This window comes from Thalia democratica, chromosome 7, assembly GCF_965202585.1.
Source record: "Thalia democratica chromosome 7, ktThaDemo2.hap1.1, whole genome shotgun sequence".
NCBI lineage: Eukaryota > Metazoa > Chordata > Thaliacea > Salpida > Salpidae > Thalia > Thalia democratica.
The window spans coordinates 35641356-35785534 of record NC_139171.1 but is presented as its reverse complement, the minus strand read 5'-3'; the positions used below and the strand labels follow the sequence as shown (position 1 = coordinate 35785534).

General features: G+C 26.4%; 11 protein-coding genes across 12 annotated transcripts; 3 read left to right on the top strand and 8 right to left on the bottom strand.

Moving 5' to 3' along the window:
• The first annotated feature begins 5448 nt into the window (after positions 1-5448).
• On the top strand, positions 5449-11932 carry LOC145840480 (uncharacterized). 2 transcript variants are annotated; one of them, XM_082947754.1, is made up of 9 exons: positions 5449-5638; positions 5894-6059; positions 6418-6504; positions 7216-7421; positions 8280-8837; positions 9325-9489; positions 9707-9772; positions 10284-10499; positions 11381-11932. In XM_082947754.1, exons 1-9 carry the CDS (start codon positions 5474-5476, stop codon positions 11471-11473), a joined length of 1722 nt encoding a protein of 573 aa, XP_082803880.1. In that variant the 5' UTR covers positions 5449-5473; the 3' UTR covers positions 11474-11932. The 2 variants fall into 2 exon arrangements, with proteins under 2 accessions (XP_082803880.1, XP_082803879.1); XM_082947753.1 differs by having other exon boundaries at positions 7213-7421.
• A 16010-nt stretch (positions 11933-27942) lies between these two features.
• LOC145840244 (alpha-1,6-mannosylglycoprotein 6-beta-N-acetylglucosaminyltransferase A-like) lies at positions 27943-34052 on the bottom strand. Its single transcript, XM_082947435.1, has 12 exons — positions 33938-34052; positions 33361-33517; positions 32512-32702; positions 31679-31814; positions 31338-31558; positions 30878-31007; positions 30533-30647; positions 30277-30394; positions 29808-30078; positions 29486-29616; positions 29007-29126; positions 27943-28898 (listed from the first exon to the last, which is right to left on the bottom strand). Exons 1-12 carry the CDS (start codon positions 34034-34036, stop codon positions 28584-28586), a joined length of 2004 nt encoding a protein of 667 aa, XP_082803561.1. The 5' UTR covers positions 34037-34052; the 3' UTR covers positions 27943-28583.
• A 9442-nt stretch (positions 34053-43494) lies between these two features.
• LOC145841320 (cathepsin G-like) lies at positions 43495-44394 on the top strand. The gene has a single exon (XM_082948681.1). The coding sequence runs from the start codon at positions 43495-43497 to the stop codon at positions 44392-44394; it is 900 nt and encodes a 299-aa protein (XP_082804807.1).
• Positions 44395-45542: 1148 nt separating this feature from the next.
• Positions 45543-48149, bottom strand: LOC145841319 (uncharacterized). The gene is made up of 3 exons (XM_082948679.1): positions 47912-48149; positions 46519-46896; positions 45543-45886 (listed from the first exon to the last, which is right to left on the bottom strand). The coding sequence occupies exons 1-3, from the start codon at positions 48147-48149 to the stop codon at positions 45543-45545; spliced, it is 960 nt and encodes a 319-aa protein (XP_082804805.1).
• Positions 48150-50282: 2133 nt separating this feature from the next.
• LOC145841318 (Golgi-associated plant pathogenesis-related protein 1-like) lies at positions 50283-51918 on the bottom strand. Its single transcript, XM_082948678.1, has 4 exons — positions 51813-51918; positions 51230-51398; positions 50696-50868; positions 50283-50443 (listed from the first exon to the last, which is right to left on the bottom strand). Exons 1-4 carry the CDS (start codon positions 51916-51918, stop codon positions 50283-50285), a joined length of 609 nt encoding a protein of 202 aa, XP_082804804.1.
• Positions 51919-52966: 1048 nt separating this feature from the next.
• LOC145840789 (thioredoxin domain-containing protein 12-like) lies at positions 52967-56144 on the top strand. Its single transcript, XM_082948122.1, has 5 exons — positions 52967-53123; positions 53518-53659; positions 54752-54867; positions 55046-55129; positions 55609-56144. The coding sequence occupies exons 1-5, from the start codon at positions 52988-52990 to the stop codon at positions 55677-55679; spliced, it is 549 nt and encodes a 182-aa protein (XP_082804248.1). The 5' UTR covers positions 52967-52987; the 3' UTR covers positions 55680-56144.
• A 3878-nt stretch (positions 56145-60022) lies between these two features.
• LOC145841317 (trypsin-like) lies at positions 60023-61105 on the bottom strand. Its single transcript, XM_082948677.1, has 2 exons — positions 60854-61105; positions 60023-60805 (listed from the first exon to the last, which is right to left on the bottom strand). The coding sequence occupies exons 1-2, from the start codon at positions 61103-61105 to the stop codon at positions 60023-60025; spliced, it is 1035 nt and encodes a 344-aa protein (XP_082804803.1).
• Positions 61106-64154: 3049 nt separating this feature from the next.
• LOC145841315 (solute carrier organic anion transporter family member 4A1-like) lies at positions 64155-73314 on the bottom strand. The gene is made up of 12 exons (XM_082948676.1): positions 73187-73314; positions 72639-72770; positions 72021-72296; positions 70930-71045; positions 69367-69457; positions 69008-69217; positions 68400-68572; positions 66651-66812; positions 65833-65984; positions 65191-65403; positions 64775-64945; positions 64155-64376 (listed from the first exon to the last, which is right to left on the bottom strand). Exons 1-12 carry the CDS (start codon positions 73312-73314, stop codon positions 64155-64157), a joined length of 2046 nt encoding a protein of 681 aa, XP_082804802.1.
• A 4892-nt stretch (positions 73315-78206) lies between these two features.
• Positions 78207-91085, bottom strand: LOC145841314 (uncharacterized). The gene is made up of 11 exons (XM_082948675.1): positions 91072-91085; positions 90604-90828; positions 89792-89947; positions 89557-89616; positions 88944-89036; positions 88538-88660; positions 85018-85134; positions 84860-84951; positions 84478-84638; positions 83980-84240; positions 78207-78301 (listed from the first exon to the last, which is right to left on the bottom strand). Exons 2-11 carry the CDS (start codon positions 90673-90675, stop codon positions 78207-78209), a joined length of 1230 nt encoding a protein of 409 aa, XP_082804801.1. The 5' UTR covers positions 90676-90828; positions 91072-91085.
• A 13519-nt stretch (positions 91086-104604) lies between these two features.
• On the bottom strand, positions 104605-105853 carry LOC145840378 (uncharacterized). The gene has a single exon (XM_082947623.1). It carries the CDS (start codon positions 105818-105820, stop codon positions 104888-104890), a length of 933 nt encoding a protein of 310 aa, XP_082803749.1. The 5' UTR covers positions 105821-105853; the 3' UTR covers positions 104605-104887.
• Positions 105854-107362: 1509 nt separating this feature from the next.
• Positions 107363-108176, bottom strand: LOC145840379 (winged helix repair factor 1-like). Its single transcript, XM_082947625.1, has one exon. It carries the CDS (start codon positions 108166-108168, stop codon positions 107377-107379), a length of 792 nt encoding a protein of 263 aa, XP_082803751.1. The 5' UTR covers positions 108169-108176; the 3' UTR covers positions 107363-107376.
• Positions 108177-144179: the final 36003 nt, after the last annotated feature.

Sequence of the window (144179 nt, the reverse complement as noted above, 5' to 3'; positions counted from 1 at the left end):
CCAGGCGAAAGTTATCTGAATGTGGCTTAGATCTCAGCAAAAAGAAACTTCACAGATTACATAAATCGGCTTCCTTACAAGACGAGAAAAAATATAACACGTTACAGTGCGAAGTTCACAACAGTCCATAAAAAAAGACGTAGTAGGGTGTAAGATTTGAAGGATTGCAAGTAAAGCGTTTTTTTTGAAAAGGTTTTCACAGCTGTAGTTGGTTTGGCAATCAGAAGCACAGAATTCACGGAAAATTTTAAAGAGTCGGTGATTATTTCGTGAGAACAGTTTACCAACAATTAAAGCCGTTTTGACTTATGGCTGCGTTCTAAAAACCTTTGTAGTCATCTTTCTTTTTTATAACAGGGATTAAAATGAACACAGACATATAAATTTTATTAAAACAATAATTCACTGTCTTAACAATGGTAAGTCTTTGGCCTTCTAACAAGATTGGTTACCATTTTGAATAAAACTCAAAACTGGTTAAAGCTTAACTTTTCAAGTTTATTGAGTTAAGACATTGTTTTCAAGTTTATTTTTTCCTATTTTTTCTTTCTTCGTCTGATTTAAACCTAATAAACTTTTTGGTTTGGTATATGTTAAAAAGATGTCTACTCTTTTATTCATTAAAATTCGATGCTTTAAAGATAGTTTTCTGAGAGAATTTGTTAAAATTTTAAAGAAAACGCTGTGTACCTCGGCCGATAGTTTAACAGAAAGAAAGAAACTAATAATAACATAAAATGACGTCTCGTAGAAAACAAATGTCGTAAGTTTTAATTTTTTTTTGTTATGTGTTTCAAATTTTTGACTTTTTTATTATTTGCAATTAGTTCCTCTTTGAATTAGATCAAAAATTTATGATTTGCCTTGTGTACTCCTACAAAGTATAACACTGTAAATATCTTTTTTAATTAAAGCAAAACTACGTCTTTTTTAAAACATCTGCTTCACTTTTATTGTAAATATATTTTAACTACTTTAATGCTGTATAAATTTACTTATTATATAACTCGTTTTTTAAATGTTGATTACCTTCTAGTTCAACTGTTATAAATAAAGTTTTATAATTTTCAAACTAGTTTTGTAATTCTTACAAAACTTCAATTACTTTTATAGTTTCCGTACTTTATTCTCCGAATACACTATTTTTTATATATACTCGTAAGCATAATTTTCAACTTACATAATTTAAATGTAAATTACTTAAACATTTAGAGCTCTCCAAAAATTTAAGCAACTTTTTAAGTTCGAGTCAAGGGTTTACATTTAAAATGCATTGTTTTATCTATTAAATAAAATTGATATTAAGTAAATGAATTTAATAGTTGAAAAATCGAACCAGTCTGCTCTATATCTTTGTTTCTTTAGAAAAAATATTAGTATATTTAAAGTTATAGAAACAACTGCTAATGCAACATAAAGATTTGAACCTTTTAATAAAATGTTTTTGTAATAAAGTAGTTTTATAACTAAACGTTATGATAAGCTTTTTGTAAACATATAATCTAGTAAAAAGTGGTGTTTTATTAAATCCTTGATTAACTTCTCTTAAATAAAAGTCAAATAGTTGCATATATCGATAGTAAATTATAAATAATCAAGTTTATCTCTTTTTTAAGTCTAGTTTTGTTGTAGATATTTAAAAACTAAAGAAACATTTATAGAAACTATGAATATCAAATATTAATAAAACGGTGTTCCAATGAAAAAACATTTACGTAGAACGAAAAGTAGACTTCTTTTAACTAATCAAGTGTTTAAAACTTTTTTTTGAATGCTTTGAAAAATAAATTATAAAGCTTTTATTTGTATATTTTATTTGTAAATGGTATCTCATCTATAAATACTATTTAAAAAAATATCTAACATGCATTTATACATTAATACTAACTATCATTGATTAATTTTATAACATTAATAGTAATAAGTTGGACTTTAATTGAATATCAGAAGGGCTTGATTGAATTATGACGTAACTAAAAAAAAAAAAAAAAGCCTCAACATTTTGAACAACTATTTGTTACCCCAACACTAAAAACTAGGAGTCGACCTATGTGTTAAAACTTTAAACTTTTCTACACAAAAGTTATACTAATTTGACACTAATCTAAAAAATGGTTGTGTTTTAAATATCTTAATGGTTTATGTTTTAGAACAGTCGGCAAACTGCGGCCCACACGCAGCCCGTAAAGGGTAAAAGCGCGGCCCGCGAAAGAAAATTTTTGAAACTTACACTAGATGTTATGAGGTTTGAAAGGGTATAGCAAATAAAAAAGTCTTAGATAGAGTATACGGGAAATTCAAGACTTACACTAGACATTTAGAAAAGAAAAAAATACATAAAAATGAAAACTACAACTGCGGCCCACAAGTATTTTCATTTTCGAAAGGGCCCGCGACCACTAAATGCCTACCGAACCAAGTTTTAGATTTTAGAATGACAAAAACTTTCTACTAGCACGAGATTTTATTAAAAAAAGAAAGAAAGTTAGTACTAAAAGAATTCTTAATAATTGTTAGGTTCTAAAAATAAGTAAAAAAAAAAAAGCAACTATAACATTTTAATTATTATTTTTTATCTTTAGTTAGAGTTACTTAGAGTGACCGTCATAAAACGAAACTGTTCTTAGTTTTAATTAAATTTTTTGTTGACCAATAACGATCGAAAATGCAAACAAGTTGTTATAAAATTGTAAACGAAAATCAAATACACAGTTATTGTATTGTTTATGAAAGAACCTTTCGATTATTGAATCGTACACCTCATGCTTTTACAATCTTTCATTAGTTAATAAAAATTCTCTTTTTTATTTAAACTTTTAAACCTTAAGAAATAAGCCAATCAATAAAATGAAATAAGAATTAACGAAAATACTAATTACAAAGTTTCGTATAAATAGAAAGTAAATGTAATTGTACAAAAAACAGGTTTTGGGTTTTAAATAAAACTATAAAACTTAAGAAATTTTTTTATCTATTTGTCTGTCTTTAATATAATGAACTTAAAGTTAAAAATAGCACTAAACTAAATTTTCTTTGTTTTAACACAATATATACTTTTGCTTTAATGAGAAAACTTGTGCATACGTACAAAAATACAAAGTGAAACTGACACGATAAAAAACATTAACATTTTCGCAAAGACAATTTTTTGAACAGAAGAACACGCTATTTTGGTATGTGTTTTGGAAGATAAAAGTTTTAATTTATATAAATCATTATAAATTGGTTAAAAACTTTATGCCTGGAAAATATAAATATTGAACCAATCGTGCAGAAATATGAAGTGTTTTAAACCGATTTATTTCAAGGTATTTATTAACTTTATTTCATAAAAAACAAAAGCTAAATTCCTCAAACATCAATTACTGAAATTTTTTAAAGATAATTTCCAAAAAAAAAAGATGAATGTAAACAGTTTTGATAGAACATAAATAACATAAAAAAGTGCGTTTATACTTCGTGGTTGATACTATTTTTAGTTTTGCCGTTGTTCTGAACAAAAAAAAAGCTTTAATCATTTTGTTTTTAAATTCTCTATACTACTCGAATAGCTATAATATTTGGGAGTAAATAAACTTTATTTTTCCAGTCTTACTTTTTTATTTAATTTAATCCTTAAAACGTTTTCCAGTTAAAACCATGCAAAATCAATATTTATTTGGACATTACAAAACAAATGTTACTGACAACAACATCTGTTACAGAATTTACTACAAAACTTTGTTCACAATGCTGTTAAACTATTGATACATACTTTTTTAGAGTTTGTCCTATTTAAATTAATCTTTAAAGCTCATATTGATAGACTTAAGGTATAAAATTGAAAATAAAAACATGTAATGCCAGTTTAAGCCAAAATAAAAGTTATTTTTTTGCTTTTATATGACTGCAATCCAAAGTATACTTGTAATTGGTATTAAACAACAAAAAAGTTTTTTCTGAAATAGAAAAAAAGTTTGTGAACCACAATTAAGTTTTAAAATTAATACACTCAATTTATGGACTCTAAGTACAGAATAATGAAATTAAAAAATGTATTTTAAAGTAATAGTAAAAAGAAAGTGTACTTAAATACTAGACTTTGATACTAGTATTGACTCATCTATTTAACTAATAGTATAAAGTACGAATATTTTTGTCTCTTAAACAGATGCAAAAACAAATACTTTTGTATATTTATTATAATGTAGGTTTTTTAAATGAAAACGTAAGTTTATTTTGGTTAGTTCTATAGAGATTTTCGCCATTAATTGTTCGATATTTGTTTTGTTATTTTATATAAAAAACTAAAACTATCATATACAATATATCTTATTACAGCTAAAAAGCTACTGTAACCCCAGTAGAAAAACCAAAATCTGTTTGAATACATAAGCTAAGGTGACGTAAGCATCTATGCGATTTTTAAACTTTTTCTTTTCGCAAAATAAATTTCTCCTATCTCTATCATTTAGGTAAAATAGTTCAAGTGTAAAATGCACTCAGTTCCTGTAGTTATTACACATATTTTGCAAGCTAAAGCTTAGTTAGTTTTTTAAAGTTTTTTAATTGTTTTATTGGAGATTTAGTGGCAAACAAAGACCGTTTGTTTTGTTAAAACAGTTTAGACAAAAAAAGTTTTGTTTTGTTTTATTATTAAGAAAAAAGAAGTAAAACCAAGTTTAAAGAGTAGCAATTTGTAAGTTACATTAAAATTCCTAAAAGTCTTTTGATTTAGAAAACAAATACATTTTAACTTTAACTTTCTTTCAAACAGCAGTAGAAGTTTTTTTCAGTTTTATTAATCTATAAAGTTAATGATTAACAGTTTGATAGTTTAGATTTTTATTTGAAATTTTTGTTAAGTTTAAACTATTTTAAGAATTGTTATTAAAAAAGAGTTCTAAATCATAATTTAAGAATAATGTCAAAATTGCTTAGTGTTTCAGTTTAAATTTCTAAAATGTAAGATAAAAAAAATGTTAAAATTGTTATCAAAATACAGATGTAGGGCTTTTAATGTTTAAGTACCAACCCAAGTTGTTACATATGTAATTTAAAATGTTTAAAATTTTTTGAGTATATAGTCTCAAAAAACAAAAAAGTAAAGTAAACTTGTTCTTAAATATTAATTAAAAAAAAAAATTATCAACAAATTTTTATAAAGTTATTATTAAAATAATAAATAGTACCTAAAGTATCAACTCTTGAAATTACTTATGTAGATTCCTCCTCAAGAGAACAAATTTAAACAAAAGTTTCAAACCAAAAAGTCATGAATGTTTTGTCCTGTGAAATAGTAGTGATACACGCGTAAATATACTAATATAATTGAACTACATATGACTTGTGTTTAAAACACCATCATATGATTTTTTGCGACGTTTTTTACTCTCATTCAAAATATGATATTAAAAAACAATTAATTTTTTTGTGAAAGACCACAAAAAGAAATGTTCTTTCAGAAATTTAAAAACGCAACTCAACTGCAACAATGAACGAGCCGCAAAAACTGGCGGAGTTTTTGAGGACAAGATGCGATAAGGGCATGTACGGACTCCGGTACCTGGATCCCCCTGAGCATAAAATCATCTACATTCCCTGGCCTCTCGCCCCAAAGCCCCATGAACCTTTGCCCCACGAATTTAATTTGTTTCTGGTGAGAAGTTTACAACTAGTTAAGTTTAAGAGTTAAAGTAATAACTTTTTGGTTAGTTTGTTTAAATAAAAACATGTTGCAAAGGTATATTTTCTAATACTTTTAAATAGTTTACTTACTTTTTTATAAATTCAATCATCATTAATATTTAATCAATGTTAAACAACTAGCAAGAGACTAGGTTATTTCAAAACTAGAGATCAGAGTTTTAAGAAATTAATCAACAAATTTTAAATGGAAACTGTTTTCTCACAGGAGTGGACGAAGCTTTCCTTCAAGAGAAGAGGAAGTCAGATGGGCGAGGTGTCGGAACCACTGACCAATCAGAAGCACCGGTTCAGGAACGCCCTCTTGCGAGCGAAAGGGCTGAGGGAGAGGAAAGATTTGAGGGGAGAGGGAGGAAAAATATTCGAATTCACCGGTAATTTGATAAAAAGTTTTTGCTTAGAAATGTGACAAATACTGCAAAAATATTAAAGATATTTTAGAAGTAGAGTTTGAATTACTTAAAAAACAAACTTTTAAAACCAGGTTTAATGTTGTTTTATAGACACCTTTTTTCAAACATGTAAACAGTTTTATAAGCTAGAGCGTGCTAAATTATCTTTATAATGCTGAGTATTGCAGCCTTATGGCCTGAAGCATTTTTACTATAAAAGGGTTTTTCCCAAATGATATAGCACATTCTATTGTGCAATTAAAATGTTTGTTTAAAACCTGAAACATTATTTGCCGCTTTTTCAACAGATATTTGCTTTACAGCAATTGTTTTTAAACAGGAAATCGTAAAAGAAATATACAAAGTTTTAAAGACAACAAAGTTACAAGAGAAAACGTTCTTGAAAGCGATGGTAACTTAAACAGAGGTGAATATATTTAAAAAACACAAACAAAGTTAAATTGCATTCTTACATGGTAGTTCTTTTGCAAAAATCGTATTTAAAAATCATAAGTTTAATCTTATATTTATTTTTTTAATTAGAAACTTTTTATTAAGCAGTTCTAAAACGTTTAATGTATATGTAATAAAAACTTTTTGTATGTATTTTAATTTGTGTACATCATAGTACTTTTTATTATTACACAACAGCTATTATAACAAAGGCCTTTTTCTTCTGACTTTTGAATAAACATTATAGAAGTTAAAACTCTAAATCCACTTAATTACCTTTAATTTAATTTTATTTTTTAAACGCTTTTCTTTTAAATGATGCAAATTATTCTTTTATGAGTGAAAGCAACAACAAAAAAATTGTCGTGTTGAATCGATAATTTAACCAGTTCTTAATGTTGTTAAACTTAAACTTATAACTATGCACAGATTGATGTCTTTGTCTCAGTTTTTTTTTTAAGTAAAGTTATTTCAAAGTATTTTCGATTTAAAAATACAATACTAATTTGCTTATTTATATTTTGTAAAAGAACGAAATTAAATAATTTTATTGCTATGATTATTTTTTTTCATATTTATCAGCTAAATAAGCTAACTTTAGTAAGCAACTAGTTAATTGTTCTATTATGATCTACTTTAAATGAAGTTTTAAGCGGAAGTAATAATTTGATGCAAAAAACAGCAGAAATACAGTTGCAACACAGCAAAGTTTCCTCATCTGGTTTTGCGCGCAACTTTGCAGAAAAAAATCAGCAAAACAACGTTTCGCCCGACGTGCTGCAATATTATCACTCACAAGAGAACGATCAGGGCTGCAATGCTAATTCCCACAACCTGCAGCCCCAACTTCAAGACCTTGATGATGAGGCTTTTATCGATGAACTTTTAGCTGTAAGTTAAAATTGGTACTTTGTTTGTTCTTAAACTAGCAATAGTTTGTTTTTGAAAGTTAATAAAATCAGTTTACTCATTCTGTTTCTATTTTAAAGTCGTAAAAAAGTTCAAATTATATTTTAGTATTTCAAATCTTACTAAAAACAACTAAAAAACTTTATATTTTTTAGTAACTGATGATTTTATTGTTAACCTTTTATTTAAACATTTAACAAACTAAGAAACATATTGCATTAAGTGCAGATTATAGAGAAACATCCAAGTATTTTATCAGCGTGAAAACGTTTTATAAACATGATCTATGTAAAAATAACTTTTAGTATTTCAGACGCCTTTTTCTTTACTACTTAATAACTTAAATTACATTTTAACTTTAGTTTTATAGCTTACTATATTACTGCCATTGAAGCTTTCAATTATAATTTTTTGAATTGTCACTAGCTTATTTTCAACTGCTAATTTACAAATTTAAAACAGGATAGATATTTAAAATCTAAATTTACACTATAATTGCAACACAAAGTTTATTTTAGTAAAGTTAAAAATTAAATTTGTTCTCTGACCTCAACGTAATCATGTATTTCATTTAGGTAGATTTTAAGCAAAAAAACATTGATATTCCTTGTTGCTTATCTGTAAAGGAGAAACTATGCATAAAAAACGTTAAAACTTGGTATCTAAAGTTTAAAAAAATAAACTATCTCTTAATTTGAGCTAAAATTGTCTTCTACAGAATAATTTAAACAAAACAATAAGATAATTAATAATAATGATTGACTCGTTAGTTTTGTACACATATATTTATAAGTCGTTTTTTTTATACAAAAAATAAACTTTGTACACTTTGTTTTTAAGGAAATAACTCCTTGCACGAGCAAGTCGTCTTCTCCCAACGCTCAACAAACCAACCAATCACCTGTTTTCTACTCAACAATCGACGAATCACAGGCCTTCAAAACAACAAGCAACCAATCACCGACCTCCTATTCGACAATCGACGAACCACAGAACTTCAAAACAACAAGCATCCAATCACCAACCTCTTATTCGACAATCGACGAATCACAGGTGTTCAGAACAACAACCAACCAATCACCGGACACCGTCGAACTAACAACCCCACCATTGGACGTCCAACAAAACCTAAACAAAACCAAAAACTTCACCGAAAAGTGCCTTTTGGCCCTCAGGTTTAAATACCGCAACCAGGAACCCGCGGTCGCGGGAAACTCCCAAAACGGAAACTGCGGAGGCGTCAGCGTGAGCAACAGCGCCGGTTGCAGGCTGTACTTTGGCAAGAACGTGCACGACTTCAGCACTCTGCTAGACCCCAACCACTTAAACGAGATACTCAATAAGTGCACGAAGGACCAGCAGGAGCTGTTCGGACCCCAAGTGTTTCAGCAAATCAGAGTTTGTGTTTTCTGTTCATTTTGTGTACTTTAAAAAATTGTTATTTTTTAATCCCATTGGACGTTTTTTATAGTATTTACATGCTTAGTAATAAAACAAACGTAGATATCAAGTAATAACTAAACATTGAAACTAATATCTGCAACTCACGTTAAATTTATAGTTTTATTATTATGTTTGCAGTCCCTTTAGTTTAGTTAAAACAAAAATAACAATCAATGAACAGAAAATGTAATAAAGCTTTTAAAATGAAAGTGAAAAAGTTTTGTAAAAAATACAGATTTTTAATCATAAAATTTTTATTGAAACTTTTAACCTACTAAATAATACTTATAATACTAAAAAAATGTTATTAATTACCCTTTTCAAGTGTTTTAATTAAATGTTAATACTATAAACTAGAAAATATCTATACAGAAAAACTACTTATATAATAAGAACTGTTTTCAAATACTTTCTTAAAACAAATAAATTGAATCAACTTCAGATACCCGATCCAGCATCTGCGATGAGAAGCCAGCTGCAGCTGGACAAGACCATGGCAATACTGAACAGCATGGACCGAGGGATAGTGCTTTGGTTGGACTGGTCACAATCTTCTCTTTTTAGGGAAATACCCGATGTATACGCAGTGCGACTTTGCCAGACTAGAGTTTGTTTAAAATCGCGTCAAGTAGAAATTTTGTTTTGTAGTAATAGTTTTTTTCTATTTTGTAAACTTTGTTTCGAAATAATTTTTCTACAGACTATGGTTTAAAACCATTGAAGTAGATATGTTTTTGTTACAAACTAAATAAATTATAAAGATTAATAAAGATTGGAAGCAATGATTTAGAGTTTGAAAACTGAACTTTGACTCACCTTTACAGGTTTTCCCGTTCATGAGCGACTTTTCACCTGTCAATTGCTTACCAGAAAGCTTAAAAAGACTCGAGGTTTTTATTGCTAATATAATTGTAGTGTAGTTACAGTTTTACTTAAATCTTAAAAGTTAAAAAAAAACTTTAATTTTTTAAGTTATTTTCACTTTTAAATGTGTAATTAGGTTGAAAACTAAAACGTATTGCCTAATTATATTTTAGGCAAGCATATTTAATTTACTTTCGGCTGAAAAGTAATCCAAAAATAAAAGTTCTAAATTTAATTTAGTTGAGAAATTGTAAGCAGTTTTTTAAGTAAATTTTTCCAGTAAATTTTCACTGAAAAGAAAACAAAGTACAGCAGTTAAAAAAAAAACTTTGAAGATTGTTTTTGTGATAAGTTTTAAACTCTAACTGTTCTAATTTTTTCAAATCTTGAAAGGCAGACGTGTTGTTGTTTTATTTACTTATTGAATAATAATCATAAATTCCGGTTGAAAAAAACGAAGCTCAACTTCGCAAACCACCTATTGAGATTAACTTCAAATAGTTATAGTAGTTTTTGATAAACACTTTGCATTTCCAGCCGGCTCAAGTTTTCAGCGCGGAAAATTTCTGCCGCCAGCTGGAAAGTCACGTGACCGATCAAGCCAACCAACCGTGTCCGTCCGCCGCGTTCGCGTTGGCTTTCGGCCAGAAGGTGGCTTCCAGGACGGACAACCTGTCCACCGTCCTCGCCTCGTGCCAGGTCACCGTGGAACGGGCCCGGACGGCGTTGGACTCGGTCCTCGACGGCAACGCGGTTCGTTTATAACTTGGCTCGTTTGTATTTTTATTTCCTTTAAGTGTTTTTTTATTTACTAGCTGATGCAAACATGTTGTAATTAATTCTTTAACTTCTATAACTCACTGTATCAAGCGAATTGATACGTATGTTTAAATGTTGTAAAAAGTTTAAAGGTTTTATGATACCATACTGAGATATAGAGTGTAAAGACGTTTCAACTTAAACAAAAAATGTTTTAACAACAGTATGCTTTATCAATGTTATTTTTTCTTAAACAGAATATTGGTAATTCAAGATTTATTTTGTTTAACTAAGCGGTTATGAAACTATTTAGTTTTCTAAGCAATTTTTAGATAAAAATTTAAACAAAGCAAAAACATTCGACAATGATGTACTGTAATGGCTTTCAAAATATTTAATAATACAAATATAAAGCACAACTATATTATACAGTAGAGGCTTTAGAATTTTTTATACAAACTACAAATATAAGATACAATAAAAATTGAGTAAAAATATCTTTGAGTACGTAAAGAAAAAAAGTATTAACATAAAATACAAATTTGAATTTACATTTACGACTAGGTAACGCTTTTGTTATGGTTTTTTTTTGGCTAAATCTATTTTTTAAGTGCGTTTTTTTTACACTTCTAAAAATTTTACTTAATTCGATTTAAAAAACTTTCATAACCGTTTTATTATCCCATTATCTTTACTTACGACTTAAGAGGGTTTATAAATGATTATTTTTTGGACGTTTCACTGTTTTGTGTAAAACTTAATAAACTTAAAAATGTTTTTTACACTCTATAAGTAGTTGTTTTAAACGTAACTTTGAACATTTTGTCCACAATTTATCTTTTTACACCCCACAGACAAGTTTCATTTAAATTTAGGTGTGCATATCAGATGTAACATCGGGCGACAATGAGGCAAGGTGGTTGGAAAAAGTTTTCGTGACGTCTTGCCACCTCAACAGTTTTGATTGAAATTCTTGCAGCTTTATTCATCAACATTCTTGTACAAGTTATAGTAGACTGACTTCGTAAAAATATTTAATTAACTTTTTTTTGTCGTGTTTGAACAAAGATTTTTTTTTCAGAGTTTATTGAAAATGATTAATATTTTTGAAAAATACCCATAAGCTTACTTAAACTTTATCAGAGTTAATAAACTATTTTATAGTGTTTCATAAAAAAAAACTTTGTAAACAAGTGTTTTAAGCGACTAGTTAGAAAAAAAAGCTGCCTAAAAGTAGTTCATACTTGTAAAAATCTTAGCAAATTATTTAAATAACAATTTTCAGTACTTTTGATATTGTACACATACTAATATACGAGTGTAAAAACTTTTTCTAACATTTTTTACAGTGTTACAAATAAAAAGCTGTTTTATTTTTGTATTTTTTGAAAATTTCTTGAATAAATAAAATTTTAAATAAACTAATTTGCTGAACTTTTTTATCATTTTTTTATATTTTTTTATAAACTTTTTTTTTTTAATTTGTACTGTTATATTCGGCGTATTAAAACTAAATCCACTAAAAAATATAAAATTTTTGACTGAATTTTTTTTTTCAAGTAAAATTTTTTTTTTTTTTTTTAAACTTTGTAAAAGTGTAGGATATATAAACTGGTTGAGCTAAAGACAGAATAAAGATACAATTTCTAAAGCGTTATATATCACATTATATAACAGGATTAGCAATTTTAATAGCAAATATTTAAAAATATGTAAACTAAAATCAGAGTATCTGGTTAATAAATAGTGTATCACAAAAACTTCTTACATGTATTGATATTGATGTTTTAAAGTTATGCAAGATTGTAAGAATTTCATTTTTTAGATAAACTTTCATTAAACTAATCAATTTTATATGACATTAAAATTTATTAATAGTTCTAAACTAATAACATTTGCTTTTAAGATTTGTGTTTCGTTATTTTGATACTTACTATTCAATTCAATATATTAGTAAGAAACTAGCATAAAATTTGTTTACGTATGTAAACTGTCTGATTAAAGACATTTCTAGTGATAAAACAAATATTTTTGTAATATTTTTTCTTTTTTAGCACATTATCATATAATTAGTTTAGAGTCAACCTTTTTGAAGTTAAACGGTACATAGTCAAAAAACCTAAACATTTATTTGTCTACAAAAAATGTTAAGACTTAAAGTTTTATTGATAGGTTTAGCTTTAATAAATTAAAGTAACAAAAAGCTTTGCTATATAAAATCCTTGCTTACAAAAACCTACATCTTAGTATACTTTAAATTGATAGATCAATACTTTTAACGAAATACCTTAAAAGAGCAATTTAAATAAGTTTATCGTTATATTAGCTTTTTATACATAACTTAAGTGGAAGTTATTCAATGTCAAACTAGTAGTTTTCTAGTAGTAATATGAAAAAAAAATATTCAGGTGTTAATCTTTTAACCTTTTCTATAAGTTATTTAACATTTAATGTATTAGTAGTATTTATTAATTATACTAGTAACGCATCTCAAAAATCATTTTAAGTAAAAAAATTGAACTAGACAAAAACTTTAATAAACATTATGATTTTTGTTATATAAGTTATAATTTCATTTTGCTTCCAATTCGTTTGTTATAATAAACTGTTATTATTTATTTCAAAATAGCAATGAGCTGTTTTGTAGGTATGATTCTCATTAAGATTATTTCAATTAGATAACAAAATGCAGTAGAATTCAATTCTTAAACGTTTTTATTAAGTATTAACTATTTTGTTACACATTGAATATACTGTATTTTTTTATTTATCTGTTGTGAAAATATAGTAGAATTTAGATATACTTTATTAGTTAATAGTAAGTGCTTATGTTAAATGATAAGTATATGTTATAAACAGTAGCAAAAAAAAAAGTACAAAAGTATTTTATGAAAATACTTATTTTTTTTAATACTTTTTCTAAATTGAAAATTATAAAATACTTTCAATATTGGGTGTGTTATGATTATATGTTAGATTTTCATGTAACAAGAATGTAATATATTTCTTTAAATTTAAAGAAATAATACAAACTTTAAAGTTTTGAATTTCTAACGCAAGCAAAGTAAAAAAGCAATACTTTTGGAAACATAAAACAGTTTAACAAAGTTAACGTGGATTATATACAGTAAACAAAACTTTATTTATATTTTAAAGAAAAAAAGTATTACATAACTTTATAAATAAAAACTTTAAAGATAAACTTTAATTTTCATATACTTAAAGTCTAAATATTTTGATACCTTAAACTTTTAAGAGAGTTTATAATAGTGGTAAAATCAAAGGGTATTTTAATCTCATCATTTTCTAATATCAAAATCTATTTAGTACTATTCATTTTAAATAAAATGTATGGTAAAAGTTTACATGGTAATACATTAAAAGATACGTTTCGGTATTAAAATATAAGTTAAACTCAATTTTAAACTACATGGAAACCATTATTGACTAAGGTATTTAAAGTTTTAAGCTTCAAACTATTATTTTACCAAAAAATTTAGATTGAAACAATGAAAATATACTTAGAGATTTATTAACTTAGATTAATCGAAACAAAAACAAGTTAGTTAAAAGAGGAGAAAAGTTGAATCAACATATTTAACGTTATATGTTAAAATGATCATTAAACTAAGTTGTTTTTTACAATGTCACAAAATAAGAAAATCTGTGGTAGCCTTCTAGAACTAATTTATCTAAAACTTTTAAACGTTTACTGTCTATAACAATTAACAAGATTACTTACCATTTATTGTGTAAAGCAATCAAGTATTTTAACTTTTTCAAAATTAGTAAATAATAGCATTTTTTTTTAATAATAAAAGTTTAATATTTTTTCGTGCAGTTACATTTTCCATGCTTAAAAGGATATGAAAAAATATCAAATAACCCAAAAAAAAACTTCATTTTATCAATGTTTCTAAAACTTTAAATTTTTTTAAATATTGAAATAGTTTAAGATTTAAGTAATATGTTTATAAAACATAAAACAGTTTAAAATGCTCAAAAGTTTTATTAATAAGTTTACTTATTAAACTTTAATTGCTATTTGACTTACAATGATTAACAGTTGTATTCTTATAAATTATTCAAACACTTTAATGTAATAAAAAATAATCATCATATATTTATTTAAACAAGTTAGTATTATTAAATAATGTTTAAATATTTAAAATTACTAATTTTTGATTTAAATTTCTAATAAAAGACCCGATTTACTGGAATATAACAACTTCAAAATATTGTTCTACTCGTTTGAAATAATTCAAATAAATAATAAATATAATTGTTTTTAAAAAAAAATTTATTATTCAACTGAAAATCTCGTTTTAGTTATTTCAAACGAGTGAAACTTTGTTTTGACAACTTTTTAAAATTTGAAAGGATTATTCTCTTTATTATTATTAAGTTGAGAGATTTCGTTGTAATCTCTAAAATGAAAAGTACACAAAAATTAACAAAAACTACTTAAAATGTATAAAATTTATCTAAAACCAACGATTATTCTCTATTTTCAGTTGATAACAGAGTTTTACAGTGTCCTAAAAATATATGTACGTACTTCAAATTGTATACTACCTTTAAGTTACATACAGAAACTAGGCCTTAAACACGAACACTTTTTGTTAGTTTATCTGTTCTACAGAAACTTTTTAATTACTTTTTATTTGAATAATTTTTGTAACTATTTATTTGCACATATGTTTTAAATAATTACTCCCTAACAATTACCTCTTAACGACTTCAATATTGATTTTAACTTCAACAACTACATAAAAAGCGCTAGCTTTAAACGTCTCTAGAATTAAATGAAAGCTTGATACAGCGCTTCAAAAAAATTAGTTAGCTATGTTTACTTTTCAAGCTGATTACCAAGTCTACAAGTTATTACGTTTGTATAAATTCTTGTTTTGCATTAAACTTTTAACTTTTTCTTGATCATTAATTGTTAAGCTGGAAACAGTCTTAGACACAGTAAGTCTTATTTTAAGCTATAAATGCAATATATACAAAAAATTTTTTTTTTTTTAATAAGAAATTAGTTGAAAAGGTTGAAAAGTAATTCAGTTACGAAAGTAAATAAAAACTTGACTTAACAAAAAAAAAATGTTTGAAGTTTATTTTAAACAAATAACTGCTCCCTTACTTTAAGTTTTCAAAGAATTGTACTTTTCATTGTTCGGATTAAAATTACAAGTTAGTATGTGAGTTAGGGATACAGTTTCAGAACTTTTTTGTTCAGCGTAACTAAACTAATTACTTCTATTTTCAAAAACACGTAATTTTTTAACAATTTTTTTAACCCTTGGATGCGAGATAAATACTTTAAAATAACGCAGCTTTAAGTGTTAGAACATTTGTTGATTAATTTGTATATTGAATTTAGAGTAGATGTTTTATATCTTTTTACTTATTTTTGGAGTTTTTTTGTGAACTTTTTAACTAGTTCAGTTAAGTTAGTAATACTAATAGGAAACATATGCTGTTAGTTATTTAGATGTAAATAATATGTAGTTAATTTATATTTTAACTTACTAAAAACTACTTTATTTCATCATGTAAAGAAATTAAATACTCTACTTTCTTTAGTGGTTTTTGTTTGTCTAAAAACGAATCATTCCGTGTTATAAATAACTGTAAAGTAGAAAACAGTAAAATTATACACTTAGAAAAATAGAATTCTTAACTATTATTCATTACAAACCTATTTTTAAACACTAGAGAATAGTGTTTGTTTAGGTATAATAATAAACAATAATTCATCATTATCAGTTTAAAACATTTTCAAACGTACGTTTATTTGAATACTTTAATAACAGGGTTTTTAAAATAAGTGACTAGGTGCTCGTATTAAATACCTTAGTTAATCGATATAAATTGTACTTTTTTAGTTTATAACTTTTCTTTACAACTTTCTTACAACAATTAACATAAGTGTTTATTTTTTTTTTTTTTGACTTTTAGTATCAATAAGAAATATCTACAAGTAAAGTCTAAATAGAACTACATTTAAAAAAAGCGTTTAAAACTTACTAACAGTAAAAAAACATGTAAACTTAAAATAACTTACAGATTTTTTTTATTGTTTATTAACAAAGCTTTTTGGCATAAATTACAACTGATTTTTTTTTTTGAAAAATGTTTTTTTATTTTACAGCGAAATTAAAATATAGTTGTATGAAATGCATATCAAAAATAAACTACTTGTTTTAATAAATAATGTGCACTTAGTATGTACCTATGCAATAATAAATAAAACAAAAAAAACAAAATACTAGAAAAAATATAACAAAAATATTAACACTTTAAGATATAAAAAACATATTTGTAAATATATGACATATTAGCACAAAATAAATAAACGAGTAAAACCAATTAAAAAATGAATTCAATATAAAAGTAACTATTTATATACACTACATTAATATTTACTACATTACGATATGTTTTACAAAAAATTATTACTAGTTCAAAGTCATTTGTAAGTTATTAAAATGTTCTACTCTTACAATTTAATAATAAAAATTAGATTTGCTAAAACAAAATTACTCTAAAATTTAATTTAAAATCATTTAACACTTTAACTAAAATTTTTATCTAAATTATTATAGCTTATTTCCTATGAGTTCATAAATATCATTGACAAACTAGGGTTGAAAGCTTCAATAAAAACTATTGGCACTTATAAGGTATTTTAGCCAAAAACAACTTTTTATCATTTGTGTTACGTTTCTGTTCGTAAAAATAAAAATATTTCAATTGAAGTCGATAGCCTTTTACACAGATTGGAAAAACAAAGTTATATATTTTAGCTTTTCTGCCTATATTATCTAACTTTTCAATTTGTAATGGAATTATTTCTTTTCTTTCATTCATTTTGTTAAACTCACAGAAAAGATTAAACAAATGCTTTTCACGTTGATCCGTTTTGTGAGATTCAAGTTTAATTGTACAGTTGAATTTTTCCCAGAATTCAGAAAACCTGCGAAATATTTATACTTTAATCTTAGTGTTAGCAGTAATTATAAATATTAATATTAACTTAGTAAAATAATAAAAGTTTCTTTAATGAATATTTTGATTTTAAGTTAACTTAAATAAACTTATAGTTTTACGATAACTATGTTAGTTGTAATTAGTCTTTAAATCGTATAATTCTCAATATACGTCATATAACTCAAGAACTTTTTTTCCTAGATATAAAAAACTAATACTTTAAATAAAGTTTATTGACCAAAAACAAAAATGCTCAAAAAAGTGTTGGTCTAAGGACCTGGGTTGCAAAAAGACCTCTAGGCCATTGATTGTTATACGTTTTAATTAGAGTTTCCTATTTTTGAAACAGAGAGCAACTACAATATTTATTTTCTTAAAAGTTTATTCTGCAAACAATGTTTTTAAGAAAGATATCTTTATTTTACTCGCTGTAGATCTCTTTACAAAGCATGTAACTTACTTTAGGTATTTAACTCCCGGTGGAACTCGATTAGTTTTCGACCTTATTTGGCTTTCAACTTCTTCCTTCAATTGGTCAACTGATTTTTGATATAAACTTCTTTTAGTTTCATTCATACACGCAACAGTAATTTGGGTGTGGTAAACTATCGTTTCGTTATTTTTGTCAACAAAAAATCTGTCTTCAGTGCGAGTTTTGCGCATAGAACTACATTTGACCGCATAAAATGTAGGGTTATAACGTATTATAATGTCTTCTGTATAGACGTTTTTGCACTTAATGTGGTACACTGTTCTGTTGTGTTTTTGCAATTCCTTTTGAATGCAATTAGCTTTATTTTTAAAGTCTGAAAACCTGTGAAAAGTTCAGATTTATTGTTAAATTTTGAATTAAGTGTAAACAAAAAAATCGAGAGTACTAACTTTAGTCGTATGAATACTTTTCTTTCCGTGTTTTTGTAGATGTTTTGTTTTGGAACAATGTCGTTGAATGTCGAACTTTTTGCTAAATGTATTGCAATTAGCATCAAAAGTGTTTGTTTCTGTAAAAAGTTATTTCTATAATAATACTGCTAAATGATAAACACAAAGTCTACAAGTTTCTAATATATTGTTTATTGAACGACAAAAAAGCGCACAAAATATCAAAGCCTGGTGTACGTAAAAATCTTTCGGTTATTGAGTCGTAATCCACTTGGTAAACATATATAAAAAGTATTAATTTTTGTTTGATTGATAGCAAAAAAAGTTGAACTGTAGAAAAACATTGAAATCATTAAAACATTGAATGCACTTATTTATTTGTTAAAAACTAATTTTAGGACCTTTTTAAAACTATATGAAATGAAAGACTATTGAAGTTAATTGTTTTAAAGCTAAAAGAAGTTTCTCGGTATTAAAACTATTTTTTTAACTTTATAATTTAAACTTAATATATATATTTGTTTTTTATAAAAAGGCTTGACAATGTTTTAACTAGTGTTTTTGATTCAATTTACAGTTTCCGTCTTTAAAGACAGGATGTAAGTAAGAATTAAATGACAAAATATGCAGTGTTAAATGGAAACAAACAGTCAACACAAAATTAATCATTTAACATGTATATAATTTATCATTTATGTTCTGGACAAAATGTTAAAAGTACCCAAATGGTGTGCGAATCGATAACCGAAAGGTTTTTCGTACACCAGGTCATTAGAAAAAACTTTGTAAGCACTTTTTTTAGTCTTTGAATAAACTATATTGATCTTTATTGTCAGAGGTAACTTTGCATCATTTTTTAAAATATTAAATCTAATATAATACAAACACTAAAACAGCCTAATTCTAAATAAATTAGTACGTTTTGAAAACGAAAATAAACAAAAACAAGACATTATTAACTAGTTAAAATACAAATAATAATAATAGTAGGACAAATTAGACTAAAAATAGTTATATTGGTTTTAAGTGCAAATGGATGCAAATCGTTTTGATGTTTAGATACAGTTACTGTTAGATTCAGCAATTTTCATTCCTTTCAAACTACAAATTGAGCATATTTTAGGTTATTTGGTATGTTTTAATTGAATTTTAATAACATTTGAGTAAATAATATTTTCTACGTCTATCTTACTAGTGATACCAGTTGTTTAAAAATAATAATATAAGGGATAAATTATACTAATATTTTAAATCAAAGTAGGTATTGGTGTCAAATTAAAAGGTATAACATAAATGTATCTACTTTATAAAACTCACAGTTTTTTATCACTTTAGTGAAACATACTTTTTAAGATTGAAGACGCTTCTTTTAAGCAATTATTAAAATTTAAAAAATAAGTTTTCAAATAATATTTTTTAATTAGTTTAAAACAGAAACTAGTAAGTTAAAAACAGAAAATATAACAGACAATCTTATAAAACTTGGATAATATAAATCCTGAAACTTACTGCTTTTGACTTAAACATTTGGTTCAGGTTTCAGCTGGAGTACAACACAATGCAATAGTTTCTAGATTATGTTGATTATATACTACTCATTGTATTTTTCTTTTCTCCTTAGAAAAAATTTAAGTTTTTTGTACTTTTATTTGTTATCTTCACGTCATACGGGAGCGGAACAAACACCGGTTACCTCAAAAATGTTTAAACTTACACGTTACATTTTAACTTTTTCTCAATTTCAATATTGCTGCATGTTTTAATATAATAACAACACCACTATACGGTGTATTGTTATCTCTTCGCAACACCTACAACGTCTTTATAGCAACATTTACCTATTCTTCATAGCAAAACCTACAACGTCTTTATAGCTTCATTTACCTATAACCTTTGTAGCAAAAGCTAAAACATCTTTATAGCAACATTAACATATTCCTCATAGCATTACCTACAACGTCTTTATAACAACACTTACATAGTCTTCATAATGTCTTTGCCTTTGATTTCAACTAACGACATCTAGAACATATACCAAGTCATTTGGAGAACTACTCTCATGACTCGTTCTGAAACGTGACTTAAGTTTATAAATTAAAAAAACTTCTTTAGTTAGATTTATCGATATTGTTAAAGATGTAAAAACCATAAGCAAATGAATTTTATCACTTTTATAAAAACTCAAACAATTATTTTAACTCAAAAAAAAAAAGTTATAAAAGGGAAAAGTACATTATAGTATATACAGCATTGGTCACGGTGTGCATAGAAAATTATCTCGCTATGCAACGGAATGGTGAACGATTCTTTTTTAAATAAAGTTTGTTCTTCGTTTTTATTAAAAAAAAACAAAGAAAACAAAAATTTGCAGTTGTTAACACGTTATTTATAAATTGAGACGCTCAACAATTATGAATGATGTTAGTTTATAATAAAAATATTTTTCATTTTAGTCTAGTGTGCACAGAATTTTTTCCCAATATACTAGTGTATACATCTTTTGAAAAGGTCTTAGACCACTGATATTTGTTGTCATAAGTCTTATCATTATAATTGATTAAAAAAGTTTTTTTTTTAATTTAAAAGTTCTGAAATACTAAAAATAAAAAAGCAAATGTTTTCATCTAAATTAGAACATATGTTTTATGAACATTAAGTTTGTAGTAAAAAAATTCTGAAAAGCCTTATAATTGGATTTTTTGCAAATGTTTTTTTGGTAAATCGTTAAAAACAATAAGGTTAAAAAAACTGATAATAAAATTTACTATTTTCTACGTATTGTATAATTTTAAATTATTAGCATTCACATTAATCGGAAAGTTTTTTTTTCTTTGGTAAGAATTATGCTTAAAATTTTTTTGCAAAGATAAAAACAGCGATAAGATAATTCAAGCGGATATTTGTAATGTATTTGTAAGAAATATTTGTAAGATATTTATAGCGGATATGAAACATTATTAACACAATTAAAAGGATTATAGTTTTTAAAAATATATAGAAAAAATATGTTAAAATACTAACAGTCAAACACGTAGCATGAGAGAATTAAATATTTACTAATGGGGTTAGCACATATTTTACATATTCAATAGTGGAGTGTGGAGTGTTTTCATAAGTAGCTTTTAAACAAACATTTAGAACAATGAACTTAATGTAAACTATATTGTTATAGCATTTTTTAATTGGGGTTTACAGTAACAATATTATAACATTTGATTTTCTCGTAGTATGTCATTTATTATTTATGATTTTTTGTAAATATTTAAAATTACTATAAAACCAATAAGTTTTAAATAAAAGCTCTGTTAAAGTTTTTGAAGTATAATTTTTTTTTTGTTTAAAGCAATTAGTTATTGTTATTATTAGTTATTGTTTAAATTAAACTAACTAAAAATATTACCACATTTTATTTATAATATATTTAAAAAATATGTTTAGTAGCTGTCAACTAGCTTTGGCCTTCAAACCAGCTGTTGATGAAATTTATTAGTATAATTTATTCTTAAAATTTTTTTTTCTTTGGTAATTAGTTTATTAAATTTTTAAAAAGGTTTGTTTCAGATAAAAATAAATATTCTATTGTAAAGATTATTTTTTGTGCAATGTTCCATAGTGTGCATCTTTTGCTCGATAAAAAAATACAGTTTCAGCGCAGGGAATCACAGAAAAAAATAACACAAAAAAATTGCATCGCACTTTTGACACTTTTCCAAAAACATTCCCTATCTTTGTGTAAACCGTATTGGATTTCAAAAATTTGACCTCAACATTTTTAGTTGGAAAATATTTCACATGTAGCAATTATCACAAAACACGTTATAAGCTTTTAAAGACAATTTGAAAAAAGTTTCACCGATGTACTTCTTGATTTTATCAAAATAACTTAAATTTAACGAAAAATTATGAAATGTTATAGAAAATCAAAAAATGCCTTTATTAAACTTTCTTCAACTCTTTTTAAAACGTGTATAATGTCTGTTTATGGTAATTACTACATTTAGAAAATTTTCTAATTAGAAACTGAGAGTGAAATTTTTAGAGTCCCATAAAATTTACACAGGGGTTGTTTACAGAAAAGTGACAAAAGTGCAATACAATTTTTTTGTGTTGTTGGTAAATGCTAGGAAGCTAGTTATTTTTCTGTTTTATTTTTTATGATTCCCCACGCTGAAAGAAGTTTTCAAACTCGAGGGTCGGGGCAACAGGTGCACCCTACGGTGCATGACTTAGAAACTAATTAACTGTGAAAACTATATACACATTATTTTACTGTCAGAGAAAATTTGTAGTAAGATAAATTACTAAGCAGTCTTCTGCTGTGATTTCATGTTTATTTTGTATTTGAATTTAAGACATCTTTTTAGAAGCTTAAGCATTTATTATGGCAGTAAACAAATAAACTTTATAATAACAGAAGTTTTTTGAAAACAAATTGATGAATATTTGGTTAAGCTAAAATTTTTATATAAACAAGTTAAAACTTTTCATCAATTTTTATCAAATTTAACCATTGATTTAAATAATAAACTTTTTTATGTAAAGTTAATCAATCGCATTTTTCTTATTACACATTTTTCAAAAATCCTAATAAATTTAATTAATTTTGTTATTTTTTAAGCTTAAAGTTAGAAATTTTTAACAATTAAAATGTCTCTGTTAATGCAGTTATTAAGGTTAAATTAATTTTATTTAAAAAGTGAAAATATCAATTTAGATAAGTCAATTTTTTAACTTTTCACAGTAGTACTAAAAATAAAGTATCTTTTAAAAGTAAAGTAAATTAATTTTTTTAGTTAGATTTGATTTTTATAAAAATAATATAATGTGACTATATTAATGTCGTGTTTGAGTAGTTGTCATTTTAGACATTGTCAGTTTATAGTGAATTGTAATAATCATAAATCAAAAAAAACTTTAACGTGAAAATATAAGATTATGAGATTCTGTTTTAATATAAACCAACTTTTAATTTTCATTCAATCAAAATAAATAAAAGTTTGCTTCACATAATGTTTTTGCTTACAAGTATATGTGTATTGTAAAATTTTAGCAGTTAATATTGTAGTAAAATAGTAGTTCTCATTTTTAGTATTTTTTCGAAAACAGTTCATTTACTTTATTTTTTAATTATACTTGGAGTTTTAAGTTGAAATCTTTATGCATATCATAAAAAAAAAGTTCTACTACATTTAAGCTCTTAGAAGTTATAAATTTATTTTGACATCTCAATGAAAATACAAAATTGAAAACAGCTGATTGATAGTTTGACAAGAGTAGAATATGAAAGAGGCCATTAGTTGTGACATAATACAATGATTTATAATGTTTCTATAGTGTAAACTCAAAACTCATTGTTTAAAAGTTTGGTGAATAATTACAAGAAAATATATTAACACGTGTAAAGTTTCTGTTTAAACAACGTTATTTGTAATTTTTTCCCTTTTAAGGAAAAGTAAAGCTTCCGTTTAAACAATATGTTTAGTAAACTTTCTTTTTCTCCTTACTATTTAGGGCTCGCACAGCCTCAAGGAAACCCGTCTAAACACGCCCCTATATAAACAGTAAGTTTTAACTTCTTGAAATGTTTCGTTTAAAGCTTTTTAACATAACTTTTTTAGATAAATACATCTTACAAAATTTTTTTTATTTAATAAAATTGATGCTTTATGGATAATAAAAGCATACAAATTCTTCCATTGAAGCTATTGAAATTTTAAGCTCAATTACCTATAATTTCAAACATAACAAAAAATATCACTTGGTTAGTTTTTGTTTTACGCATCTTTTAATGCTTTTTGCTCAAGAACATTTAACGAAAACTTATTTTAGTATTTTAGTAATATAAATAACAAATATTGATCTTCACCACACGGTCAACAACAACAGCATCCGAGACAACCTACGTGTGGTGAAGTTCTTACTTATTGTTGATGGCGCGAGCATCTCAACTTTGTTGATGATGGCAGAAGTAGCTACTAAGTTATATAAAGAAAACTTACAACTGAGTGTTAAACAGTTAAGTAAAAGCAAACTATAAAAACTATAAAACTCATGTTCTTTTATCTGCATAAGGTTTTAAGATTTTAGTTGCGTGAAACTACAAATTTTAAATTAAATTTTAAACAATTTGTGGTAAAAAAAGAGGTGCCTTTTATGATAAATATTGTTTATTGAACGACAAAAAGAAGTACTCAAAAATTTGGTCCTAGGACCTGGTGAACAAAAAGCCCCGTTCGGTTATCGAGTCGCACACTATGGATACCATTTAACGTCTTGTACATGACGTTATGAAACTTGTTTATATGACAATGAAGTGATTAAACATTTATGTGTTTGTTATTTTTATCATATTACAGGTAAACTGTTAACAAGTTTTCAGCAAAACGTGTGCTTACTTAGTTATACTAAACACAAACTTTTTAAAAGTGGTTGAAAAAATCTTTTACACAAAGCTTTTTTAATAATGTTCACTAGAATCAAAGAACTTTAAGAGTTATCTCATATATAAACAAACTATACTGTAAAATGTCTTGAAAGCACATAAGTAAGTTTCGAGAGTTTACACCGGGGATTAAAAAACTGCGGCCCAAGATCTACTTTATGAAAATATACATTAAAAAAAAGAAAAATAGTAATTGTGGTAAAAACCTACCATTACACTTTATTTAACAATTAGTAATTACCAATGCTTTATTATTGATTGTTTGAAAAAAATTGGTTCTACTGACTAGTCGTTAGTTTAACTTGTTGCGACCGTGAAAGCCTCATTTTTATACAATTTAGCTATTGAGCAACATTTTAGAAAAACTGTGACCCCTGGCCTAAACCATTTGAAAACTTAATGCTTTAAACATTTTAAGCTTACAACAGTTTTTGCATTAAAAAAACACATTTAAATAAAATTTATTGTACTTTTGTTATAAACAAAACTTACATTGAGCTGTAACATGTTCTATTTAAACAAACAAAATTTCTATAGTAACATAAGTTTTCCATACTAAATAAGTAAACAGATTGAGTAAAATAGGGTTTTTCATCAACTTTAACAGTTTTTAAACGTATAAAATGCTTAGCTTGTATAACAAACAACTTAAACTTCATTAATGTTAAAAAAAGCAAAAAAATGTCATAATAATTTTCTTAGAGTTTTTTTATTGACAGGTTCTCATGTAATTAATTCTCCATTTAAGGTTTCGAAAATTAACGTGTCTCAAACAACAATTAAATTTCTGTTTTTGAAATAAAGCATACTAAATGCTTTTGTGATGTCTATATACTATGAAAAAATAAAATATTAAGAGAGACAATTTTTACCTATTTAATTTTTGATATTTAATATTGGTTAAAAAATAGTCTCTCAGTTTTGTAATTGCAATTGTATTTCGTTATGATCTATTTTGAACTATTTTAATTGTTTAATTGAAATTTTTCGTACGAGAAACGTAATATTTTTAAAAATTATCTGCAATTTTTCAAAATAAGATAATGCAATTAGAAAAAATAACGAAGGTCCAACGTATAAATAATAAAATGATTTTCAATACATGTTCAATACACAGCTCTAAGAAACTTTTACCTAGACTAATTTTAAAGTTTTCTTTTTAGTAAGCAAAAAATGTAATGTATAAACTGTAATGTGTACATAATGAGAAATTCTAAATGATATAAAATAAGCACTTTAAGTACAAAAAAAACTACATTTAAAGTTATTATCTAATTTAAGTCATTTAATAAATTCCTTAAAGTTAAAAAATATATTAGTTGTCATAGTTTATTTTATACTTCTTTACTAATTGAATTAAACAGTATAAAAAAATCTCAAAAAATATGCTCTACACTGTACATTAGTTTTAATTAAAACTTTTATTTTATTATAAGGTGTTCTCTAGGTTAGTGATTATTGAAATCTTAACTTTTAAAAATACCATTTTTAAATCATACTAAAACCCATTTTTAGGTCGATGATTTCGATATTATATTGTTCATATGTGAATACTTTTAAAGCGTTTCTCATTTTTGTTTCCAAAGCTAAAAAATAACCAACACAACAAAAATAAAGTGAAGTACAATTTACAAAATATTTAAACACCAGCTACCCGGATACTGAGGGGGCGGAGGGCACTCGGTTGCCAGGTTACCATCGTCACCACTAGAAAGCGCATGCGGGATGGAGATATTTGGCAGCAGGGCGGATTTTCGTCTTGAAAACTCGGGTACGGGTTGCTGGAGTCAACGGTCTGTTGGGCTGGACCGACAAAATTTCTCGGCGAGGTCTGTGACTTGCAATGCGGCGAAAACATTCGCAAGCCAGAATGAAGACGAAATTAGCAAAGAAGATCAAAAAGCTATCGAAGTTGAACTTTGGGCTTCTAGGTTTAGTTTCCTTGCCTCTTTTTAAACAGTAATAGTCTCCCGGGCAGCGGTAGATGTTGTTGTCGCAAATGTTGCATTTCTCTGCTGAGTTTTCTTCCGACCAACAGCAAAAGTTGAAGAGGCAGCAGTCACTAGTACCGACATCTGTTCAGTTTTTTGTATTACTTTTGACGTTTCTAATTGTAATCCGCTTGCTACGAGCATCGTTGCTCAAAAACAAACAGAAGGTTGACGTTACCGATGTAAAAATTTTTTAAATTTGTTTATTTTTTAAAATGAAAGTTTTGTTATTAACTTTGCTGTAAACTAGGAGTATATTAGTTAATAAGATACTAAATATGTTTAAGGATTTAAATATATTTTCATTATAGTTATAAAGTTTTTTTATCTAAACTACTTTTGAAACTTCTTATTAAATGTTTAGCCAAAATAATATCTTTTTTTAGAGTTTATGATTTTACTTTTAAACGTATGAAGCAGACATGTTAAAAAGCTCTGCTTTGTTTACTCAAGCGTGAAAATATTAACTTAAAACAAACCAAAAATAAAACACTTCATTGCTGAATTACCATAGTAACTGTTAGCATTTTAACATCATACTATGAAGCATAGTTTCTAAGTAAAATTTTGTTGGAGTTAAACGTTCCTAAAGCTTTTCAACAAGGTATTTATTTTAAATCTTAATTAAAACTTAGGTTCTACCGTACTACTTTAAACAGACTTAGTACAAACCTTTAAAAAGAATACATAATAGTATCAATTTGGTATTTAACTTTTACAAAATTTTCAATTAGTCTTAATATTAGTAAAACATTATTTTTTTAAAGCTAAATACTCATAAAATCCTTTTTAATTTTAGCTGCTAATAAAAAAGTAGTGGGCTTAACATTTGAAACCATTAAGTAATATTACATGAAGTGTTTGTATATTTGCACTTTGATGATATTAGAAACAATAAATATTTTCTTTTTACAATGCAATTAGAAAAGAAATTTTAATATTTAGAAAAGATTATTTTCATAGAGCTTTAATATAAAACAAACCACTACACTTAAATGGTTTGTATAAAACATGACAAAATTTCTCTAAACATTTGATGTTTTAATAAATCCAATAAAGTTTGTTTTTAGGTTTTTCGAAAGTTCAAAACGCCTAAAATTATTAGTAAGCATTTCAAAAACCTGTTTTTTGTTTTTCTGTACTAGAAATAATGATTATAGTTTTTCAAAATCAGTTTTAGAACAAATTTCAAGCTCTTAAAGCAACTTCGTTATAATAAAAATAAAATATAGCTAATTTAAAACTATTTAAGTTCCTCATTACTTAATAAATGGTTAATCGGTTTAAATCTAATGGCTTCAAATACTACTAGTAAAAACAAACGAATTTTATTTCGTACATAGTCTGCAAGCTTTAGTAAGCTAAACAGTAATGAAACAACTATACATTATGTTTATACTTAAACCTTTTAATAAATTTTAAGTTTAATTTTAGGTTTTTTTTAATGTTTACATTGAAACTAAGGGTACTATTCTTATTATTTTGATTATAAACTATTTTTTATGTTAGTTGATCTTGAAATATCAAAAAATCAAATGTATAGAAGTTGAAAATAACATAACATTTTACTTCATAGGGATATAAAAACTTTACAGTGAATTTTGTGCAAACATAACTAAATAAATTTGTTATATTGATGAGAGATTAAAAATAATGCCTTACTAAAAAAAACAGATGTAAAATGATTAATTTGACTTTTGAGTTTATAAAATGAAAAACTCAAACAAATGTTGAAAAATCATTAAAAGCAATCTATGATTTGTTGCACACTTAAAACTTTCCCCTGCAAGGACAGAGCCTTATAAAGTCTTGGGGCGGTTTTGAAACACAAGAAAAAAGAAAGTTGTCAGATTGAAGCAAACAGTTGTTTGTTAGAAGGTCGTGGCCTGGAAAATAAGTTGGCGTTGCCTTGGCATCTTCGAACCGCATTTTTACTGGGTTTATTGTGTCGTAGTTTGTGCAAAGGCTTTTGGTTTCAACGAAGGAATCGACATTGTTGATGATGGGAAAATGATTGTGTTCGCAAACTAAGTTGTTTCTCGCGCACGCTTCAGCACATGACTCTGATAGTTTTGAGTTTGTAATCTGTTTAAAATTGGCAAATAATTTATTTGTATGTATACAAAAATAAATAGCATTAACTAAAATAGTTTACCAACATAAAATTAGACACATAATTAAACATAAACTAACTTTTAATAATTTTACATCTGGCCATATCTTTTTTTCTTCAAACCAAAACAGCGGAGTGTCCACTAAGTGCTTTATTTTTTGGTCGCAAAAGTCCTGGTTAGCAGTGTAGTTTGCTACTCTCTGTCAAACATTTTATCTAAAATTAGTTTTATAGGTTAGAAAGAAACTTTTAAGTTATGAGGGGCTTGTAAAATTTTTGATTGAAAGCTTTAAAAGAAAGCTTGTTGCTATTAAAAATTATCCAAGACTTATAAATGTTTCAATTAACAAAAAAAATTATAAATGTATTATCAGTTTAATTTAAAATACTAATATTTCTAGTACTTTTGTTTTTTAAAAACTATAAATATATATTTTGCCTATAAAGTTATAATGATTTTTAAAACGTTTATCAATCATTTCAACGTAAACTAAAAGCAAAGACTTTGTACAGCACAGTTTACCTATTACGCTTTAAAACTTTTAGTAAGCTCAATTACTTCGATAAACCCTCGGAAAGAAAATTGTTTTGGATAGTAAGGGTCAACAGGGGGACTCGTTCTAATTTTGCTGAGAACACTTTGAACTTCGGCAGTGTTCCTGATGTCCAATGTGTAAACGTGTGGTTCTCCTTTGAAAATATTTCGATTTTTAAATATATTAATCTATACTTAACAGTTTTAAGTTGCTAATCACGTGTTTACTGAATAGAAAACTGTTCATGTGTTCTTCTTAAATGTAAATCTTCTTAAAAACGGTCTAAAGTTTCATTGCACTTGGTTGTTATAAGATATAAAGTTTAAAAATCTTAGCTTTTCTCACCGACAAAATTTTCAGCAAATGGGTTCTGCGAAGTCAGCTTCCGGTCCGTTGGTTTCAACCCTGGTAACATTTTGGGCGGGTCGAACCTCGGGTTGAGGAAAACTGTCCCGTGGACAATACCCTCGACTGCCGCGGGTCCCTCCAATGGGGATTGCAACCCCACCAACACGGTTGACGTCATTAACAACCGTATGTAGTCCCTCTGACGCAAGTTTCCGTGGTTCGTGACGTAGCTTGGTATGACGTCATCAGCTAACTTTCGATCTTTCGGCTAAAAATTAATACTATAAGAGAATTTTCTAATTTTATCAGATATTAAAAACAAAATTGTAAGTATTTTGTTTTAATTCGTGTAAATACTATATATTTTTAAAACCATCCAGGGCCAGCACTCATGATATTATGTTTATTAAAATAATTTCAGTCAATTTTTTTTTTCTTTTTTTATAGGCAAGAAACAAAGTTGTACTTTTATATGAAGTGTCGCATGTATGTCATCAAAACTTTCATGTAAAATGTTCAAATAGCTTCGTTTTTTTCTTCCTCGTAACTCGTCGATCTGTTTACCGTATATCAGTACTCTGTTTCTGAAATTTATTTGTACTAATAAGCGTTAAAAAGTCGAATAGAAATACTTTACCACTTAAACTAAGGTTTAATAATAAAAAATGTTTGTAGTTAAGTCCTACAAGACGTTTAATTACTATTAGTATGTTAAAACTAACGGCATCTTCTGAACTGACTCATTTATCTCGTGTTTTTTAATAACGAAACCGAGAAAAGTGTTGTCGGGTGAGTGAGGAAAATGAGTGTAGTATTGACCGAGGTGAAGTCCCTTACCTGTACTTTAAAAATAGTTTTTTAGTTTGTTTCTGTGACTTCAAAACAACAAGTAGCTGATCTTTAATGGAGTTGAATACTTAAACATAATTCTCCTTTTCGTAAAACTAAACAACTATTTTTCTAATGCTAACAGTATTTCATTTTAGCGATAATATTTAGTAAACTAAAAAAAAATACTAGAAACATAATTATTTAACTAAAATTTACTTAAATTGTAACTGTTTTACCTCCCCAGTCGCCCACTTTATTTTTGTTCGGGTTGAAATATGGATGATTAAATACAGCTTCCGTCCCATACACATCTAAAACCCTGACAATACATCTGTAACTGCTCAGGATCCCAGGTATAGTAGACATCTAAAAAATTTTAATTAATACTTCAAACATAGCAAAAATCAATTTTTTATTTTGTATAAAAAATGCAAAATCTTTTTCAAGTATTTGATATCTGATTTGAACAAACAAACGTTTGAAGCAACTTAAGTTAAGTTCTAGTGTTTTCTTTAGTTTAACTTAAATGGTTTGATAGCTTTTTTTTTTCGTAATAATCGAACTTATCAAAACTTAAGCTATTATTTAGTTAGAGAAAATTTTAAAAACTCAAGCTGTAAGTTTTAAATACTTACCAGGTTTTACGCTAATTCTAGTTGTTTTTGATTTCATTAAAAGTTGATAAATATGCCTTACTTGAGAAAGTCCGTTGTAATCAGTAAATACCAGATCGAACTTTTTCTGAGGAATGCAACCCTCAAATTGATTATCTTTGCCAACTAGTTGCTGCAATCTGTTGAAAGACCACGAAAGTACGACATTGTGACCCAGCAAATGCAAGCTCGCAATTAAATCTGACCACTGAACCAGTTCGCCCAATGGTCCACCGTTCAAGGCTGCCTCCCCAAAGTTGAGACCTGACATGTATGTAACATTTAGAATTATTTTTTAATAAGCTGTTGAAGCACTTTATAAATAAATAAAGTCACAAATAGTTAATGAGTTCAATTTAGTTCTGGAGGTGCTTAATATCTAACCTATTTCTTTTGATAAAAGACCCATATGAACCAAAACTTTAAGCGAAAACTTGTCAGGTCGGGAATGAAAATGGTTAAATTCAGCAAGCCATTTGTCCTCCAAAGATTCAATTCTGCTCTTTATGAAGTAACAACTCTGTAAAAAAAAATAGATTTTTATGTTTATGCTTTGTATCGAATTCAAACTAACTAGTTGTATAAAAAAGGTATTTCTTATGTACAACTTTAAATAAAAGAACACTATGAAAACGTTTATGATATCTGTAAGAAAAGTTAAAGTGACAACTTTAACAGTTTTTGCTATAGTTATAAGGTACTTATTAATAATTAAAAAAAAAAGTAATGTTTCAACTTTTTTTTCTAATTTTTTAAGTGTCGTTTTTAGACTATCTTCTATAATGACTAGTTTAATTGTTACTCGTTACTTATTTCTCAATGTAGTTTAACTTTATTCTACTCACAATTCGCTGCAATAGTCTAGTAACATAGTTCAAAATTATAGAAAGTCTAAAAGTTAATAAGATTTTAGTGAGATAGAAATGACATGGTAGAAGATAATTAAAACCACATTGTAAATATAAATATATCGAAGTGTCGTAAGTTCACAAAGTTGAAGCACTTTTTATTATAAAATACTTATTCAGTTTCTGGTTACAAAATACTTTTAGTTAATAATAATAATATATTAAAAATTTAATTATTTAAAAACGGGCTATTACTGGACTTTATTACAAATTAGGTATTTCCTGAATCAAAGGAGGCCATAAACCAAGATCAAAGTTATTTAGTGAAATTTTTGTGTGAAAAAATCTTATTTCATGAAGTATATTTACTTTTCCACATGTATCCAGTTTTTTATAAAGTTCAGCAAAACCGTTTCTTCGATTCAGAAGAAAATTATCAGCATCACCATTAAGTAAGAGTTGGTGCTTTGTAGGAAAATTGAAAAACAGTTCGGCATCTGACGGCTCATTGCAAACATTTTCCACGTAAACTAGATACTTTATTACGTCACAATCCGGAGCTGTTTGTAGTTTAATTTTAATTAAGAGAATGCTAATAATGTTGTAAAATAAATGTTTACTAATAAAAGCAATTTAAGTTTTTTTTTTTTCAATAGTTAAAACTAACAAACTCAGTTATGTTCTGGAGCAAAAACGTATAATATCAAAAGCTAACAACTAAGTATTATTTAAATGAAATATTACTTTTAAATTTGTGTACTTTAAGATTTTACAAATTTTCAAACAATCTGTTTATTGGTACAATACGTTTATTGGTTTTTTCTGCCATACTTACATATTATAATGTTAAATAAAGTTCTTTAAAAACTCAATATAATAATGTTAAGTTTTATCAAACAAAAAGCAGCATTGTTTACAGTTTCAATTTTATTTTTGCAGTTATTCTTAACTAATCAGAAGATTAATCGTATAAAAATTTACAATATTTTTATGCTCGTAAATAACTTATAACTACTTTGGTTTACACTATCGTATTGCATTGTTTGTAATTGCATTCAAAACAGTCAAATTTGTTTGCATCAAAATAAAAAAAACCTTTTTGATGATATCAAATAATTTTAAAAAGATAACAACATATGGTAAACAGTTTTATTATTCGAAACAAACCACAGATGTACATAAAATTTATCTACTATTTTTTTAACATTTAAAACTAACAAGCCAGTCCAATGCCGTGATGCTTAAAACACTGAAATTCATTTAAATTTTTGTTGTTTTTAATCCAATCAAATCGTCGCATGCATGAGTTTCCATCTATGATGTAGTCATTAGAGTTGCATCTTATAATTTTTCTTAAAACTTTTTTCTTGACGACCTTTTTTTTGCTTATTAATTTAATTTTAATGCACAGCTAAATAATTTATTTTTATAGTAGCGTTTATAAATTTAATAAGTTCCTTTAGATAAAATTTTATAAAAAATGCAACACTAGTAATCTCAAACGATTTTCTTAACTGTAATGGTATAATTTGTTTCTCTACAACTTATGCTTATAAAATTATACGTTTAGTACTTTTGTTTACGATTTATTAATTTTAAAATGAAAATTAAACCCGTGTATACTAAACACTGTTTCCTTACAGACAATTGTGAATCTAATTTTCGTTTTACTAACGCAAATGTAGAATGACTCATAAAAATTTAAGTTTAAAATTTTTTATATTTTATCGAGTTGTAGATTATTAATAAAAGCCACGTAATAAATATTTCATGTAAAGTTGAATGCAGCACTTACTTTATAGTCTGAGTTGTCTAAGTATTTAACCAATTGCGACAAGTAATAGCAAACAAATAACGAAAACAAAGCGTTTTTAACTTTTCTTCTCCATTTCATACTGACACATTCTGGCTCGAACTGCAAATGATAATAAAGCTTTGAGCAAAGCACGAGTTTTTTTCAGAACGCCTGAAGCAAACGATATTTAAAACAAGTAAATACATTATCACCTGAAAAACAAGATCTAGCCAATACAATGTTTTGTGCTTTTCAATTTATGTTCATTTTTACGTCATAACAAATTAGTGTAAAACATTTCTATAATAAAAGTTCGTGAAATTTAAATTATTTATATTTTTTAAAAACTCTATTTAATACAATAAAAACTGTAGCTTGAAAAAATATGTATAGTAGTTATACTTATAATAATCTCTTAATAGTTGTACATTTTAAAACACATAAAACTAACATAGTAAAGTTTTATGACTTGTAAATTATTCAATTATACATAAAGTTTCTAAACTAATCAAAAATTTGAAGTTAGTTTATTTGAAAATATCTTTAAACGTTATTTTAAAATACATCTTTAATTAAATCAACAACTCGTTGGATTTTTTTTTGATTTGAACTTAGATAAAAATAGCTATACACGTATGATTTTTTATAAGTTTTTAGTTTAGTTTTCAAAAAAAGCTCTCACTTTAAAAATAAATAAAAAACGTAATAAAATTTCGTCGTGTGCTACTTTTACATTATTTTGATACTTTGCAAAATAGGTTAATAAAATTTCTTAATGTGCTTAAAACAAAATCATAGATTTACTCACAGCAACAAGCATAGTTTCAAAGTATTTTGCTAGCTAGTGGTTAGTAGTGTACCATGTGTTCATGACGTTTAGGTAAAACCCATCATGTACTTTTTTTATTTTATGAAACATACTCATGTGGTAATCGGAATGGCCTTCAATGCACAAGCAAACATCTACGTTAAGTCTGTACATTTTATTTTTGATACAAACATTATCCGTTTTACACTGGGTAGTAAGCACGTTGTAGTACAGTTGAACTATAATATTTTTCAAACAACTGTGGTGTTAATATTATAAAGATAAAGCTATAGTTGTTCTTATTTTATTAATAAATTTAAGTTACTATATTAAAAAGAGGATAGTTGAGTGCCGCTCATTTTAAAATTCAGTGCGTGAATTAACAGTTCCCGTACTATTACAACATACAAATGAGTAGAAAAACTGAAGCTGAAAAAACTTAGTTTCCTAAAAAATACTACAACTTTTGATTATCAAGATACACGTTCATAAATACAAAAGAGCTACTTGTTAAATATTACAAACTACATGATAGTATTAACTAATCATATTAAAGCTAAAACTATCCTGAAAATTATATAAACAATAACTACTTCAGTTATGACAATTGAAAGTACGAGTTTTCTTTTTTAAGTAACAGAGTCAAAATTGTCTTTGGTTGACTTAGCTTTATTGCAATTAAATATTCAATACACATGCTTTATATATTTTTTTTCTACTACTAAATTAGTTATGACTTATACAGTTTTCTTTTTAACTACAATAACTTCAACCTATGCATTTTTTACTTAAAATTATAATATTTGTCTAGTTGAGTTACTAAAAGCAACATTTTCATTTAAAATAAATTTATTTTCAACAAAGTATAACAACAAACAAAATATATGTGCAGATTGAATATTATAAAACAATAGTTTTTAATATTAAAGCAAAATAAAACCAAGTCCATGTATACCTTTACGATGCTTTAGAAAGAGCTGAAATCTCTATTTTCAGAATCATAGACAACAAATTCAAACTTCTCCTCGTAAACTCGGACTACAAAAACTTTTTTGCCAACACAACAAGCGCCTTGTAAATAATGCCGATCAAGAAACTGCCGCCCAAAGTTGATCAGACTGAATTTTCTGGTAACACCGTCGAAAACTTCCAAGTCAAACCGATACTTTCCACCAACTGCAAACAGCTTGTCACCCGCGCTAACGGAAGAATGACCATACCTCGTCTGTTGCATGTTCGCGAGAAAACTCCATTTGTTTTCATAATGATCGTACCTCTCGACTTCTCTGTACTCAGTGTTGCCTCCGGACACTGTAATTCTGCCTTCGAACACCGCACAAGCCGGATTGCTCCTGTCAATGATCATGTCTTCTATGTAGCTCCATTCGTTTTGAGCAAAGTTGTACCTGAAGCAAGTTTCTGTGTAGCCGCAACGAATTCCGCCGAACACGAACAACTCTTTCATGAAAGTACAAACACAATAACTGACGCGGCTGTCTGGTATCCTTTTCAGGAATTGAGAATAGCTGTCTGGGGTCAGACTTTTAGATGTCAAGTATTCAGCAAATCGAGCATCGCAGACTACATAGTTGCTTGTACCTAGCGAGAAGTTTCCGTAAGATCCTTTCGTTGGATCAGGAAGTTTGGTCTTTTTCAGTTTAAACATGTGCAGTTCTTTCAGTCCGTTTTTGGTAACCTCACTATATCCCACACCGTTTTCGTAAGTGCTTTTAGACATAAAACATTCAATTTCATCGTGATGGTAATGCCGGTTTTGGTACAAAACTGAAGACTGGTTACAAGACATTTTAGTTTTCTGAAGTATTGTAAAAAGTAAATAAACACATTTAAGTACTTTAGAAATATTTTATGAAATAGTCAAAAATTTTTTAATCAAAAAGTTATTAATGTATTTCTGACTTATGTATTTGCTCGAAACAAATGTTTTTTTTTTATGTTTTACTTATGTATTTTGTTGTTTTTTGTTGTTGCTTTAAGTTGTTTTTTTTTTTAATTGGTTCATTAAAAAATATTTTCAACTAAAAACTTTGCTTGCGTTTATACCAAGTTTTTTTTACATCGTTTTTTTAAGTAATTCATTTCAAATTATAAATAGTATTACTATAAACATCTGATGTAAAATTTTTGTTACTGAAAGTATGTCTTTATAAATTATTAACAATGTTTTTATTTGACTTGTACTTAATTGTATCTTAAGAAAATTTTATTACTAATATTTGTTAAAAACCATTAACTTTAAAATTTGAAAGTATAATTTTATATTTATCAATCTACAAAAAGGTTTTATACAATTTAATCAGAAAAATACTCTAGTTAGTTTAATCATTCGCACTAAATCTCAAAATGTTTTTTTATTTTAACCCTTTAACGATTATTTCAAAAAAATGAAATCAAACGAACGAAAGCATTATCTTTATATATATGATTAATGCAATTAAAACAAAATTATTAAAAAAGAAATTGTAACTATAAGATAAACTTCACCTAAAAAAGAAGTAGATTTTATCTTTTTTTACTTAAAAAATGTAAAACTATTCTAAAAAATATAAGGTACGTTCTTTAGTGAAGTACGCTGTTTTGCTTTGGTTCAAGACATCTAAGTAGTAAGTTATTTTTATGTTACGTGAAGTTAATGTTTTGTTTTTAAACACTCAGAATCGAACTTTAGTTTAAATGGTCTGTATAAAAAGTTAAACTACTTTTTATGTAAGCTTACTTTTCAGCTGGTAGAAACTGCATAGTATGAGTGAAACAAACACTAAAATTCAAACTCTTTCAAACTTAGAATAAACTTGTTTTAAGCTTTAAAGTATTTTACACTCTGTAAAGTTACCTACATTTTATGGTAGCGTAAGGCCATCTGTATAAAAAAAATTACGTACAAAATCAGTTTTTTTAACTAATTTTATGAATACTTACTCTAAACAAAAATTAATAAAGGCGACTATTAAGAAGGAAATTAGCACGATTCAAAGCTAGCTAAACATCTAAAAGAAGCTTTGAGTTTTAAAGTTTAAAATTGCTCAATATTTTTAACATTTTCTTTAGTAAGATGAAAAAATGTTTTATAAATAAATATTCAACGTTATTTCAAACTCACGCAGCAAGTTTTGTGTACTTTTTAAAATATTTTTTTCAAATAGAAAAAAGATAAATTTTAATGTTGATTAGAAAACTATTAGGTTAAGTTTTGGCTATTTATAATCAAAAAGTTAAAAAATGTTTGGTTTACTTTATAATTTAAAACTAGTCAGTAAACAATAAGCTTTTTTGGTAAGTTGTTTTTTTAAGTGAAAAACAAATAAAAAAGTTTTTCTTGTCAAAGACTAAACTTTTACAGGTTTTACAAATTTCATAGAAGGATTTTACTTTTTACCATTATTGATTTAATAATAAATCAGTACTTTTAATGTAAATACACATATTTATTCTTAATTTAAAAACGCTATAAAAATAAATACTGAACTATTTAATTGGTGTTAAAAATAAATTCCAGCAACTCATGTTTTGAAAAAAAATTGTGGAGTAATAGACTCAGTAGAAAATTTAATGATAGATCTTTTTCAATTCAATTTATATCATTAACAGCTATGATTTTAATATTATCAGGTCAAATAAAAACATATTGTTTAGCTATTTAGTGCTGTAAAATTAAAAACAAATAGTTTAATACAAAATATAAAGCAGTTAAAACACTAATTTTTAAAATGCAGCAATTTACGGAAAATATTTAAACGATTTTTTTAACTAATCAATATGTCGTGAAAAGCTAATTAGTAAAACTTTGACAAATAAAAAAATAAAACTATATTTTTTTATGTGAAAAATTGACCAGCAAATTATTGTTAAATACTCACTTGATGTAAGTTTACAATTTTACATAAAAGAAAGTACTGATAACACATAATGTTTCAAATCTATTAAAATACTTTCAAATACTGATGTATTTTTGAATTTTTGAGTTGCTTAAAAAATATTATGTTATAAATATTGTTTTATTAAATCTTTTTTAATGAAACATATTAAAAACTTGGTTAACCATACTTTTTGTCAAACCAGAGATAAATGAAAAACGTATTTTAACAACTAAAGTAAAAGCTTGATAGAATGTTTAAACTGGTTTACTATCATTTCTAACTCGCAATCATTTCTAACCAGATCATTTCTAACCCGATCATATCTAACACAATCATATCTAGCTCGATCATTTCTAACCTGATCGTTTCTAACCCGATCTAACCCAACAATTATTATCCCAAACTGTATTAATATGATTGTTTATTATTGTTTTAAAATAAGGGTTTGTTTTAAAAACAAATTAATCTCAACAAAGTTGTTTTTTTAATGAAACTTAGTTTGTTTTGTTTAAAATAAAACTTAATGTTGAGATAGCTTTTGCTAAATATTAATTTTTGATGTTTATTGCTATTGGAAGTTTGTTATCCTACGCTAGACCCGGGTATCAGAATCTTGGCCACTTAAACTGAATGACACTTAACAAAGAGACGAAAATTGATATACCTTAAAATAAAAAACTACAGTTTTATCTAATATTTATAGATTAACATCAAAAGAAATCAACACTTTAGTATAATACTAATTGACTTATTTATAATTTGAAGGAGAAGGTTTTTTACAAAATTGGTTTTAACTCCATAATAAGCAAGTTTAAACCAATTCTTTTATCGATCAGTAAGTTCCAATAAAACCAAACATAGCTGCACAATCTTTCAATTTAGAATTAACTTCCGATTTCTTTTCAACAAAAAACATTCTCTTAAAAATTCAGCAACACGCATTGAGACGATTTAGTAAATTATTTCAATGACTTTAGTGCAGCAATCAGCAAAATAGTCTAAATCACGCACTTCTTCAATAAAATAGGGTTCATGGTTACTTTTATAAAATTCATTTAGAACATACTAGAATGTCATAATTTAAACAAACTACAAAAAGTTATGTTAAAATTCATTCTTGTTGAAACATCAGCCGGATATACACATTCTGACTTTTAGAGTTAGGTTCTGTACATTTGCGCAACCGTTTGGTATTTCATTGATATTTTACCAATTATTTTTGTCGCTTTTCCAAAGCATAATCGATACAATTAAAATAACCATTATTGAACTAAGGTACAGACAATTGTAAAACAAAAATCAAAAATTTAAGTGCATTGACCAACCACTTTAAAGTCTAAAGTCCAAAGCACATTTAGAATACAGGTCAAATAAATATCTATGTATCTAAAATATTGAAAAACGGTTTGTTATGTACAGAAGAAAGGCGCTGCTTATAAAGTCAAACTATAGAATCTAGTATAAAGTATCTTATCTTAATCAAGAAAACCTAAATCAAAGTTGTTCATTTTTTTTGCAAAAATTAGTTTTGTTTGATAGCTAATTCCACATTTAAACTGAAAGATAATTATGACAGCATAAACTTTTCAATTTATTTTTGTGGTAACTAATTATCTTAATAAGGTTCAAAAATGGATTATAAATAAATTGTAGTTAATTAGTTTTAAAAATCATTAGGAAAAGTATAATTCTTTTGAATTCTAAAGATTAAATGTTAAGTTTTGATAGTTTTCAATGTAAGAAATATAATGAGTATTGCAGCCAAAAAGGACTACTCTGTACTTTTTCTTTGAAGAAATTCTATATGGTTAATATTTATTTTCAAGTATGGAGACCAGACTGGCAAGTTGCATTCAAATTTAGGGCGAATATATATGAAATACAATTTTTTAAGAATATTATTATCAGTATATATGAAACTCGAAATAATACAGTTAACAAAATTTAGTAATCGTAATAAGTATGGTGGTTTCATTTAAAATTATCATTATAAAATCTTAAGTTTTTAAAACAAAAGTTTATACTGTTTAATAAATCAAAAGTCGAGTAGACGTTTTTTTAATACATAGAACCTGTCATTTACTAGAACTTGAACCTAATTTTCTTTCTTTTAGCCATTTGTAAATTATATTTAGAGACTAAATAAGATATATTATATAATAAACTTAACTATAAAAGTTAAGTGTCGAAAACTTGTTATTTTTCTTCTTTTCTTATTTCAAAATATGATGTATATAGAGCAAAATAAATTTACATTTATCATTAAAATTTAAAAGTTTTGAAAATTTAAAATTACAAACATAGTTTCTCGCGAGTCGCGATTGATCGTAGAAACTTCTTTAAAAAACTTCTTGATAACTTGATAGTTATTGTTTCACAGGTTTCCAAAAACACAAAAACTTAAGATTATTTAGCGATCATTAAATATGAAATATAAGTTTAAGTTATTTGATTAATTTGTATAACTTAAAAACTTATGATAAAATAAAAAACTTGTTTGTATTTTGAAACTCTAATATAGATTTAAATTTCTAATGAAGAAAAAACTCATGACATTTATAGAAATTTAGAGGTGCAAAAAAACACTGAGAATAAAGTCAATAGACTTCAAGCTGGCTTTACTGTAATGAATAAAAAGTAAATATGTTGCGTGTAAAACCTGTATAAAACCGTTATATTTTCTATTAATTGGCTAACTTATCACAAGATAAAATTTCTTATTAAGAACAACAACTTTATAACAATAAAAAGAATAGTTTAAGAAACACTATCAAACAATTCAATTTAAAAAAGTACTATAAGTTGCGTTGAAGTAAACGTAATTACTTGATTTCTAAGTATTAAATTTATATTTTACCCTTTTAAATTTTTTAACAAAATTGCAGTAAAAAAAAGGATTAAAAATTACAACAACGTTTATCAATTTTTATTCCTAGTGGTTAAACGAAAGACTGAAAGTTTTGGGAATTTCAATTGATTATTTGATGACTTGTCACAGTTTAGAAAACCTAAACTAAATTATCAGTAAACTATTAATCTTATCAAGTTTTTATATTTTATTATCATTATTAGTGAACTTTATTGTCAAACGAAGGACCTAGGCATCAAAACCTAAGCCACTTAAACTGAAAGACACTAACATAAAAAGAAAAAACAGATTACAGTGTTAAAACAAACATAAAACCCATACAAGGCACAAACTGAAAAAACTCAAACTTTCACAACCAAAATATTCAACGATTTCAAAGCCACCAATCTACAATTATACATAATAATACAACAAATCTTAAACTAGCATATATTGTTAAAATACTTCAGAACCTGGCTCGAAACTCTAGGAACCATCTTGAAGACCACTCTTCATTAAACAAGAAATTTCAAAACGGCATTTATTTTCAACTTTAGTCAGAAATCTTCATCTTGCAGAACATTGATCTCAACAACTATTCGCCATTAATTATGTTTTCAAAGTTTCACCACCGCAAAATCAGTCAAAAATCACTTCAAACATGTGGCAGCAACAATTCACAAATCTAGCTTACAAATCAACTAAGCATCCAATATTTTTAGAATCTAAAGCCCCAAGCACATCAGCAATAGACCGGCCAAAAAATCAAAATTAAAACGTACTTAAGATCTATAAGGGGAAGGTGTTGCTTACAAATCAAACTACCAATAAACTACATACCACATACCAAATCAATGGTTAAAGAGATGAACAAAACTAATTACTTATAAATTTCACTGGTAAATATTTTATTTAAATCAAATTTTTTTAACTTTAATCGAAAATGTTCGAGATTTTTGCAAGGTACTAGTTCATTTAGAAGTTCGTTCCACATTTTTACCGAACAAAAGAAAAAATAACTTTGCCAATCAACATTGTTGAAATGATATTTGCATGTATATTTTCTATTATTACCTCTGAGTGAGTAATAGATAAAGGTTTTATAAAATATTACGGTTCACTATTAGTAAGTGACTAGTAAATTATTATTTAGTTCAATATGAATATGCTGATTATTTAGCGACAGTAAACTTTGTGTAGTATACACAACTATAAAAGAAAGTGAAAGTTTTAATTAAAATAAATTACTCTATTTATAAAAATATTTAAAAAAAAAAGTTACACTGTAGAAAAGAAAATTTATTAAGTTCAATCTCAAAGTATATTGATATAAAAAAAAATCAATTATTTTATTTAATCTACCATATTTAGTTTTTTTGCATACACTACCTTTCAAAATTCAATTACTTATATTTGTCTTAAACCCACCCTTACTTTATAAGTAACATTTTTTAAGTATTTAACTGACTATATAGAACTAAATATAGCATTCAAAAAACCAGTATACGGATCAAAAGTTTGCCGGATTTGAATTTGTGAATCCGGTAGAGCACTAACCGGTATAAATTTTATCAAAAATAACACACAATCATCGATTGATAAAAACAGTTGATACTGATAACACGTTGCTTTTATGCAATAAATTAGTTTGTACTAATTACAGTTGTACTAATGTACTAGCGTAATTTTTGTAACAAAATAATCGCAAATGTGTTTATATTAGGAGTTCAATTATGTCTAAATCAAACTGGTTTGTATTGAAAACATGTTTTGAAAAAATCTGTAAAATTTATAGTTTAAGGTTAAAAAAATAAGTATTTTGCTAGGTTCTCATTGTCGGTAGAGTTTGTGCTTTTAGACAATGTTTCAAGTACGAACTCAAACGGCATACTACTGTATCTGTTTTCTAATAAATCTCCTACACTAATGATTCATAAAACACGTCATAATGCGTATGATAAATTTAAACAAAAACACTAAAGTTTACAATTACTTATATTTGTATGTCAAGTTTGTAGCTGAAATGAGAATTTTAGTTTTATTTCTTTTCCACTTTCTTCACGACGCTTGCAGAGGACAGTTGAGGGGAGGGTATCCGGCCCGACAGAAACAGTTTCCCTTCTCAGTTCAAATTCACCTGGTCAACTGCGTGGGCGGCAACTGCGCTTGCGGCGGGACCATCATCGCCCCGCGGTTTGTCATCACCGCCGCCCACTGCGTCAGAACCCAAGGGAGCAACAGAAGGGTGTACATCGTGGCGGGCGACGTTTCGAAGATGCGCGACCCGAACCCGAAGGAGAACTACCCCAGGGTGGAAATCGAAACGGAGAAGATAAAAGTTATCCACTACTCGGGCTACGACGACGACCAGTACAAAGATCTGGCGCTGCTTTTCATCCAAACGCCGTTCCGCATGAACGATCACGTGCAGCAGATCGGTTTGTCGTCGGAGGAAGAAGAAGGGGACAAGCTCAAGGTGGGTGACGCGTGCACCGTGATGGGGTACGGGAGGACCAGGATCGATGAGGAAAACAAGCAGAGGGACCCGTCGCCGCACCTCAAGTACGCCGAGATGAAAGTCGATTATTTGCGCAAGAAAGCAATATTCTTCCAGTTGGAGAGAGAAGGAGAAAGCGCGTACACGATGCTGGGCGACTCGGGGAGTCCCCTGGTTTGCACGGATTCGCACGGAAAAAAAAAGTTGTACGGAGTTTACAGGGGAGCGGACAACGACTACCACTACGCGAGGTACACGAGGATCAAAAAGTTCAAAAAGTGGATTGTGAGCAAGATGGAAAGCGCGGAGAAGAAGTATCCGGCAGCGAGAATTTATTCAAATTATCCGGTTGTAATTTATTCAACGTGTCTGGCGGGATTTGTTGTAGTTGTAATGCGCTTTTTTGTGGTTCACTTCTTGCACTAAAGTCTTTTGGGAATATAAACGGATAAGGTTAAGCTTGTCTTTTTTTTTTTTTTTTTTTAAATTTTACAGCAAAATAAAACTTACACAGCTAATAATAAAAGCTGAACTTTAGTAACTTTAAGCTTAATTTAAACTTAAAGTAATTATAAAAAGGTATAATAATCTGTTTAAATTTCTATTAATAAAGGCTTGATAAAAATGTAATTGTATATCTATTTCACAAAATACATTTTTAACTTAGCTGTTTTCAGTTTACTCTCTCGGGATTATCTATAAACTTAATTATTTTTGTTTATACTAAAATTTGACAAAAAAAATTGTATAATAAAATAATAAAAACTAGTCTAAACACTAGACACTAAACTTTATCTCTAGTTATGGTTAAACCCGAACAAATTGCTTTTTGTTCTTATATTACAAGTTTAAACTATAAGTAAAATTGAAATAATCTATAATGATGGGTAAATTGAGATAAGTTTACATTTTATAAGTTTAAGCTGTTTTTAGGTCTTAGTTATGAATGGTGTATAACAAACAAAAAAATCCAGAGGAGTACAGTTTATTCAAAACGTTACAAATTACACATTGTGTTTAAACCCCCTAAATAACTATAAAAAAATCTAAGATACTTGATTCGAGCAAATTATTTTTTGTTGATAGAATGTCATGAGTAAAAGAGTCTACATGCTAAAACTTTTTTTTTGTTAACTCGTAACACTAAAATAGGGAAAAACATGAGCTTATTTGATAAGCATCGTTTTAGAGTTTTTATACTGATCTTTGTAATACAAAGCTTATTAGGCAAGTTAGCTGAAGTTAGGCACATTTGATTGCGATGAGGTGTTTATACATTAAAATCTAATTTGAACTTTTTCAATCTTATTTGATATAACGCTATATATAAACTAAAAAGTCAAAGAAATAGACTGTTGTGATTATTATAAACTTTAAAGCAGTAACTTTTTTTTTAAGTTTTACTTTTTATTAAGTAAACAAAACATGTATTTTTAATTTCGATATAAGCATATCTTGATTTAAAAAAAAAAATCAAATTATTTAATTAAATTTAAATTTAATTATTCTATTTGAGCGTACCACCTTTTCTTTTGTTATTCATAGAATTTTATTTAAAATATTTCTTCTATTAATCAGTCACAGTCTTCGTAAATACAGTTTGGTGGCTGATCATCGCATACAGAATCGTAGTCATTCGGTTGTAAATACGGATTTTGATTGGAGTTTATTGGATTCAAGTACGCCGGCTCTTGTTGCTCATAACTTTTTGGCGTCAAATAAGGAAGTTCGTGTTGCTCGTAACTTTTGGGTTCTAGATACGGCGACTCCTGCTGTACAGTTTGTGCTTGTTGGAAGTACAAAGCATTTTTGATTGCGTTTGTCGTTATCTGAGCTTGCTCAGTGCTTTGATAGACCCCGATGCTGGCTTTCTTGTTTATTTTGTTTGAGACTGTGTTAATATCATCGTAGTTTTTATCTAAAACAAAAAATTTACACATAAAAACATGATTATTAATGTTCAAAAATTAATGATTGTACAGATCCGTACGAAACAAGTTTGTTGAATTATATAAAAACAGGGAACGGGTCAAAATTGCACGTAGACAAAATTGCACGAAAATACTTTTGCACAAGTTACAATTTCGCACGAGAGTAAAAAAAACGAAAAAAAAAATTAATAGGTAAATGAATAAAAAAACAAAAAAAGAAAAAAATTTACTGATCGAGGGTTAAGGGTAGTAATGAAAGTAAAAATTAAATTAAATAGATAACTAATAAAATTATTATTAAAAAGAAAAAAACTAAAAAAAAAAGATTTATAAAAAAAAGAAAACAAAAGCTACCGACCGAGAGTAAGGGTTAAGGGTAACAGTGATAGTAAAAAAAAAAACTAAAAAAAAAACTCAACCCGTTCAAAAACGTCTCCGTACAATTTTATCTTCGTGCAATTTTGTACGCTCGTGAAAATTTGACAACTACCCATAAGAACAATAAAGAATATACAAACTGTTATTATCAAATCAATCTAAAAGTTAATCTTTGTTTTATCTTTATAGCTTTTTTCGTAACAAGCAAGTAGTTTTTATCCTTTATACAAGCACAAATTACCAGCAAGCGTTTTCGATACTTCTTTGTTTTCCTTTTTTCTCACTTTCCCAGCTGACCGCTTAGTTTTCCCAGACTTAATAAAACAAGCACCGGCGACCAGCAATATCACCAGGAAAATTGCCACCGCTATGGCGGGCGAGTTTTGCACCACGCCCGAGTACTTGCCGTTGTTGCCGGACGCCGTCGTCTGCTCCAAAGTGGTCGTTTCAGCTTTTTTCACGCAGAAGAAGCTTCTATGGTGGCAGCTCCCGTCGTACACGACAGTTTTGTTCAAGTGGGGTTTCATTTTGGGGTACCTGCAGCTTCCGTGGGTGTTGGAGTTGTTTTTGAAAAACTTTCCGTGAAGCTTGTAATCGAATTTTGTACCATCATACCAGCCTATAAAATTAACGAGTGTTTTAACCGAGATAGCAACCAAAACTTGTTCCTTTTAAACTATTTTTTCTTGTGATACTCAGCAAATTTGTTTTCTATTAACAGTATAAAATAAAATTTAAAAGTACAAATTTTGTTTATAAAACTGATGTAAAGTTTAATAGTAATGAATAAGTATAAGCTTTAGTTTTTTTTAATTTTTAAATTAACAATGACTTAACATTCTTATTGTTGTACATAAGTTAAACAAACGTAAAAAAAACAGTTAAGACTTATTTTTAAATGTATTTCATAAATAAACTTAGATTAGTTGATTATAGTTTCAAATTAAAGTTATATATATATATAGATTTTTAAGGTTTTATAATCAACAACTTAAAGTTTTTGCAATCACTGTTAAATGTTACTATTACTACAGAAAACATAAAATTCCAATGTTTTTGAAATTTATAATAAATTAAAAATAATCAACTTGGTACAAATGAACTAAATTTTTAAGCCAGATTTTATGTTGTTTACTAAATTTTTAAAGTATAACCGGTCACTTAACAGTTTTATAAAAAAGAGATCTATTTGAAATAATAAGGTAGGGCATTTCTATTTTATACATCCAAACTGCATTACCGAAAAATGAACTGTTTGAATAATTTTAAACATTTGAACTTATTATTAGATATCAGCTATTGTTATAATCATTAGCAGTGAATTGAATAAGAACATACTTAAATAGTTCATTTTAAAGATTACTTCATCTAAATTTTCTGTTTTAATTATTTCACTCCATCAAATTTACAAAATTACACAAATATCCTTTGTCTGATAAAACAAAAAAGTTAAAGAACTTGCTGTATTTATATATATTCAATGTTTTTGTATAATTAATTGATTTGAATTTGTAAATTATACTCTCCTTTTTAAAAATTGTAGTTTTGAAAGTTTTAACCAACTGCTTTATCAAAACAAATAAGTAGTTTATAAAAAAACTACTTAGAATAAAATTTTATTTTTAAATAGAAACCTTCTGTATTTTCATGTTCGTTAAAGTAGAGTCCCACGGCCCATCCTTTTTGTTTTACATTGATAAAACATTTTCTTATGTAATCGCTGACGGTCTTGATAACTTCTACATCGTGCAACGAAGCGAGAGTCTGATGGTTTTTCTCGCAAAAATCTACCGCATGGTGGTATGAAAGCTCCGTTTGAATCGGATAAATTTTGCCTATTGAAGTGTCGATTCCTGGTACACATAAAGACATTGTGGAGTTGGTTTTACAGTAATTTCCGGAGTAAACAACCTGTATAAGTTAAACAAAAAAATACATTTCCAAGATTTACAACCTAAACATTTAAATTTGCTTTTCATTACGCTTAAAGTTTTCTAAAACCATTAAACAGCTTGTTATATTTGCGTCTAGGTGTAATTATTTTTAATAGTAGTCATATAACCAAATATTTTAGCGTCTTTTTTGTCGTTCAATAAACTAATAATTATATTAATTTGTTGAATCAAAAAAATTAAAAATTAAAAGTCAAAAAAATAATATTTTATTTTTTAATGCAGAAAAAATGTTGGTTGCAGAAACTTTTTATTATATCTAGTTTTCTTTTTCTGAAACATTTATATGTAAAATAAACTTAAATTTTTCTTAACTTTAATTTAAGATATTCACTCCATCTTCTAAATTGTATCATTTTTAAATAGAATTTGTTAACTTTTTAACTTAACTTGTAACAATTCAAGTTAAACAAAGCTAAAGGCTAAGAAATTTAAAGATAAATTATTACGGATACCAATTTTTGTTTGCATTTTATGAATTCTTAACTTTTTTAGTTATAAATATCAGAAAGGTTAGATACGTAAACCTAAAAACAAACTATAGATCTGGAGTCTGCACTAAAATATAAAAAAATTCTAAATATAGCGGTTGCATTTGCTATGCGTTCTCGTACCTTACATAGTCGAGCTTCAAAAATATAATTAAAATCAGTAAAATTGTAAACAGCTATTTTTGGAGAACATTCAAACGACTTTGATTTTTAAAAACTCTTATGAAATTTCAACCTATTGAAGTATATGCGTAGTAGAAAGACTAACATTAAATAAGTTTGAAAGCTATCTAGCTTTTATTACTAATTGTTTTAAATTATAACACTCCAACTTCTTACAACCAAAAACAGTTTATTAAACAGTTTTTTAGTTAGTTTTAAGTTTTTATGAAAGTCGAGAACTACGAAAACAAAATTCTAGTAGCTATAAAAAATACCAAAACTAAAAAATTATCAAAATAAAAGAATAAAAAATTACGTACGTTTTTAGAATACTCACTTAATACTCTAAAAACAAACACAAACTCTACTGTTTAAATTATGTCTAAATTAAATGATAAACTAGTGTCAGTTAAAAACATAAATAAGACGTAATGATTTTTTTTTCTTGTAAAAATAACTTTATCTATGATTATTATAAAAGCTAATAAATAGTTTAAACTCTTTTTAATTATTTTCGTAATAAACAAGCTTTCAAAACAGTCATGAAAAGCGATTTACGATGCTGAATGTATGAATCATTAATTTATCTTGTGAGAAATTGTTTTTCGTCATAAAAACTTTTGTAGAGATTCATAAAGTTTAAAAAGTTAAAAATCAAAATCATGCTTTTATTTTAAAAATATACCATACAGTTTTTTTATGCTTATGCCATTTTATTTAGTTTTTGTTTTTAAGTTTTAGAAACTTATATTGTGTTTAATGTATCTAAACTATAAAAAAATTATTTTTAATATTTTTTGAAATAAATGTTATCAATTTTGTTTATTAATTTTCGCAATAAGCTACATTAGAAAAGTATATTTAGTTTTTTCGTTTTCAAAAATGTATTTTAGGAATTACCTTAGGAAGAGAAAATTTATAAAACTATATCTAAAAAATTAAAATGATGAAAAGCAAATAAACTTTTCAAGTCTAATAAAAGAACCGAATGACAATAAAAAAAGTTAAAATTTAATTAAGTTGTGCTTGTTAATAAACAGTTTTTAAAGCTTTTAAAAGCTGTTAAATTTTTATAAATCAAAACAAAACATAAAATAATTTATTTTTGTCAAATAACAAGTTGCGTGATGAACTTAACTGCATATATTTGGTTCTTTTACATTTTTTTAATCAAAATGACTCATAAATTACTATTCTCATTTTAAAATATAGTTTTATGCCGATTACTTAAGAATACAACTTTGTATTGTAATAAATGTAGGCTAAAAATTATTTATAATTACCTTGAGTTCGGATTAGAAATTGTCTATGTTAGTATAATTTTAGTTTAATTGTTTAATCTTTTACAAATGTACATTGAAAAAGTGAACGGTTTATTTTGCAAGTGTTGTCAACAAGGTTTATTTTTTTGGTTTTGTCACATTTTGCTCGAAGTACCCGGGGTTCGTGATGTTTCCCTGCGGAAGATACCTCGCCACCACGAAAGAACCTCCTTTTTTGTCACGTGATACAGCAGCTCCCATTTCATTGGTTGATTTCCATACGAGTTGCGTAAAATGACCTTTTAAAGTCATTGTTATGAACAAACCAAAACAAAAATTTAAGTAGGTGCTTATAATTTTTTTTTAAATACTGGAACACCTATAAACATAAAATTTTGTGTAAACTAGAAGATTTTTAAATCAAAAAAAAAAATCGAACTACATTGTTGATTTAAAAAATTAAAAGAAACTTATCAGAAAACATATTACGTTTTTACACTTAATCATTGTATACTTAATGTTAAACGTTTGAAAAACCACATTTTTCTCACCTATACCACTTTTGAATCCGGGCTTGTTGAAGTCGTAGTCCTTAATTTCGTCATACCAATTCTTAACCGGCTGCTTCGGATCGGTGTACGCTGATGACCAGGCAAGATTTTCCCCAACTCCCTTCTCTGTGGTGTGCTCCATCTTTCCTTTGCTGGCAAGCGTGTCAGCCCATCTTGAAAGTATATTTAAAATGTTACAAACTATTTGTAGCAGTTTTAATATTTGGTTAGTCAGCGTTAGAATAAAGACTCGCCGTATTCCATAAAATTTATTAATAAGTTTTTTTTAGCTCTTAATTTAAAAGCTTAAACAAGTATTGACGTGAAAAATAAAACCTTTTAAATAGGGCTATTTGATGAAAACACTCGTTTACACTATTTAGGCTTTTCTAGGCCTAATGAGAAAAACTCATACTTTTTTATTGCAGTGATTTTTTGAAATTTGTTTCTGTTTAAGTTATGCTTTTAGTAGTTGTTTCAATGTCAACAGTTCTAACTCAGGTTCAAAAATATTAAAAAAAAAAAAAAAAGAACTTTTTCGCATCAGCAGTCAACTTTTCACTGTACTTCAGCTCGGGGACGCCATGCAGTCTCCTGTAACTGTTGTGAGCTTCGACGCACTGCTTGGAAAACTCTTTCAAAGGCAGTTCGGGACCTTCGGCAGGCTTCACGGCTTTCACGTTCGGCGGCAGCTCGTCGACTTCTGAAAGTTTTAGCTTAATCAATGTTTTCTTTTTCAACCGGCTGTTGGTTTATGTGTTTTTAATTTGCATGAGGTAGCAAAAAGGTTTAATGACAACAAACAATAAAAAAAATTGTTTTGTTTCTAAAAACATTTTCAAAGCGTTGGTCCAAAAAGCTTTCATTTTAATTTAGTCATAAAAATACGTCAAAGTGTTTTTTTTTAATACTTAAAACACAGAAATAAAAAAGTTTGTGTTTACTTAAAACACAAACACATGTTGTTCATCAATACCTTCTTTAAAAATACAACTAAACCAAACTGCTCAATAAGAAAAAACATTTATCTCGCAAGCATAAGTTTTTTTCCAAAAGTTTTTTTCAGTATGTTTAAAAGAATTCTTTACTAAAAAGTCTGAAGATTTTTCAACAAAACCTTTTTCTACAACTTCTTGAGTTACTACTTTTTTCCCGTTTTTATCTATTTTTGTTCTCGTTATAATTGTTTTAACAATTGCTTTATTTGAAGATTGCTGGCTCATAGTTGAATGTTTTTTCACAATACAAGTAAACGGAACACAAAATAAGAAGTAATTTTTGAAAAAAGAATTCATATCCCAAAGAAATTTTTCTATGTGACGTAGTTTTATTTTTGAATTTTCTTCTTTTCTACCATTATCAAAAGTTCACATTATAAAAACAGAATGCTTTGTTTTAGTATCATAGTTGAAACTAGTTCATTAATATGAAAAATTCAGGTATTACTTTTCGAGAGTATTTGCGTCATTTTGCTTGCAAGTACCTACTTTACATTCAAAACATCAAATTAGTTATTTCACAGTTATTTGTCCAAAGTTAAGAATTTTAAATTTGCGTGTACAATTTTAAAGGACATTATCTTTACACATCTTGATTTTTTGTTAAAAGCTTAAAAAATACTTTGTTTATAACAATAAACACTAGGTATTCACAAAGTGCAAACTCCGATGTTTCCATAGAGTTTACTTTACAGTGCATAAAAAAATTGGTAAACATACTAGAATATTTTCAAATGTATCATTGGTTTTTAAAAACTTTTTTTTTATTTTTGATGCTTCCTAAATAGTTTTTGCATTCTGTTTATCGATAAAACTTTCAAACAATATTAACGCCAGTTTATTTTCAATACGTACATTTGTTTTTCACTTAATGATATGATGTGCAAAGTTTTAAACAGTTTTTTGAAAGAAGTAGAGAGCAATTCATAAACTTATTTAAAGTAAATTTTATTAGTTTGTATGGTCTATTATAAACTTAACTTCTCGGACTCACACTATGATATTACAGTTCTAAGAAGCTTTGAAACAAAGCACAAGTTTCTAATTATTTTTTAAAGCCTAAAGCTTGTAGTATGCAATAAAAATCTAAATTAACAGTAAAAAATAAGTTTAAAATTCAAAAACTTATCGATTTCAATTAAATTGTTAGTTAGAATTGTTGTTTTGGATTATATCCAATTTGGATGCTTTGAAATGAGGTGGCTTTGTGAAGAACAAAGGAAAGTTATGAAGTGAAGGAGCACTTGAATGCACTGATGACTTTCGCTTACGTGGTGCCGTTTCATTTTGTATCATGTTCAAGTACAGCATACTACTCGTTTTCATTATTTTCCAAATTACCTCCTGCCAGGACGATAACGTCCCTCCGAAAGAAGAGAAGGAGGCAGTCGATGAAGAAATTCCGGAGGGAGAAATATCTTTGGACGGAGGTTTGTTTAAAAAAACAAATAAAACCTAGAAAGATTAACTCATTTTTTTAGTTTTTTAGAAAGTTTTACTATACTATGAATTTGTTAAAAATTTTCTTGCTTACCTAATTAAGATAGCCTAAATGATAATGTTGAAAAGTTGATACTCAACATAGTATATGTTATGAAATTAAAAACTTTCTAAGATGTAAATGAGTAGAAGTTGTATTTAATAGATATATTAGAAATAACTTGTTTTTATATCTTTGTAAATATTTTTAAGACTCATGATATTAGTGAACGTAGTTAAAAGTTGAAACGTCTCAAAACTTATAAATATTTTTTTTTATAAAATAACTTGTTTACAGTGCAGAACATTTTTTTGTTTTACTTTTTCAAACTATTTAGTTTTCAGGATTTAGCACAAACATAACATGGAAGACACTGGAGGAAGGATTGGATGTTTGTAATAAAACAAAGAAGCCGATGATGCTGTTAATTCACAAGACACTTTGCCCTGCTTGCAACACTCTGAAGGAAATATTTTGCAACAGCTCGTTAGTTTGCTTGCTTTGTTTAGATTTTATTTTACTTTTTTTGATAAACAGGTTTGTACTACTTAATGCTAAAGCTGTCAAAACAAATTAAAAGTATCTGAACACCTCAAAATGCACTTTGTTATATATAAGCATTTTTTTTTCATAAAAACATAGCATTATACTATTAAAGATATGTGTGTTTATTACAGACTTTTCAAATAAATCAGCTTAACTCAAATTGATATATTTTAACTTTAAGTTTTAAAAATTTCAAATCTTTAAAGTTTTACTTAAAATTTAAGTGTTTTTGTTTTATTTTTAACAAAAAAAAAAGCTAATTAACATACAAAATAAGAATGTTTATATAGTTTATAGTTTATTGAACAAAAAAAACGCTCAAATATTTGGTCCTAAGACCTGGTGCACGAAAAGCGTTTCTGTTATCGAGTCGCACACAACTTTGATACCTTTTAAGGTTTTGTCAAGGACAAGGTGTTATAACCTTTGTTTTGAATTTTTTTTTCGACATTTTACTATATCTCGACCTGGACAAGACGTTAAAAGGTATCCGTGGTGTACGACTCGATAACCGAAAGGTTTTTTCGTACCCCAGGTCTTAGGACCAAAATTTGAGCGTTTTTTTGTCGTTTAATAAAAAATAGTTATAACATTTTTTGAAGTTTTAAAAAAAAATAAAGTTTTTTGATTCAAAAAGAAGTTTAAAGTAATCTAATTAAGGAAAATACTGGTTAATCTACTTTTTATTTTTCATTTATAAAAATATGAATTTATACAGACAACTTAATAACAATTAACAACCTTTTATTAAAAAAGTGTAACTTAGTTCGTGAGTGAAATAAAAAAATTTAAAAAACTAATACTTTAGATTACTGAGTGTTTACAAAAGTTTAGTTTTTTTTTTTCTGTTTTTTGAATACAATAAATAGAACTCTTACATAACCATCTTTTTTAAAAATAACTATGCTGTTTGTAGAATTCAAGTTAAGCAACACACTAGTAAGAATATTCAAATTACTTGTTACATACACACCTTGTCATTTGATAAAATTAAATGTTCTAAATTTTACTTTGAACCTTTAAAAATTTCAGCCTGATTCAGGAATTGTCAGATTTCTTCGTCTGCGTCAACCTGATGGACCAGGAAGTTCCGGAGAGCGAGGCGTTGGCTCCCGACGGTCACTACTTTCCTCGCATCCTGTTCATAAGTGTGTACAAGTTTTAAAATGTAGTTTCTTTCCTGAGTTAAACAAAAAATATAATTAAAACGTAATTAATTTCAATCTTCTAAACAAAATAATGGTTAATTCGGTGCAAAATTTAAGTGAAGCTAACAACAAAAACATAAATTTGATACAAATAAAACAGTTTTTATATAAATTTTAGCTCATGACAGTCAAGTTGTGCATGATATAACAAACCCAGAAGCTGGAAAAGATTTTCTTTACTATTACTTCACCGCAAAGTCAGGTAGGATAACTTTGTGCTTACTTTTAAGTCTTACTACATTGATTCAATTATTTTTACTAACCTAGTTTAATCCTTTCATTCAATATAAGTTTTAACACACTCAAATATTTACTAACTATTCAAATAGTGTAAGGTTTATGAAACATTTAATTAAATTAAGCTTATTTTTATACTAAATACCGTTCTTTATCGAGATATAAAGTATAAAAAATATTTAATTTATTTGTTAAGAAAAAACTTTGGTACAGTTTTTATCAATAAACAACAAAACTAATTTCAGTTAGATTTGATATATTTTTTTAAATTAAAATAAATAGAACGAAATAACTTAATAAATAGAAAACTAAAATATTTACAATAGTCTTTAAGCAGTATTTTTACAAACAATATTTAAAACATAAATTTTAGTTTAAATTGGGAAATTCACTTTCTAACAATCAAATCTTTGTAGCTTAATTTTAAAAACAATTTAATTTCAGTTGAAGTTTCAATGGCAAAAGCAATAAGATTTTTCTACAATATTTCGTCAGACAAAGGAAAAGAATTGTAAATGGGCAAAACAACGTACTTGTTTTTAGTTTTGACGTTTTTACTTTTGTAGCGAGTGTTTAAAACAATATATATTTTTGGTTTACTCAATAAAAAAGTCAGCAAACAAAATATGTATATGCTTATAAGCTGTGGTCAATTTTTAAAACTGTTACTGAAGTTAAAACTCATTAAGGTTTCAAGAAAGAAAAAACTTCATAAAATTCTATATGTCTATCCTGTTTTTATACATTCTACTTTAATATTGAAGTAAAAAACAATCTTTATATAAAATTATTTAAAACATTTCATCTGTAATTTATATTTTTTGTGAATAATCGTTTAAATGAGTTTGATTTATGCTTAACTGTAAACACTCGTTAGTTTTTCATTGTGAGATGCTGAATTCAAACTTCTTTACAAACTTGAATCTTTTGTTTTGGTTGGGCAATATTCGCAAGAAGCTAATATATATTAAAATATATAATCATAACATGAATTTATCTAAATTTTTTTATTTTTGTCTATAAAAAGTCTTATGGCTACTAGAAAAATTTAAAAGTTGTTTATTATAGTTTCATGCAAAACTTTTATATTTTATGGGAAATTATTTAATTCCAGAATAATACTGATAATTAGTAATTTGAACACTTACCTAGACACTATGTTTGTTTTTGTATTATATAAAATAATGTAAGATAAACTAAAAATAAATAAAATAAACTAATAATATAAATTTTAACAAACAACAAACATTTTGTCAATGTTTCCAATATATTTATTTAGTTTTTCCTAAAAATATAAATAAGAGTATTGTCACACTTTTTAATTACTTGTGTTACCTAACATTATAAACGACAACTTTCAGTATTATTTAGACGCATTGTATATATTGGGCAGAAAGTTATAGTTGTTGTAAAATTATACTTGAATTAGTCAAAGAAAATAAGGTCAACACCGTCTTTTTTTAGTAATATTTTACTAAGTAAATGAGATAAAGTAATGTTTTTAGTCACTAAAAGTCTGTGTAAAAGTATTTACTTTAAAGTTATCATTACAACTTTTACTTTGTGCAGTTAAGGAGAAGTACGATTTACAATGTAATTTAGGAAAAGATGTTAAGTATCGCAAAAAACAAAAGTAATGTTAGTTTTTAACAACATTTTCACAATTCTTTAAACTTCATCAAAAAAACGCAGCTCAAAGTTTTAATTTTTGAGTTTAGATTTATCTTAAAGCAAGCTTAGCATTAAAAAAGAATACTATATAAGACATAATTGTATTGAAAAAAAAATTCATAGTTATAGTAAAAAAAATACATATTTATAAGTATACTTAATCTCATTGTTTTTTTTATCAACATTTTATTTCAATCTTTACCTAGATAAGCAACGTTAAGTATGTATTTCAAATTGACTTTGAATACAAAGCTTAAGTTTTTTTTAATAAATATTGATGTTTAGCGTATAACTAAAGCAACTAGCAACACTTAGTTTTTTAAGCTATACTAGTTAGTTTTTTTAACAACACGATAAACAACTTAACGAAAGAAAATAGAAGACACGTCGAAAGCATGTTTTAGTAAAACCTAAACTGTAAGCTGAAAGCATTACAGACAAACATTAAAATGTAACAGTGTATTGTAATATCTTCGTTAACTTCAAAGTAAACTAAAAAGAAGTGAAAAAATTAAAATATTAATTTCATAGATATTATAAACCCTATAGTTCTTACTAATTTTTTATACTTATGAGCAGTAACAAAATAAAGAAATTGAAAGAACGATTTTTTTAAGAGTTTAAGTAATAGAGTTAAGTTTTTACACTTAAATGGGTTGAAAAAAAATCGATTCATTTTAATTAACTTGATAAATTTAGAATTCATTTGAAATTACCTGATTTTTAAGCTTTACAACTTTTTGACTTTTCAAATTGTAAAACTTTAAGCAATTAAATTGTTGTTTTTGCAAGTTTAATGGTGCTTGACTAAAAGAAAAACTGTAGAATTTAGAAATAAACAATGCTCATTACTGTCTGCTTTAATGTAACTACAAGTGTAGTTTTTTTTAGCTTTTTATGTAATTGTTTTTTAAAGTTTATTAAAGTTCATTTATATGTGTTTTTTAATCTTTTACGTTAAAATTTTTAGTTAAAATGTTTTATTCTAATGATAATGTTTACATTCAGAATTCAATTATTTTTTTTTTAATTTTTTAAGTAAAAAGAAAGTCAAACAATGTTTTCAAATAGTTTACAAGAAGACTCTGAGTACCAAAAACGTTTTAATGGCATAAAAGGATCAACTTTAGCAAAGAAACAAACTTTATTTTTAGACAATAGATCAGAAATTATCTGCGACCAGCCTTCAAAAATTATGTTTAAAACATTGCCAACATTACCAAGAAAAACTTCTTTAAAATACTACAAAGATGCAAGAGATTTAAACTTGAGGTCAGATGGTTACACTGCTAAATGGTGCTGTTTTTTGTCTCTTATTGGTGTTTTTGTTTTGTGTAATCTTTAGAAGACAAAAAAAAAAGTAACTGAAACTTATTCCCGTGTAAAATTTTAAGACGTTTTGTTTTATTCATTTTTTCAAAAACTTTACTAAAAATTCTAAATTAAGCATGTTGTATTTTGGTTTAAGTTTACTAGTCTTTCATTTACTAAAGTTTACGTTATTGACAGCTAAAAAGCTTGAGGTTGTGTAACTTTATATTTGAATAATATAAAAAACATTATTACTATGCTTAGTTTTCGGTCTAAACTCGAAATCGTAGTTTAAAAGATAATTATTAAATTAATTACATTATAAAGAAGAATAAAAAGTTTCAAGAGTGAACGATATTGAATGTACAAATGTGTTTACAAGTCAAATTGACAATTTTTAGTCAATGGTATAGTTTAATACCATATTTATTATGCCAAAAATCAGCTTATACAGCAAATTTTATATACTTATAAAAAAAATTTAATTAAAAGTATTGAAATATAAAAAGTGTAGATAGTAAAGTAATGTAATAGTTTTAGTATAGGGTGTTAGTTGTTTTCAGTAGACTGGTCTTAAGAGTTTTAATTGCTTATTTTACTTGATTAAAACAAATATAGTTTGTACATTCTTCAACTTAGTAGATTTATAGAGAAACTTTTCTAATAAACTTTAGTTTTTTAACTCCAATTTCTAAAAAGTTATATGCTTGTTAGATTTCTACTACAAAGATTATTTTGTTTAATTTTAAATACTTATGGTTTCACAATTGTTTTTCTTATATACTATTTGTTTCTTGGTTTTTATAAATAAAGAAAATGCTAGTGGCTACAAGTTTTATTAAATTAAATTTTAAACAAAACTATTGCAACAGTTAGTCAGAAAATATTACTAGATTTAAAAGTTGTTATTTGACAAGGTCAGCTCACGCTCACCGAAACCTGGTAGTTAGACGAAGCTGTACATAAACGTTTGTTATATTAGATTAAAAATAGTAAATTTTAAAAATTCAGGGATTATAAAAGCTTGAAAATCGTTACATTCCTGTTTGGTATCAAAAATATTAATTTGATAAACTTATTCGCATAATTAAAACTCAAATTTTAAATGTTTCTGCTAAAAGTTAGGTAAACTAATTTGTCTTACAAGCCATGGTTTCTGCTTAAGTATAAAATTTATACAATAAAAACTAAATTTCAATTTTAAAAAATATTTTACAATAAATTATTGTTAAGTAATATGTTTTATGTGAACAATTGTTAACAATAAAAATAAGAAAAAATTAAATAGACTGCAAAAATATTTAAAAATATCTATTAAGAAAATGTATAAAAGAAAGTTTCAATAATTAAGTTTTTATGAAACAGAATATTGTTAAGAAACTTTTTCAAGCGCATAAAAAAATAATTTGTGTTTTTGACAGACTTTTAACAGGTTTTTTTGATAATTATATCTTTAACAATTCGAAGAAATTAGGAAGTAAACTTTAAAAACTTAAATATATTAAGTGATAAATTAGCTGTCTTGGATAAATACGTGATAATTTTTTTTTAGATTATAAGTTAGGAATAAAAACTTTATTAAAACAATCTGAAACAACAATTTGAATAAACTAGAAGTAGGTACTTTAATTACTTTTTTTTATTACCAACAAATTGAATAGAGTGTATTTTAGCAAATATTATTATTAATTAATAATACCAAAAAAAAACTACTTTACTGACTTTATAAAAAAATCTTCGTTGACTTTTCTTTCATTAACCAAAGTCTTTTATAAATAAAATCTAATAAGTATACATATTTGAAGTCTTAAAACATATCTTAACTTAAATTTGACATAGAGTGCAAAATCTATTATTAAACTACTAACAATAGACTTTATTCAGTTTTTTGTTCTTCTTCTGCTGGCGTTTCACTTTTCACATCATTTTCTACTTTGGCTGAATCACTTTTCAAAGCTTCTTCAGCTTTAACCTCGTCCAAAAGACCTTCCTCCAGCTCCTTCTCGCTTTCAACCGGCCTCTTTCTCACATTCAGCCAGCAGTGCGCTGAAATCGCGGCGAACATGGCTACCACGGCTGCCACGAATACTCCCGTCGCCTGCAAAGTTGTCAGCTCGTTGTCACACCCGCTCTTCATCGTCTCCTGCATCCAGCTCCGGTAAAACGACACTTTGGTGAAGACGACCGGTTTCAGCCCACACCCAAACTCCGTCTCGGCGACGCCCCAGCTGACCAGGCCCTCGACGTGGGTCGCTTTCGCGGAGTTCTGGCACGACAACGGCCCTCCCGAATCGCCGAAGCACGAACCTGCTTCGCTGTCGACGTCCCCGGCGCATATCTGCCCGCCGTGCATGTTTTCTCCTTTTTCAAAAAACAACTTTTCGCATTGTTCGTTTGCTAACCTGTTTACATTTACCCACTGCAAAACAGTGGCTTGAGCCAACGATTCGGTCTTTCCCCAACCTGAAACTGTGCATCTCGAACCAGCTTCTGATTCCTGATTTTCCTCTTCGATTATGTTACTTGCCTGCACAAAATCGTTGAAAGTGAGGTTTCTCGAAAGTTTTATCAACGCGATGTCATTCTCGTAGGGTGGTTTGCCTGTATAATCTTTATGTTGGTGCCACGTTTTAGCTCTTACTGACTGCCTGCTTGAATTCTTATTTTCAGTAGGTTTCAAGTTAATGTCCCCTGCTATCACTTCAACTTTGAAAGAGCGGCCGTTTTTTCGGTGCCCGTCTAGACAATGGGCAGCGGTTAAAATCCACTGTTCGTTTACAATCGTACCGCTGCAATAAGAATTTTTACTGTTAGCAAAAGTTCTTTTCAACAACACCTGGTGTGGAAACTGTTTTGATATGGCATCACTACCTTTTACTACTCTTTCTTCTTGTCCTTTTACATTGCTTAACAAAAAGCTTGCTGAAAAAATTAACCAGCAAGGGTAAAATACTCTCATACTTAGTTGTTTTAGTTATTTTGAATACTCTATCTTTATTTTATAATTTATTTTATAAGCTTTTAATTCAAACGTCACAATGCATCACTCATACAAACCCGTGAAGATGGGATAGTTTTTTATATATTTCTTCAGTAACTGTATACTTTTACTTGAAATACCTGTCGTTCTGTTTGCTTTCAAAGTTTTTAAGACATTTTTGCTTTTTGTTTAATTTTTTTTTGTAATATCTTAAAGTTTATTCTAGCTACATACACTACTTATAGAATAAATGGTTTGAAGCTAGTCTGCCTTTTTTATGTTAGAAATTGGGCAGCTTTGAAGAATTTATTTAAAAAAAAAATTAATAAAACGAAAAATCTCTGAATCTATTGTTTTTGTTTTTTAAAGAATTGAGACAGCTTTCACTATGGTTTTTTTAACCAATTTTATTGTATGTAAGCTACTTATATTTTAGGTTTTTACTATATAACTAAATTTTTCCAAAAAGAAACAGTGTAAATTTAAAAGCCATAAAATTGTTTTTAATTTACTTTATCATGCCAATAAAAACTAACATCCATAGTATAACATTTTTGGTCGTAATATGTTTAAACTCTATAAGCAAAAAAAAAGTAACTATAAAATATCTTAAGGTTTCAAAAAAGGTATGTATTAAAGTTCAACTTGAGACTTTACATCAGCTAAAGTTTGAAGAATACTTTTGGTAGTTGTATTTATTAAGTTTGAGAGATAAAACACTTTTTTAATTTTTATAACTTTAGTTAATTTCTTACAAAAAATGTATAACTTATAAAGTATTAAGCATATAAAAGTAAGCTACGAATAAATATCGTTATAAATGAAACACACTACTTTGGTTATTTTATATTTACATGTTTTACTTTCTTGGTTCTTTCTACCTACACTTTGTTTAATTACTCTTGGGTTGAATTATTGTTGTTTAGTTTATCCAATATTTTAAATCGATTTCGGTTTTAGTTGTCAATACCTATATAATATCATAATTCTTTTAATAAAATATAAATTTAAACTTAAAAAGTAATTTCAAAGTATGTTTTTTATTGAATTATTTTATAAAAAGTTATAAATATAGTGTTATGATTTAAATTTAAACGCTACGTTAGTAAAATGATTGAACTAAAAATTATAAAGTATTGAGTTAGTACAGCAACTTTTAATTTAAGTTTGATACTGTTTCATAGAAAACAATTAAAGTACAAAAAACAAGTGATAAATCATAAATAGAACTTAAACTTACCGATTTATTTTAAATTTTTAATAAAATATTTTTTATTAACTATACTTGCAGAATATTTAATACGTTTACAAAATTTACATTATGAAATTGAAACTTAAAAGTAAGATGGGAGCTTATGAACAAACAACAAACTTGAACTACAATTTATTTTTTTTAACTAAAGTTTACAAGCTAAACTTTTAGAAAAAAAAAATTCTAACTGTATCACTTTCTTTTGTTTTTCTTAAACGGTGATAAAACTTGAAGTTTGATATTTTTGCTTAATATATTTAGCTATAATCGTTACAAAAAAGAATTTAACTAAGTTCTATGTTTTACATTTTACTACAAAGTTTTTTTTTCTAAACTACGATGGTCAGTTGTTATATTGTACATTAATCATTAACCTTTCTATAAAAAATAATATAAATTGCAAAATAAAAATAACTAAGAGCTGGATTAAAAATAATAAATTTATTTTATTTTAAGATATTTCTTACTTTTTAAATGTAAAGTTACTTTTTAGCTGTTTTACTATATCATAAGAGTGAGTAAGTAGTTAGTGAGTAACTGTTATTTTTAAGTTAGTTGATTTTGGTTCTAAACTATGGTAAGTAATTTCAAAACATAGTATTAAATATTTTTTTTTTTCATTTAAGGCTTTTTATACGAAATAATTACAAAAAGACAAGTATTAGAAATTTAGTTTAATAAGATGATGTTGTTAAAATGTTGAAACGACAATTTAACTTTTTATACTTTTAGTAAACAAGTTCCACTGTGTTTATATATAAAAAACAGAGCTTTTTTTATTTGTAGAACTGAAAATTTGATTAATTGCTTTAAACTGGGCTAAAATCAATTGAAAAAAATATTATCAACCTACATACTAATTCACATAAGTAAGAAATATTCTGTTTTGAAAACAGTAAAATTAACTACAGTGATAAAGTTCAAACACAATTATAAAACAATTGAAGTATGCTTAAGTTGAGGTCAAGAGGTTAATTGCCAAACAAGATTTTGTATACCAAACCAACATTTTTTTAAAAATAAAAACGTACTAATTTAACTAGATCAACCATTTCAAACTATTTTCAGAAGCTGAAAACTGAAAAGGTATAATTTGAAAAAATACAGTAAAATACTATAAAAATCTTTGAATTTGAAAAAAAATAGAACTTTGTTATTTAGTAAAATTAAAAATACTAGTGCTGATTCATAAGCATCAGAATAAAAAAGTATCTATCCAAAACTACAAAACTTCTAAAATTTAAGTATAAGTTTAAAACTTAAGCCAATGAATTTTAAGCATTTCAATTTTAAAGCAAACAGTCTATAAACTTTTTTATTTAGTATATTTTTTTTAAACTCTAGTTGGTCAAATTTTATCAAATATATAATACAAGTAAACGGCCGTAAAATATCCAGCTAAAATACACAAAAAACTTCAAGTGTGAACAATTTGAAACACCTTTTAATACTTTTTAAGTTTTGAAAAGAAGTAGTACAACAATATACTCTATAAACAAAATGTTAAAAAAATTTAAAGGCCAATATGTGTTTTTTGTTTTACACCATTTATGTACGGCTTATTTTTCTTTAACAATGGCACTTTTTATTCTAGATACAATCATACACTTTAAATTATTTCAAAATGCTTCTTAGTAGTTTATGACCAATACTCAATTAATTAATTTAAATGCTTTGCTTAAAAAGTTTAAAGATAACATTATGTTTCTCTTGCATTCTTTAATATTATTACGCAGATAAAAAGTGAAAATCTAAAGAAAAATTTGTACTACAAACTTAAAATGATGAAAAGCTTTTTGGACTTTCCAAATAGCTTTCGTTTATTTTTCCTTCATTTGTGTCTTTTGATGTTTTGCATGCGAAAGATGATAAATTTTTAACGTCTTCTTCTGAATTAGTTGACTCCTCTAAAATTGCCACATTTGTTTTGTTGCAGTTCTGTTCGTTCTCCGGTTTGTACAAGAACATAGCGAGCAAGTTAAAAACAAATGACGTTACCTGAATGTTTATAGCGATTTTTAAGATTTAAAAATTTTCTACATTGATTGAGCTGTCATGTAGTTTTGTGCAAAAATACTACTTAGACCGTAAACAGTGTTATTTTAAAGAGTTGATTTTGTTACAATAAAAAGGAATGATATACTCTCTTTTTTTACTTTTTAATTATTCCACTGAAGTAGACTACTACACTTTACTCTTAGCTTTGTGATCTTTCACTATAATAGATAAACTTAAATAAAAATTAAAGTTTTCTCTAATGTTTAAAAAAAAAATGATGTTATAGCAAGCACATCTTAACCAGTATTAAATTACGGTTACTTATTGTATAAAACTATTTTGCAAAAATTAATAGCTAATTTTTAATCAAGCGTGCAAAAATTTCTTTCCTTCAATACCTTTGCAGTGCATCCAAATATAAAAGCGTATTTGGAAAGAACTTTGGCGTCGTTGATGAGACATGCTCCTTTTTCGCCGCAATCGTCCGCTTGGTGGATGCAAGACTCGTCAAATATTTTACCGAAAACAAGGGGGCCCGGAATTGAACCGACCAATCGTATCACAAGCCACTGTAAAGATGAAAAATTTAGAGCTAAACTTTTTCTATCAGTCTTACTTTACTAGTTACTGTTTATTGTTGTGAACCAAGGTTTCTTAAACTCTTTTTTGAAATAGCCCATTTGGTAGAAAACTAAAAAAAACGACCGCCTTCCAAGATAACTTCTCTGCTTTTTATCACTCATTTACCTTTTCACCTCCTTACTAGTTACTGTCCACTTTGGGGGGGGAACCCTGTTATAAAACAAACACAAACTTGAACTCCGGTGGCGAAACTTCGCTGTTTGAAGCCGACGCCGCGCATCGTCGACACTTGTGCTCCGGGGCTGACGTTGAAGAAGGTGGTGAAGATGTAGAAGAAGAGGAGCACGCAGAAGGTGGGAAATTTGTAAGGGGAGCAGTGCTCGCATGCGCCCCTCGTGGCGAAAAGCGATTCGTCTGAGCATTGACAGCTGGTGTATTCATTTTCCTGTGTTAAATTGTTTGAAAATGACAGAAATCTATCAAAAATATTGCTTTGTTCTAAAAATCCTCAATAAGATTATTATTTGATTACCCTTTAACCTTGTGAAAACTTATGTATAAACTGAAAAATAAAGCAACTGATATAATTGCTGAAGCTTATTTTAAATGTTTTATTTGATTTTTGTTTTTCATTAATAAATCAGCTCAGTTTGAGGTTTGAAGTTAGCTTTTTCTATAAAATTCTAATCTTCTTTTTAGTACATATTTTTTTTTTTAATTTATAACTTTTGTTTACTTAACTTTTAACAATCACTCATTTAGATAAATCTTGATAAAAACAAATTTATTTACGCTTAATAACTTAATTACGCTTTTAATCGATGAACTATAATTTTAAAGTTTATAACAAAACAAGTTTTGTAAACTCACTTGCCTTCAACTTAACCGTGCATCCCGCATGGCAGGCAGAAAAGTAAGTCCTTCCGTCCAAACAAACCGGATCGTACTTGTTGTCATGACAGCGACACCCAGTGTTGCAAGCAAATGATAAATTGAATTGTTGCCCTTCTGCGATTCCAACAATTTCTAAAATTCGAAGAGAGAATAACACTTTTTTTTACTAATAAGTTTTAGAATAGTGTTATGACTGTATACAGTTGTTTACTTAAAATGAGCATGCTAACAACAAGTTCGAATTTCGTTAAGTGATTGATAAAACTTATTTGTAAAAAAAAAATTGTTTAACATTCAAATAATATTCAAATAGTAAGCTTTTTTTAACTATTTGTTTTTTTAAGCATATGTATAACTCAGTAAGTAAGTTACTAACTGGTGTAAAACTTATTGTTTATGTCAATTTTGTTTAACACTAAAATATTGAAAAAGAAGTATATATTTTACTTGTTTTGGCTAAAAGTATAAAATTAGAAGCTTAGAAATGAAGCAAAGACAGTTATGTTTCATTATAAAGCTTTTTATATATGACAAATTTATTTAAATTTTAGCAATTTTTTCATTAGAAAAAGTCGTTTTGTCAATAACATAAACCAACAATGAAAGTAATCTTGTGGTGCTAATTTAAAAATAATAAACTGTTGCTGTGATTTTTCTTAAAACATACAACAAATAAATTTTAGTTCATATAATATATATATATATAGCTGTAAATAATTAAATTACAAAATAAGACAGTTTATCACTGCCATTTTACACAGAAAACAAGCAACATCTTTTTACAGTAAGTTAATTAACCATTTGAACTGCAGGTTATTTTGAGGCAGTAAGTGAAACCGACGCAAACCAACGGTGCAATCCAGCACATGTGCATCATCTGTCTGCTGTTTAAATTCAGTTTGGAAATCAAAAAGGCCGAAGTCACCTGGCCCAATATTGCAGCAGATATAACAAGTGCACCTGTTAGGAAAAGTTAATGAATATATAAGAAAAATTTTTAGACTTAACATTTCTTTATCTGTGCACAGCTTTAAATTTTAAGTATACCGTTTTTGCAAATATCCTTAAACAAGTAAAACGTGTTTCTGACATGTTAGCTTATGCTAATAAAATCACTTTATTATAAAAATTGCTTTTTATGAATTTTTTAATGAAATTTTTATTCTTTTTAAATTCAAGATGGCTTAGCTAGAATACATATAATCTTAAGATCTATTAAACACAGTATAAATGTTTACCCTAATTTTAGATAAGTAAATTTATTACACAAAAATTAGATTACCTGTTTAGCCTATTTTGATGTATCAATTTTTTTTAATCATTACTATTTGCTAACTGTTCGCGTAAAGTTAATTAGAATAAAGGATCTAGATTTTTAAATTTTGAAAACATAAGTATGTACATTAAATTCATACAAAACTGTTTGATGATACACTTTGCCTTTTACCCTACCCCACTTTAACCAAATATATAGAAAACTATAGTTTTGCAAAACGGAGGCGTTTAAAATTTTTGAAACGGGGATTAAAAAGGCTACCTAAAAACATTCTTTGTTTTCAGTTAAGCGTGATAATGTGTGGGTATGAGCTAAACCATTTTAAAGTACATACAGAAATAGTTACGTTATTTGCACTATTAAAAAAGTTAAAACTCTTAGGTATGATGGTTTGCTAGTTGACTTTGATTGTAAAATTAGCTTTGCAGCTTTAAAATTCAAAATTTATGTTTTTACGATAGAAGTTTGTTAAAAAAGTCAAGTTTTTGATCGTAAATAAGTGAAGAAAAATACTGTAATTAAACTATAACTATTAATTTAAACTAAAATAAAACTTTTTAACGGCTAATCATCATTAGACTAACTAAAAATCATTTGTTCTTTACTTTCAACTCTGAATTATAGTTTTTGTCATCTTAAATAAACAATCGATAATCTTATCAATGATTTAATATAGTTATGGAAATAGCTAGAAGCTAGACTGTTTCAATTTTGTTATAATAATTGAGAAATTAGTTATACTTATAGATTTAAAACTGTTTTTAGCATACATGTTGAATAACAGTTTAAAGTTTTATAGGTAATTTTCATAAAGTGTTCTAAATTTTTTTGTTTAGGCGAAAATCATACAGTTTTAATTTATTACTTTCTGTTTTCTTAAATTGAAGTAAAAATACTAAAATCAAGTTTTTTATAATCAAAAGTCATGTACTGCAAAACTTCAATCCTTAAAAACTAAGAAATTTGTAAGTTTTTAAATCTTATTCTTGTACAAACATTTGTTTGCAAACTGATTTCTAATGACAAATATCACTTATATGAAAATCATTTATGTATAATCTTAAATATAAAACTTTTAATTATTTTGAACTGTTTTATCTGTTTAAATACATAAATAACTGTTTATGCAGGTTAAATCACAACGAATTTATGGATTAAAATAATCTTACATCCATATAAAAAAAAACTAAATTAAACTATGATATTTTATCATTTTAAAACATTGTATAAACAACTCATGTTGTAAATATTTCACACTAATCCGAACTTACCCCAGTAAAGAGAAGCTGCCGATGGGGAAAACCCGAATATGGCTTGCAGGTATTTGGAACCGAATGTTGAAAACGCGTTTACGACCAAGGTGTCAGCCCCGGCCCCCAGAGAAATGCAAATGAACACTGGGTTTCTAAGCAACACGAGCACGGATATGATGAAGTTTCTCACTCTGAAAATAGTCCAGTTTTTAGTAAAAGTTTCATTTAATTATTGATACTTTAATTTATCGCATAATTTACAATTTATGTGTTAAAGGCAATACTTAGAAAGTTATTTACCAAAATAACCAAAGTGTTGTTAGCAAATGTTTAGAATTGTTAATTGGTAACTTGTGTAACGTTTAAGTACTTTTATGTCGGTTTTATTAAAAGCTAGTGTGCAATTTTTGAAAAAACTATAAAACTTTAATTTTTGTAAAATTTTTAAACTTTTACAATCTAAAAAATTAAATTATAAAAGTAAATAGATAATCAGAGACTAATTATAGTAGTAGCAGCTACTCGTTGAAAACAACAAGCTGCAAGCACAAATTTGTTACTGTAACTTATGTGGTGCTGTTTTCATAAACTGTATAACAAATCATATTTTTAAGAAACAAACAAACGATTTTTCATCTTCATTCATATTTTCCAACTTCAAAGCCAAATCGTTGGAATGCATCTCTTTCGACCTGTTCAGCCGATTCACTTTCCCGGCTTCGGTGTCGCGCGGAAACATGCACGTTGGCATGGAAACCAACATTCCGAGGGTCGCAGCGACCAAAAATCCTAGCCACCACGCCCCGAACTCAACATCTGAACTTTGAAAGTCAGGCCTGATTTTCGTTTAAAAAAAATTCAAACTTGAATATTTATGATTATTTTTACAAACAACTTAACTTAAAAAAAAACAGTATAACGAAAGTTTATAATCAAATAGCGTATACATTGATTGAGTAGCAATTAAAAGTTTTAATTTTCTCACCATTTGTTGATATTAGACGGTAGCTTTAAAACTTGTCCTCCAGCTAGAAAACCGATCGCTGGACCGAGTATAGAAAAAAACATGAAAATACCTGCATTATTAGTTCCAACTGGTTAAATAGAAAACACTTTAAACAAAATACTTTAAAGTGCTGAAGGTAATATAAGTTTAAGAATTCTAAAGTTAATTATCATATTTTAACTTATATCACATAATTGACACTTTCTAAGCAATTTTCTGAAGCCATAAAATGTAACTGCTTCTAAACATTCAAAGGTTTTAAGTATCAAATGATACTATATTTATATTTTTAATATTAAATGAATGCGCAGCTATCAGTTTCAGGTGTCTAGTAAATACTTTTACTTCAAATTTGTTTAAATTTTTTATCCAAATATATGTTTTAAAAAAGCTGACACTTTAAAATTAGCAAAATGAAGATAAACTCTAATGCAAAAATAAAATGCTTGCTGTATTTGTAATAAAAATGTGTTTTCAATAGACTTTTTAAATAAATATGTCGTGTTATTTCGTAATTTACGTTTATTCGAAATTTTTTTGTAAAACAATATTCTAATACAGCATTATGTTACAACTTCATATAAGTAAAGCTGTGCAAAATTTAATAAAGCAAGTTTTGACATGTAAATTAAGGTTTTATAAAGATAAAAATAAGATTAAACTTTAATTTACTCTTATATGAACTTAATTGAAGTTTATCCATTTATTATACGAAATTTGTTAAATGCCTCAAAAGTAAATTTAAATTTTCAACAAAACAAAACTTGTACAATACAACTTATTCATCGTATTAAAAATCTTATAATTGTGACGTTAAGCTGTTATAAGACGAAACTAAAACTAGTCGTGCGGTTTAATAAAATGCAAAATTTTAAATTAATTTGAAGAATCTGAAATTTTGATTCTTATCTGCAAAAAATACAAATTTTTTAAAACTTAATACAGTTTGACGCATGGTTTTAGCTTAAAATCATTAAAACGCTACTAATAATTGTTAAAGTGGCACTTTTTTTAGTTATTTACTTATTTATACTAAAATAAAAGTTTATTTATATTTCTATCGTTGTTATGATAAGATTCAGCAAACTTGTAAAGTAACTTAAATAGTAGAAAAAAAATTATTTATCTCGATTTTTAACGTAACTCTTATTAATCATCACTACAAAAGTAATTCACAATGTTAAAACCAATTAAAGTTCTATAAAAACTAAAGTATCCAAAACAAAAGTATAAAAAAGGTGTTATGTTTTTATATTTATTAGTGTTATTTACCTGTAAGACACTAATATTCAAAACTTCTAGTTTAACAGAAGCCAGTTTAAGATAAATTAGACAGCTTATAACTTTTTGAGCGTGTAAATTTCGTTCGACAATTTTTACTTTTCGCACTTTTCCCTTCATAAATTTTAAAGAAAAACTTAACAAAGTACTGCTAGATAACATGCGATAAAATTTACAAAAGCATAAATTTTGTTTAAGCTGTACAAATCACTCATCGTTTTAAGTTTCAAACTGTTAACAGCAGCAAACACAAGTTCTGACCGTGAAACATTGCGGAGAAGCGCTGCTTGACGTTTTCATCGAAGTATGTAAATGTTAGAGTGTACAGAGGAGTTGCTCCCGCGCCCATGAGTAGAAATGACGCGTAGAAGTAGTACCTGTGGTGAAAAAAAAAGTAAGAAATGTCATTATGGTCAGTGCTAAAGTTTTCCAAGTTTTTAAACTTGTCCATGAAGCTTCACTTAATGCGTTTATTATGGATTCTATTCTAGTGATGCTTTAAACTTGAATTAGTTCTTTTTTAAAATTATCTTTTTTAACAAAAAAATTGTTATAATTTACTGTTTAAGTTTAAAACTCACAAGTTAACAAAATTAAATAGAATGAATTTATATTGTTTTTCGTATGCTAGTATAATATAAAGTCAGACTTTAAATACTTTTATGATGATTCTTTTTTCTTATGAATCTCAGTTAAAACTCGATAAATCTAATCTATTTTCTACAAAAGTAAAAAACATTAACATCCTAAATAAAGTGTTATAATTTAATTATTTATTTAAACAAAAACTACAGTAACCTGCTAGTTGAGTTCTGTTTAGTGAATAAACTAGACTCTGAGTTTAAATTTTTTATGTGAAAACATTTTATGTTTGAAATTTTTATTAACTTAAGACAAATGAAATAAAACCTTTAATAAAATTTCTTGATAAAAGATACAATTTTTACTAAACTAAAATAGACAAAATATTAACACATATAAATTTTCTTTGAATATATTACATACCACATGATTGAGTAAAAGTATGACCACATTTACTATTTAATTTTACTATTTAAACTTTAAGCAATATCAAAACGACTAAATATGTAAAGTAAAATTATGACTAAATAGACTAAACTCAAATCAAAATATCGGGCATAACAGAACACAAATGCTCCGGTTTACTTTTGCGGCGTAACCCAGGGTACTTTAAAATTCTTGAAACTAAACATAATTTTTGATATTTAACAAAAATATAGAATTTATGGTTAAAAAAACTCAAAGGGCAACGTATTGACTACCAATTTTCGTGTTTTAAATATTTAAAACTTTTTGACAAACAAAGATAAATTCAAACTTGCTTGAAATACTTTTGGCTCTCAAATTTCCCGCAGCTGCTGGTAGCGTTCAAGTGCGTGCAAACGTCAGTTTCCACCGAAGAATCGTCTCCTTCTGATGATCTGTCGGGTGAGAAGCTGGGCACGGAAAACACGAGCGCCCCGAAGCTCAGCAGGAACCCGCCGATTCCAATCACCTGCGGCTTGTTTGCGCGTGCACCGAAGTAGGTGACGGGCAGGATCAAAAGGCAGGAGGAAATGTCGTAACACGAGGCTATCAGGGCGGACTCGCTGCTTGATAGGTCGAACCTGGTGTTTGAAGTTTGTGTGATTTTAATCGTTTTATCTAAAAACTAATTGAAGTTACGGTTTTAGTCAGACTTGGTATTTATAACCTAGCATACAAAATGCTCTAGCATAAAAACCTCTGCGGCACCGCACGACCATCGACATCAAACATGCGGTCTAGTGCTTATTGAACGATCGCAAAAATAACACTTCACCTATGATTGATATAGCCGAAATAACTAATACATAAAAACTTAATAAAGTATTTTATGATCAAATACATTTTTTTGACTAGCTTAAAAATAAAAAAAAATGAAGTTTTTTATAATTTTCTGTTTTATTTATAAAATACTTTAAATAAACCTTTTTTCAAGCGTTGATATAACACTGGAAAGATAACCGTTGACAACGAAGCTTTGAATTAAAGCAAGAAGTCCCATACAAACCACTGACCATTTTGGTGTGGAAAATTTTTGCAATGCCAAACAACTGATTCTGTGAAATGAATTTTCGTTTATATACAAATTGTTTGATATAGTTCATAAAATCTACAATAAGTTTAATAGTTTATTTAACAATAAAAGCTTTTTTAAATTTTACTTCAGTTTAGTGTTTTAAACTTTTTTTTTGTCGTAAACGAAATATAGTTAAAGTTTATCTTTAATTTGTACTATAAGTTTTTATCGATAGCCCTTGTAATGATCATAAATTCAGTTACACTTTTACAACTAATTTTTCTTATGTTGTATGTTATAGACAAAGGTAAAACAAAAAAACTACTTCAAAATGAACATTTGCTTTTTTATTTAATAAATTTAAGATTTTTTGAAACATTAGAAAATTGAAGCTTTAAAACAGCCAGCAAAGATATTCGAATGGAACTTCTGGGTAATAAAACTGCAGACGCATACCTTTTTGATTTCGCATAAATTCCTAGCTGAATGCCGCACAAGCCATCAATGTCGTGTGCCGGCAAACCTCGTACACCGTGCATCGAATTGCTGTTCGATGCATCATTCGATTTTTCACAACTTGACATCTTTGTTTATTTATCGCCTATTTGACAAACTTTTGTTTAGTTTAAGCTTTTTATTGTTTGAAGTAATAAAACGTTCGAAAAATAAAAATTGTTATTTTTTTCAAAGTGAGTTGTTGTACAAAATTAATGAGTTCTAACTGAAATAACTTACCTATAATATGTAAAGCAATTCATTTCTAAAGTAAAACATACTTCAGTATATAATTTTTTTTTATTGTTAGCTGTTTTTAGTTATTATATAAATAAGAAATAAAAAATGTGTAGAAAGTTGGAAGTTTAAGATGTACGAAAAAAATTAAGTCCAATAAAAACATTATAAATGCTTTTTACAATAAAAGTATAAAGCCTTAAGTTTTAAATGCCTAAAGAATAAAAATTCTTACTGTTAAACAGATTTTTTTTTGGTTTTCAGTATTTTTTATTTATTACGTTTAAAAAATCAAAACTAAACACATTGCGTAACACAGTTTTGTACGTAATTTTATAGCTTCGGTTTTAGTAGTTTCAAAGTTTTATTTTTTACTTATTTATTAATTATTACTTCGAAAAAACTTTTACTTTTCTTATTTTACATATAATTTTTGAACTTAAAATAATACTTTTTCTTAGTTTAGTAAAAATAAAGGTGCACAACAAGATTTATTTTTTAAATGTACGGCTTTTAGCATTTATAATATCTAACAGCAGTTTACAATCTAAACTTAATTTGCAAGCTTTTAAACAAAATAAGCTTTTTTTTGCCTGGCAATAGCTTGAAAATTTACTATATTTTTCATATCTATTCTATTGTTAAAGATTGTAAAGCTTATTCCACAACCATAATTGCTTTTTTGTTTGAAAGTACTTTTATTGTATTGTTATTTTCTATCAACCAAATTTCATTTTACAAATGCTCTAATTTTAAGCATTTTGACAGGTTCATTTAATACATAATTTTAAACTGTCTACTAATAGACTTAATTATAAATAATATAAAAGTGAAAATAAAACATATGATAGATAAAAAAATTACAATTTTGCTTTAGTCACTAGAGTATTTTACATAATTTATTACCAACTAGGTAGCTTAAAAAATTTATTAAGTAAAACTAAGTTTTAAATAATAATAAAATACAAATATATGCGAAGTTTAAAGATTTGCAAACGAAGAGTTTTTAATAAGAATTTTGAATCTAACTAAGCACAAAAGAAAGTTAAAAAACAAACTTTTGTTTTGAACATTTAGTCTGTTTACTAATTTTACTAACACAAGTCTAACATCATCATTTTGTTTTTACACAAATATACTTCAACAATTTTTTGTGTGAAAACTTTACTTCCGTTTTTTTAACTTAAAGACTTAAAACAATTTAGAAAAGTCTACACAGGAAGTATAATGACTATAACTTTTAATAAAATCCTAAAGCCCTCATAAAAAATATAATTATTAGTGTAACTTATGAGTTTTTTTTTTCACACTTTTTTAGTTTCTACTACATTATTAGCTTTTACTTTTGAAGTTTAAAATTTTGGGTTAATTTAAAATGTTTAGTGAATACTTTGGTCAATAATTGTAAAGAAATACACAGTTTTGTAAAGTAAAAAACAACTCAAAACCACTAACAAATGTTTAAAACAATTTGAAAATATATAAAATATAAACAATAATTAAACTAAAGCGTATAACCTAGTTGTTTAGTAAACTAATACCACATAAATAATATTATTAGCTGAATAGTATTAAATAATTCTAAGTAAAACAGCTGACTCAATAAAATTTCATTAACAAAACAATGAATTTTTTCATAACAAAACGTAGTTTTAATTAAAAAACAAAAATCACGTCATAAAAAAAACTAAATGTAAGTTTTATCTGAACTTTTAAATTAATAAAAATAAGTTAAAATAAGTGTATTTTTTTTTACTACTATCGTTCTACAGTTGTTTACTACTATTGTTCTTCATTTTATCGATGACTTGATAAAACCAAGATGATATATAACTTAAAACAGTTGAAACGTATACTAAAAATCAACACAGTCTTTAAAACTTTTTTTTTAACGAGTATTTTAATTTTTTTAAAAACATTAAGTTTGTATGCTTATTTTATTAATATTTAAACTGCATATTTAAACTTTTTGTTTAGTTTTTTAAACTTTTAAAAAAATATTTTGTGTAATATGTATGCAGTTTTAAGTTTTGATTCTTAATTTCTATTTTTATAAATTATAGTTTTTGGTCTCTTTTTTAGTTTTTTTTTTTTATTTACAACGTTTAGTTTTAAAGGTTTGACCAAAAGAACCAAAAAACAAGACAAAAAATGTTCATTAAATTATAAAACAAGTTTATAACGAAATAGTTTTAATAATTTTATTTAAAACTTAAGATTCTTCATAAGTTTTCAATTATAACACATTTTAATTCTCCTAAGCAATTTGTGTATAATGAATAACATTCATTGCTGTCTGTTTTAGAAACTTTATCATAACATACTATTTTAAACATAGTTTTTTTTAATATCTAGTATTTTAAGTATTTTTTATTAAAATTTTTAATAAAATCAAAAGGTCAAGGTCTTATCTTTTTTAATAAAAACTAAAAACTTATATAAATGAATTTAAATTTTTGTTTTTTCTTTAGAAATTAGCATAACTTTATTTTATTTCCAAATAAAGTTAATTTTTTAAACAAAATTTGTTCTAAACAAGAAACTTATTTGTTTAAATTTTTATGCTTTTTTTAATTAGTATCTTTTTTCATATTATCATACTACAATAACTGTAAACAAAGCTAGTATACTACACTTTCTCTTAATAAATTCGTTTAAAAAAACGTTGTAAACACTGGCACAACTAACATAAGTTACCAATTAAGTAATAAAACTCGAGTTGAACGGCAATACACTAAATATAAATCAAGTATACAAAGTTCTACCTCGTATGTAACAAAAATTGCCAAATTGCGTTTTTCTTTTACCAACAAAAATTGTTTTGGATACAACGTGAAATAGGATTAAGCACTAACGTAAGTTTGACAAGTATAAAGCGTGTTATTTGTCATTAGTATATTAAAATTACGTCGTATTAATATTTTTAAACTCCTGAAAATGTAACTAAAATAAGTATATTAAAATTCAAATGCATTTATTTAGGTTTAAAACTAGTTATATTTACAACTAGTTCAGATTTTAAGTTTTAAGAATTACCAAAGTGTTACATATAAATTTATTAAATATAAATAAATATAAATTATCCTTAACGTAGTAGTTTACACAATTTTTAGCGTATTTCAATAAAATTACAAAACAAAATAAAGTTATATTCGTTTGCACTATAGTTTCAAGTGTAGCTTATTTAGTTCCATCTGAATTTTAAATCAATTCGTTTTAAGCGTAGTATTTTTTACTTACTTATTTTTTTAAGCTACTTATGGTTGACTTTCATGTAAAAATTTTTAGAAACTTAGGTTTTTATTAAGACCTTTTTTAAGACATTATATTTCAACTTTTACTAACTCGCTTTTAGCTTAGATTAGATGTTTCTTTTTATAATGATTTTAGTCACAAATAAATATGAAACCTTTGTTCTAAAGTGCTAAATGTTATGTAAGTTAAACAAGTTGTAATTTTTTTTGTAATTAAAGTTTTTCATGTAGACTTACAGAAATAAAATGTTTATAAATAAAATGTCTACAAAAAAAACGACAAGTAACTTTTTTTTGTCATTTTCTTATTAGGTTGACTAGAGAGCATGTAAATTCATTTTTAATCTTTTATTTTAAAAGTGTTCAAATATACTTTGTATATTTTACAAGAAGTTCTATTCAAATGAACAGCTACACATAAGGTATGCCTTTTATTTTGTAAGAAAAAAACTATTTTTTATAAACTAAAAAATGTCACTTATTTTAAGATCAAAGTTGCAAACATAGATTTGAAAATTAATATTTAATTTTATACTAAGGTTCTGCTAAAACGAAGCCTGACTTTATATAGAAAAAATTAATTAAATTCCTAGTTCATTTTAGTTATGTAATATTACGTTACTAAATACTTGACAAAGTTTTATAGACAAAATCTGTTTGAGGCAAATGAAATTTCAAATTAGCATAAAAAAATGTAAAACTATTTCAAAAAAGTTATATTTACAGTATGAACATCGATAAGGCACGCACTTTAAGAGGTAGGCAGTAATAACTCTAAAAGAAAATTAATAAAACATATACCATTAAAAATAGTCTTATTAAGTTTTATTAAACGGATGGAGTAACTGAATATCAATATGATTAATTCAAATATGACACACTTTTTTAACGACGTGAAATATTTTTTGAAAAAACTATTCACTTTAAAGTAAACTAGTGCAGATCGTTTTCTTTCTTAAATAAGCGGATATTAGCCATTATTTAGTTTTTTAAAATGAAATACGTCTCAAAAATATAAGGCACGAACTACACGTATATAAAGTGTTATTTCCTGGGTTCAAGGTGCGTGCCTTGTCGATGTCTTTACTGTATTGTCATTACAACAGCAGTCTGTTAGGTCTTGGCCACAAGTCTTAACCGCTTACGAAGCAGACAACTCGCATTAAAGCCCATTTGTGTCCGTCACTTTGGTTCACTTTTAAGCGCACGGGAGGTTGAACTTGTTGGAAATGCAACCAAACACTTCACAATTTTGAGCACTTACTCCACCTGTGACGTAAAACTTGTTGCCCGTAGCCACAGACCGACTGGATTTTTCTAGCTTCTGTCAGATAAGGCATGACCGACCATTCGTTTTCAAAACGCTTCAACTGATCCCCTTGCAAAGCGTTCCACACCACTAATGACGACAACTTTACCCGCGAAAATGTCGCAAGAGTGCTGACGCCTTGCAAAACGCATTTCTTCCGAATCCTTGCCACCGTGCAGCTTTAGGGTCCCACGTCACGCAACAGCGTCATGATCTTCGTCCTCCTGACACGCGCAACATGTCCATAAACACGCAGCAAAACGTTAATCATTTCGACTGAAAAGTTGGTCACTGAAATAGCACGGTATCGTTTGTAACTCCGTTTCTCACTGGAATGCAGAAGAACGGCACAACGCCGTTTTATATTACCGAAATCGAATGTGTTCATTTCTAACTGAAGAAGACCCTGATCTGGGCTTTTCAAACCAATATCTAAGCTAAAACAAGCCGTGTGTGTAGGAAGTTTGAAAGTAGTGAAACTGTCAACGCAACAACGACGCTGTGAGGTTTCAGAAATACCATTGTTTTGGTTCGCTTACCAGCCAAGACATTTTCAGTCTGATCGCAGCAGTTTTGACAAGACTGGCAAAACTCATTGTTTTTTATGAGTTTTCTTAAAATTTCACAAGACAAAAAGGGCAATCTAACCAACTTTAAAAGATAATACTTTTTTTTTCGAGAACTCACATCTTGCTCAATCCAATTGAAATATTTTTAAAAACTTTAATTTGTGAACTTATATTAATCGTTGACTTTGATACAAATTTTGTGACCATTTTTTCTTAGATCCAAGTGTTTTTGATAGGCTAACAAAGTTGTTTTCAAAAACAGACACCAGATACCTTTTTAATTGTTTTAAAAAGAAGAGTTTACAAAGTCCTAGGAATACAAAGTCCTGAACAAACTAAAAACGTTATCTTTGTTCACAAAGTTTTAAGTTATGATTCATTTTAATCGGTTATCGGTTTACCTGTTTACAAAAGTTAAAAAACTGTATATAGTGTTTTAAAATGTTGAATACTTTGACTAAATTGATAAACCAAATGTAATGAGCTTCAAAATGTTGCATTAGAAACTTATAATTTTTTTTTCTAAATCTGTAAAAGAAAAAAACTAAAAAAAAAATATTCAAAGAATTTCAATAATTTTCAAAGAACTAAAAAAAGGAATTAACTAAACACGACTTGTTAGACAAAAATTTAAAGTCATAAAAAATAGTCTATCGGTTTAGGGAAAATATATAAACTAACCGGTTTTTTTTCAAAAACCTTAGAAAACGTTTTTACTAGATTGAGTCGGTCTGTGTACTTTTAAAGTTTGAAAATGGCCAGATAGACTTGAATGTGTGGTAACTGCCTCAGAAAACTTTTAAAGTTTAACTTTTACTCCGGATTGTTTAAATTCTCTCAAATAGTAACACAGTGTTTATTAAATATTTTTATTTTTATTTTCATAAAGTTGCAGCAAATTTATTCAAGTGCATATAACTTTCAAACTTAATTTTAGTATAAGAAATAGTATACAAAATAACACATAAGTAAGTTTAGTAGTATCAAATACATTGTTAAGAAAAAAACATGTGCTATAAAGTTAACTTTTTTTAAAGAATTATATTGTCAGATTTTTAATTGTCCGAATTCGATTAGTCGTGCACCCCTTTTTTCATTCGTGAAAAAACGACTGGTAAACATTTATTTTTGAGTGCACGACATATCATATTCTGACAATTTTTTCAAAAGTATAGTAATTTTTAGTAAACTTTAAACACCTGTAAGACAGTAAAAACTTTGGAAAAAACTAATTATGGCTTGTAGATATTATTAAGACCTACAAAGTTTTTCTTTCCAAATATACACAAGTTTTTGAGACATAATCTCCTAAAAACTTTTGTAAGAATTTGATTGTTATTTAGCCTTTATATTTTGTGCTTCTAAACAACAATAGTTAGCTTAATCGAATACTCATTAATAATTATTTACTGTAAGTAATAATAACTTGTACTTATGTTGAAAATAATTATTTTTTTTTACTAAAGTAAAAGTCTGAATGGTTTATATATAATAAAAGTTTTTTACAAAAACAAAAATTATCTAACCTATTAAATTTTATAAACTAATTTTAAAGATTGAAAAACTATCTGCGGACCACAAAGCAAATTTCTGCGGCCGACAATGTACTTTTTAGCTATAAACATAGTTTTTTTTTTTTTTTATTTTTTTATGCTAAGTACTTGATACTCTTGATTTCACGTTTAATGATATTAGTTCTTTATTTTTTTCATATTTTAACACATTTTTTGAGTAAAATAGTATTATTTTTTACAGTTAATTAAAATAACTGCGGCCCGCGGACAACCTTTTTCTATACAAAGCGGCCCTCAAGCAACTTAAAAAATAACTAATACTTTTAAACTACAGCCGACCACTAGTATAAACAAACCATAAGTGCAGAATAAAATAAATCTAATAGATATGGATATATAACATTTGTACGTAAAAACCAAAATTATAATAAGTACTAAGAAATACAATAATAGGTAACAAGAAGAAACTGAGGATATAATACGAAGTTAATAAACATTTTGGTAAAAAAAAATTCATTTATAACTTTGTATAAAAAATTTTAATTTGTAAAATCTTTTAACATACAATTTAAAAAATTGATAGCTATATAGGGTGATTTTAAAGCCTTATTAAAATTAAAATTGTTTAAGCATTTATCACTCAACTACAAACTGTAACATATTTTTTAAAATAAGTTAAGCATGTATTATGTTGCTTGACGTTGTAACCTGCTTTTAAGTCTTTAAACATGTTTAAAATGCTTAAAAACCTCAAATTTAGTACTCAAATAATAAATGAATTTTATTAGCTCATTACTTTGCTAAAACATTGATGTCTTCTACTGTAATATCATACACAAAAATTAAAGTTTATATATCTCTGAAAACTAAATTGATTGTTTAAACAAATTATACTTCTCTTACTAATTATACATTCTTATATACTGACTTATTTTAATAAGATCGACTATGCATTGCAAATACTATAGCCTGAATATTTTATAAATAATACATTTTCACACTAAAACTGTTTACGATGTTAAACTACAATACAGGGCTTTGTTTAATCTATACTTATAACAAGTTTTAAATGATTTAAAGTTTATTAATCATTTTTATAATCATAAACGCAAGGAACAAAAGTTGAAGTTTAGCACGTTAGAATTTAATACGTGTGCTTATTCAATTTCTACATGCTTCAAAAAGAAACATGTTTATTTCTTAGATTTTATATCATCTAATTTTTTATAGTAAACATAAAAAACAACTAATTTCACTCATGAATGTGTAGTTTTAGTTTACACAGATTGCAAAGTTATTACTGTTATGTTCATTACCCGGCTTCGGTGGTAAAGCAACCCTTTTAAAACTGAGAAAAAAGATGAAGTATAAGTTTTTGTTTATAAAATTGAATTATAACATGGTATATTGTTGTATACGGAGTCTGCTTGCTCTTTAAAACTTAAGTAGCGATAAAGCTTTTTATGGCTAAAAAATTTTTCTACGAAATTCAACTTTAACAAAATATAATCTCATTGGTTTGAGAATGATAAGAATTTAATAACTTTATTTGTTTTTTTAATGTAATAAAACAAGCTAATAATTAACAATTAACAAAAAGTTTTGATGAACACCTTTTTTTTTTCGTTTAAGTGTAGTTTGTAAATTAACTTATGTCGTAGACCTAAAAACTATTTTTTTCAAACTATTTTTCAAAAGGCCCCTTTAGAGAAATTAAAAAAGCTAAAGGCTCTCTCCAACAAGATTACTCAGAAAACTACCAGCAAAAAGTCACCTAAGATATTTTTTTATTTGCCCTTCATCATCAACTTCAGAATATCTAGTGTAAATTTCAAATTATGACCTCATGGCCCCCTGTGGCCCCTTTGCTGCTCACGGCCCCCTAAATCTCTTTTTCATGACTTACAAGGGGGTCACTTGGCTCACTTTAGGAAACTCTGTCGTAGACTATACTGCAGAACATTTATTAAAGTATATCTTGTCACCCAGTCAAAAAAATATTTGAGATTGTACAAATTATTTAAAGTTAAAAATAATCAGTCAAAAGCAAGCCACACAACACAAAAATTAAAAAAATTGACATGTTTATTAAATTTATTGTAGTGTCAGACAATGTATCAATCCCGCAAAGTAAAAATGTCTGCTCGCGATGTATTTTTTAGCTAGAAGTCATCCTTTTTATTATTTAGTTTTAAAATAGCTCTAGTAAAATATTGATACTTTCATAATAATAATACTTTGTTGTTATTGAAAAACTTTTTAATTATGTCTCAGAATTATTTACTTGTTTTAAATGCAACACTTAGGTTGAAAAGCGGGTTAGAATATTTTGTATCTCGTTTTTATTTCTTGATTGTTTTTGTAAGAGTTTTTTCATATACTAAGTTATTTTTATAGTTGACAGAATTAAGGAAAAACTTGTTATTTTTATTTTTAAGGAAATTTTTATTCTAGTAAAGTTTCTAAAAACTTCACTTTATTTTTGAAATAGTTTAAATTGATAGAAATACATCTATATGATTAATAGTTGATAAGCCTTTCAAAATTATCATCAGGAGTTAAAAACTTAAATAACTAGAAAATTAAAAGTCAATTTTTATAAAAAAGGATACCAAAACATAACCAAGCTCAAAAAGGTCAATTAAACAGAGTCAAACCATGTCCTTGGAGGGGTAGGTGTCAGAAAAGCACAGCGTCACTTTAGCACGGGGTGACACTTTAGCACGGTGTGACACTTTAGCACGGGGTGACACTTTAGCACGGGGTGACACTTAAGCACGGGGTGACACTTAAGCAAGGGGTGACACTTTAGCACGGAGTGACACTTTAGCATGGTGTGACACTTCAGCACGGCGTCACTTTAGCACGGAGTGGCACTTTAGCACGGAGTGACACTTTAGCACGGCGTCACTTTAGCACGGAGTGTCACTTTAGCACGGGATGACACTTTAGCACGGCGTCACTTTAGCACGGAGTGTCACTTTAGCACGGGATGACACTTTAGCACGGCGTCTCTTTAACACGGGGTGACACTTTAGCACGGCGTCACTTTAGCACGGAGTGTCACTTTAGCACGGTGTGACACTTTAGCACGGAGTGTCACTTTAGCACGGCTTCACTTTAGCACGGGGTGATACTTTAACACGGAGTGTAACTTTATCACTGATTGATTCTTTTGCACAAAATGATTCTTAAGCACGGAGCGCCATCGATAGTTTTAAGTAACTTAATCAAATACGTGTAAAGTTTGTATTTAATAAAACGTTTAAAAATTAATTTATATAACCAGCATGCTGTTAATTATGCAATTTAGGCACTTTAAAGTGTGATTTCAAGAAAGAGTGTGTCTTCCAAAATTATTTTTAATAAAAATATTATTTAAGTAAGATGTAAATTGTAAGACAAAGTTTGGCAGTCTTTTCGAACTATATTTAGAAAAATCATTTGTAGGTAGCAAAACGTTAGAAAACATCTTTAGTGGCCTGTATTTTTTAAGAAAAACTATACTTATTAACAAAAATAAGTACTGAAAAACAAGAAGTTGGTAAATTAAATGGTAACTAGTTTTAAAAATCCTTAATTATATAAATGTTCTTATACTGTATTCTTTTTTACTTCTGTTAATAAAATAGTTATACTTTACTTACATTTTATTTAATTACTTTGCTCAGCTGACATGGTTAAAATAACTTTATTTATGTAAAACAATAATAAAAAATTTATGCATAGCACTAAATTTTATTATAAAAACGAACACAAACGAAATTTACAAATATATACATTTAATATATATCAAAATTGTATTGAATACCGCGTAGGTATTCAAGTATATTATTATTTTCATTAAAACTTGACACCAGAGAAAACAGACGCTCATCTGCTTGTCTGAACCTTATTCTTTTGGGATCTGGTTTTATCCCTGCCAGAAGGTGTTCTAGTCCCATATCCCGAGAATTCTGAGTCGTTTTCAGAATATTTATAAAACTCCACAGATTGGGATGGTTTCCATTTAATACTGCGTACAAAGCTCGATGCGCTGCTTCCGCAATATTGTTCGTTCGATCACTTTTTGTAAGTACTCGTTCGTACTGACTCCACAAAGGAATTGGAAACAATGGCTCACCTCTAGCACCTTTAAGTTTAATTTTTTTTAACCTAAAGTTTATGTACATTTCAAAATATAAACTCATAATTTAAATTCAAAAAGTTACGCTTAAATTTTAAATAAATATACCAATCAAACATTAACAAATAAAATATTTAATTTTAATATTTACAATTTTATTCTAACAAACTAAAAAAAAAAATTTAAATAGGCAATAAATTAAAGTGTACTTAACATTAACACAAACTTTTAAATGTATTTAACCTTCAACATAGTAGTTTCGAAACCACTCCCGAACTGTCACTAGTTCTTCAGAAATGTTAGCAATTAAAGCCTCTAAACCGTCAACAACTTTCTCTGTGGGTAAAAATGCTAATGACAGAATCATTTTTGCATCTCTTGCAAAATTAGAATCTGTTAGAAACCTAAAAAAAAAAGTAAGCTAGTTAATTGAATAATTAAAATAGTTGTGTTTATTTTTAAAGTGATAACATATGCGCTTTTAGTTTATATTTGTTGGTAAAATGACTAAAAACCTATCCTATCTATTTGAAATTAATTAGTTGACCGTAGTGTTTTAATAATAATATCTTTAAAAAAAATAGCTCTTGTTGTTGTAAAATAGATAGTATATGTAAATTGTAACCTTGATTGAAGACCGGACCTTTGCAATTTTCTTAAAACATTTTGACCTAAATGAAAAAGGCACCCTCTAACATTACAGCTTGGAAACTCATTCTGATTCATACAAAGTTACATTTAGCTAAATTTATCACAATAAGCTTTACAGTTAATATTACTTACTTTTACGGCATTTATTAATCCGAGCTCAAAATCGCAGGAAACGGCCGATGGTTGAATACCATGAATGATATTTTTAATCATTTGAAACATTGCGATGTAAGTTCGCTCAAACTTGTTCTGAAATGTTATAGAAAAATTTGTTATAATTTAAAATAAACTGATAAATTATCAACTTATTTTTTCATGATAAACTTATTTTTTCATGATAAACTTATTTAACTAAAATTTCACTTATAAATACCTTTTGTTTGATTGTTACAATCAAAAATTACTGAAAATAGTCTAACCTGTAACAAGCAATCCAGAACAGGTATCAGAAATTAAGTTTGTTTACTTATATTTTTGTGTTAACAACTGTTCTTTCACCCTATTTTTTAATAGTCGGTAAGTTTATGTTGTTAAATTTTTTAGACCTTACATTTAAATTATGTTCAAACTTTTTTTTAATAAAAAGCTTAAAATAAATAAATACTGCAACGGCTTTGCGTCGATTAGCGGGGAAAATTAATTTTCTTTTTATTGGGTTCATTTTATTGTACTGTTTTGGCAGTAACTTGTTGCCGTTGTTATGAGCTCATTTTGGCTGTGCATTTGCACAGTTAACTTGACGCCATTATTATCTTGCTCAGTTGTTCAAGAATTTAGTTTAAACGAAAATTTTGTGTTCTGTTTCTTTGATTCGGTATTTCGATTAGTTGGCATTCATGTTCTTTAGTTTTTTATCATCTTTATGTTTCGCAGTTTATTAATTGTAAATACACCATTTCCTTGACTCGATTTTATTACAACTAGTCTAAATTTAAATAGTTAACTGTTTTTTAAATCCTTTTTAATAAACAATAGTTCGTTTAGCACCTATATAATATTAAGTTAATAGTAAAAGTTTAATTCGGATTTAATACATCGACTTTATTAACGTGTCAACTTAATTTAAAAGTAACTTAAGAAACTATCTACGACCTATCTTATAATAACGTGTTAAGTCAGTTAAACGCTAAACCCGCATATATAAAAGTAACAATATCGGCAGATGGTAAAATGCAAACATGAGTACAAACACTTTTGAAACAATCGGCTTAAAATAATCAAATAAAAATTTTACTGATCAAACTTCAAATTGTACTATTTCTCAAAATTTAAAAGAATAGAAAACCTAAATAGACAGAGTAAATTGTAAAATAGTTTTATTTACTTTTGTTGCAGTCTATATATAAATTTTACACATTTACCTTTTATTTAACGTAATTACTAATATACTAGTATTTATTAGTATTTACACTTTACTTACTGAAGTTAAATTAAGCTATATTCTTATTAAATAATGTTATAAAAAACCTTGAGCTCGTATATGTTGCTAGGTTTAAACAAGTAGTTTTACGTTTAAAATATGATAGTAAATATTTAAATACGTTAGTTAAAATATCTTAATAAAATGATTTGATAGAATTCTTAAAACTATTTTTTTATTGTTATTATTAAGTTGAGGTTTGCCATAGAGTAACTAGTGTAATTCTATATTAAATACAAAGTTTTAGTTGAAGCTTTAACTTGAAACATATTAAAAGCTTGTAGTATTATGTTGCATAGTTTATTTTTATATTTTTCAACATAACATATAAGCATAAACAAATGTGTCATTCCATGCTAAAATGACGCCGTGCGAAAGTGTTACTCCGTGCTAAAGTGACGCCGTGCTAAAGTGTCATCCCGTGCTAAAGTGTCACCCCGTGCTTAAGTGTCACCCCGTGCTAAAGTGTCACCCCGTGCTAAAGTGTTACCCCGTGCTTAAGTGACGCCGTGCTAAAGTGTCACCCCGTGCTAAAGTGTCACACCGTGCTAAAGTGACACCGTGCTAAAGTGTCACCCCGTGCTAAAGTGACACTCCGTGCTAAAGTGACGCCGTGCTAAAGTGTCACCCCGTGCTAAAGTGTCACCCCGTGCTAAAGTGTCATACTGTGCTAAAGTGTCACACCGTGCTAAAGTGTCACACCGTGCTAAAGTGTCACCCCGTGCTAAAGTGTCACACCGTGCTAAAGTGTCATCCCGTGCTAAAGTGTCACACCGTGCTAAAGTGTCACCCGTGCTTTTCTGACCCGTTCCCCCTTGGAGCCAACTTTTTGTGCGTGTTTTTTTGTCGTTCAATAACCAATAAACAAAAAAGTGATATATTAAATGAGATTTAGAAATAGAAATTTGGAGAAGTTTACTTTTAGGTTAACAACAACAGTAACAGAGTGTCTAATTTTTATTTATTACTTAAACATGGAACTAATTTAAGTGATTTTAAGTTTGCGTTTTGTTGAAATCATGTTTTTAACAACTAAAGCATGTGTACTGTACAACTATTAAAAAACGGTTAAAGGTTTAGTTTACCAACAAAGTATTTTATTTCAAAATTTATGTTATCTTATAAATTTACAAAAAAAAAAACTCAACAGTGGAAAAAAAATTCAAACACGTTTATTGTTGATACGCTTTACAAGAGTCATGCAATTAAAAACCATCCAATGTTAATATCCGGTTAAATAATGTTACTTTTTACTTAAACTCTCTTCACTTTTGATATTGTTCTGATACCTGTTTTCATTTCAGTTTTGAAAGCTTAAATACAAAAAAATGGTAATAATTTAAACTCTAATTACAACTAAAAGTAATTTAGAAGAAAAGTTAATTTAATCATACTACTAATTCTTGAAAACTAAAAATATTATATGAGATTAGAATTATACTTTTGTTATTCATTTTTAAACGCTTCGCTTACCAATGATTTTTACTTAAGCTTCAAAACTTAGACGTTACAAAAAAGATATTTTAAAAACTACAACTAAAATGCGTTGAATTTTCTACTAAAGTAAAAAAAATTACAAGTACATTTTTGAAGGATAAGTTTTAAAATGCATCAGTTTACAATAAAACTTAATTACAGTATTTTATTTTTAAATATTGCAAAAAAACATTTTTCAAAAACTAACCGAACAGATGATGGTTTTTACTTGTTAGATATATGAACGACTTCAACAGAAGAGTTGTTAGACTGTTAAAACAAATACGGCTTAAATAAAAGTGTTTAATAATTCATAATTTTTTAAACAAAACGTGTGTCTGTATTGTAGTTTTCACTACTTTGACCTTTTAAATTATTAATAGGTCATAATCTTTAGATTAGAGCATTTTAAGAAAAGTTGTGACTTTTTAAAGTAAAAGCTTTGAATCATTTTAGTACTTATTGTTGTAGAAACAGAGAAAGTTTATAAAATAGATTTTGAAACATTATAAGTTTAAACAAAATACTAATAGTAGTTTTTTGAATAATTTTTATTGATAGATATTTAAAACTAATCTAATATATAGATTATATAGTTATATTAAATATAAAACAGTTTGTGAATATAGCGAAAATTTATTTAATTTAAAACTTATTTATGTTCTGTATTATTTTTATCAGGACTGCAGAAAACAAAAGAAACTAGGAATTTAGACAAACTAATAAAATAGATACACTTCAAATTTCCAAACTTACATTACTGAAAGTTTTCAAATTGCAACTACAACACGACAGTACTATCAAAAGGACAAAGTTGATAAAGGCAACAACTGAAATTGCAATTTGAAGACCAAACAAACTTTCGACTAGATAGAAACCCTAGATTTTTAAAAGTATAGTTTTTGAACTTAAAAAGTAAACTTTTTGTATTTTGCAAAACTAAAAGGCATAAATTTTATTTATTTATTTTAAAATTAGAGTCAGTAAACTTATAATCATACCACAACATTTAAGAGTTTATAAAAAAAAATTATAAATTATATTTAGTTTTATATTTTTTATTAATATTTGTAATAACCTACACTTAATTAAATAAACACTGTATGTTATAAAAATGTTAAAGCTTATAATTGGTTTGCAAACGTAAAGAATTGCAACTTACATTATAATGTTGAAAAGAAATAATCAACTGCCATATCACAAGAACAATTGACGTTATTGATCCAAGTATACTAAAAGCCGTTAGACATTTTACCTTAAAAGTATTGAAATCTGGTTATTTGTTTTCATTTTTATACATCAGGGTAAAACTGCAGGTCAAATCTGACCCACAATGAAAAGATACCTTACAAGTGATGTATAATCTTTTACTTGAAAAAAATCCAAAATAATAAAACAACTTTTTTTAAACAACTTTTTTCACATAAATTATATATATTCAGTTGTCTTAATTGTCATTAAAACGTAGTGGTTTCTTTTTACTAACCACTACATTTTTAGTTATCACTACTTTTTATTTCTTGATATATTTATTTAATGTGACTGCAGCCGGCAAATAATTTTTTTCTAAAAAGTCTAGACCGCAGTAAACTTTTTCAAGTAAATCCGTTCTGTTACGTATAAAGCGATGCTGTCAGCTTTTATATAGCAATATACATAAAGCTGAAAATAGATTGAATACTAAAATCAATTCTGCAGTTTATACATTGTTTTGTTTATTTTTCGTTTACATTTAAAACCATTTTTTATCTTATAACAAATATTTCGTAACAAACTTTAGTTTTAGAATCTGACTTTGATCCAACAACAATTCCAAAAATTCCAGAAACAAGTGGCTATCAAAAATAATCATTTCACACTTTTACTTATTTTAATTATAGTAAAATGCTATACTTATAATAATAGTTAATTAGCTAAAACTAAAAAAAAGTTAAAACTAGACTTGAAAATAAAAACACATATTTAACATCTTAATGATACAATAAGTAAATAAAAATATTCGTAACCAACTAAAACTGAACAGAATATCCCTTGTCCGTATGACAAAGCTTGACAAATGTTAATTTTCAAACTGAAACCTCCCAAGTTGAGGGTCGGACAAGGCTTGTTCACCACTTCCACGACGCCACCAATCAGTAGAGCACCGGAAATCACAGTCGTAGTTATCTGTGCAAAGACGTTTCCGAAATGTTATAATTTTCAAACTGTATTCAATTTACTAGCATGTTGGTTTTAAAATTTATAGTAAAAACAAAAGTATGTGTTCGTACACTACCGAGTTCAAAGAATTACTATTATGAAATTATACAATTTTTTTTTTCATTTAGCCAAAAATAATTTAAAATAATAGATTTAGAATAACCGTTTTAAATCTAACTAGAAACAGTGACTTTTTAATGCCAGAAGAGTTAGTTAAAACATGGTACATTGTAAACCTTTGTAAACTGAAGTTTTAAGTGTATGTTAAACGAACTTATGATCAGTTTTAATTTAGTTTTAACCGTATATGTGATTATTTTCTAATAAATACTTTTATTAGGAATAAAACTTGTAAATTTGTATAGTAGATGCTTGTGAATAAAACTTAAAACATTAATTTTTGTAGTTTTTTCTTGTTTAACACATAAGTAAACATTAACCTGTTTTAAAAAATTATTTTTAATCAAAATTAACTTAAATATAAGTACTTAAAAGTTATTTAAATAACTCATTTAAGATGTTTTTACTTAAAAAACTTTGAAATCAGTTTAACCTTTCTTAAAAATTTTTTTAGTAGGAAATAAAAGTTATTTACTGTCTTAGTTTTAAATTATTTTACTCACCCCAAGTATAAAAACTATTTTTTCTGTTTTTCGAGCATGATTGGTTTGAACAACTGATTCAGGATTTGCCATTTGTACTAAAACTTGTTTCAAATGATGCAAGTAAGTTTATACAGTCGAATGAAAAACCAGCATTTGTAATCGAATTTGAAACTTTCAATTTGAGCTTTTTCTAAGCACTTGATTTTTTTTTTTCAATCCGTAAGGTAAAGCAAAGTTTCCACACTATTTTTTTATATATTAAGTATTTTACATAAGAGTTGCTTAAGTAGATTTTTAAAAGTTTATGATAACTTATTTCAGAAGTCTTTTTTTTTTTGTAATTTAATATTTCTAGAACATTTGTGCAAAAAGTCTGTTTTTAAACAACAAAAAGTATATTAAAATTATAATTGAAATCGCATTACAATAATGAAATTCAATTAAGTTAAATTACAAAAAACTAAATATAAGTATAAAAGTACTTACACGGAGTTCAGTACCTACTAAGAGTAGAGCAATACTTTTAAAAGATTTTAAGCATTACTTTTTACAAAAATAAATAATTAATAAGCTTGTATGTATACTTGCTGCTTTTTTTTTAGAAAAACTCTGTACTTTAAATTTACTTTTTCTAATATTGTGTTCAAGACAAAACTTTAAAATTTTAATTTAAATTTTTAATTACGTAAATTAAAAACTAGTTATTAGCTTATGTAAAACGAGATGTAATGGTTAAGTTATTTGATCTGGTAGAGTTATTGCTTTACCATTCACATTTATATTTCAGTAAAATCACTTCGAATCTATATACATTACATCAATTATTGATGTAAAAAAAATATTTTTAAAACAAGCTTTAAATTTTTTGTTTACCATAATAACAAAGTTTGAAGTAAGCTAATTTTTTTTTTCAAAATATTTTTTTTATCAATACGTAGTTTGATCTAAACTAAATGACTTTTTATTTGGAAGTTTATGTTTTATCTAAATTTGATAGTTTTCAAAACAATATATAAATAGAAAATTGGAAAGCTTTTAACTTTTGCTGATGTCGTTAAACAGAAAAGCTTAAACTTTTAATTCTTCAAATATGCATTTGTAATAGTACCTCAATAAACATTTTTATATAAATTTCAAATTAAACGCTAACTGTATTAAAAAATGTGCAAATAGTAAATTTTATCTTATTCTTTAAAAATTGTAATACAAATTTCAATCTTCTATTAATTAGTTAGAATCAATAATCTAGAATATTATTATATTAATACACAATAGAATTTTTAGAATTCAGTCAAAGTCATACTTCTTTATATGAACTATTATAGTATTGCTTAGAAAAGAGCACTCATCCAGTAACAGTTGTATATAAGCTATAAGTTAAAATAACTATTACTTTTTAACCATATAAGATTTTCGATAGAAGAGTACAAAGATTTGCTAAACCTAAAGAGACTCAACGCAATTGTAAAACTGTTGATGTTTGTAAACATTAAAAATTGTATTTTTTTAGTATAAGTTATTCGCAGACCATAGTGCGCTATGTAGTTTTTATTATATCTCGAAATACGTTTGATAATATAAAAAATTATTTAGTACTAACTTTACAATACATTTTTTTACTAAAAGACAAAACAGTAGCTTAATAGTATAAATAATTTTTATTAACGATAATCACCAGAAACACTTTTAACATAGAAAAACACTTTTAACATTCTTATAAAAAAATCCTTAACTTTGAGATTGGTTCTTAATTTAGTTCCTATTCAACTTGATCGTCATTCCTGTAAGTAGTAAAAAAGTATTAGAACTGAAAAAATAAAAATGCAGATAGTTGTACTTTTAATTTTTCATTTACCAAATAAAAAATAATAAGTATGAGTGTAGTAAAACTAGTAGAATTTATTATTTACAACTTTTAAAGTATATAAAATTGAAATAAAATATAGTTGGCCAAACATTTTCGTAGTTTACATTTTATTATTGAACTTACAAAACTTTGTGAAGAACAAATGTATTTAAACTTTTAATGGTATTTTAAATTATTCAAATTCATTAATCGTGAGCCTTTACTATAAAAATAGACATTTTACTAAAATAAGTTTCATTACAGAAAACTTACAATTCTCCTATATTTTATTGCTTAACAAAGAAGTAGTTTAAATTTTTAAGAACAATCATCTTTTTTTAGTAATAATGGGATAAATTTTTTTAAATAACTAATTATTGTATTATACGATAATAAGCTTTATATTCATACTCTACTTAAAAAGTTTTATTGACCTTACTTAATTAAACTTCGTATTCCAATAACATAATAAACATGTATTGTTTTAGTTTATTAAAATTTAAAAGTTGTTCATTTATATATAGACTAGTATTTTTGTTTAGTTAGTTGTAAAAGTTATAGATATAGAAGCTAATAGTTCTATTACAGAATTTTTTAGTCTACTTAACATTACTCCGTTTATTTATACTTTTGTACGTATTTAATTTTCGTAAATATTCTAACTTGTTGTGTTTATAAGTTTAAAAGTAATATTAAAACTATTTTAATGTAAAAATTTTCTAGGTTGTATCATGCTAACAAATAACTTATATCTTACACTACGAGTTAATTCTATCAAAATCACTTTAGTATCAGCCGTACAGTTTATTTACTTTAGCAAATAAAAAATAAGTTATGTCACGTGTTTTTTTTTTGTTTAAGTTTTACTCACTTGTGGACTGTCTGTTTTTGTGGAAACACCTGAACAACAAAAGTTTGTATCCAGTCCTTTGGATCACCTGAGGCACACATTTTGGTTTGTACGCAGAAACTTTCGACACGTGAGTGTTTACACTTGCGCTGTTTGAAACATTGTTACCCACGTGATTGCTGTGAACTATTTGGAAGTGACGTTGTTGTTGGTGACGTTGCACCAGTTGCTTGTAGCTTCTGAACCGGTGATGACGAGTAGTGACACGTGCTAGAACGTCGCTGAAAAGTGATGGAAAAGTTTAAACAATTTTAATTTTTAATAGTTATGTTTGAAAAATATTGTATTTATTTCTTGCTAAAATACTCATTACTCATCGTGTATGTCTGCCTCATGAGTCCTAATAAGGACATATCATCTTAGAATGGTTTGTTGTTAACGGTCGTGCGGTACAGTTTATTGGTAAAGTGTTAAAAAGTATATTAGACATTTTTTGTTGTTTCCTTTGTCTAAACTAATTGTAGTTTAATATATACATTAAGGTAAACTTTATGTTTAACAAAGCTTATAAATTTTATTATTCACATTTATACTTCGATTACCTTTGTTTTACCTACAAGCGTTACTAAAAAGTACAAAAGAAGCTCAAACTTACTGATCTACTTGTTTTTAAAATTTTAAATTTAGAATAACGTTTTTTATAACCCAGTTAAAGTTTGACTCTTCATGATTTTTTACACATAGTTATAACTCCTTAGTAATGAATACTAACTAGATCACTTTATTTTACTTTAATTACATTACAGAGTTTTAATATAAAATATGCAAAAAATATGTTTAATTCATTATTAAACGTACCGTTTGTTTTTAACTGCTTCTGAAAAAGTTCCGGACATACATACAAAAATCAAAACAATTAAACCAAATAATTTTACCATGGTAAATATTAAGTATAACTTTATACGTTTACTTTTCTAAAAGTAAAAAGTTTTTAGAATAACACCTATATAATTATTTGATTTAACTAAAAAGAATACTCAATTTACTGGAATGTAAAGAGCCTATTCTAAATAGAGTTGTGCAAATTAAATATTTTATTCACGACCGGTTTCGGTGGCAAAAATTAAGACCTCATCAGGCAATTTTTTTTATTTTGCTTGAAGAGGTCGCAATTCTATGCCATTGAAACCGGTCGTGATTAAAATATTTAATTTGCACAACTCTATTTAGAATAAAACCTAATAAATTATTTTTTAATCTAAATAACTGTAAGCAACAAATGCCAAAATTTAAGATACTTTTAGTTTTAAATAAGAACTCACTGACTACATAAAGTTTTTTTATTTTTATAAGTTATAATTAGTATTACCAATAAAACAATAACGTAAAATATTATAGATACACAACTAAGGTTATATATATATATTCTAAAATTCTACAGAAATCTGAAAAAAAATTTTTAAAAACAGATTCAGTTAAATTTCACCAGACATACTTCTTAGATAGTTGTTTTATGTATATAATTTAGTAATGATGAAGAACTTTTGTAATAAAATTAAAGATAAAATATAAATTTAATGTATATTTAAATAGTTAAATCTTTTAAGTAGTTAATAATCTTGTACATGCTTATTAAAAAGCAAAATGAGTATAAGTATTGCTGTAAAATGCTTTGTATTTATACATAAAAGATTTCTTTGTAGTGTTATTATACCATTATATTAATGATATCTATTGTTTTCATAAACATAAGTTTTTGTTGAAAATAAACAAAAGACTAATTAAATAATTTCTTACTGAGTAACTTCATATACTTATTAATATAAATAATTCTAAACGAGCTTTAAAAACTTGGTAAAATTTTAGGTATTTACAACAAAAACATAATAAATATATTTTTAACAAAGACTATTATTAACAAAAGCAAAAAAATTTTATGAACTATTTAATTTGTTATTTCATTTTTTACAATCATTTAGAAACATCTATCAAAAAACAAAGTTTTATCTGTATATACACACCATTGCTTAGTATAAGAATGGAGCTACTCAAGAATTTCTTATTAAGTTGTAGAACTAATTCCAGCATCAAGATTTTTCAACCATTTTTTAAACTGGTGTGTACAGTAATTAAGAATTTATAAATAAAAAACCAGTACTTTAAGACTAATTAAGTTTAACAATTTGACATTAAAGTTTTTGAATGTAATTATTTCAAGTATAAAGTTTACTTTCAAACTTTTTTCAAGCGTAAATTTAAAATTTAACATCTATAGAACAGTTCTTTTAAAACTAAAATTTGTTTTTAAAGCTGATTTAGTTCAAAACTAATGTATTATCGTTATTATTATTACTATTATTATAAGGAAAGACGACTTAAGATATTTTATTACTAGAATTTAAAGGAGTTTACTTTACAGTAAGCAAATAAACATTAATAAAAAAAGCGTCATATCGTTTAATTATCTAAATTTATTAATTTGGAAATAAAATCATTAAATGTGTAATTAAACGCTACACCAAAAAAATTAAGTTTAAGAGGGAAATTAATAAAAAGGTTTAAGAATAGTTATGCTTTCATTTTTTTTTAACAATAGTGTACAATAACTCAAATTACAAAGAAATGTTTAGTATTATTTTCGTTTTAAAACAAAAATTATTACAATATTTGGTAGTTTTTTAAACTCATTCACATATTCGTTTGAAGTTTTTAAGTGTTTGCTTTTAGTTAAAAGTAAAAGTTTCTTTTTTATCAGTGTTAAAGCAAATAGTTCAGTAATAGAATTCAAACAGTTAATTTAGAATTTTAAGTTATAGTGTACGGTTTTCTTTTAATTTGAAATTAATTCAGGTTTTTTAACTTATTCAACTACATACAATTTAACAGTTTTTTTTTTAATTCTTATTAATTAAAACTAATTAATATATATCATTTTTTAATTACCTTAAATTTAAAATAACAACTGACGTAGCAGCTTAGTTAATACAAGACTTATTGTTTTACTGATTACAAAGCTACACTTCTTAATTTTTTAACTGATTAGTTAATCTAGACAAATTTAAACAGTTTTTAAAAACATTAAATGTTTACTTAGATTAAAAACAGTACCCTTATTAGTAAACAAACGTTAAAACTTAGTAAAATATAACTAATGGTTTACGTTTAAGCATAAAAAATAATTCAGATTTATTTTGCTTAACATTTTTTAGAACAGCAAGTTAGATAAAAATAAAGCTTTTTCATTATTTGAATAATCAGCTGTACTGTTATCTGTTCTTTATATAACCCTAACTTACAGTCAAAGCGTTGTCCATTTTGTAAATTTACATATTGTTTAAATGTAGAACATTAGTTTTAATTTAATATATGAAGTTTTATTTTATACGTAAATGTTAAATTTTTTTTGGCAACATTTTTTTTATTGCCAATACATGACAACTTGGTAAGAGATTAACGAAAGTCTAAGTATAATGTAGCACAACTTTCCTGTTACATGGAAGTTGTTAATACAAACGTAATGTGTTTTTTTGTTTAAAGTTTTGTATTTACATAAAATCTACGTATTTTAAATTTTTTCATAAGCGCATTTTTTTCATTCTAAATATATACGTTTCAAGACTAGAGCTCACATATAAACAACAAAAAAACTTAGTTTAGTTGACAATAATAAAATAAAATTGAAGTAAAATACTTTTTAACCTTGTTAATTTTCTTGTTTCTTTTTAAACCGAAATACCCTTTAAATAGTACTTCTTAAACAATAACAATAGAGTGTTTTTTAAACAGTTATTTAACAATAATTTGTTTCTAAAACTGTTAAAAGTCAACAAAAAATTTTAAACAGATGGATAAAACAACATTGTTATTATTTGTTCTTCTAATCATAATAGAAAATGCAGTAAGTTCTCAAAATGTATTATGTTCCTTTCCTGGACGAAAGTATGAAATGTATCCTGATCAATGCCTTACAAAAAGTAAGAATATTTAATTAAAAAACAAATAGTTTGTGCATAATTTTTAGTTGTTTTTTTAAGTAAACTTAAACCTTTCAACTAAAAATGTGTTTAGTGCTGTAGGATTTATAACTTGTACTCTGTAAGAAAGTAGTCGGCAGCCTTTTATCAGCAATAAAGTGGGCTAAAGTCTATAATAATAATAAATTTGCGGGCCGCTGTATTATTGTTTTTTTGAGCTAAAAAATGTTTAAGAACCTAGTTGTTATAAAACATCTATGCAGTAATCAACACCATTAATACCTGCAGCTAAAGTAAATTAAACTTGCAATCACTTTTCAATAAATATAGGTAGTATAAACAAATTTGCGAACCATAGCATTTCGGCTCTGATTTTAAGAATTTATGCAATTTTTTTTTTTAAACTAATTGAGTTTACAAAAAAAATAATAACAACACATTTTTGAAGAAGTCAGCGAACCAATCATAGATGTGCAAGACGAAAGCTCAGTAAGTTGTTCTGCTAGGTTCGTCCAGCTGCTGAACAGAAACATGGTGTTCAAGGTGATGTTCGGTATGACTTCTAATGAAAGTTAGTTGCGATCTGTATCTTGATAATTGTTTTTAAATTAATTAGTTCTTATTAATTCAAAGTTTGTTTTCAAACTTATTTGATAGTTGATTAGTGTGTAAACGGTATAAATGGACTGAAAGAAATTGTTACAATTAGTTTTTTTTTTTTCTCATGTTTATGACGTTTGAATATATGAAACTAGATAAATAAAACAATAAAGGACATTATTACAAACCAAAAACGTTTGGTGTAAGAATTACTCAAAGGAATCAGAATAAATCAACACTCGATTGGACTGAAGTGAACCAAAGTTATAGAATGGACGTGCCTTTGTACGAAAACTACGATCAGGTACTAGTTACTTTGGTTTTTATAAACAAATTCAATTTAACTTGGAGAAGCATTTATTTAAGTTAAATATCCCAGAAAACTGTGTTTCAATATCAGTGGTCGAAAAAGTCTTTTTCTTTTAATTTTCATATAAAATTTCTCGATGTATACGTATACTGAAAAATTTTAAATAGCAGTGTTTACAAACAAAAGTAATTAAATGAATACCAAAGCAACTAAATATAGAAATTGTATTCCCTTTTGCATATAAGATGAAACTACTGTGTTAAACTTTATTATAGCACTTACATCAATAATATCTTATACAGCCACTGAACGTAACAACTATTTTGGACACTCAACCTTTTGACAGAAGCTTCAACGTCACTATAGATATAACACGAAGAAACGAAGATCATGGCAACCATCTTGATTATCTCGTTTGCAGGCTGAGTGATCTGAAACTGGATGAAAGTTAGTAATATGATTAACATATTGAAAAAACTTCTAAAACTTATAGTTTTTTTTTGTGTTTACTATAATGTCAATTCTTTGATTTTTTGTAATCATGGCGTCGCGTGGTCTTTTTGTTAGGGATGCTGCAGATTGACATTTTCAAATTAAAAAATCCTCTAGTTTGAAACATTTGTATTAAAATCATAAAGGTAATATGAAGAAAAAATAAATATTTCAGAAAAAAAACTTGAACATATTTGTTTAATTAGATAATAAATAAAATACAAAAAGACTTATATTAAAAAATAACAAATATCTCATACCTTTGTGTATCATCACCCTTTCCTAACAACTATGGCTACTTTTATTTTTATTTATGTTGATGTAAGTTTCTGTATTTGCACAATTATAAAATTACTTACTTAATTTTATGATTTTTCTAACTAGAAAAAAAACAAAAAAACATTATGTAACTTAAAAAAACGAGGTTGCCCCTGCTCGAGTTGCTTCAGCTCGAGTTTTTCCTGCTGGAGTTGCCCCTGCTCAAGTTTTCCCTGTTTAAAGTGCTTCTGCTCGAGTTGCCTCTGCTTGAGTATTTCTTCCTCAAGTTTTTTTCTGCTCGAGTTCAAGTTGTCTTATTGTTCTTGCGTTGTAGTAAATTTTAAACAACGATCATGATTCAATTCATATGGTATTGAAAGTTCATGCAGCTCCAGAATTCAACTTTTCAACATTTTTTGAAACTTGGAAACATTTAAGTTGCAGCTGACGCAGATTGAGCTTGCAGCTCTATTTTACGAACATTTTGAAAATCACATACAAAAATTTGAAAAAAACTAATTTAGCAGGATAATTAACGACGTTCATGAACACATTTGGCTGTATTTTTTGTACAATTCATGATAGCATAATTTTTTTAAGCTAATATAAAAAATGTTATATCACTTTAAAGCTCAATTCCTCAACTTTTGAATAAAGTTACTTTGACGTTGTACAGCTAAAGCAGGGGCCCATTTAAAGCAGCGTGTTTAAAGGCTTTAACTCTAAAATCAAGAAAAAAAATTGCATAATTTTTCATTTTTTTGGTGGAGCTACAGCTCCAGCGTTCCACCCCACGCGACGCCCCTGTTTGTAAAGGTTTACTAGTTATCAGGTTTATATAATGATGTATATCACAACATAAACAATCTATATAAAAGTTGCTTTTACTTATTAAAAAATCGTTTGAAAAATGTGCCTGAAAACTGCTTAAAACTTAGTAAGTAGTTTCAAAAATCCTCGTTGAAATTAAATCGTTTACTATATTTACTAAACGCAGTTTGTACTTATCAATAATTTAAGAAACATCTTGATAAAGATATTTCAATATTTAAACTTGTATAAAATTGTCAATTATATTTTACAGATATCTACGGAGGCATTCCAGGTGTTTCAGCTATAAAGTTTACAGCTCAAGCAACCAGTGGTTCTAAACTAAACAACGGTCAAGCTAACAAAGCAAGTAATCCGTACATACTGCCTCTATATACTAACTCAAGCAACGTAGTAAATGAGAATATACAAACCGAACAAGTTGTTAGTGAACATGATGCTAAAAGTTTGTATGACAGAGTAGTAAATCATGTTAACAGTGAGGTTCTTAATGATCAAGAAAATAGTATCAACTACAACTCGAATTCTCATAAGCAAAACAATTTAGACTACAGATATATTACTAATTTGTACAAAAAACAAAACAATGAAGATAATTTAGGAAAAGGTTATGTGAACTCAAATGAAAACTATGTAAACAAAAACAATTTAGACTATAGATATACTACTAATTTATACAAAGAACAAAATAATGAAGACAATTTAGGCGAAAATTATGTGAACTCAAATGAAAATTATGTAAATAAAAACAATTTAGACTACAGATATGTTACTAATTTGTACAAAGAACAAAATAATGAAGACAATTTAGGCGAAAACTATGTGAACTCAAATGAAAAACATGTAAATAAAAACAATTTAGACAATAGATATGTTACTAATTTGTACAAGAAACAAAATAATGAAGACAATTTAGGCCAAAATCATGTGAACCCCAATGAAAAAATTGTTAGTAAAAACAATTTAGACTATAGATATGTTACTAATTTGTACAAAGAACAAAATAATGAAGACAATTTAGGCCAACAACTTGCGAATTCGCGAAAAGAATTGAATAATGAAAACAAAGTCAACTTGAATGAGTTACGGTATTCTAGACTGAAAACTTACACTGTAAACTCTCCGTCATCAAAAAGTTACTCAAAACGAACAGCGAAAAGCAAAGTTGATCAAATAGGTAAGTTAAAAATTACTAAATGAGATGAACTTTGTAAAACGTTTATTTTCTACTACGTACTTATTAAACTAAATTCTTAAATTTTATTGTTACATAAAAACAGATGGCTTGTAATGTTTGTTCAAAATATTTAGCAAGTTTAGATGATCTTGAACATTTTGTTATTTTCAAAAAAAAACTACTTGTGAAAACTTTTAGCATTTAAAAATTAGAGTACACAGGTTTCATATCTAAACAAATTTGAGTAAAGTAGTTTAAAATCAGTAGAGTATTTACGTAGTACAAACGTTTTGGAATTTAAATTTTGTAGCAGATCTTAATCAATTTTCAAAGTAAATCTATTATTCTGTTGTATGAATAAAGATTAAAACTTTTAAAACAAAATAATAGATAATCCTAACTTTTTAGTTTAAATTCTAAACAGTACAAGTATTTATTGGGGTTATTTATTCAGTTGAAGACAAAACTGGAATTTTTAACTTATGTATAAATATGAAATAAGGCACTTCATTAAACATGCTTACACTCTTAGAGTTTTTCAACAAGTTGTGTATAAGTCTAATTAAAAAACAGTGATAACATAAACTAAGTAACGTTTTTTAAAATATAATTCTTAAATTAAAAAAAAGCTGAAGATTTTAGACAAAAATTACACCTTAGTTTAAATACGACTTTAAAGTAAATATAAACTGGAAGTTATATTCATATAGCTGACTTTTCTACTCTTCTGTATTAAAGGTACACAACGTACTAAAACTCAGAAAATTTCACAGAAAATACAGTGTTTAACATTTCATCAGAAGAGGATTTGAACTTAGCAAAAATTAAATTCTTTGAAATAAATACCTTAAATTCAAAACTAATAGAAGAAAACGAAAAAATAAGAGCTGAAAATGAAAAGTTAAAGCTCGAATTATTGCAAAGAACTAGTACATATGATAGTGCTAATGTAAATATCACTAAAAGTATGTGTTTAAAAGTTTTTTATTGATTAGTTTATCAAAAATAACTAAATAGAACAATTTTTAATTAAAATTAAATCTAAAAAACATTTTTATTTTATGATTAATGCTTAAAATAGTTGTACTTTAATTGTATTTTAAGAGTAATTTACGTATAAACTTTTTAAAAATCACAGCAGATTTAACGTTCTTAGTCAATTTTTGTCAACATAAAGTATATATATATATGTTTGAATACAAATATTTAGTTTAAATATACTTACAACATTATTTTAGATTCGGAAATTTTTGAAGAAAATAAAGGAGTTAGTAAATCAGTCATTGAAGCAGTTTTTAACAAGGCTATTTCAAATGCTGAAAACTTAAACAAAACACTAAACGACCAAAAAAAGACCTTCAGAAGCCAATTCGCAGCGCTGAAAAATCAAATGGAGCAGAGGTCTTTCGCGAACGACGTTGAAATTTTCAACTTGACCATTCCGTCAAAACCGCAAGGCGTGAAAAATTCTGAGTTTTGCCTTCAAAACGCGTTCAAAGTGCTGAGAGGAATCAGTGAAAACGATTTGAACTACTGCGAACGGGTGTCGAAAAAGAGCATAGTCGTTAGCTTTGTGAGAAAATCAAAAAAGGAGCAAATGATGGAAAATTGGCATGAATCAGAGACTTCCAAGCATTCAAAAGTCCGGCACAGATTCACTGAATACTTCAAACAACTGATATCTGAAGCAAAAAATCTGACGGAGCTTTACAAAACTCATCTGAAAGGACCGTTTTTCGAAGTTGACAAGCTGAAAGTCAAAGAAGCCAACTGCAACAAAACTCACATCATTTCAAGTGTTGAAGACTTGGAAAACTTGAACATTTATGCTTATCGAAATTTTAACAAAAAAGCAAACGAATTAACAAGTAACACCAAGCAATTTTAATAAACAAATTTATGCTGCCAATACTAACTTCAAGAGTTCACAAGTTGAATAGAATTACTTGTTTTAATTACAATAAGTGTTTTATATTATGTTCGCGCAATTATCCTTAATAAATAACTTTATTAAGTTTGTTTTAATAGGTCTTACAGGACTAATTTCTATAAATAAAAAATAGGTAGTATAATTTGTAGTAGAAAAAAAACATACAAATGCATTTAAAAGACAGAATTTCAATAAGAAGAAATTGTTAGCTACACTAAAGAATTTCAAAATTGATTTTACTTATATTCTGAGTATCATATGTTGTTTACTTTTTACATTTAAAGATGTAGTTTTACAGCTTCTAACTTAATACAAAAATAAGTAGTAAATACTTGATACAGTGAAATACAAACGCTTTAAGTGCTTATTTCTAACAAACTATAAATGGATATAATATATTTTGTATTTAATAAAATTAGAATCAATAACAGTTCTTTAAAATGTAGTTTTATAGCTAATTATCAACAAACTTAGTACTATTAAATTTTAAAAATATATAAGTCAATAAACTGCTCATATTCATAGTATTTGTGACATTTAAATCAAATATAATATACAGAAAAAATAGTTATTTAAAAAAAAAATTGGCTGTTAATACAAAATCCTAATTTTATTAGTACTTTCAATGTTAATCTTTTTATGGATTAGCGAAGTAATTAAAAAAAAAAAGAAATAAAAATATTGAAGGATGAACATTTTTTACTCTTTCTTAAAACGTGTCTTTATATAATCAATACTAAACTACTGCAAGGTCGGCTTACTGAAATATATTGTATCTAAAAGTTCATTTTACAGTTTATACTATTTGGAGTCTTATAGAAAGAATACTATTAAAATGTATCATTTTTTAAACTTCTATTAAAGCTTGTCCAGTGGTTTCTACTTACCAAGTCACTCACTTGCAGGTAATTTAAAAAGAAGGTTTTCTTTCTAGTAAAATTGAAGAACGTTATAGAATTTTCAAGCTGACAGTGATTTGTGGTTTTATTTATTCTGTCGACTGTTCTAAGCATTTTTCAGTAAAATAAATTTACTTGTTCCTGTTATGGTAACTCAAAAGATATCAACTTTCGTAACTTTATTATAGAATGAGTATCTCAAATAGCAACATTTAATTGCTTTTATTATCTAGAAACTAAACACTCGAAGATAAAATAAAGAAGTTTGAAAAAGTTAAAAACCTATTAATAAACCCCAAATAAATAAGAAAACATAACCTAAATGTTTTTTTTTGACTCATTTTAGGTTGCCATGTTTTATTTATGTGGTTTTAAAAACCCTACAAGCATTAGCTAACATTGAAAACTACAATACCATTGAGCAACAAGATTTATTTGAATAACCAAAAACGAAAAGAGCAAAACAGTGTAGATCGCTAAAAGTACTTACTGCAATAATTATATAACTTTTTATTAAGGCATGGTTTTCATAAATAAAAAGAGGAAAAAAAAGTATTATCTTAAATGAATAGCTAAAATATCATAAAGTGCACTTAAGTTTTTAGCAACGAAACTTGTTAAGTACAGAAGTTATTGTTATAAACCATAAAATTTTACAGATTTAAAAAAAATTGTAAATTCAGTTTTATCAACTATTAAAAATAACTATGATTATTGTTACAATAATGACTATCATTTTTCCAAGAAAAAGAACAATGTTGACTTAATTTTGTGAAAATGCTTTCTTAGGAGCATAAAAAATAAGTTTTTAGAAACAATAAATTTGTCAAGGAGATGCTTGTTTTAGTTGTTTCAGTAAAATTAAACTAAACAATGTAATCAAGTAGACTTAATAATTATTACAAAACATAAATACTTTAAAGCAGCATATAGGATAGTAACACTACTAATCCAAAATTTTAACAAAAAACTAGTAAAATAAAATATTAATAATACTTACTGAGATAGTATTTAGATTGAATACACGTGATTTTTCATTAAACTACTTTTAAAACTTTTAGGCAAGCAACAGCAGCAAATACAAACTCCTTGCTCCATACAATTACATCCCGCAACTAAAAAACGCATGAAACGTTCACTCGTCGTGGATCTTCGCGTCATCGTAGGGACTTTCCCCATCGCAAAACTCATCATCGTCGTCGCTGTCATTGCACAGGTAGCGCATCATGACGAAGGAGCCGCCCATGGTGACGAGCAAGGTGACCAGGACCGCGGCCACCTCGTGCCACTCGTCTCCCACCGGCACGCTGAACCGCGGCCGCCCCTTGAAACCCACCGACACTTTCGCCCACTCGCACACCTTCGCTCCGCGGGGGCAGGGCGCGGCGTAGGTGTCGGCGTTCCGGGACGCGCAGACCCGCTCTGCGGTTTCTCCTTCGGACGGTCGGCAGTGGAGGTAGACTTTGGGGTCAGGCAGGTCGATGCGCACGCTCTCGCCGCTCGCCGACGGCCTGTGGTACCTGAGGTGCCAGGTGACCTGGGTGGAAGCGTGGCAGGCGGGGTGGGAGGTGTTGAGGCGGGAGTAGGCGAGGAAGGAGTGTTCGGAGGACTCGAACTCCGGCGCCTCGACGTCGATGTACTCCGGGAAGAAGTACTTTCTTCCTCCCTCCTCCCGCTCCATGGCGTACACGTCAACGTACAGCGACCTCGGCACTTTCTCCTCCGCCATCACCCAGCACTCGCGCTCGACGGCGCCCCTGGCGTTCACGCAGCTCTGCACTTTCCGGTGGAACCCGCCAGGCGTCGCCACTCTGTAAAAATTTTCTCCCTCGAGCAGCTTCGCCACTTCGCCCGTTTCCCCGCTCGCCCCCGACTCCCGCCACTCTTCCCCCCTCAGCCGCGAGCCGCTCCTCGTGTCGTGACGCGCTTCCGCTCGCGCGAACTCGCCCATGACGTCACCGACGCCGGTGTACCGGTGGCATGGCAACGGCGCGAAGCAGCCCGACAGCGATGCGAGGGAAAGCAGCAGAGTTGTTGCGAGAATGAACTGAACGTCTTTCGGCATCATTTTGGAACTTTTTTACTCTTTTCAATGCATAAAAATTAAAAATATTTTAATTAGTCTACAAAATAATTTTTGAACAAAATTAATTGCGGTACACAAAACTTAGTTGATGTAAAATTTAACTGTATAAATTTTACAATTCATTGCAAATTACAACACAATCTAGTAGAGTGTGAAAATTCTCATTTAATGGTTCATTTTTATAATAAAGATCTTGTAATCAAAAAAATTATTTATTTTACAAAAATATAAAGATAAAATCATCAAATAATTTAGTCAACATCGAATGTAAATTTTTGGTATATTTTAAGAAAACAATTTACAAAGTGTTGTTATACATTTATTATGTTATTGATACTTTTTTATAAGTTTTATTCTTGTAAAATCGTAAAATTGAGGTTATCATGTTCAAATATTTATTTAATAAAAACTTTCAATAACTCATGTAGATAAATGTAATTAAAAAAAATTACTCATTAACAAAGCTCTCTTTTCTATAGAAACTTGGCCCCTTTTTTAAAGCTAGGTCACCAAAACTAAACTAAATTTGTAGCTGGGTTAGTTTTAGTTAAGGAAAACTTATTTGGCAAAACTGTTTTTATTCTTAAACCTTAAACTCGATTAGACTATCTTGCAGTGCAGAATTACAGTAATTTTTTAAGCTCATGTTAAAAACAATACAAAAATAATAATTTAAGTGCAGAAAATTTCATAAACAGAAAAAAAATAAACATATGTAAAACAAATTGTGTTAATAACGAAGCTAGTTTATTTGACACTTTTTATATAATAGCATAACTAGTGTTCAAACTAACTAACTTACTTAGATTTTATTTTAGCAAAAGTTATACAAAAAAATAAGACCCTACAAATAAAAAAAAGTTTATTTATTTAAAAATTATAATCTACAAACTGAAGCTAATTTGTTAAATAAATCAAACAAAATAATACACTTTTAAGATGACTACTTTAAAATAGATCGTATTAAAATTTACATATGGATTCTATGTGCTTCTACTTTATAAATAAGTATTTGGTAAAAGATAAGGTAAAGGCAAGAGCAAAGGGTAAAAAGTTAAATAAATTAAAAGAAAACGCTTTTAATTTTTTTAAGGTTCAACTTACTTATAAGTTGGTTTTTTTTATTAAACACTACATACAATGTAAGTTAGGTATTAAACAATTAAATAACTAAAACTGTAAAAAAGTTAATAAAAAAGTGGCATGAAGAATTTAAGAGTTCAAAAACTATCTATAACAAACTAATATTACTTTAAAGCAAACTTTCTAACTTAATATTAATTTTAAAAACTCTTACTAAAAACAAAAAGTAGAATACAGTAATCTACATATAAAACTTTTAGGATTTCAAAACTATAACTAAATTATTTACATAAACTAAAGCAAAAAGATAAAACATAAAATAAAATAAATAATTTTAATGAATTTAAACAATATAATAAGATTGTAAAATTCATTAAAAGTTAAATAGTATTGATAATAGTTATATAAAAAATATTTATTAATAAATACGCTATGGTATTGCAACTCAAAAAATTTTAAAGATTTTGCTTTGAAACTCTTAAAATTTTTCCAGTTGTGCTATCAACACATGTTAGTATATTAGAGCCTATCAAGTCTAACAGCAGGTAAGTCATACCCAACTTTGCGTTTTTAGGACACTTGCGCTTCAAAAGCTCACTGCAGTTAACTTCCTGGTGCTTGGACTTTTTGACTATGTTGACTACAGCTTTCCTTCCGTCAGTCAAACTCATTATCAAGCCGCCGACTCTCGGCACTGCGATCCACCACTGATTGAAGTCTTTGACAGTGAGCACGCCAAACCTGATGAGCTCAGTAACTTCTTCATCGCTGATCAAATACTTGCTCATCAGTTCCTTTCCAACGCTGATGTTTGTGCAGTTGGGCACTACTTTTTCCGTGTAAATTTGCAACGCTCTTGACATTTTCTTGTCCCCGTTTCTCTTTTTGTGCAGGTCTCTGATGTCAGTCAGGTAGTCTTCGGTCAGCATGACGCAGAACTGGCCGGCCCCCAAACTTGTTTGGAACATTTTGATTGTTCCCTTTGATAAGGCGTTCTGAATATGTTGCTCCACTGTGCTCTTGTCACCAAAGATGGGGTAAAATTGACTTTTGAAAGCTACTTTGGGAAAATTAAAAGCTTTACCAAAAAGCTTGTAGTTGTTGTACAAGTAAGGAATCACTATTTCAAAGTCAGTTGACGTTGAAATATTTGTTGGAACAAAATCAACTTGGTCTGAGTGAGAAGCTTTCAGCCTCTTGTTTGCTTTTAAATGGTTAGCTTTAAAACTTGCAAACCTTTTCGCCATTTTGATTGCATTAATCAGTTAAAAGCTTCTAAAAAAGTAGTTTTAAGATATTACTGCGTCTCTTTGACACTATTTGTGTCAAAAGTAAACCACAATTAAATGTATTTACATCAATTATTTTAGGTGTTGTAATTAACTAAACTACAAGTATAATTTCTGACTTAATGAAATTTCTAAAGTTTAAAGAAAGTTTTCAAACATTACTACAACATCAACTCTACAAAATTGATAAAATTTTAAGTTTCAATCTTTGAACTATTAAATCAATATTTTGCAAATTAAAATGTATTTAAATTTATACTTGTAAGTAAAAAGTCAAAAAAATGTAAAAATTTGAACCATTTCAGACAAACTTTATACAAAAGTTTATATCAGCAATTAATTGATTGTTTCTAGTTAATATTTGCTAAAACTTGGTTTATATGTTTTCTAATTTTACAATACCTCAGTTTAGTAAGTGTGGTAAGCTAATTAATTATTTAAAAGTAGTTTATACATATCTATAGTCTTTTTGTTTTTTTTTTGTTCGAAAGTACAGTAAACATTATAACACCTTTAAAAGGTGCTTAAAATGTTAAGTTTACTTAAAATTGCAAGCTGTTTATTTTTACAATTTTAACTAATGCATGTTTATATTAGGGTGCATCTGGTTTCAGGATTGCTACTCTTTTTATCCTTAGTGAGTCCTGATTAATTTCTCTAGATCCTAGGTTTCATTAAAATTTTAAACAAAAAAAAATAAAATCAATAAAAATCTAGTCTTTGAAAAAAATGGTTATTTAATATCAAAATATTGAAACTGGAAGAACTAAATCTAATTCAAAATCTTGAACAAAACAAGGCTGAGATTTTTTACAAAATCTAAAAACTATTCTGAGATTTTTTACAAAACCAAACTGGCCTGAGTTATGGTGAGTAATTTGCAAGCTTGTATTTTGTAAAATTTTATTGAAGCAATAAGTTGCTTTTAACAGTTAGTTCATAATATTTTTTTTTATCAGAATTAGAATACTCAATCTTTTTCTTAAGGAAAAATTAGAAGAAAAATTAAAATATAAAACGTTTTTTTTTTGTTGAAAAGATCTAAACATCTATCTAATTCTAATTAATTAAATTTAATTAATTTAATTATATCTAATGAACTTTGAATTCCTCGTGTGCTAGTGTATTTTATTTAGTTAAATGTCAAACCGAACAGATCCAACTTACAAAAATGAACTAACAAAATTAACCACTTATTTCTAAATTAATAAATGAAAGTCAAATCAGTAGCAGAACAGCTGATTTTAGTAAAAAATAAATTATATTTAGTTGTAGTGTTAATATATTTTTTATTTTGTTTAACATAAATATTTTCTTTTTTTTTGATTTTAATGGAACAAATTTTAAATTTGCATTTTGTAAACATAAATATGATGTCAGTAGATAATTTAACTGAAGTTTTTTTTTGGTTTTCTTTCTGTTTTTATTAATCTTTTTATCTATAAGCATCTTAAAGTTTAAAATTTTTGTTATAATTTTCAAAGTTTACTGTTTGTTTCTTTATATAAAAATAGGTTCCATAAAGGACACATACAAAATTGTGTATGGTACATCACCAGGTCCATCATATAGGTACAATTGGTAGCAAACTGCCAACTTACTTGCAAGAACAACTTTGTATGAATCAAATAGGCAAAAACTAGTAGCTCAAAAAATGGTGATGAAAAACAGAAGTTCTCTTATGCTATCAAAATTGCTTTTAAAGAAGTGACGTTTCATTATTAAAAGTCTGCTGTTGCTTTGAAAAAGTATTCAGCATTTAAATTTGACTTGGAGAAACTACTAGAACATCAAAAGTCATTAGTGAAAAAATAAAGTCAAAGGAATTGCGATTAGAAAAAACATTGTTAAAAATGACTTGCATTATCTTAAAATCATAACAACTGACCAAGTAGCTATTTATGGAATTTTAGTCAAATTAAACATCAGAATTACAGTTTTCCATAATTTTTTTTCAAAGTTTCCCAAATTACTTGTATTTTTCAAGTTCAAGATTATACCAGGATTCCAATTTTGTTGGCAATCCTGAAACTATAACAAATTAAACAAGTAAAAACAAAAAACACAAAAACTGTTATACATTCAATATAAACAAAATTAATCAAGAATATAACATTTCTTAAATTACACTAGCTTGCTTAGCAATTAACTATTTTACTTTTTTTTTATCTAAATCAGGACTTACCTGATTACCTATCAAATATGATAAATGTTAAATATTTAAAATAAAACCTTCCGTATACTTTGAAATAAAAAAATGGTACAACCAAGAATAAAATTTGAGACTTTTGTCATCTGATCCAAATAGACTAATCAATTTATAACCTCAAAGATAAAAGTTACTGCAGCAATGTCCAAAAAATAAAAATATCTCCAAGCAACCATTTTTAATTTTATGTGTTCAAAGTTTGCCTTTTGCAACTTCAGCAAAGTATATTTAACCTAGCATGCACTGTTCATTAAAACATGCACAAAATGTTTTATGTATAAAATTGTAATCAAGTATATGCTTAATCAGTTTTCCAAGTTTCCACTCAATTAGTCAAAAAATCTGTCTAAAGTGACAAAAAAATGTCTTGAGTCATCATGTGTTTTTTCAAATCCCTAAAAAAGTTTATTTTGAACTTATAAAATTAAAATTAATTGAACAAAATAGCTTATATAATAACAAAATATTGAAACTAAACCAATTAAATCTCATTAAAAACATGTAAAAAATAAGTCCTGAATTTTTTTTTTAATCTTTAATCAATTCAGAGTTTTTTTATAAACAAAACTATCCTGAGTTAGCCTGAGTTTTAAAAAAACTTCAAAATATCCTGAGTATTTTGAGTGTGGGGCAACCCTATTTGTACTATTTTCATAGTTATTTTCCATGCTTAAATATTTCATACAGCTATAAAAACAACTAAACTTAAAAAAATATTTTTATTACCAAAAACAGTGAAACTAGATTATCTGCTGTGCACAAAACTTTTACATTTGATTTACTGTGGAGCTAATTATTTTTCAGTGATTTATATTGTTGTGTAAAATTTGCTGTACACTTACAATTTATCTTTAAATTTATAAGCAGACTTTATATATGCTAAAAGTAAGTTAGAACTAGCTGTGAAACTGAAAACTTCACATACGAAAGGAAAATGCACTGTAAAATAGTGAAAAACAAGTGAAACAAAGTCTAACTAAAAACTAGCTTTAGTTTTTCATGATAAAAAACTAGCATGAGTTTTTTGAGTGTGTGGCATACCCTATTATATCATAAATATTATTATTATACAGTTGGTAAATTAATGATAAATTTTCTGTTACAGATGTTAACCTTGAATTATTTTCTGATGATTCCTGCTTAAGTTTGCAACATATTGGTCCTAAGTTTGTGAATAATATCACTAGTAAGAAATTGAGAAAAGTAGATAAATGGCCAAGCGATAATTGGCTGTTTATAAACTTTTCAAATACAAAATGTTTATTCTGTTATGGAACTTTTTATACGTTATTTTAGTTTAATGACAATGGTTTTGTTATTGAACACAAGTCTTATTTTTTAATATTATTTTGGATGACAAGCTAATTTGGAGGTCCCATTTAAGGTCCCTCAAGTTAAAGCTTTTAATCTCAGAGTTGTTTTGTGTTAGTTGAGATACTACCTGAATACAAGTACTTATAAAATTATGTAATTTAGTTTATTTTATCCCCACATTCATTGCTGTAAACCTGCTTGAATAGGTGCTGCTGACTTTTATTTGAAACAAAAGTTATTATTTTTTTAAATGTGAGAAAATTTTGTAGCATTTACAACGGTTGCCTTTCTGTGAGTCAAAAAAACTACCCTGAGTCATCCTGATTTATTTTTTCAAACTGTTTAATCTTCTTTTGCTTCTGGCGCAAACTAATTTACCTCATCTCATGTTCATTTTTCTTCTTAATAACTAAAAGGAAGATTTTATGTGTATGCTTTTACGTTAGATATTCACTAAACTTATGAGAAATACTGTTTTCAAAGAATCAACATTTAAACATAAATAAATTGATATTAAAATACAAAATTTGTGAATAATTTTATGTAACCATGTTAGTTACCTTTATATATAATTGAAAATAGGTTGAAATTTTTTTGACACTATCATAAACTTAATCTTTTCCATATTAATTACTTACTTGAATGCATTTTTGTTAACTTCAGTTTTAGGTTTAATATCAACTCAAATCATCATAAATATCAATTATAGATTTGAAACAAAAACTACACTATTATTTATAAGAATAGTTAAGAACTAGCTGCAAGGGCTAAAAAATTAATTGAGCATTTCAAAATCAGTAAAAATCATGTTCTTTAACAAAATTGGTTATATAAAATAACAAAATATTGAAACTGGATCAACTAAATCTTATTTTAGATTTAAAAAAAATATTTTTTGAGGTTTAAAAAGTCTTAATACTATCTTGAGATTTTTATGAAAAATCAAAACTAATCTGAGTCATCCTGAGTTTTAAAAAAGTCAAAAAATCTTTTAGAACTGCAAAATACAGGGTTCGTGCGCGAAATTCCTTTTCATTTAGCCTGACAGAGACCTATTTAGCCTGACATTTTTTCAAAGTAGAAAAAATCACCTTAAGAAGGCATTTTGGGTATCGGGGGGTCTTAATTAGCAAATTAACGCAATAAAAGTATTCACAAAACTACTTTTAAAGAAAATAAAAACTTAAATGAATTATTTTTCAACATCTATCAATCCCTTACCCAGCAACTTGAATATTTTTAACTGATCATTATAATTTCTGCTTCAATGAATTCATACCTTTATTAAATTTTGGGGCTTAGTTACATCCACCACTTATCACCCATAAACAAGGTTCGTGTCAATTATTAGTTGAATTCGTCAACTATAAGTTACATGACTGGACCAGAAGCTTTTATTAAAACATAAATGTGAATAAGTCTGTAAAAGAAAAACAAAATGTAATTTAACACATCTCTCAAAAACTTTATGTTATCATTAAAGCATCTTAACTTTTAAAATAACTAATTAAAATAATCATGATATTACATAAGTAATTTTTTAGTCTTGTGAATATCTCTAATAACTTTGAATAAACAGAAAATAAAATATATGAACAAACTGCTAAGAGTATTAAGGGCATAGGGGGGGGGGGGGGGGTGTAAACACCCTTTTTTGGTTTTTGATCTTATTTTATATAGTTTTTACTAAGCTACAAGATGGTTTTTACAGATTTAAAAAATTCAAAACAACTTTTGAGATATAGCCGGTCAAAGTCGGAGCCGACAATAGGAACCTTATGGGAGGCGCAAACTAAAACACCAAAAATAGACTATTTCACTAAAAATCTATCTTCTCCTACGTTTTTTGAGATAACTACCTCAAATTTTCAGGAGATGTTCCTTGATTTATTTAGAAAATTCTGTCGGAAGGAATTTTCAATAAAATTTAAAATAAAAAAATCATATAAAAAAACAAAAAAAAAACTGTTTTTTTTGTTTTTTTGTTATAAATTTTTTTTTGAATATTTTTTTGAAATTCCTTCCGACAGAATTTTTTAAATACTGTAAGGAACATTTCCTGAAAGTTTGAGGTAGTTATCTCGAAAAACGTAGGAGGAGATAGATTTTTAGTGATTTCTAGTTATTTGCTGTTTTAGTTTGCGCCTCCCATAAGGATCCTATTGTCGGCTCCGACTTTGACCGGCTATATCTCAAAAATTATTTCGAATTTTTTAAATCTGTAAAAAGCATCTTGTAGCTTAGTAAAAACTATATAAAATAAGATCAAAAACCAAAAAAGGGTGTTTACCCCCCCCCCTATGCCCTTAATCTATAAAGTATTTGGTATAAAGCCTTTATATTAGAAATTAAAACAGTTTAACCAACTAAGCTCTGAAAAACAAAGCTCATGTAAACAAATTCAAACAAACAGTCAAGTTGTTGAACTAAACTAGAATGTTTAAACTGTACTTTTTTATGAATTTTTATAATTATGACGTATATAATCTACTAAAACAAAATAATGAAGATTCTTAAAAAAATTTTAGAGATTCAACAAAAGGTTTTAAGCACTTATTTTTACAAATACTGACTGATTTTGTCTTTAATAACTAAATCTTTATTTAGAAATGAATTCACATCTCAATTTGATCTTAATTAAAAAAATTTCATGCATTTGAACTGACAAAAACTGAGATTCTCAAATTTTTAAACACAAAAACTGATTTAGCCTGACGTTTTTCAACTTTTTTCAAAAAAACTGATTTAGCCTGATTTAGCCTGACTTAGCCTGACGCGCACGAACCCTGAAAATATCTTAAGTACCCTGAGTGTATAGCATCATTATGTTTCCAATAGCCAAAAGGTTTTTTGTACACCAGGTCCTAGTTCTTACCATTTTGAGCACTTTTTTTGTTAAATAAATAGAATTCAAACTCAAACAAACCCCTTTGTATAAAGACTGATTTGCTGAAATTAAACAAAGTATTTTTACAAGTTTAAGTTGAAAGGAGGTATTTTGACTGGAGAAATATTTATCACAATAAATTTACAATTGTTTGTTTTGCACAAAACAAAACAGCACAAAACATTCAAAACAAACTTTGTAACTGAAAGTTTTCTGGCTGCAGAACTTGGTCTGATGTTACATATCATGTTGCATCATTGATCAAAAATTAAGTTTTCATTTGTACAAACAAAGATTTAATGCTTTAATTAAAACTATACAGAATGGTCATTAATTTCTTTTTCCAGGTTTTCAGATTTTTTCCAAGTTTTTTAAAATATGTACAAGTTTTCATGTTTCTTTTAATGTAAATTTAAACTTAATTTAAAAAAACATTTTTGGTATAAAATAACTGAAAAAACAACAACAAATGTTCTAAATAAATTCTTTATTACAAATAAATCCTTGAAAAGTATAGTTGTTATTTTTTTTACTAGTTTTTTATTATCTGGCCTGAATTTAATTGATTTCCATAAAAAAGCTGTTTCAAATTTTGGTTTCCTTTTAAAAAGTATTAAATTATGTTTTTTTTTTTGCTTAAACTTTCAAGCTTAAGGATTTTTCAGATAATTGGTCACCATGATAGTAATCAGGTATTTATTATTTTCTGATTTGAGTATTTAATCACTTTAAATTTCCAGATTTCCTTTTAAAAAGCATCAAATTTTGGGTTTTTTTGCTTAAACTTTCAAACTAAAGGATTTTTCAGGTAAATGGTCACCCAGGTAATAAAAACAAATTATAAGTAATCTTTTTTTATTGTACCAACATATGTTTCTGTGTGTTAACGAATCAACACACTTCAACTGGGTTCTGTAAAAAAACTATTACTATAATGTAAGAAAAGAAGCATAGAATAAAGTAGGTGTATAATGTGTTCTAAAATGTTGCTTCTACTCTTCGTACCAACATACATAATAAAGAGATCCTCTAGGTACTTGCAGTGAAGTAATGGGGAAGGTTAGCAAACTATTAAATCTATATTTTGAACACCCTGATAGTATTCAGTTATTTATTATTTTCTGATTTGAGTATATAATCACTTTATATTTAATTTGTAACAGCTAATTGTTCAAATTTGAGGCAGTGATTGGATCATTAAAATGTTAGTGTACATTTTATTTGCAGTATCTATAAACACTTGCTTGAGTATTTGAGCTTCAATATTTTCCTTACTTATTGGTTTTTAAATGCTGAGATTTTAACTTTTAGAGTGTTTGCCAAAAGACAAGCCACTAATTTTTATTTTTTTCATTTATCCTTCCTTTTGACAATTTAATGTTAATTATTAAAGAGTTAGATAAAAGTGCACATGATGAAATTTACTAACATTTGATTAAGATTTATCAGAGTGACCAAAAACTAGTCTGAGTTGGTCTAATTTAGTACAAAAAGATAAAAATTGGTAATATGAGCCAAAAACTGGAAAAAATACTACTTTATAAGTTTAAATACCATAGAAAACCAAAACTATAACAAAAGCAGTTGATAAAAACCTAACTAACTGTCCTGGACATGACATTAAACTGTTTTTGGTGAATGACTTGATAACCAAAAGGTTTTTTTGTACACCAGGTCTTTGGACCAAACTTTTTTAGCTATTTTTTGTTATTCAATAAACTTATAAAAAAAAGTATTAAGTAAAACAATTTTAGATTGGGAAAAATATTCAAACTAGCTTAAGTTTTGAAAAAAAAAAAATAATCAAAAAAAAAGTTAAAACTATTCTGAGTTAAAACAAAATATCTAGCTCGAATTAAACTGTGTAGTATTGAAGGAACTCTGAGTTATTTTTGAAGAGGGGAGAGTAAGTACTGATATTTTATCACTTTAGAAAAATGTGATACTTTTCTGGTTGGGGTACAAAACACTCAATAAAATAAGTCAGCAAATTTATGATGTCTTGAACATTTATCACAAAATTCTTCAAGATAGTCTATGTAGTATTTATGATCACACTAAAAAAACAAATCTGTGCAAATCAGTATGATTTTTTAGTTTTTATTTCTGCTCTGATTTTTTGAACATTTACTATAACTCTTAAGCTATTATTTGGAATAAAAACAACACCTAGTAAACTTTTTTTTCAATAAGCATTTTTTTTTTTTTTTTATGGTAAAAAAACATCAGTCTCAAACTCTACCCCTTGCAACGATAAACGTTTTCTGTTTTTAATTTGCATTCTGAAAGGAAGTCTATAAATATGTGAATTTAATAAACAAAATAACGTGATGTCTTAGTCAAAATTGGCAGCAAAGGGTTAAAATTGAGTGCTTGCTGTTTTTTCATAATATTTTTTGTTAATTATCACCTTAAAAAATTTTTTTTGTATTTTTTTTTATGGTACAATCTTTAAAAAGTACCCAATGCACAAACACATTTAACTAAACAAAATGATGTGCCCTTAAATTTTTTGATAAATCTTTTTCAACGCAAGGTCCACTAACCATAGTTGTACATGTTTATTTTATTTTGTTTAATAATGTAAGTATAATGATATTCCATTGTAAAGTTATTCAAATGTTTTGATTGTTTATTCAACCATGCAAATCTCGTTTCAATCTTTCTTTCAATATTGAAATCCCCTAAGAGATTGATAGTATTAATATTGTTTATTAAACTATAAAAAAAGCGCTCAAAAATCTTGGTCTAAGGACCTGGTGTACAAAGGAACCTTTCGGTTATCGAGTCGTACAACACATGCTTATAAAGTTTCTTACGAACTATTAAAAATAGTTTTTTTTATCATTTAAAAATTTAAATCTTTAGTCATAAAGCAATCAGTTAAACGAAAAGAAAAATGAAAGAAAATAAAACTAAACGAAAATTTACTGAATTTTGTGTTTAATAATGTACTATGAATCTTGTTTAGTAAGTTACTAATAGTAACATAAGAACTAAAAATATATATAACTTTAAATAAACTTTTGAAAGGAGGTAAACAACACTAATAACAAACGTGTGAATACTTGAATTATAGGTTACATTACAACCACTTTAAAGAAAGTAAAATGTAATACTCTGAAATTTTCCAACAAAATTTTTTGTTATAGGCATTTTGTGTTAAAAACGTATTTTTTTAATTTAATAAATTATTTTGAACAGTAAAAACAATTTTAAATTTGAATACTTAAGTAAACTATTGTAAAAAAATTTTTAAGAATTTTAAAGAAGTGATTTTTACAAAAGCTAAACTTAACTTTTATAAATGAAGGTATGAAGATAAGTAAGTACTGTAAAAATTGTGCTTTTAATTAGAAAAAAAACAATAATAATTTTAATAATAATGAAATTAACAACAACAAATTTCCTTCTATTTTAAAATATACTTTTTTTTTTTTGAATACTTGTCCAAGTCTAAAACTGTAACAATAGAAAGCAAGCAACATTTACAAACATAAAAAAGAAGAATTTTTTTTTTGATTTACTCAAAAAAAAAAGAATTTTAAACTAAAGTTTGCTAGAAACAATTATCTTAGCTTACTATTTAAATGCTTTATTTTCTGCTAAAATAAAAACATCTATAACTGTTTTTTACATTTGCATGCTAAAAAAAAAGTTTGTTAGTATTCTGAACTTAATTTAAAAGAGTAATCCTAAAAACAATCTTTAAAAATAACTAGACAGAAAATGTAAAACCTAGACTAAACCAATGTAACTGTAACCAAACAAATCAGCATTCGAACAAACAAAAAACAAAAGTATAATAAAATTAATGAAATTTTGGATACTAAATGACAAATACTACTAACTCTTTAACAAAAGTAAATAGACGAGTAGGAATGATCACTAATGACTTTGAGAATCACTATTTAAAAGAACTTTCCAGAACGTTCCTGAAACTTTCCAAAATGACTTATATTTTTTAAACATTATGGTAGCTCAATCCATACCTTACTTCCTTGGTAGGATAGCGATTTATGACCGATTTTGCTGTTGAACCTAGGTAGAAAAAAAAAATTCTGAAGATCTTGTATTATAATTATGGACATTTTTTATTAAATAAAAATTGTGCACACAGTTGCCAAATTGGAACGAATTCTATTTCTCGGTAAAAACATTTGTTTTCGTCACACACATACGTTTATAGATGACCAAAAAAAGCAAAAAAAAACTTTTGGTAGTCGATACATACACCACAGGAACAGTTAAATGTTTTGTCTTGGACTATTCATCGTTATTTTCATCGTTATTTTAAATGTTAATTGGTAAGTAACCAGGCTAAATATAAATAAATTAAAAGGCACCACGTTTTTTATTTATCAACCTATTATGTTATTTTTGTAGCATGTTTATACTTAGGCATCAAAACATGGGCCATTTACTAAAAGACACATAACGAAGAGACGGAAAAGAAAAAAAAAAGTTAATGCTTAAAGTCAGAAATATTACTTTCTTAAAAATTTATATAATGGTGTATTAAATGATGTACGACTCGATAACCGAAAGGTTCCTTTGTACACCAGGTCCTTAACCAAACTTTTTAAGCGCTTTTTTTTATCGTTTAATAAACAATCTATATTAACATAAAAACAAATTTTAAATATGTAAAGCTTAAACATATTTACTTATTTACGTTTTGGAGAAGAAGGTTTTACCAAGCTTGCCTTTTCACCACCTTACAAGCAACTTCATCATCACACGTTGATTTGCGAGTTAACAAACACAGTCGGACCATCTTTTATTTTTTACCATAAAAAAATATTAAAGGCAAAACTCACTAAATGTTCGAAGATTCCAAAGTCATTAATTTAAGTGAGTTCGATACAAAAATCAGCAACATAGTCTGAATCACACACTTCTCCTATAAAATAGTTTTCTGAATCCGTTTATCCAAGTCATTTGCAATACACCAGAGTGTCAAAACTCAAAACAACAACAACAACAACAACAACAACAACAACAACAACAACAACAACAACAACAACAACAACAAGACTAATTTTCTTCTAGAACAGCGAGTTTTAACCTGAGTAAATTTACATTGTACAAGAACATCGATTCTTTCCCTGGGGGTAAATTCCCTTTTTTTAGGAGGTAAATTTCCTAATATAAGATGTGTAAATTAATGTTTACTAATTTTCTTATTAGTTTATAAGTTAGTAGATAACTGTAACTTATTTTAAAATTAAATAAGCTTTATAAATTTACGATTTTTTTACATTTAATAAGCTTTAAGTTCAAAAAATCTAGTACTTAAACATTAAACATTTTTGTATATTGGGGATAAATTTAGTAATTACTTTCTAAAAGGGGGTTAATTTGGTAACAATCTTCGCAAAAGGGGTAAAACATGAAAAAAAAAGGTTAAGAACCGCTGTTCTAGAAGAAAACTAGCCTTGGTTTTTTGTTGTTTTTTTACCTAAAAAAAAATAATAATAACTTGTTATAGTGGTGTAAAACTGTTGGAACTGTTATTTTGAATAAACTTTTGTTAAAAACGAATTATTGTAATTGTAGTATTTTTATCTTACCGAATTAGTTTTAAAAACCAACTTAAGGTCTTTTTATACATAAATTTTAAATCTTATGCACTCCAAAAAAAGTACTACCTGTCGCTACTGACTGAAAGTATACAATTTTTGGCATAAGCAAGCAATATCTACAAAATTTTTACTAAAAAAGTTATTTGTTTAGCATATTTTGAAACTTTTGTAATAACTTAATCTATAAATCTAAGTTAAAACAAGTTTTGGAATTTTAGAGTAAAAAAAATAAAAGCTTTGGTTTGATTTTGAGTTATATGAATCAAAATTGTAATAAATTGTTAATAACTGTCATTCTTAATTTTATAAATAAGAAAAAAAAATTAAGTGTATTGGGTCAAAAAGTCAAAAATATTGAAATAATAAAAGATTATAATTGATACTTTATAATATTAAACTTAATAAAAGAGGTTTATAAAAAGTATCAAAAGATACTTCTTTACAATCAAAACTAAAATGCTTTTGCATTAAACGGACAAAAAACTTAAATTAAAAACTATGTTTATTTATGTTACAACATTTTGGCTCAACCTTTTAATTTTCATCGTATAATAAAAAAAGTTAGATAACTAAAAATTAACGTTTGTTAGTTCTATAGTTTATAAAACTACTATTTAAGTTAATTCAAATAGTTCGGTTTTTTTTTTTTTTGAATTTTATGCTTTTTTGTTTGTTTTGCATACATACTTGCATAAACTAAAATTAAACTACACTATTTTTATTTAAAATAAATAGTTTATCTAAAAAAAAGTCCATTTTTAACAATGATAAAAAATATATGTATAAATTTGATTTTTCATTTAACAGCATAGTTTATTCAACGATAAAAAAAGTTAATAGAATATTTAGTCCTAGGACCTGGTGCACAAAAACCCTTTCGGTTATCGAGTCGCACACCACGGATACCTTTTAACGTCTTTGTCCAGGACATAACATGTATTAATTTTGTCGTAAGTTTTGAAAATAAAGCTAGTAAACTGTATGAAATTATGAAAAACTCGAGAAAAAGTAATTTTGTTTATAAGCAAACTTAAACTTTTTTACATAAAACTACTTAAGTGAGTATTCAATGTTCTGAAATATAGGCGCTAGATAGTCTTAATAAACTTTCAAAAAACGTATAATAAGTTGCTGATTGCTGAATGTAGTATAAAAGTAGTTTTATTGACACCTATAAGGTATTCTGGTTATAAAATGATGTTTTCCTTTTTCTCCACACTTCTGTTCGTAAAAATAAAAGCTCCTGTACTGTAGCTCGTATTGGCTTCTACAAACTGGAAAAACAAAACTATATGTCATACCCTTGCTACAAAGTATTTTGAACTTTTTGTCTTGCACTGGAATTATTTGTTTTCCCTCTTTTGTCTTTTCACAGATGAGGTTAAATAAATGTGTTTCACTTTGATCAATATTTTCAGATTCAATTATTTGAGAGTTTTTTTTCTTTAATTATGCAATTAAACTTTTCCAAAAAATCAGAAAACCTGCATTTTAATATATTATACCTATGTAAAAAAAGAGTAGTTAACAATGCTCAATAAAGAGTACAGAACAAAAATAAATAAATAAAAAGAATATATTCAATATACTACGTCAAAGTTTATTTAAGTTTACTAAAATTTTTGTTTAGCCTTTTTCAATTAAGTATATTTAAATAATTTTATTTGAAGTTTAAATTTTGTTCTATTTAAATAAGATTTAGATTAAAATGTAAACTACAACTGAAGAGCCCTATAGGGCAAAACATTATTTTATATTTAGAATTTGTTAAAAAATCTTTATAGTTTTACTCCTTATATCTGTGTAAGTGGAGAACCTTTATTATTCATTTTACAACCTAAAGTACAATATAAAAAAGTTTTCCCAACAAAAAAGAATGTATATTTTAGATTTAAACCTACCTTATACAATACTGTGGTATTAAAGAAGGTTGGACTTCGAATTCAACGTCTTTCTTCAATTGGGCAACTGACTCTTGATAAGAAGTTTCTTTAGTTTCATTCATACACGCAACAGTTATTTGGGTGTGATAAACAATGTTTTCGTTATTTTTGTCAACGAAAAACCTGTCTTCTGTGCGAGTTTTATGGACAGAACTACATTTGACTGCATAAAACGAAGGGTTGTAAGATTCCTGAATATCTTGCTTATAGACGTTTGTACAATTGATATGATGCACTGTTCTATTGTGTTTCAGTTCGCCCTTGTCAGTGCAATTAGCAACATTTAAGAAGTTTAAAAACCTGTTAAAAAAGCATTGTTTTTTGGTATATGCCTTTAAAAAAGGTCAAAAGATGTATAAAACCTTATACGCTTGAACACACGTGATTCTGCTTTAATGTTGATTTTCCAGTTTGGAAGTCGATTGTTAAACATCATACTGTTTGCTAGATCTATTGCTAGCAACATCAGAATAATTCCCTTTGAAAAAAAATAAAATGTTTTTATCGTAATTAGTTTAGGATTAAAACGGAAAAGTAATTTGAATAAGTATTTTAATTATACTTATAGTTTATAACAAAAATAATATTTTACGCTATTTTTTTTACCATTAATATATATCTTTCTACATTTCAAAATTTAATTAGCTTTAAATCAAACTAACTTTTGTAGCTTTTTGTAAGAAAAACATTAGTAGTGACATACAATACTAAGTTTTATAAATCTTCTATAGACGTAAATATCTGGTGGAATTGTTGTTTTAAAAAACGTATAAAAAATCGTTAACTTTCAAACATAACTGGCTATTAATAATGTTTTGGTAATAAAAATCGGAATAAAACAAGTTTTTTACAAATAACAACTTTAAATTTTATTTCTATTCTTTTTTTTTTTGAGAAAATTACCCACGATTTTCTACGTTAAACTGATAACACAGTTTTAAAGAGTTCTTATAAACCAAAAAAGAATATATATAAACGTGTTAGAGTAAAGAAGTTTAATTGAAAGTTTGTATGTTATGTTGTATGTTTTTATACAACCATATTAGTTATATTATTGCTTGAAGTTTTAAGTACATAACCTTTTTAAACTTAAAACTTTACAAACTAGTTTTATAATACTTTAGATAATTTCCTTAATCTTTTGCACTGTAAATAAAATTCATGTTAGCAACTGTTTGTGATAATAAAATAGCTTCTTCTCTATATGCTACTTTAAAAAAAAAATTACTTTCTGTTTTAGTCTATTGAAAAATAAAAAAATTGTTTATACTAATGCGTTAAATACTCAAAGCGCTTCAATTCCAAAAAGTACTAAAACACTTAAATACAAAAAACTAAAAATTTTTTTACATAAGTAGCAGTTTTTTATGTTATGTTATTAAAATTTAGTATTATAGAATTCGAAGCATTATATATAACGCAGAGCGAAACATGTAGAAAGTAAACACAGACACTGTTTTACGTACGTTTTAATGTTAACCTTTAAACATCATAATATTTTAAGAAATAACGATGATTTAATGCGAATAAAATTTGTAAAAAATATACAAGTTTTGTGACCTAATAAATGAGTAGCATTATTTAAGCTTGCAAATACACTATACTGCTTTTGTTTAATTATAAAAACAAACCAATTACAAATGGAAACATTTTTATTATTTTTTTTTTAAGTTTCAGTTTCAGTAGTGTTAAATTAATCTGTATTGATTGTGTCGAAGTATGGTATACTATCAAAATACACCCACGTTCAAAATCCACTCGATTTTATTTCCTTTATTTATTAATTACTTTTATATATTTTTTGCATTTTATTTATTTATTTTTGGATTTTGATCAGGTGGATTTAGAACGTGGGTGGATTTTTAACGTGTCCCGGAAATATAAGTTTTCTGTCTGGATGAGTTTTCGTGTTTCCACAATTTTCGCATACTTTTTTTTCTATAGAACAAAATAAAATCAAACTAGTTTTGATACTTAACAATGTGTTTAGCTCTAGCGGTATAGACTCATGTCACATAGCTTGTAAATTTTGTATGAATTCATTGCTATTTCTAAAAGTATTTTGATGTTCAAACATTAAACTTGAAACGTACGTATAACATTGTTTGTTTTAAATAAGGTATTACAAGTAGATAACAGTCTGCTTATAACGCTTCTTACAACTTTATGTTAGTTTGTAATGAACACAAACTGATTTCACATATATATATATAAACTCATTTTATATTCATACGTTATTAAGGTTAAAAATATAAAACATTTGTATATACTAAAGTAAAATATTTTTTAGGTATTTTAACAAAATTTATAGTTTCGATTTAAGTTCTAAACTGAACAAGTATTTTTGTAGGAAACTAAAGCTACTCCAAATAAAATAGCTTTCATTTCTCTTTTATTTTTAACTAAAAAACTTGTTACAAAGATACTTTGTTTTAACTTTTTCAAATACAATTTTTTTTTGTAAATAAATGCATTTCTACTTCTTAAAAATTTAATTTTTTAGTTCTTTGACTATTATTAAAAAAAAAGCACAACGTTTTTTTTCTTATATAGTTAAACATTGTAAAACTATTCAAAGTTTTCGTAGCAAGTTTGTTTTAGTAATTTAAAATGTTCTTTTAGTTAGTCTATTTTTAAATTTTTTTAGATATTCCTTTTAAGATTTTAATTTAAAAAAACTTTTTCATCTTCTAAATTTAGTTTGTTATACGAAAGCTGATATGTTTCAACCTTTCATAGATATAGTTTTAAGTCAGTCTTTTTATATATTAGGAAAATGTAGTAAACTTACAATATTTATTTTATACATCCGTTTCGAATCTAAAGTAGAAAAATGAGCTTTGTAATCGTTCGAATTTTTGATGGGCTTTTATACTTTTAGTTTTCTAATTAACGTATTGAAGAATTATCTTTACATGTAAAAAGTTTTTTCTTAATACTTTATTATTTTAGATGGTTTTTATCGTTTATTTATACTTAGAACACATATATAAACATCTAGATTCTGGATAAAACATTTTTATATTTAAAACAAAAAACAGAAGTTAAAGTTTAAATGAAATCACTCACAGTTTTTACATGCATAACTGATAAATGTTAAATTTATTAAGCCAAAGTTTTTCACGTGTCTGAACATTTTAAAATTTTGCAAAAATAGACGGTTATCAACAATTCAAAATTAAAAATATATTAATCAATATCTTTTTAAAAAACCGAAAATTATTATATATTGAGTTAATATTATTTATACCGAGCATAGTTATTTGTTTTACACATAAAAAACATGAAACTAGTAAAAGTATTTTCATGTACTAAAACTAAATAATAAGTCATAACGAAACTGAAACTATAAAAAAATGCAAATGTTTATATAAACTTATTTTGCAAGTTTTTTTCAAAGATAAACAATTTTTCTATAATTTGTATTGAAATATAACAGCGTTTTAGTATAATTTTATTGCTGCTGTAAACATACATGAAATTTAATGTTAATCCGTATACTGAAATTGTATCTATGCTTTTATGGAAAAATTTTGATAGTTTCCTTATTTTTTTGCTACAGCTTTTATTTAATTTACAACTTAACTAACCAGCTTATTACGTACATAACTTCAAGTTTCTAAAATTTTTATATCTCTAACAATATAATTAAACATATCAAAATACTAGAGCATACAACATTTAAAACTTCTTATAAAACTAAAGAGCATTTTAAAATTGTTCAAGGTTATTATTGCCTTTTGGGTGTAAACTTTATTTCAAAGTGCTTAAGTAAAAAATAATAATCAGATAGTAGCAGATTTAAGTTCTTCTTGTTTGCATATATAAACTATATACTTAGTCCTCTTGTTCTGTTTTAATTTATCTTCAAACGTTTGCTCCTATTTTCTATAACAAGACAAATAAGGCATAATGATGGCCAATGAAGCACAAAAACAAAACTTGGGCTAACTAAAGGAGCGAATTGTAAGTGTCATTTGTAAGGTTTTATTTTTTGCATTGCGTTAAGTATGAATATTGATCAACAATTTTTTTAAAACTATGCTAAATTTGTTAAATAAGTATTTATTTTATAGAAGTTCTACTCACTTAAAGCCATTGAAACAGTTATAAAAGTTAAAGTATACTTTTATACAAAGATTAAAGTAGAAGTTACAGTTATAAAACAAACTAAGAAAAATAAAAGAATAGTTTACAGTTTGGAAGGTTAAATTTAATTTAGCATTCCACTGTGTTTTTATACAGTTTTTTTTTTTGCAAATACCTCTAAATATTTATATATTGTTTATTAAACGACAAAAAAGCGCTTTAAATATTTGGTACTAGGAACTGGTGCACGAAAAAATCTTTCTGTTATCGAGTCATACAACACTTGGATACCTTTTAACGTCTTGTCCAGGACATCGAATGAAATATGATTAGTTTCTTTAGTACAGTTTTATATTTTTAAGTTTCTTAAATCTATATTTGTTTTATAAATTTTAAATTTTAAACTTAAGTCGGTCAAATAGTGATTACTTTAAACAGTTGTTAATAGTTATTGATTAGAATTTATATTTTCAATTACAAAAATTTGAAAGTATTTAAAAACTGTTTTTCAAAATTTACATATTGTTTAAATTATTCAGATTGTTTTATAATATTATAATAAGTTAACTTTTTTAAAAGTTAAACAAAAAGAACAGACCAAAGTTTTAAACTTTATTATAAGTATTTTGTTAAATAAATTTTCAAACGTAATTTTTTATCGATTTAAAATAAATTTCACAAACAAGAACTACATTCAAAATTATTAATTATAGCTTAAAACTGCTTCTCTTCAAAAACCCTACTAATAAACGCTTTAGAGTATTCTTCAATATCTCGAAAGTATCATAAGAGATTTTATACATCTTACTTCAATTTTCTAATAGCATAAAAAATGTAATGTTTGTGTTAAGAAAACTAACAATAAACAAACAATAAAAAATTATTATAAGTGTAATCAATGAATAAAAAACTAATTTTTAACAGTAGTTTTTTTTACTTTAAGATTATTTTAATTCTTAATGAAGTTATTTTAATAAAACTCTTCGTGGATTAAAATTGAGTTTTTAATAAAAACTGTCGTTTTACTTATAAAATATAAAAACAATAGGCATCTTTTAAAGATTTTTTTTACAACAATTAAAGGTATCAAATATTTTTAAGTTTATGTACTACGTATAATGACAATAAATTATGTTTTTCGTTTTTTCAAATAAACTTTGCAGTTTAAAATAGTTATAAATGTATGTCAAGTCCTAAGCTAAGTAGTTTTAAATAATTTAATATCAAAAATTTACTTTTGTTCTTTATTTTAAATACTTTTAAAAGTTGTTTAATATTAATTTATTTTTTATTTAATTACACAGTGTGTAGCTCGATGACCGATAAGTCTTTCTCTACAACTGGTCACTTGACAAAAATATTTAAGCGTCGAAAACTTTATTGTTTTCAATAGTTATTTTTGCTTTTATGATTTTTTGCATTTTAAAACACAACTTTAAAATAAGTGCACTTTAAAAACTAAAAAAAAATTGCTTTAGTTTCAAAAGTTTTAAAATAAAGCAAAAATCTTATGTTTCTTTAACAATGGGTTTTAGTGTTAAGAACAAAAACCCACTCATTTACACAGGAAATCGTGTGCAAAACAAACTTTACTGACACAAGAGTACTTTAAAAAATAATATTATTTATTTAAAATATTTTTTTTACTTATACAAGCTACTATTCAAAGTAATGAACTTTTTAATTTTCTTGTTTAGTGTTTCAAATTGTACATAAAAACGTTTTATCCTTAATATTTTAGAAATTTTCCTATAATTTTTGAAGTTATTTGTTTGTATACGGTTATTTAATTATTTTATTTCTCATTTTATGTAAAAAAATTACACTTACTTTTTAAAATTGAACTATAAAAATTTAAATAAGAATAGAGGCCTTATCAATTGATTGAATAGTAAAAATCCATAGGTTTTTAAATACAAAAGAAAGTTTTATAAATTTTACAGATAAAAGTTAAAAAAAATTCTTTTTTTAATTACACAAGTTGTAAATGCTGTATTTTTATTGCTTTTATCATATAAAACTACTATAAACTGCAGCCCGCGAGCCAATGCTTCCCAAAAAGCATAAAAAAAATTCCACCTACAATTTACTGTTCAACTAAAATCATTTTGATCAAAAGTAATGCATGAAAATTTAAATACTAAAGTAGAAGCTTAATTCTAAAGACTAAAGCCTACTGAATGTTATATATTATGGCTGAAGAATTTCATATAATTCTATAAGTTAGTAGAAAACTGCTACATCAAATTTCGATAATTCACTTATCAAAAACTATTAACTTAACAAAAAGAATAAATCTATCGTTTTAAAACTATTTGAAAAATTTCGGAATCATTGTTTTTTAGTAAACGTTAATGAAACAATAGTAATTAAATATTTAGTTTTTTTAGTTGTTTGTTTATTTATTTAATACTTTAAATATTTACTTTTAGATACGGTTTTACGGTAACTACTTGTAAGTACTATGTAAATTAATGTTAAGCTATTATTTACATGATTAACATTATTTTTATTCAAAATTTCAAATATTATAGTTAAATCATGAAAATTTTAGCTTCACAATATTTCTAAAAAGTACTCAACTCATGCTCGAGTCATGCTTCTGACACAACTTCCTTAGTAAACAAGTGGGCTGTTTAAAAAAGAATTGTATTTTTTGTATAAAACACATCAGATTACAGCAGAACGGTACATTTGACTTTAGAAACTAAAAGTGCATCGTCAAGGCTTCAGTTTGATATTCATAATTTTCATGATGAGCAAGTCTGCACAAATCCTTACTTTTTTTCTCTGTTGCGTCGTTTTATTGGGTGCGTTTCAAGTCGAGGGAAGCAAAAATGTCTACTACGGTTTGGTTTTTTTAGTATTTCTCTTAGATTTAAAACTTTATAAAACAAGCGTTATGGTATTATAATTTTTTAAATTACATATTTTGTAGGTTAAAATTTATGTTTATCAAAAAAGAAAACATAAAATTTTAGATATTTACATCACAGCCTATTTACTAAAAACTTCTTGATTAAAATTAATTATACTAAATTAAATAGGTTGTTAATAATTTTAACTTTTATAAAATTTATAGTTTCAAAGACTTTTAACAAATAACTTACTAAGCTTTAAGCATTAAATAAGTATGTCCCTTTGTTTAGTATTCTAGTCTAAACTTGTACTAAATGCAGACTTAAAACGAATAAAAATTAAGTATTAGTGTTGCATTTAAATATAATAAAGTTATACTTTTAATATATAGGACTGAATAAAATGAAACATTGTACATATATCTAAGTAAAAGGTTTAACAAAAATGTTAAACAATATATTTCATATTTCAATGTTAAAAAGTAAAAACTATGCTTTAACTAAAGAAAAACGTAATTAGCTCGAAAAATTATTACTTTATAGAAAATTAAAAATCGATAAAACGAAAAACGAACTAAGAGCAGTAAGTGTTTAAAAATAATTTTTCGTAAAGTAAAAAATAATAAGTTTAAATAAACAAAATCAACTCACTGTTAGTGGCAAAGTTTTGTTTTTTATTGTATTTTAACCATTCAGTTAAAAAAAATCTTTCATTTTAGGCATTTTTTTTACAAGCAACACACTGCTAATATTTTGAAAATAATCTTAATCATTGCATTATTTTACATAATTTATACTACGGCAAGTTTGAAGTTAAACATTCAGATTTTAATTTAATTTTATGATCAATGTTCAAAGCTTTGTATAACAACAGAAAAAAATAAACTTTTTTTTTATGTTTACGTATTTAAATATTACAACAAGTTTTTTTCATTATTACTTATTTACTTGTCTAGCTTATATTTTACTAAATATAGATTAAACTTAAATATTAAAACAAATAAAAATTAAAAATCATTTTGTCTTAAATTTTCTTAATTAAGACTAAAAGACCAAAAAAAATACAATTATTAAGTTATAACAGAGTTTATTTCAGGCGGTTTTTTTGGCCAAACGTTGAGTTCACTTATTTTTCACCCAACTCATCCAATCACTGGTAAGTGAAATAAAAGTAATTACAATAATATAGTAAAACTAAATGGTATCTTGTAAATACGAAGCATAATGACTTTGTCGCCGGCTGTTTCTGGTTTATTTTAATTATTACAGCTATAAAACTAGTAGTAAAAGAAAGTTACCTGCTTTTTATTGAATTGATTGAAGTAATAAGAAAACTATTGTTAATTGTAAAGATAGTATTATTCACCAAGTAAATTGGAGCAAAGTTGTAAAAACAGCCTTGAATAAAGACTGATAACAATATCAATGTTAATTTTAGTATATCGAAATAAAATTGTTTTCATAAACTTTCTTTATAATTTATATAAAAGTTGTAAACTAGTTTTGCAATTTCCCTGTTATTTTCATTAAAAATGCTGTAAAAATTTTGATAGTTGTCAAATATGATCTTTTTAATAACAGTATAATTTAATTTTTATAAACTAGTATGGTAAAATAAATAAAAACAAAAACAAAAATTTGATATTTTAGATAACTATACTTATTTTATTTTTATTTAATAAAATCGATTCACAAACTTTTAGTATTCCAACAAACATTCAGCAATCAAAAACTATTACAAAATTTAATGTTGAATAACCAAAAGTAACTTTTAAATTCAACAGTTCACGAATAACCTTGCACTATGACGATGAAACACTATGTCGATCGTTTGTTCGAAGGTGCATCCAATCATTGCAATGTTTATCATAGTGAAGGATGCAGACAAGTCATTGATGCCAAGGAAAAGATAACTACTTTTTCCAGCGTTTTTGTTAAAAAAATTATTAAAGTTTAACTTCATAGTAGTGATAGTAGTTACGTTTCAATAAAATAAAGTATTTTATATTGTTGTTTTTTTTTTGAGGATAAACTTGTCATGTAGTAATAAAAATAAAACTTTAACACAGAAAAACACAAGAAAATAGTTTAAATATAAACTTAAAAACCTTAAAAACTAGAACTTAACGTAATGTATATTTAGCAATCAGTAAATTTATAAAATATTTTATTTAAAAGATACTTTAGATTGACTTAATTTAAACTTAAAAAAAATCTAGTTGGGAGTAGAGATAAAGTAAATTTATAAAAACCATTAGAAACTACTTTTCGAACTTCTAACAGGAACTAATTATAACTTGAAAATGTTTGTTTTCAAAAATCCTACTAATAAACGCTTTTGAGTATTCTTCAATGTATTGTAAGTATCATAAGATATTGTAGCTATATCATTACTATCATAATATCTTACTTATATTTTTATAGTATAGAAGGTGTAATGTTTGTGTTAAATAAACTGACTGAAGATAATTACCAAAAAAATTCTTTGTAGATATAAGAAATGAGTTATGAAAATTTTAATCAGTAAATAATATTTTGGTATTTACTCATTAGTTTCAATTCTGTTTCTAATTTATCAAAAAGTTATTTTACTTAAACCTTTCTTGGTTATAAAATTGAATTTATAGTAAAAAGAAGTCTTTAACACGCAAAGTATAAAACCAAAAGCTATCTTTTAAAGTGTATTTTATTTTACCATAACTAAAAGTATCACAAGTTTTTAGTTAAAAATGTTAATTTCTAAATCTTTTTAATTAATTTGATAATAATGTATCCTTTTACTTTATTTTATAACTTTTAAAGTTTGTTTAATATAACTTGGATTAAATTTAATTACATAGTGTGTAGTCCGATGACTGAAAAGTCTTTCTCTACAACTGGTAACTTGGAAAAAAAATTTAAGCGTCGAAAATTTTCGTCATGTTCGATAGTTATTTTTGATTTCTTGCACTTTAAAATAAAGTTTTTAGTTAAAGCAAAAAGTTTTTTTTTCTGTAACAGTAATTTTTAGTGGAAGGAACAAAAAACTCACTCATTTACGCAGGAAATGTTGTGCAAAACAAGCTTTTTTGACACAAGAACGCTTTTTTAATAAATTAAAATTTAAATACTTATTTGTTTTTTAACGTATACAAGCTACTTTTTAATGCATAGTATTTTGGAAAAGAAACGTGTAACTGTAAATAATATTCCTGTCTAGTTTTTTTTTACTGTACATAAAAAAGTTTTATTTTCAATGTCTCAGAAACTTTCCCATAATTTTCGAAGTTATTTGTTTGTGAAAGGTTATTTAATTTTTTTAGTTCTAATTATATGTAAAATTTAGAACTAAACAACTTTTAGTTATTTTTTACAACTAAACTATAAAAAATTTAATAACAAAAGAGGTCTTTTTCAATCAATTGATTAGCTAATATCTTTATTTAAAAAAAAAAAATTTATAAATTTCACAGATAAAAATTTAAATTTTTTTTTCGTAATTTATACAAGTTTTATATGCAGTATTTTTAATGTTTTTAAGGTATAAAAAACTTTTAGACAACCATATATATATTTTTTTTTTAATCAATTGACAAAGTTTTAATTTTCTAACAAACGATCAGCAATTAAAAACTTTTTTCAAACTTTATATTGAGTAACCAAAAATATTTTTTCAATTTAACTCCTTGCCTTGAGACGGTAAAAAACATTCTCGATCGTTTATTTGAAGGTGCGTACAATTACTGCAATTTTTTTTTATAGCGGAGAATGAAACAAAGTTAATGAAGCTAACAAGATAACAAGATTTTTTAACTAGCGTTTTTGTTAAAAACTTTAACTTTTTAATTGTTTTTATATTTATGTTTTAATAAAACAAATCTGTTTTTAAATTATTTTAAGTACTGTATTTTATACTGTTGTTTTTCGTTCGTCCATTTAAATTCTTATAAATTGTAACTTATTAAAAAATCTCAAATACTATTACAATGGTTGGAAAAATTAGAAGATTGTTTAAAGCCCTTAAAATTTGGTTACAAAAGACTTTAGTATAACTTTTGTTGTACAGTTTACTTAAGTAATGTTTGTTTCAAAACGTATGCGAACACTTACGATTAGTTTAAAAACATTGTTGTTTTATACTTATTCTAACTCATTTTTGTTTATATTTTGACCATCATACAGGAAGTCATTAAATATAAAGATTGATATTATAATTTTTTTACTATTTTGTTTAAAAATTATTAAATACATTTTTTTGTTTAGATATATACAAATAAGATAGTATAAAGGTAAACTTTTTGTTTTATAAATTTCAAACAACTAATTAATAGTAACTATCTAAAGATATAATTTTATTAAATTTATTTGTATTCCTCTTTTTAGTATATAAAATAAACTGATTCGAGAAAATTGTAAACTTCACAATTGAATTTTTTTTAGTGCAATTGTTTAAATATTTAGAATACAGAAGACTTGAATTTGACCTCATTACTTCTTTAAAACTAGTTAACAATGAAACTGAAGTCAATATATAATCAATTTTTGAGCCACATAAAAATACTTACTGAGAGGAAGTAGCAATTAGTTTACACGCAAGATCATTTCAATAATGATTCTTTTTTATCGGTCAGTTTAAATATAGAACAAACTTTTAAATGAATTAGTTGTATGCAAAAAACCTGGAGAATTTCGATTAAAGTTAATGAAGTTTGATTTTAATAAAATGTTTGTTAGTAAGTTAATTAAGAAATTTTTATCAACCGTTTAATTAACTTTAGGATTAAGTTTATTACATAGTTATATTTTATTAGCAGCGCCTTTCCTCTATTAATGATGAGTCCTTTTTCATTGTGTTCGATTATTTTTTATCTGGCCATTCTATTATTAATGTGCTCAGGGCTTTGCGTTTTTATTTTTGTTGTTATTCAACGAATTTAAATATTTGATATTTTTTCACAATTTTCTGTACCTTGATTCTGAAATTGTACGTTTTCAACTTTATTGATTATGCCTTGGCAAAGCAATATAGGTAAATGAAGAATTAATCGGCATAACAAATGTGCAGAACCAAATTTTGATAGTCATGGTTGGTAAATCGGGTTGATGTTTGTTATATAAAAAATTAATCTTTAATTTTTTGTTGCTGTTCAGTATTTTGAAATTCTATTGTGTTCTAACTGACTTAGATTTAAGTGATCATACTTTGATGTAGAAGTGAGTGATTCACTAGGCTGCTGAATTTTACAACAAAATCACTGAAATGGTTTACTTGAGCGTCCCAGTATGTTTTATCTTAAATACTCATAATGATAAAGATAATGTTTTCTAATGGTGAGAAGCTAGAAACTGATATTAAAATGGAAAAATATGTAACTCTTTTTACTGTTGTTGGATCTAACAGATCATTGAATGTGTTAGTGATGAAACTGTTTTTATGGAGGAGAAAGGACAAGTTTACAAAATCCTTCGACATAAAAGCATAAATGATTGAATAAGTATAAGTTTATGTGTTGAATTTTTGCTTTTAATGTAAATCTATGTTTTTGTTTTTGTTTTAAACAAAATTAAACTTCTTGTGTTGTTTCTATTTTTCATCTCTTCGTTATATGTCTTACAGTTTAAAAGTCCTAGGTTTTGATGTCTGGGTCTACCTTATTGACAATAAACTTGCAGGATTTTTTTTTAAAATAACTTTAGCTTTTTAACAACGAGGATTTTTATTTTGAAATAATGTACTGTCATAACCTAGAGGTGATTCAAATAAGTATTTATTTTCTAAAAGCATACTTTGCTCTAAGCTGTTAATTTTATTCATGCTATTTCATACAAAGCTTCCAAAACAATACTTAAAGAACATATAAGTACAAAAATTAATTCAAATTTGTTGTTTTTATTTTCTTAATTTTTAAATTTTTGTGTACGTTTTCTAAAAGTTGTAAAAGTAAAGTAAGGATTTATTTATTTTTTGCTTTATTAAGCGTTTTAGTTAGCATATTATCCTTTGATATAAAACAAAATAGATAAAATACTTTTTCTGAAAAACTTTAGAACTAAACTTAACATAATTCGGTTAAAAAGCTAATAAGTCTGTGAATTTAACCAAACTTTTTTGAAAATTACTACAAGTAGCAGTTATTGGTTTACAACATTCTAATCACCCTTTCGTACACTTTTTAGATTTAACTTTTTTGTCATTTTATAAGTGTATTCTATATATTTTTTTATAAATAAAAAAAACTAAACTAAAAAAAAATTGAAAACAGTCGAAAATTATCATTATTTATTTAATTATTCAAAAAGTATAACTTAATATTATTTTTTAACAAAAAAAAAATAGTACTCGGATTAAACAGCTACGACTTAAAACATATAATCGTATTCAGGTAATTTTACAATTCTCTGTGTAGTTGGTTTAAAAATTTAATTGACAAAAAGGCTAAAGTGTACTTTATTTATCTTTTTTTTTCAATTTAAGTTTCTCTCTTATCTTTACTACGTTCTCTGCAAATTTAAATTAAGACAAGCTAAAGTAACTTGATTTTTAACAAATATGAAATTTGTAAATTTACTGATTTCTAAGTATGCATTATGTTAAGTTATACTTTTTGAAGTCCATTTAACTTATACTGATAGTATATTTTTGTGATTTTCTGTGTTAAATTGTTATTTACATTACTACATCACTAGTTTAGGTCAAACAATAAACAGCAGTACAAAATACAGTACTTTTAAAACTCTAACAACAGCTTTATTTATTAAAAGATAGTCATTAACACTAAAGATTTAGAAAACTTTATTACAAAAACGCTGGAAAAAGTCCTGTTATCTTTTCTCAGCCATTTTAATTTGCACGAAATCTTCATTTTGCATTTCATTTCTGAAATGCTGGTACGCATCCTCGAAAGCACGACCAACTGTTTTTTTCTATCGCGTCAGTACAAGGTGACACCCGAACTATTAAAATAAAAAAACACTTTTGTTTCCAGCTGAATATTAAGTTTTGTAACAGAAATTCAGGTTAATTTCGTTTAGTTTTATTTTCTTTCATTTTTATTTGCGTTTAACGGATTGTTTATTACTAAAGAGTTAAATATTTAAAAGATAAAAAAAACTATGTGTAATAGTTCGTAAGAAATTTTAAAAGCATGTGGTGTACGACTCGATAACCGAAAGGTTCCTTTGTACACCAGGTCCTTAGACCAAACTTTTTGAGCGCTTTTTTTATCGTTCAATAAACAATATACATCACAGTTGCGCTGCAACATAACCATGTCTACAACTAACTCGTAATAGTAGCCCGAAACTTCACGTGGTCAGCAACATTTTAGATCTACGACTATTACATCGCACTTGTTTTAAAACTTAAGAAATCAACCTTTGAAAAAATTTCTCCTGAAATCAGACAACTTTAGAGATATATGCAATACATGAATGCAACTAAATAGATGCTGCACCTTAAGATACTTATGGAATTCGTATAATAACAAAGTTGAACAGTGTTAAATTAAACTTTTAGTTCTTATTTAATTAATATTTTTAGTCAAACGACAATGAAAAGCATCTTAAGTTGTTGCTGAGAGTCTCAGCTTTCCGACGGTAATTCAAAACGACTGAAATCAACCTAACTTAAAATATATATGCAATAGTTTAAATGAAACTTTACAAATGCTACACCCTAAAGGTACCTACGGATTACAGTAATAATTACATCTCAGTAGACTGCACAACTACAACTATCACATCACAGTATCCCTGCAATATAACGATGGCTACAACTAACACATAAAACGTAGCCGGAAACTTTACGTAGTCTACAACTACCAGTTTACAGTAGTCTACCACATTCCACAATATTTTAGATTCAGAGCTACAAACAACTAATACATAAAATTTGTTTTAAAACTTAAGAATAAATTTTTGACTAAATCTTTACTGTAATCGACTTATATTCAGAGATATATGCAATACATAAATACAACAAAATAGATGCTGAATATTGAGGATACTTACAAGGGTCGTAAAATAAGAAAGTATAGTTGCGTTGAGTTAAATTTTCAGAATTTTTACGATTGTTTTTATTGGTTACACGACAATAAAAAGTGTTTAAATTTTTTGCTGAGGGTGTCACCTAGCTTTTCGACGGTACTTTAAAACGGCTCAAATCGATCTAACTTTTAGAGATATATGCTATCACATGGTTGTTTTATTTATAATATTTTTAAATATATTTTTTGCACTTTTTTTTGTTTATTTTTCACTATCACTGTTACCCCTAACCGTTACCCTCGATCGGTAAGCGCTTCTCGAATTTGACTGGGTGGATTTTGATCGCAAGTAGATTTTGAATGTATCCCGTTTTTATAATGCTTAAACTTTTGCTGAGGACCTGCTAGTGAATAGATTTAGTAAAGTTAAAAAATTTAGTTTGAAATTTATGCAAATTATCCCCCGTTTTAGTAATTAAGCCAAGCACAACCATTCGAACATACACTGAGTTCTTTAGTATGGCATCCTGTAAAATGGATTAAATCACCCACCTATACCAAATACTTGATGGAAAATGCTACTACACAACAAGTGTGAGTTAACCTTAGTACTTATTTATTTAAACTTATAATTTAAATAAAGTTTCCAGAAATTGACAATGTCAAATACAAAATTTTAATGTTTTTATGCTGTTGTTAAAACTTTTTTAAACATAACATTAGTTAATACTGCCTTATGTATGCTTAAGTTTACACATTTATGATTAATTCATTTCTGTGTTTTAAAAATTATTAACAGTTTTTAAGTCAATGTAATTAAAAGTTAATACATTAAAAATGACTTAAATTTATATCAACTGTAAAACAATTTTTGTTGTCTATATACAAGTTTAAAAGTACTTGATGTAAATATAATGTAACTCAATAAGTTTAGTTCATTTTGAAAAAAATAAAAATTTAATTTAGTTTATATAAAAATTATGTTCATGTAGTTGGACAATTTTTAGGATCAAAAGTATTGTGCAGTTATTTAAATACGTTCTTATATTTTGTTGTGCTTCTATAGTTAAACTACAGTTTTAAATCAAAATAACATTTTTTTAGTAATTTTCCCAGCTAATTTTTATAAAGATGTCTTAGTAAACTTATTTGAAAAAGATTATAGATAATATAATTTTAGATTGACTGAAACCACAAAACGTATGCATATTTTTATAGTTTGATCACCACAAGTAAAAACTTTAGCTACAGTTATAATTTTTACATTGTGTTTTTTATTTCTTGTATCCAAAATTACCTACCCTGTTAGTTGATTACAATAGCTAAGCATAGGGTTGGGTTTTCCTTGTTGCATGGCAAGATTTACCAAAAAAAGCCTTTAGCAGCCTACAACTTATGAAAAACACCCTAGCATGTCCTGTAATTTAAAGAAATGTAGTATACAATCGAAGAACTACTTAAAAGCAAAATGCAATGAAACCAGCACAGCAATGCACTGGTGTTTAAGCTGAGAACACATTTAAAATAATTTATTACAACTTGTTTGTTCGCACAAGTTGTTTTCAAAATAAAGTATACATAGCCAAGAATTTTTATTGCTGGGCAGGACCTGGTCTAGGGGGTGTAGGTTGCTTGCTCCTACAATTATCAAAATAGCACAATATTAAACTTTTACATGATTTTCCATCTGGTGTTGATTACTATGCTATGCAATTTATTGTGATATAACGTTTATAGGTTGTACAAAATCAAATCATTTTTCAAAAGTAAAAATAAATTTATTTAATAATAAATTTGATACTATAAAAATAAACTATTTATTTAAAATTAAATAGAACTTTCTTTTGTGTAACAATATTTGTATAAATGATATTTAACAAAATTTACAAAAGTCATCCAAGTTTTACTACTATAGTTATATATAAATTACTACATTTCATTAAGGCTTTGTGGAAGGGTCATATTTGTTTTTTTTTTCAAAAAAAATATTTTGGAGGTTTTTACTTATGTAAATATTTACTTATTTGTGTAAGGTGATTTTGCAGTTGAATTGAACAACCTACTTATAAAAAATCCATAAAACCATTCTATTAAAAGTATATTTTTTACTATTTATCTATGTTATGTTATTATCTATGTTCTTTATATATTTAATTCTATTAATTTTGTAATTTTTGCAATAATTTTATTAGCTTTAAGTTTCATTTTGTTCTAGTCTTAATTTCTTTTTGAATGGGATTTACTTTAAAACTAATAAAAAATTATAACATGTATAATCATCTTTTAAGTAGATAATTTCTTGAAGCTGGATTTATCTCAAGATAAATAAAATAAAAATAAATTTATAGAAAGTGTATAAAGTAACTATTTCTTCAAAAAACATTTTTTATCCAAACCAAGCTTTGATAAACCCCTAAAGGCTTAATAAGTTTTAAGTTTTAATTTATTGTTGTTGTTTTCAAAATATTAAGTCCACAGTGGAACCAAGCATCATCTTACAAAAACTAATATTGGCTCTTAATTCATGCTATAAAGTATTATTAATTTTTTATTGAAACAATCTTACTTTTATTATTAATTATTTTACGTTCATAAAAAGTCCTCATTACAAGCTTTATGCGGATAGTTAAAATATTATTATAATGTTAAAAATTTACTATGTATTTATTTCCTTTAATTTATTTTAAGCTAGGAGCCTTAAAAATTCTACCTATAATACTTTCATGGTTTTAAACTAGTTTTATGTTTATTTATATCTTTGTACAAATTTCGAGCAATCAGTTTAGCTTTTATAAAATGTTTTTTTAGTATTTTCTAATTAAACATATTATTTTTACAAAGTAAGAAAAAATAAAGATAAAGTAATCCATTATTACGGGACTTTCAAATATTTATTTTTATTAAGGTTAACTTTGACTCTTAGTAAAGCTTGTAAAACTATAACATGTTTTCAAACAATCTTGTATAAACTATAACATGTTACCAAAGTAAATACAAATTTTAACTTATATTTTGGACATAGTCAGTTTTTTTAAAGCTTTTTAGTACAAGCATATGAAACAAAAATTTCATGTCAAATGTTTTGTAAAAAACATAAAATATATCTTTTAGTATACTTAAAATTTAAGACTTAAAACTTTTTGGTAAATGGTCGAAGAATAATTGTATCAAAGCATATGAAATAAGTAAAAACAAAATTTTATGACAAATAAGATATATCACTATTTACTATGATTAGTTTTTTGTAATGTCTGTAATAATATGTTGTTTTACTAAGGGTAAAAATACTTTGTACAGTATCCCTTTATTTTTTTATATCAATGTTAGCTAAAAAGGTTTTATAAGAGTTGCTTAGAATCTGTAGAAGTCATACTTTAATGGAGTATGTTTTTTTCACTGCTTTAGTTTGCTCCTTTCATAAAAACTGAACTCTCAACTTTTATAAGTTGTATACTTCAAATGTTACTTTAATTTTTTTAAATTATTAAAAAACAACTGAAATCTTAATAGAACTAAAATTACAACATGTTGTAAAAAATGTCTTGCCCCTTAACTCTTATATCCTGAAAGTGACTTAAACAATTTTAAACGTGAAACTAGTAGTTTTTTTCATTGGCATTTATTTCCTAATAGCTATAGTCATGTATAATCATGTCTTAGTATTTTTTAAAGGTGATAATAGAATTTCAAATCTATTTATCTCTGTCACATGTATTTATAGAAAATTAAATCTTTTTTTAATTTTTAGAATATTTGATACTTTTAAAGTTTTAAGTAGTTTCGAATAATTGAATATTTTAAAACCGTCTTAAGAATAAAATATAAATAAATATTCTTCAAAGTTCGATTTTAAAATTTTTAGTTATCCATAACATAAACCAAGGTGGCCATTGATTACTTTGTCGACTTGTTTATAAATAAAAACAAATTAAGTTACTATCAAAACAACCAAACTTTATATATTAGAAGCTCATTCTTTTATGATTTGTACAAAAAGTTTACTCAAGTTGTATGAATTAAAACGTAATGCGTATACCAAAACTATTTTCTGTTTTTTTTTAGTTTCTTTTAAAATAAGAACAAAAAGGTCCTTAGATATAACTTTTTTTAATGGTACTTTTTGTTTTCTATAAACTGTTTTAGCGTGGTGATGGACCCATATATATTTTAAAATAATTATCAATAAAATTAACTAGGAGTTCTTTTTTGTTGATAAATATTTACATTTTCCATCTACAAGTTGTTGCAACAAAAAAAACAATCCTGTTCATTGTTTTTCAGCAATCTGCTTAGCAATTAATTTCATGAAACAGATAATTTACTTAAATGAAGATAATTAAAGTACTTCAAAAAATTATAAATAAAATATCCACAAAACAAATCTACAAATTTTAAACTAGGAAAATTAGTAGAGTGCGTATATTGTACACTACCACATCTACAATTGAACGTAGTTTAAACCTACTTATGATAGTTGAACTTTCAAACATTTTGAAAATTTGTTTACTGTAATTATTTCAAACTGCTCACTTGAATTTACTAGATTTACCAGACTTTAGAATACAATAATTGTTTAGAATAAAATAACAAATGAATATGAGGCACATCTGGGTTATAATACGACAAAGTTCATTTGCTGAAGCACCTAACCTTTAAAAAAATGATTAAAATCAATCGGTTCTTGTGAAACTCAGCCTCTATGCTTGATTTATTTGGCTCACATCAAACGTAATTGTCAAACTTTCACAGTATTGTTATTTTTCTTTTACTACTGTAGAAAGGTTGATAATAAAATTCTTAAGTACTTATCATATTAATTTTTTCAAGCTTCCTGGAGCATGGAGCCAACAAGTACAATTGTGGGAGCGCTGTATCACAATATGTCACTCTACCACCAGCAAGCCATCAGTGTATGGCAAGTTGAAAGAATTGGTGCAACAATAAGTGGAACTAACATAGGGCCAACACCAAGTTCGAGCTCTACAGGAGAGGGAGGACGGTTCAGAGGTTCAACAGGATAAAGCAAATTTTTACAATAACAACTTAACAAATTGCAGCAAAATCACGCTAGTTTTACTTATCATTTTGTGTTACAAGTGCATTTTACCAATTCTATGTGGTTTTAGATATAATTATAACATTCTAAATTTTGTCAAAGATTTTTAGTATGGTAAGCAGGTTATGTTTAAATTATGTAAATTAAATACTTGTTGTTATTAAACTCTAAATTTATCACTGAAATATTTTCTATCCTTGTAACATTTAAGTTTAATCTGTATCCCCACATTACTTAAAAACAAATAGGTGTTTTTCTTTCATTCTTCCTCTCGCAAAACAAATTGGTTTTTCTCCTAAACCATTATTAAAAACAACTGATAAACATAAATGTCAGTAGGTTTAGGTATTTTAAGACTTATATTGAAGTTGTTTTAACAATAAATTTTTAAAGAGCTTCACAATTAAGGAGCCTTTATACAATTATGACAAAAGTAAATAAAAAAGTTTATTACTTAACAATTGTTTCACGCTAGTGCGATGATCACAAGTAAAAGTAAACAAACTAATAAGTTGCAACGGACAAACATTTTATATAGTTTTAGATAAGTAATTAGTTGATTAGGTGATTAGTTAACTAATTGAATTTTAGTAATATTCAGCAAGATAAATTATAATTAACGTAAATGCAATCATAACAAAAATCAAACGATAAAAACAAAACTATATAAAGACTTAACCAAACAAACATACAACTGGTATTTTAATACTTTTAAATCAATTAGAATGAATGGTTTTTAGCTAGTCTGACTTTTATTATATAAGGATCAGACAGTTTTTGATTTTGGTAAATTAAAATGCAATAAAAAACCATTGTAAATAACTGTCAAAATTCTTTAAAATTAAAGCCCTAAACAATGGATCTTTCCTTTATTAACAAAACGTTTAAGTTATTAGTCAAATAGAAAATTATTTGAAAAAAGTTGTTTTTTTTTAATAAACGAATGATCTCTTGATCATTCTTTCTATTTTAAAGAACTGTAAAAGTTACTTTCATGGTTTTTAACCAATTTTTGTTCTTTTAAATCAATGTCTTAAATTTGTGTACTTAAATAAAAGTTGCAAAATAAAATCTCCAAGACCTGTCAATGTTCTCTTAATGTTTAGACTAAAGTCTTTTCAAACTATTCTTTTTCACAATATTGGCTAGTATTCTAGTAGCTCTTTTGCGATAAACTTCAAAATGCTTAAGTGAGAATATTTATAAAATTCAGTCAATACATTAGATCCTTTAATCGTTATGAAAATTAAGATAGGTTTATAGCCATTTAAAACACATAATTAAGCTTAAAATGTATAAAAAAAAAAGTTGTTTCTACTTCAAAATACATATTTATAACTTTTTTTCTGTTAAATATGCCTTTTAAAGTAACTTATACAGATCAATTATTCTTATCTGAGCCTAGGTGGTTTAATCTAGGCTGGTTTTGTTTTTAACTTGTGTTATAATTAAGTTTTTTTTTTTGTTACTACTTTCTTATTACAAGTTATTTAAACCTGATTAACTTTTTTTTTTCAGTTTTTGACTTATCTTAATATTTTTTCAGCGTTATCATAAACTCTAGCCAGCCTAAGCTATATTGATGTAATTCAGAATGTTGTTTTTAATATAAGTTAAATATAATATCAACTATAAAAAGCAGATTTTAAATACAAAATATGGTAGATTGCATATCTAATTTTAAATTATTTTTGTTACACATACATTTTCAATGCAACTCTACATAGAAAACTTGTTTTAATACACACTACTGTGCAAAGTTGCACACTTTAGATACGCTGATTTTTACAATTAAAAATGTTTTTTTGTTAGTAAAATTTTCAGAAATATCACTGTGTTAAGTTAGAAGAGTTTTAGGAATCTATGTGTAATTTACTAGTTAGTTATAATTTTAAGCATTATAGCCAATACATTCTTAGCCGAACATCTAACACAAAAATTTTTTGAAACAAAATTCTAACACAAAAAAAAAAAATAAAACAACTTAGATATCATAAAGATACTTGAAACATAAAGCTACAAACTGTATAACAAAATAACCAAATCTATTTTTGGTATTAAGTA

Bases quoted from the DNA above. Each gene is read 5' to 3' on its own strand.
- LOC145840480 (XM_082947753.1), top strand. From the start codon at position 5,474: ATGAACGAGCCGCAAAAACTGGCGGAGTTTTTGAGGACAAGATGCGAT. The intron at 6,060-6,417 runs GTAATTTGATAA...GTTTTTAAACAG, and splicing joins AAAAATATTCGAATTCACCG to GAAATCGTAAAAGAAATATA. The intron at 9,490-9,706 runs GTTTGTTTAAAA...TCACCTTTACAG, and splicing joins TGCGACTTTGCCAGACTAGA to GTTTTCCCGTTCATGAGCGA.
- LOC145840244 (XM_082947435.1), bottom strand. From the start codon at position 34,036: ATGAAATGGAGAAGAAAAGTTAAAAACGCTTTGTTTTCGTTATTTGTT. The intron at 30,648-30,877 runs GTAAAACAGTTA...TTTAAAGTACAG, and splicing joins TAAAGTGGGCGACTGGGGAG to GTAAGGGACTTCACCTCGGT. The intron at 30,395-30,532 runs GTTAGTTTTAAC...AATAAATTTCAG, and splicing joins GAGTCAGTTCAGAAGATGCC to AAACAGAGTACTGATATACG.
- LOC145841320 (XM_082948681.1), top strand. From the start codon at position 43,495: ATGAGAATTTTAGTTTTATTTCTTTTCCACTTTCTTCACGACGCTTGC.
- LOC145841319 (XM_082948679.1), bottom strand. From the start codon at position 48,149: ATGTCTTTATGTGTACCAGGAATCGACACTTCAATAGGCAAAATTTAT. The intron at 46,897-47,911 runs GTTTCTATTTAA...TTAATTTTATAG, and splicing joins CGAACATGAAAATACAGAAG to GCTGGTATGATGGTACAAAA. The intron at 45,887-46,518 runs GTAATTTGTGCT...TTTTTGTTTTAG, and splicing joins AGTATCGAAAACGCTTGCTG to ATAAAAACTACGATGATATT.
- LOC145841318 (XM_082948678.1), bottom strand. From the start codon at position 51,918: ATGAGCCAGCAATCTTCAAATAAAGCAATTGTTAAAACAATTATAACG. The intron at 51,399-51,812 runs GTTTTGTTGAAA...TAAAACTTTCAG, and splicing joins TCAAGAAGTTGTAGAAAAAG to AAGTCGACGAGCTGCCGCCG. The intron at 50,444-50,695 runs GTGAGAAAAATG...TGACTTTAAAAG, and splicing joins CGGATTCAAAAGTGGTATAG to GTCATTTTACGCAACTCGTA.
- LOC145840789 (XM_082948122.1), top strand. From the start codon at position 52,988: ATGTTCAAGTACAGCATACTACTCGTTTTCATTATTTTCCAAATTACC. The intron at 53,124-53,517 runs GTTTGTTTAAAA...TTTAGTTTTCAG, and splicing joins AGAAATATCTTTGGACGGAG to GATTTAGCACAAACATAACA. The intron at 53,660-54,751 runs GTTAGTTTGCTT...TAAAAATTTCAG, and splicing joins GAAATATTTTGCAACAGCTC to CCTGATTCAGGAATTGTCAG.
- LOC145841317 (XM_082948677.1), bottom strand. From the start codon at position 61,105: ATGAGAGTATTTTACCCTTGCTGGTTAATTTTTTCAGCAAGCTTTTTG. The intron at 60,806-60,853 runs GTTGAAGTGATA...ACTGAAAATAAG, and splicing joins AAAACGGCCGCTCTTTCAAA to AATTCAAGCAGGCAGTCAGT.
- LOC145841315 (XM_082948676.1), bottom strand. From the start codon at position 73,314: ATGTCAAGTTGTGAAAAATCGAATGATGCATCGAACAGCAATTCGATG. The intron at 69,218-69,366 runs GTGAGAAAATTA...AACGAAAATCAG, and splicing joins CCGTCTAATATCAACAAATG to GCCTGACTTTCAAAGTTCAG. The intron at 64,946-65,190 runs GTTTGTGTTTGT...TCATCTTTACAG, and splicing joins GTTTCGCCACCGGAGTTCAA to TGGCTTGTGATACGATTGGT.
- LOC145841314 (XM_082948675.1), bottom strand. From the start codon at position 90,675: ATGGCAAATCCTGAATCAGTTGTTCAAACCAATCATGCTCGAAAAACA. The intron at 89,948-90,603 runs GTGAGTAAAATA...GTCTTTGCACAG, and splicing joins AAATAGTTTTTATACTTGGG to ATAACTACGACTGTGATTTC. The intron at 85,135-88,537 runs GTAAGTTTGGAA...ATAACATTTCAG, and splicing joins ATTTGAAAACTTTCAGTAAT to AACAAGTTTGAGCGAACTTA.
- LOC145840378 (XM_082947623.1), bottom strand. From the start codon at position 105,820: ATGATGCCGAAAGACGTTCAGTTCATTCTCGCAACAACTCTGCTGCTT.
- LOC145840379 (XM_082947625.1), bottom strand. From the start codon at position 108,168: ATGGCGAAAAGGTTTGCAAGTTTTAAAGCTAACCATTTAAAAGCAAAC.